We start from the raw sequence: 144,179 nt of genomic DNA, 5'->3' as shown, positions 1-144,179 counted from the left end.
ACCAGACAAAGTATGTGTGTGTGTTGAGGGCTTATAAGGAGTGGTGATGCAAGTCAATGGTGATTGGTGATGGTGGCGGTGATTAACTCCGGTGATGCTGATCATTGATCATTGCCTGGTGTTCACTAACACTGAATAGTTGTATTTGTATTGACAAAGATTGTTACAAATGAATTGCTCATTGTTAGTTATTTTTAATTAATGCATTAACTAACATTAACTTTACTTTATTGTAAAGTGTTTTTTTTTATTATAACATATTGTATTTATATTTCTTCTCTCTCTTTTTTTTTTTTTACATACCTTTATGTTTTACTGCTCAGTCTGTTTGAAAAACAAATTTTGTCAGAACAGAATACAGGGAGAAAAGCAAAAGCCCTTTCCCACATCTATGGATGCCAGAATAATCCTGCAGAGCTTGTGATTCTTCACAGAATTTATAGTACATCAGCACATAAAGTGCAAAATATACACAGTCTTTCCCCATATACTGAAACAAAGCTGTGTGGATTGGAGCAGCAAACTGATTTCTTATTGCCCTGATATAAAGCATTAAAAATGCTAGGGTGTGAAATAATTGAATAACTGTTAACATACACATTTTGCTTTTTTACTAAGGAAGCTCCTTCACATTGTGCTTTGTATGGATCTATGAATGTAAAAAAAAAAAAAAGTGAATTGTTGTGCATCAAACATGTCTGTAAGGGTGTAAGTCAAAGAGGCAGGTATATGTGTGTGTGTGTGTGTGTGTATGTGTGTGTGAGAGAGAAAGAGAGAGAGAGACTCTGATCCCTAAGGCTCAGTCAGTGTAGATTTATTGGATGAACCCACAACATTGTGACAATATTTAGTCTGATGCTGTCAGGGTGCGATAATAGCTTTGGAGATATGCTGTGGGGATGATCTCTCTGGCCTCGAGTTACACTGAGTTTAGCTACTCGTGTCAGATAGCACTGTCTGTTTGTGGTATCTTTAACTGAGAATAAACTGAAAGCAATTCATTCATGGACTTCATGATAAAACACACACTGCATCCCATGTCAAATCATTCGGTCTCCTTGACACTTTATATAAATATATAAGGTAGTCCTATATCAGAATGTTGCTTTTTACATAAGGAGTCTGCTGGTTATAGAATATATCAGATACTGTGCTCTATGATTCTTTATGATTCTGTAATATGTTGTTTGATAATAAATTATACCTTTGAAATGAACTGCACTTCCTTCCAGACTAATAATGCTGTAGACTCCATTAGGATAGTGTTTCACACTGTGGGATCTTTGAGGAATGTGAGAGAACCTAACCTTGGCCATGGCCTGATTTAATTAAAGTTGTTTTGTATTGAAACAAGCGGAGTGTGGTAAGTGTTATCAGCCGAACGCAGGGTGGTGGAACAGAGACATTAAATGGACTGCAAGTGCAGTGGGGCCAACAATGAATATCTACATCGATCCCACTCGCTACGCTCACAAACTCCAGACTTTATAATGCCACTGAATCTCCAAGAACTGCATATTTATGTTTTTCAGAAGAAAAAAACAAACAAATAATCAACAAAAACATAATTTTTTTTAAAGAGTGAAGCAAAAGAACATTTTAAATGTGTAGTGAGTCATTTTTATCAATGTTAAAATACTATATTTATAGGCAGACTTGTGGATATCATAAGTGGCAGTTTTTAAAACCTATTTGGAAACAATCATTATTTTGGCAATTCCATTTTATGCTGATATATGGCTCGCAATTACATGCTTTACCTTTAAGATCATCCAGAAATATTTATTTTTCTTTCCTATTTTATTTTTCTGCTCTATATACATCCATCCTTATAAATCCTAATTTTCTCTCATTCACATATAGCAGTCTCACAAACTTTACACTTCTGAGAGAAAAAAAAGGCCAAAAAACAACAAACAGAGAAACGTGATGATTCAGCAAATACATAACCTCATGAAACGTCTCCTCCCTCACACAGACTCCATGGTAGACCTTCTCTACCACTATGTTTCCTCTACTATAAAAAAACAAACACAAGCAGAAGCTCTCAGATATGTAAAACACAATATAAAAATATCTGTAAAAATGCACGTATTGATTAGTATAAAATACATGTTTGTACATAATTATAATTATTGCACTTTTTATTTAAAATGTCATATTCAGTATTTCAAAGGTGGATCTTTACTGTAAAAATCATTATTTCTCGCTTGTCTCATTCTCTCTCTCTCTCTCTCTCTCTCTCTCTCTCTCTCTCTCTCTCTCTCTCTCTCTCTTAAGAAAAAGTAGTTGTCTCTTGAGAACATTTTCAAACTGAGAAAAGCGTTAATTGGTCCCTCTGTTAATTACAGTAATACGTCATTGCAGTGCCTCTAGTTATTTACCTTTCCATTTCTCACATATAATCTTCACAGTCTGAACCCTCCAACTTATATGAGAAAATATAGCAGCAATTATCGGGGTTCAAGCGCTTTAAGGCCTTTTATGTACATGCATAAAAATATATAATGTTTTATTTAGCAAGCATGTAACCACTTAGATCATTGTTGTAAAAGATGCATTTACAGCCAATACAGGCCATTTACCATAGGAAATGTATGATTTTAAAGCTTTTTAACAGTTATAGTCCCACCATTGGGCCAATATCCATAAAAGTTTGCATTAGAATCATGTGCCGCATGTTCTCACCTAACGATGCGAAGAGTTTTCGTTTAGGACTGATAAGCTTTTGGGTAGACTTGGCCATGCCTATTTTCTAAATTACTCAACTATAGCTATCCAAAGGCCAAAATAAAAAATGTTTTTTGATAATAAATGACCTAGAGAGTCCCGGGAATTGTGCTGCAGTGGTTTTATCAAGGTTGAGCCAAAAACCTAGGAGTATAGAAAGTTGTTTTTTGAAATAATCTCCAATATTTAAAGAACGATTAAATTGACAGAGACGGTCCTAGAGGCAAAGTTGCTCAGAATGATGAGTTCTACCATGCGGTATAAATGGCGTGGGCATTTATATAATTATTTATATGATATAGAATCTTTTTTACGCACGTGAAAAACACAAAGGCGCCCCCCAGTAGACGATTGCTTTCAAAATTCTCACAGGCCTCTACAGCCTTGAGTCAAACAGTCCCAGCGAGTTTCGTTCCGATCAGCCTCCGTTAACCTTGTCTGACAGCAGGTCAAACTTCATTGGCGTTTTTTCGAGATACGCAAATACCCTCAAAGGCATGGCCCTTTGGATGAAGAGAGTATGACAATTTTCAAGTTTGGTGAAAATATCTCATTCCGTTCACAAGTTATAGCCATTTTCGTAAAAGTGGCTCCTCCCAGTTAGAGACCGTGAATCGCAATTTCAACTTTTTGGGGATAATTATTGACAATAAAACTCCAGAGAATTTTGCTGCACTGGTATGGTTCCAAATCAGACCAATCCTGATTTCAACTATATAAGACACTTGAGCTTACGCCTTACAGTTTGGAGTTATGAGCGATTGTGTACTTTTCACGGCTGTAGCGCCCCCATTAGGCTGACCGGGGCGAGCCTTGGTGACGTTGTAGATGGTATGACTACTACCAGCCCTCAAAGTTTCAAGTCTCCTAGACTTACGGTGTGGTCTGCCCGATCACTTTTAGGGGAGAATGCTGACATTTTTACATTTACAATAGGGTTTCAGCACTACACACTTAAACATCTAAATATACATTTTGTGATCCACATAGTTTATATGTTCCCCAACTTCACATTTTGTCATTGTCTGGTACAGAACCAAATAATTAGAAACATGTTGTGGACATGTAAAACTACGGACAAGTATGTATGTATGTATTTAACGTGGCTTGGCTGCCGTATGTCTGACATTATTGACAACTGAGATCCTACAGTGTGACATGGCTTACAGCGGGGATCATGTTCGTACAGTCTGACAAGCAACAGTCGTTAAGGACTGACGTGATGTTTTCACGTTTCATTCACGAATCAGTTAAAGGCTTTTAACACTCATCTCTCACACAAGGCCAGCCTACAGTATGTAACCTCTCCATTTGTCATCTCATAGACAATCAAATATTGTTTAGTAGTGTACAATATGAAATCTCTTCAGAGACTGTGTCTGGATTGAGGTCAGTGGTAACACACACACACTTGATTGGTTTATCGGATGCTGAGGTCAGCATATTTGATCATCCTTAAAGTGCATGGGTTCACTCAGCCCTATATATATGCAAATCCATCTCATTCTTCTGCTGCAGCTGTAAGCAACAATCTATGAGAGCTATTGATTAACAGGGTGCTGCCTATTCAGGGACACATGTGTTTGCTCATGTGCATGTTTGTTTTCACAAGTAGTAAAACAGAATTAATACATATATAATTAATACGAATTATTCCCATCAGAAGAAAAGCTTTGAAAATTGACAAAATATAACAGTTGGACAGCGCAAAATGTACATAAGGTTGAGGGGTACCAAATGTCCTGGTGCTTGGTGCAATAGGAGAGATGCATACAATTTGTAAGCTTATTTTAATGTTGTTGTTGTTTTTTTATTCCACAAATCCATTTGTCCCCTTAGATTGAATGACACTTTTGGTTTATGATAGACTAGAGTATAATGATCCGTGAGGAAGCATAGAACAATCTAGAAAAGAAATCTGATTAGGGTAATTAAAAGTCTAGGATGAGGGCCAAATTGCGTTTGAATGATTCAAACTTCTCTTCTTTCTTCTCCTGCACAGATGCACTGTAGATGATATGATTTATTTCTTTGTCCTTTTAATCTGCAGAGATAGAAGAAGTGTGTGGCTTTTGCCGGCTTGCCTCTGCTTGTTTAAGTGTGACCTCCACATAGGGTGACAATAGCCTTGTTATATTTCTCAAGTATGGGGCCCTCCAGAGGTTTATTTGTGCCCTCAAGCCTTGTACACACATTTGTGCATGTGTGTGTCTTTGTGTGTGGAGACATGCTTTCTCAGCACTGGAAATTTTCTCATGCAGAACCACAAGAAAACAAAGAAAACTGCATAAATGCACCCCATCACACACGCACTCCACCACCACACACTCATGATGATCCTCTTTTCCAACATGGGATGGTTTGAAACTCAAAAAGGTTTGTCAAAAGACAAATTCACTCTCTTCAACAACTCCAGATCAGAGAGCAAAAAGGATCCCAAGGATGTTCAGGAGGTTTAAATGTTCTTCAGTCTGCTGAAGTTCATCTTGTGGGAACCAAAGAGTTTTTTTTTTTTCAGCACAAGCGACAACTACTTTCAAATCTTTCATCTTTCATCTTTTCATTTATTTTTGTTGGTGTTTATGTTCAAACAATTATGTATATTTGTCATACACTTACATGTACACTTACTATAAACGTTCAAAAGTTTGGGGTTTGGTGAGATTTTTTAAATAATGTTTTGTGTGTGTGGCCTGGTAAACCTTACATTATGGGGAAAAAATGTCTCCACAAAGATGGCAATATCAATAAATGGCAATATCCTTGTGAGGAGAGGACATTTTTTGGTCCCTATGAGGAAAACAGTTTATAAATCATGCTCAAGTGATGTTTTTTTGGGGGGGAAAATGTAAAAAGGCAGAACGTGTTCTGTGATGGGCAGGTTTAGGGGGTCATTCATAGGGTTTGGGGATATAATATACAGTTGAGTTTTGTTGTATAAAAATCATTATGTCAAAGGAAAGTCCCCATAAAACATGAAAAAACAACAAGTGTGTCTGTGTGTACTGGAAAAGAGTTTGTTTGTTTGTTTATTTTATAAATTCATTCATTTAGGGGTGGTATATTGCTTGATTAGCAAGACAAATTTAAGACAAATTTAAATTCTACTTTTTAAGGGTAAGACTTTTGTGGAAGACCTTCCATAACTTTTATAATGACCTTCCATAAATGACTTAACCATGCTGATGACCTGGGTCTGTGGTGGAGTAGTGAGTTTGATGTGTAATTAAACTTGAGGTTCTGTGGTGTGCGGACTAGATTGATTCCATTCCTAGAGCTTCCGAAGAAATCTTTGGGGTGCAGACTGATGGGGAAGTGAACCCGAGGTTACCCAATAAGTCAGTCCTCCTGTCCGATTTTAGGGGAAAATCTGGTCTATTGGAGACGTCCAATAGATTTTTTAAGGCGCGTCGAAAGAACACTAGTCAATCCAGTACAATCACAGTACAATCCACATGGGAAAATCTCACAGTAAAACAAGTAGCTGTGCAAAATATGATACACTGGTATTTAGCCAGATGAGAAGTTTATGTATCATCTTTTTACTCTTTTAATTCAATTTATAACTGTTTCATATATATATTTTAGTTCCCTTTATAACTGTTTTAAGTTTCCTTGCTTTTATTTTGTGATTATTTTAATTCCTTTATGTGTAAAGCACTTTGAATTGCCATAGTGTATGAAATGTGCTATATAAATAAACTTGCCTAACTGCCAGCCTGCATGCCATAGTGAGACAGGTGCAGATGAGCATCCTCTAATGGTGAGGAACCTGTACCTGAACAAGACTCCAATCCTCAGTAGACTGTGCATAAGTAACTTTGCAGTAATAATAAAGATAAAGCAAGATAAAGAGGGAGTTTGTACGTGTACGTGTACGTGTAGGCCTATGTGCATGTGCATGTTGGGGTCAAAGTGCAACTTGGAATTAAAATGAAAGCACCTAAATAAATAGCACACTTTCACAACAGTAGCGGTCCTGATAGATGGAGGAAAGAGGGGAGGATATGGTTGTTTATGACCAGCTTGTCACATCCCCTTTCTCTGGGCCGATCATGAAATTAAGTGGTGAGGAGCGGTGAGGAAGCCAAGGGGCCGTCAGATAACATTACTCATTCCCTGCATCACAATTAGTGCAAATGGTGCATTACAGGAAAATTATCATCAATATGATATTAGCAGATGCTCCCTAAACGAATCAGAGGGAAAACTGCTTATTCCTCTGTCTACCCGGATAACAAGAAGAACAAATGAAGACTTGGAAGAGAGAGAGGACTAACACATTCTGAAAAGGGAGAGAGAATTAAATTAGTTCAGTGTATAGGAATTCAGCACATACAGATATCTCTGTGTACACCATGTCTGCTGCATTAATAGACATTTGTATCTTTATTACTTTATTAATCTAGTCCCACACATACACAAATACATACAGCATCCTTTGTAGTTATGTTAAAGCTATGTGTAATTTCTGCACCACTCACCAAACGGGATTGCTACAGTAAAACAATAATCATTTTCAAACTGTTTCACCTTATGCGATTGGTCGAGACAAACAGATAGCTCCGCCACATCACCATGTAATTGGTTGAAACAAAGCCTCATTATTTACATTTTGGGGTAAAATTAATCTATGCATGGCTTACAGTGGTCTCTGTAAGCAGGCAAAATAATATACGTTAACATTGAAAAATTATGCACTTCAGCTGTAAAGTTATAATTCACTCAAAAATTCCGCCATCATTTACTAAGAAAGATTTGGAACAACATATGGGTGAGTAAATGATGACAGAATTTTTAATTTTGAGTCAACTGTCCCTTTAAATCCTGTGAGACTGTTGTAATAATGTTTATGTAAAGTGTGCTTCTTAAACATTTGTAATTGTAACTCAGGTTTCTATATCATCATGAAAGCAGCAGTTATATAAGATGGAGCTTTGGACTCCCCCAAGCAAATACAAGTATCAGTGTGTTTTTCTTCTTAATTGCTTTAACTGCTTGTAACTTAGGAAATAATGTTTAAACTGTGGAAAATTAAATCTCCCATATGACAAAGCAAGCACTATTATACAAAGGAAGAGGCCCATTTTGTTAATGGTTCCATGCAAGAATTGGCCATCTTGCCCAATAATGTTCACCGTACATCTCAGTTCATTTGTTTACCGCAGAGTCAGCAGAATAAAGATGGCAAATAATAACGTGTGGGTCTCTAAATATGGAAAAGAGAGTGAGCGGGAAAGAGAGAAAGGGGGGAGGGGATGTATTTTGACAAAAAAAATGTATGGTGCAGAAACTTGAAGTCGTATTGAATTACGGTTTTCAGGCTTTAGCATCAGGCCAGTGAACTTAATTACTCTTGTTTTGAACCAACATTTTCTGGTATACAAAACACTTTCTGAAAGTACTGAATGCGTTACTCTTGAAATTTTGTAAATATGCAGGTAGAATTTGACTTATACTGCTTTTGGCAAAGAAGTGTGGATTATCTATTTATCGTTGCCTTTCAAATGGTTGACTCATCAGTTTTGCTATTGCTCTGTATTTCATGTCCAGGGATATATATATATATACTACCTACTGTATCTTTGCCGGTCCAAATGTCACTAAGCTGATTGGTGGTAATGGAGGGAGTTTATGTCAGCCATGTTTATGTATGCTTTTAGTGTATTCCCACTTGGGAGGCACATTTTTAACATAAAGGAATAAAGATAAAAAGGAATGATTGATAATAGATGGAATGTTGTGTGTTGTAGACTGCTGGATGACCTTACCATCAGTGTAGAAGGGACGGTCGAGGTAATAGCACATAGGTGGTGGTCCCGTGGGTGCTGTAGAGAGGGAGCTTTCGACTGGGAATATACGTGTGTGTATGAGAGTGCGCTCTGAGGCAGGTTGAGGTCTGGCTGGCCGGGAGAGGCCTGTTCATTTCACAGCTGTAGTGGGATTATGTGGAGTCAGGGTGGAGGGGGTAAGCCTGGCCCTTTTATCTCATTCAAACATGCTGCTAATTCAGCAGCACGCGGCTGGCACCGCGACTAGCACGCTAATCACCGCATCACTTTCCCCGCAGTGAATAAACCTCCATTCTAATCCCCAATCAACCACACTGACACCCGTTTACACACTCCCGACACACCGGGAAACGGACAGAGAGAGAGAGAGAGAGAGAGAGAGAGAGAGAGCGGGGAGGAGAGGAGCAAAGGAGGAAGGAAGCAGGCTGGGGGTTGTGACACAGAAAAAAAGCAAGAAATAGTAGTAAGAGTGATAGTACATTTACGATAAAAAAAACTAATTTTAAGGGTTTCATTTGTTAACATTAGTTAACATGAATAACAATTAAAATGACACTTTATTTTAAGGTGTGCTATAATAGTATACTTACACAAATAAGTAGGCCTACTTAGTAGTATTAATTAACTACATGTACTTACTATAGGGTTAAGGTTAGGGTTATGGCTTGGTTTAGTGTAAGTTATTGTAATTATACATAATTTACTGTATTGAGTACATAAAACATGTAGATACGTCTTAAAATAAAGTGTGATCTTAGCATTTATTAATCTTAGTTAATGTTAATTTCAATATTTTACTTATCAGTATTCAAATCAAAAGTTGTATCTGTTAATATAATAGACATTATTAACTAACATTAACAAAGATTAAATATAACATCTATTGCTCATTGGGACACATTTCCTTTAAGTGTCCTTGTTACCCAAGTTATATGTAGATGCTGTAATAACTATAAATTATGCATAATTACATGGAACTTATCCAAAAACAAACCCTAATCCTAACCCTAAAGTAAATTTTGTTAATTATTATTACTCAGACCCTGAATATATAATTACACTGTAAAACAGATATCTTAAAATAAAGTTTGATCGCTCAGTGTTAGTTTATGTTAGTTAATGCATTAAATGGCACCTATTATGCATAGGTTTGAACATAAATGTGTGTTGGCAGTGTGTGTACACAACCACCCTATAATGATAAAAATCCACCCAGTGCTTTTTTTTTTTTGTGTAGAATCCCCATAAATAATAAGCGGTGTCTCAGACCAAGCTGTTTTCAGATTCTGGGCAATGTGATGTCCTTTTGCACAAGTCTCTCCCACGACTGTTGACGGACAGGACACTGCCGTTTTAGCATAGACCTGCCCTGAGTGAGCTGTACACAGTCCGCCAGTGTTTCGACGCCGAAACAGCTATAGACAAGGAAATGTCAATGTATTCTAAGCGATGTAGGTGTTTTGTTGTTGGATGTAAGAATGAACATAGCGGTCATCATTTACTCACAACATCGGACCTGCTGAAGACGCAGTGGATTACTTTTGTTTTTGAAGGGAATGCGCCCCCAATCTACCTAAATTATTTTATGTTTGCGCAAATCATTTTACACCAGACTGCTTTGTGAACGAGGGTCCGTACAAAGCTAAAAAGTTGTTACTCGATGATGGATCTGTACAAATTGTTGTATTTGTGATCCAGCTTACAGTTTCCGGAGCGATACTAATCACGGCAGCAATGAAAGGGAGAGGGCGCACTTTATTACAGTTCATAGTTGTTTTACAGATATAAAGTTTACCTGTTTATTAAAGGGTTAGTTCACCCAAAAATGAAAATAATGTCATTAATGACTCACCCTCATGTCGTTCTAAGCCCGTAAGACCTCCGTTCATCTTCGGAACACAGTTTAAGATATTTTAGATTTAGTCCGAGAGCTTTCTGTCCCTCCATTGAAAATGTATATACAGTATACTATCCATGTCCAGAAAGGTAATAAAAACATCATCACAGTAGTCCATGTGACATCAGTGGGTTAGATAGAAGTTTTTGAAGCATCGAAAATACTTTTTGGTCCAAAAATAACACAAAATAAGACTTTATTCAGCATTGTATTCTCTCCCGGGTCTGTTGTGAATCTGCGTTCACAACTCCGCAGTGACGCTGCTGACGTAAGACGCTGATGACGTGTTATCTGGTGCGCCCGAGCTTCGTTTACAGTCTGAGGGAGACGCACGCTATATTCAAGCTATTCTACATTGTTTGCGTGGATATAATTTTTTTAATGGTGCGTAAATGTGCATGTTGCGGATGAGACACTTTTACAGCGTGCGTTTCCCTCAGTCTATAAATGAAGCTCGGGCGCACCAGATAACACATCATCAGCGTCTTACGCCATCAGCGTAACTGTGAAGGATTGACAACAGACCCGGGAGAGAATACAATGCTGAATAAAGTCTTATTTTGTGTTATTTTTGGACCAAAAAGTATTTTCGATGCTTCAAAAACTTCTAACTAACCCACTGATGTCACATGGACTACTTTGATGATGTTTTTATTACCTTTAAGGACATGGACATTATACTGTATATACATTTTCAATGGAGGGACAGAAAGCTCTCGGACTAAATCTAAAATATCTTAAACTGTGTTCCGAAGATGAACGGAGGTCTTACGGGCTTAGAACGACATGAGGGTGAGTCATTAATGACATTATTTTCATTTTTGGGTGAACTAACCCTTTAAGCACCCACTGACAAGGTCTGTTTATATTTGTTTACTGTTAGTTGTAATGATTGTTTTTGTGTAATGCGCTGTGTACGTTGATGATAATGCAAGGGAGAGAGAGAGTTTATGGATAAGACTTTAATTCACACTTTTTGTTCTGTTTTACTCAGCTCTTATGGAGATTTTCTGGACTAAAACAATGGCTTCATCTTTTGTGGGAAGTACAATAAAGTTCATAAAACTCATCAGTACATTTTTGGATATCATTCGCTACAACAGGTTTGTACTAATAGTGGATAAAAGCAAGATGACAAATAAGTTATAACTGTAATTAATTTAAACTGTACCAGTTCTATCTCCATGCAGCATATATTCTCTGGCTCTGTAGGCATTATTGTCCGACTCCGGGTCGAACTGAACACTGCTAGTACAGTTTCTGTTCTGACATTTTCATTCCTTGAGATGAGATTGTCCTGATAGGGAGGGAGGGAGAGAGGGAGGCTGGAGTAGTGGTAGGTCACCGGCAGGCTAGGGATCCTCCTGGGTAGCACTGGCAATAATGGAGCATGGGTGGTGCTTTCAGTGCAAGGAGCCAGGGAGGCGCTGGTAGCTCAGGTAGCAAGGGTGGTGCCATCAGTCTAGGGAGCCATGGAGGCGCCAGCAGTGCAGGAAGCCAGGGAGGTGCCGATAGCTCCGGGAGCAAGGGTGGTGCCATCAGTCTAGGGAGCCATGGAGGCGCCAGCAGTGCAGGAAGCCAGGGAGGTGCCGATAGCTCCGGGAGCAAGGGTGGTGCCATCAGTCTAGGGAGCCATGGAGGCGCCAGCAGTGCAGGAAGCCAGGGAGGTGCCGGTAGCTCCGGGAGCAAGGGTGGTGCCATCAGTGGAGGGAGTCAGGGAGGTGCAGGTAGTGCAAGGAGTCAGAAAGGATCGGCATCCGTGGCCTTTACAAGGGAGCCGGGTTTGGCCACTGTGACGGGGGACATATGGAGAAGACACTGGACTGTGCTCAGGGGTTGGAGCCAATGTGTGCGTGGCCCAGACAGACAAAGCAGCAGCAACGAACAGAGGAGGAAACACCTCTTCAATCCCACCAGGGCAGCCATGAACGTCAGGCTCTAGAATTTGGCTCACTGGAACAGACTCGGGAATTTCACTGACTGGAACAGACTCAGGAATTTCCCTCATTGGAGCGGATTTGGGGATTTCACTCACTGGAGCGGATTCTGGTATTTCACTATCTGGAGCAGATTCTGGTATTTCACACATTCTTTTGGGCCCGGGGAAAGGCTGGAGATGTTGAATAGGCGGTCTAAAAATGAGCATAGAATCGCTCCAGCTCACCAGATGGGACAACTCCAGGAATTCCCCCACGTAATGCTCCAGAGGTCAGCCTCGCTGTTGGATGTTTAGTGGGCTGTCCACTGTCCTCTGTTGCTCAGACCGTTCCATTTTAGCAGGGTTATTCTTTCACGGTTTGGGAGGCTGTAAAGAGAGCACAATGATGGAAGTAAACAAAATATGATTTATTTGCTAATTCAAAACAAAGAATCACGCAGTTGGAGTCACGGAATAGAGCAACCACTACAACATACACGTTAAACAATACAGAACAAGGAACTGACTGAGGGGCTGTTTACACAACACCATTTTCAGCTAAAACCATTTATGCGTTTTGGCTGTTCGTTTACACGACAATGGCGTTTTGGGTGCCTGAATACGCTAACTTTTGAAAACGGGTTTCAAAGTGCACGTTTTTGAAAACGGTCTCCGTGTAAACAACAAAAACGTGAATCTCTGAAGACAATGCGTCATGCACATGCGTATTACGTGTTCAGTCTATAGTGTTTCATCGCCATCTAATGGCCTGGCAGTAGAATACAGGGTCTTTAGTCGTTTTAGCGGATCAGTGTGAATGGGGATCATTTTGACAATGGTGTCGTCTGTACGCGTAAAACTCAAAGGAAAAACTTATCTGTTTTAAGCATCATTGTCGTGTAAACGTACCCTCAAACTAAGGACTTCTGAGTATAGAGGGAAAACAAAGGAGCTAACGATTTAATTAATAAGGCACAAGTGAATGGGATGAATCAATGAGACAAACGGGAAAAGGGTCAAAGGAAAATAGCAACTGAACACAATGAAAACTAACACAAAACAAAACATAACTCTGAAAATTGTAACATTTTGGTATATACATTTTTATCATAATATTTTATTTTATCTTTAGGGTTTTTAATTCTGTGCCCTGTTTATATTTGTCCATGCCAAGGATTCAGTCCTTTCATAGACACCTTGATGTAAACTATGTTAATGGAGAGGCATAGAGACAAGAAAAAGTGAAAAGCGGTACAAATATATCACCCACAATTCCCAATGGGTTAAAGAAGATGAGGATGAGTGCTTCAGTGTTTGTGTGCACTGTACTGTGTTGTAATGTCTGAGATTGGTTGGAGATGAATGCAAATGTTTACTGTGTTTTTAGCAAAAGTAGACGTGAGTAGAAAATGAAATTTTCTTTCCCTTTTTTTTTTTTTTTGCATCATAAGTCAAAGATAAACAAAGAGGACCATGAAAGTCAACCATGAAGTATGTCATGATAATATACTAACATCTCAACTAGACAGAAATGTACTAACATGAGCCATGGTCTTTTTAAATTATGTGTCTGCAGGGCAGATACAGACACAGTGTTTTGTCAATGATGTGAAAAAGTGATGAGATATTGATATAGCTATCAAAGCTACATTTCAAAACTTGCCATCTCATCAAATGCACATCTATGATATTAAACATAAGCCTCTTAGGAGAGAATATAGAATTACATGGAGAAGGAGAGAGAGAGAGAGAGAGAGAGAGAGAGAGAGAAAGTGGGAGATAGATGGAGAGAGACAGTGTTTCAGTGTACTCATTTTCCTACACACACATCAGATCAATGAGGAAGGAATTAATGTTTGATCCCATATTATTTGATACTGTCACTCTCTATAGATGATTGTTTAGATGGATGGATGGATGATAATGGCGATTACTATTATTATTGTACCAGTATTGTTATTTTTTAAAAGTTATATAAAAAAGTTAGAGACAGGTTTCATGGTATGGTTAGGTTTAAGGGTTGGTTGAGGGGTATGTGTCAAGAGTGTAATAATGATGCATTTACAGAAATGAATTACAGATGTCAGTTTGTCAGTTTAGTTGTGCCTGTAGTTGTTCTTGTTTTTGTTTTCTCGAAAACACGATCACGAGTTAATATGATGTTCCCACAAATTAATATCTCGTGGCAATGACAAATTATCACATTCCCTCGAGTTTATATGCCACAACAAAACTAAGTGAACCGAATGTTCCCTCTCAGTCACCGTAATCTTCAGGTGTTTTTAAAATGTAAGAACAATTGTAAGAACATGTATGTACACAATAAATGTACTGCGTCAAATTATTAATTTAAATCTTAGTATCATTTAAAGACACTTAATATAAAGCGGGACCAAAAATTAAGCAAAAAGCTAGCATGTAAAACAACTAATCTGACAGATATATATATATAGACTACCAGATTAGTTTTTTTACATGTTTTTTTGGACCTGCTTTTTTATATACAGTATAAAGTTCTTGCTGGCTCAAGGAAAACACCAATATATTTCCATTCAGACATAAACACACAGTAGGAAGTCTGCAACCCCTGCAGATACAGCAATCATTCACTCTATCAGTATGTAATGTGTCTCATAGTGCTGATGTTTTACATTGTGTTCATAATACAGACCAGCATTATCATGTTGTCCCTTCAGACCTTTAGCCTTACCATTTAGCTTGTTCTAAATACAATAATGAAAGTATAGTTTATCATACGCATACAACTTTTTTCCATTTTTACTCAGCTCAAGCTATGAATAAAATTAATTCAATCATAGAGCTATTTTGATCTTTTCTCCCATGGGCCCACACTTAACAGAGAGTTGAGTATCACATCGATTCTGTTCTGAGTCGTGTTAATTTGCAACATTAATGCAAATTAATCTCTGCAACCGCATTCTGAGAAATTATGCATTTTAATGTTCGAGACAAAATTGTTATGATTAGTGTTTGTCATAGATGTAGAAGTGTGTAAAAAACAAATAGCATGTACCTGCATCGACAACGCACACGCACAAATACACACGTACACTTAGAGTCACTGAATACTTAATAAGGACCTATGGGACAGATCCAAACCTTCTGTGGGACAGTTTAAATCTCCACACACATCACAATAAACACAATAAACTCTCCGTTTCTCATTTTCTCTCCCTTGTTCTCTTTCTTTCTTCTTCCCAGGGTCTCTCTTGTATTGTATCAGCCCCTAGGGTAATTATGGATGAGATGTGGAAATCTGGGTGTATTATTTAGTTCTGTAATACACAAACCAAAAGGGAATGGCAATTATTTTCTCTCAGTCACCTATTCCACAAAAGCCCTCAGAGTAGAGAGTGTGTATGTGTGAGGGTCTGGTTTTTCTACATTGTTGGGACTAAATCGGTATCAGTAATCAATATCAATTTATCAGTCAATTAAATCCATATAAAGTTAAACAATGTTGTATATGTTTGTGCACTTCGTTTATGTCTGCTTCTTATTGTCTATTATTGCACAGCTCTCAGGAATTCTTGAATCTGGTCAACTGCAGCACTCTGCAATCAAATACGCTAAATATATAGTATAAATATATAGCTAAACTGTGTTCCTACTAGTTTCATGTCTCTCATCACTTATTAATTTTAAAAACTTGATTAAACTTATGAATAACTTTTCAATTAATGAATAATTAATATGTCAAATCAAAATATTATTTCATATCCATATGTTTACATATGGTGAGTACAGTATTAACGTTCATGCAATAGAGGCTCACATTTTTGTAGGCCATCAGACCACAAGTTAGCATCAGCCTGGTTCCCTTGACAAAAAAACTATTGGATTTTTCAAGTGCCTTTTGGATTATTTCAGAAAATAAGCTTTGCGACCAACAAAAACATGCTATTTGACTGACACATTTTGCTCATCATGTTAATCTTCATAAATGACCCCAGCTTTTATGAATTTTGAAGCCTAATTACAATCGGTATAAATAAAAAGCTAAACGCTACAAACAAACTACACGGCGGTTGCATGACTTTAACGTCACCACCATTAAGCTTCAGACAACTCTCTCAGTCTTTATTTTAAAAATATAATAATAAAAAAATCCCTACAATTTTGAATTAGAATAGTTTGCAAGAGTGCCAGTACGTTTACCTGTTCTTCATGATGATGTTTAATGTCCCCAACAAAATCTGTAGTACCATTTAGCCAACTGGCTTTTTCATAGATCATATATCATAGAATAAACCATGAAAATATCTTGAGTTCATGCTAACCACAGATCTTTTTCAGGCATTTAATAAAATAAAAACGATACTAAATAAAAAACCCTGACTTCAGTGCCGATGGAACCAGAAGTGCTAAAATGCTAATTCCTTTCCGGGTTTTGGCCTAGCCTATATAAATTAATTAACTTTTTTACAACAAAAATTAACCATCACTGAACTTACTTAAGCTGACACTATTTTCTATAAACTTTGTTGTATTATTTTCCTGTTATCACTGTAAAGCTGAAACAATCTATATTGTAAAAAGCGCTGTATAAATAAAGGTGACTTGACTTGACTTAAACATGACACAAATCACCTTTAATCTGAAATATATGTATTTTGTATGCACTTATGACCTTTTACCCGCACCTGTTCTTTCTTCATCTGTCTCATTTAGTCTCTCGGAGGGCTTCAGCTAAACTTCAGGGCAGAGCTGAACACCAGATGAAGGAGCCTGAGCATTAAAGTGTCCATGAACATCTGTCACAATTCTTTAAACTCGTTTTCCATCTCCTCCACAGATCCCAATGAAACGGTATCATCACTCCCCTCTCCTCATCCACCTCACAGCTCTCTATCCCTCTTAGCAAAGCTTTCTCAATCTCTCCTCTACTTCTTTGAAGCTCACCTGCCCTACATCCTGTTACTATGGCAAGCGAGAGCATGATTGTGTAAGTAGGCCTGCATGCTCACTGAGTCTTTGCCACTATCCTGCCTGATAAAAACGGTTTGGGAACTTTGAGATGACTGTGGAAACACAGGAAACCCACACCTAGGGTAAAAGAGACACAGGAGGAACAAACAAAACAAAAAAGGAGGGAGAGAGGAAAGCAAAGAGGGAGTACAGTGGGGTAAGAGTTAAAGTTTGTGGTCAGCAGCACCACGGGCATCATAAATCAGATTTCCCACAATCCCTGTGGAGGAGCCCTGCGCTCGGCCTGCCGCAGACACGCTCAGTGGGGCGTTGCACATCGATTGGCGTCGCCACTGTGATGATGAGTGCTGCGGGGTCTGGGGGTGAGGGGGGATAACGTGTGTGTGTGGTGTGTGTGTGTGCGAGATGGAGGTGAGGTCTACTTGCTCATGAAGAAGTCTACCTCAGCACCTGCCCCGAAAAACAGCGAGTTGGACCTGAGCGAATGTGCAGACTCTGGGCCTATTTACTCTCAGATCAGCATTCACCTTCTGTCTCTCACGCACAGATTCAGGAAAAACAAACAATAGCATGCTGACACACACACACACACACACATAGAGCTATATTTACATATTCATCACAAACACAGCTGAGTAGCTGAACAGTTGCTCATAACTCAACGGACTGCTCTCCGTCCACTAATAAGCATCACATGCTTAGATATTTATTGTCACCTCATGGTTGCTTTTAAATGTCTTCAGGCTGGATGCAAGTTTTGTATTGAACGAATTTTGAAGTTGACTCTTTGTACTGTTTGAAGTTATTGAAAGCCACAGACAAATGGTATAGCATAAAGAATCAATCAACACTTCCACGTTCAACACACAGTGTACGGCAAAACTTACAGGCATTACATTAAATTACAATACATACAACACTACATTTACAATAAATAAGGAAGTCACACGAAAACTGCACCTGCAGAACTGCACAGATAATTAGAATTAAATTGAAACACTCGTGTTTTATTAAATTCTACATAATTTAGCAGATTTTGCTTCAAAATCTTTGCTCTGTTTCTTACGAAGCTCCTATGGATATGGTGAAGGAAGAAAATATGAGATGGGAGGAAAAATAAGGCTAGAAGTTTTGCGAGCGAACGCAAAAGCATTGACATGTATTTTTTCCTCAAAGTACAAAAAGAAAGCAAACAAATAAAAAAGATTTGTGAATTAAACAAAAATATTATAGGTAAAATAATCCTGTCGTTAGCAACCCTATACCATTTTTACAAAAAAAATATGGGAAAACAGAGGTTCTTTATTGTTTTTTTCTTCTTGTTATATGGTTTGTAATATAATTAATTGAGGAATACTAAGGTGGATGTCTAACTTTAAAAAATGAATGATAAGGAAGTGAATGACGTTCCGGGTCACTAAAGACCCGAGATATGCATTTAAGGGATAAAGTAACAATTATGAGAAATAAATTTGCAATTGTGAGATATAAATTCACAAATGATTCCGGTCTCCTGTTCCCCAGTCTTATTTTTAGGGACTCTTATTTTGTATTCTTGTTCCTATTGTTTCTGCTGTTTGACTCTAGACTCTAGATAAGTTAAGTTTGCTTATGAACTGCGATTTCTCTCTTGAGAAACCACGCTTGTGCATTTTATTCTCTGATTCGATCATAAACTAGCACATTACGTACATTTCACCAGCTGGTGAATGATCCCGGCTTCAGCGTCATCACTACGACACCGCATTGATTACGGCTTTTGTTCACACTGCGCGCATTCCGGGACTGAACACGGCCATGTTACTAGGTCCCCATCCCGGGATCGATCCCGGTTCGTGATTGCGTTCACACAGAAGGTGTTCTGGCAATTTCAGCAATTTCACGGGATCAACGCGCTGTGTGAAAGGGGCTTTTCTGTGATTAGTTCCTGTTTTCTTTGTTTCTATCACTCGACTCGCTTGTTTGTTTCCATAATTACCCTCCTTAGTTACCATAGCTACTCATTACCGACACCTGTTTGTACTCATGTGTCTCTTGTGTTCTTTGTTCTGGTGTTGTCATCAATGGATGTTACGTGGGCATTTGTTTTAGTTCTGTTTCTCCTTTGTCAGAATATCCTGAATTTATTTGGAATATCCTGTTCTCTTCATGGGTTTACTTTTGTTGTTTTGTTTAAATAAATGTGTGCGTTTGGATCCGACGCTCCCGTATTACTAAAACAGCCACGTAACAGAGACATCAATTTGCAGTTACGCTAAAGACAGGAACAAAGTCACAATTTTGGGGATACATTGTGATATGTTGTCAGATATAAAGTGCTCCCCCCCCCCACACCACACACACACACACACACACACATGTCTGCATCTCAAAAAGTTCAGATAAACCCAAAGAGTATGAGTATGAGTGATTTCCAGTATGAAGTTCTTCTGTGCTTTGGAAAGTTTTGTAACTCTTCCCTTATTGGCAGTCTGCAAAGTGAAATGCCTCCCCACACACCTTCCCTCTCTCTGTCCCTTCTCCCTTTCATAAATTTCATTAAGGGAGAAATCACATTACACTATTTTCTGGACCTGCTTCCAGGGGTTAACCACTTTGCTTAGCCATGTAAATTCTCAGCTTAGTCAGGGCCATTCTCCACAGCCTGGCTGCTTCGATGCAGCCTGTGCCGAATTAAGCGCTATCTATGTAAATTTGTGTGTGTGAAAGTGTGTGTGTCCTGAAGATGGACATGGGGTGTGTGGAATATGTAAACCCATTCTCCTGGATTACTGAATTTGTGTGCATGTGTGTGTGTGTGTGTGTTGGTCTCTTCTCACTATATGCACATAGGATGAGCACGTTGTGTTAACCCTATCTGCTGGATTATCCGGATGGTGTGAGTGTGTGAGAGTGAGACAGAGTCGGGCACTTGAGGATGGAGAAAAGGAGGTTAAAGGGGAACTTATCGTCTTTGTGCAGAAGATAGACTTCCACAGGCTGGCCTCTCCTACTGCCCCAGAACTGAAGAACTTGACACTTCCTCAAAACCTATAGTCAACACTCACCCACACTCAAAAGTACACAATCCAACATGCATGGGAGTTGATGTTTTTTTTCTGAGAGAGACACTGTCATTGTCAAAGCCTCATAAAATAAAATTGCAGTTATGAGGCTTTTAGTCCATGTCTGTCCATCCATAAACTAATGTAAAAATATAGTTTTAGCAGAAATGTAGCGTGTATCCTTCTCCTGTAAGTAAATGCACATAATGGAATATTGATGTATAATTCACCTCAACTTCCTGTTTCAAACTGAAATAAAACACAGAAAAGAAAACGACATGTATATGTATGCTTCTTTATAACAACGTAAATGTGTTTATGTAAATATATACATTTTTATAGTAAATACATTATTATATAAACACTTATTTATTAATAGAAATATAATTCTTAAATAAAAACAAGATAAAAATAAGCCAAGAAATTAAATTGCACTGTCTTTGTTTGAGCTGAATACAGTTCTGGATATTACTTATATAATTCCTTTTGCTACCCGATTAACCCGATTAACTGCAAATAATAAAATATTATTTGAATTATAAGAATATTAAGTTCAACGATTCAATCCAATTTCTACCTTATAATTCTTGCAGCCTCAAAGTGGTTTCCTGGCTGAACAGGTAACACTTTGCAATTAAGGTCCCATTAGTTAACCCTATTATTTTTCAATGTTAGTTCATGTTAACTAAGTTAGCTAATGTCAGCAAATGGAACCTTGTGTAACCAAGTTATAATAGACATCCCAAAAAATATAAATAAAACGCACACATTTACCTGTGCAGTCTGCAAGAACTACAACAGACTTTTAATTGTTGTAATTTCTTCCTAGAGTTCAAAGATCAAGATGAAGATCCATGGCAGTGTATAAGCACCTCATGGAGTTCAACAGCACGATTTATCTTCCTACTGGAGCGAATAGTCCCGAGGCCTCCAGAGTCTCCCTGCTACACTCTCTATCTTTCTGTCCATCCATTTGTTTGCCTGCTCACTTGCCCTGCAGTCTATCATTGACACTGGTGAATGATAGTTCGCTTGTTTTGTCAATGGCACAGTTCGCTCTAAAACTGGAAGGTCAAACTAAGGTGATTGGGTCATGAAGGAAGGCAGCTTTCAGAGAGTTTAAAAAGAGCCCAGTCTATTTTAATCTCTTGAGTGGACAGGGAACTACTCACATCTCAGATCATTTTCCTCCAGCCGGTATGCAGATGTGGAACTTGACCTGTTAGGGGACAGGTGGACCAGGGTTAAGTGTGCATGGCTGCCCCTGTTCTACCAGTAATCTATTTCTGAACCGGTTTGTCCTCTGCACTTGTTCAATCATTTCCTGATTGATTCTGATCTTGATCAATCCTTGGAAAGACAGATGGGCCCTGTTCCACTCTTTAGTCTATACTCTGCCACCACACACACAGACAAACACACACTACAGCCCCTGTCCCAAGCCCTGATCTATACTGTCGCTTCCTCTATGGCTGAAGGCAAATGAGGCAAAGGGTCAAGATAGGAGGCATTTATCGATGTAGCACTCCTGTTATTCACTATCTCTCTCTCTCTCTCTCTCTCTCTCTCTCTCTCTCTCTCTCTCTCTCTCTCTCTCTCACACACACACACACACACACACACACACACACACACACACACACACACACACACACACACACACACACACACACACACACACACACACACACACACACACACACACACACACACACACACACACACACACACACACTTGTAGTCACTTCCTGCACTTCAGTCAATGTCCTGACCTTAAAGACAAAATAGGAGGGATGAAAATTTGTTCAGTGCACTGGGATATATATGAACAATCACCCATTCACATAAAAAAAGGATAACAAGTATTTTTATGTACAATAATCATGCAGATTAATAAATAAAAAAAGGATTAAAACCATATAAGGTCCCACTTTATATTAAGTGGCCCTAATACCTGTGAACTTACATGGTAACTACATGTGTACATAGTATGTAACTACAGTGTAAGTACACATTAGTACATAGTATCTACAACTGTAACATTTGCGTAACTACACATATGTAACAACCCTCAGAATGGTATGTGTAAGTACAAATGTGTAACAGGACATTGGTAACAACATTTTTTCACTTCAGTAAGTACACATGTGTAACAGTAATTATGTAACTACATTTTGTAACAACAATATGTAGCCTATTTGTTGTTCCACTTCCACATGCTGTTTTAGATACTGCAGTTACCAGTTGGAATACATGTATTTATGACTGGCAGGACTAATGTTGAATTACAACTAAAGTTTCACCTTGTGATACCAGTGTTACATGGTAACTCCTCAGGAACTGTCCACTTAATATAAAGTGTAATTGTTAAGGTAATTGTTGTGTACATCAGTGTCGTTACATGATAATTCCATAGGAACTGTCCACTTACTTGTTGGAAATTAAATACATTTATACCCAAACTGGTAACTGCAGTATCTAAGACTGCATGTGGAAGTGGAACAACAAATAGGCTACATATTGTTGTTACAAAATGTAGTTACATAATTCCTGTTACACTGAAAAAAGTGTTGTTACCAATGTCCTGTTACACATTTGTACTTACACATACCATTACGTGGGTTGTTACATACGTGTAGTTACACTAATAATACAGTTGTATATACTATGTACCAATGTGTACTTACACTGTAGTTACATACTATGTACACATGTAGTTACCATGTAAGTTCACAGGTATTAGGGCCACTTAATATAAAGTGGGACCAGTCAAATATATAGAACAACTAGGTTTTTTTTTTTCTTTAGTTTTCTTTCTTTTTTTCATTGGTGCCAATTCGAGAGAAAAATAATTGCTGGACTGATTGCTGGAATTTAGTGCTGTGTTGGCAGCAATGTCTCTGGGTGAGCAGAATAAATCATTATAATGCAGGTTTATAATAGTAATAAAAATATAGAATCAAACCTGAGACAAGCCATTTGGCCAACAAGGACCCGTGGGAGAACAAACCATATCAATTAAATAAATCACTAAATGTTTCTTGATTAATTACTTATCTCTACATTGTCCATTAGGGATGGTGTAAAAGAGTGTGCATGCTGAAATATGTGAACTTTAAACTATTATCTGTTCTTGCTTATTTTATAATATGAAAATGAGAATGCCTAATATAACAATCCAGCAGCTTGTGTCATAGATGATGGCTTACAAACTCTTGCATTTGTGAAGGTGGAAGGGTGACTTCCAATGTGCGATTTTATGTCTGGAACAGGTGTGATCCAGCAACAGCTTTCTGTATACTTTCAGAGGCTGTAAATCCCTTGATAGGAAAAAGAGGGGGGGAGAGAGAAAGAAAGACTCTCCCCAGTCTCTCCACGGATGACAAGAGAAGTGGAAATCCCTTCCACTCAAACTAAGAACCGGATGAGAACCAGATCAGGAAGGACCACTGAAGACCAAAGCCTTGGGATTCAAACCAGCAAACCCCCAGACCCAAAAAAGACTTGTCAATCACACTCAAAGCACTAGAGATGATATATGTGTGTGTGTTGTAGTGATAGGGAAGTCTAGAGATGGCATTGAAGAAGGCATGTTATGAAATAATGGGAGTAGTGGATGGGGATAGTGGACCGGTCTAAAGTAGCTTCTAAAAAGATCCATCAGACTTTTCTCACCAGCTTAGTAAGAGAGAAAGAAACACTATCTGTATGTACGGGGGATCTGTATGAAAGAGGGAAAGTTGAAAGCTTGTTTGTTAAACTAAATTCCAAATCAATCAATCAATCAATCAATCAATCAATCAATCAATCAATCAATCAATCAATCAATCAATCAATCAATCAATCAATCAATCATGTTGTGGGAGGTTACTCAGAGGCCTACAAACCAGAGAGTTGGACATATTACTAGTACTACTCAAGGCCTTAGTGACCATACACTATGTGTTTGTCGCACAAATCTCTGTGTGTAGATAGAAGAGAGGATGAATAAATGATGAGGGCAGAAATCACACAGTGTGCTAATCAAACCAGATGGAGGGAGGGAAATAAAGAGTGAGCCAAAAAGAGAGATTTGATTAAAATCTCAATAATTAACTGATTGTTTTACATTTTTGACTATGGACATTATTTTTTTTTTGTCTAAAATTACTGTATATGTAGTTGGTGTATCAGAATGGTTGAAGTTGTTACAAAGGCTATATTTCAGTGTCTGTAAGGTTTTGAGTCAAAAGACCAATTACAGAAATGCATATTTTCTTTGGCAAATGTTGTGTATGTTGGTACGTGTAAGTAATTTACGTGAATACTAAATTTGTAATGTTATGAAATTTCTGTAATGTGTTGAGTAAACAAGAACAAAACTGGAAATTACTGTAATACAGACAGACAGACAGACAGACAGACATACATACAGTAGGGAGAACAAGTATTTGATACACTGCCGATTCTCTCACAGACCTGTTAGTTTTTCTTTAAGAAGCTCTCCTGTTCTCCACTCATTACCTGTATTAACTGCACCTGTTTGAACTTGTTACCTGTATAAAAGACACCTGTCCACACACTCAATCAAACAGACTCCAACCTCTCCACAATGGTCAAGACCAGAGGTGTAAGGGCATCAGGGATAAAATTGTAGACCTGCACAAGGCTGGTATGGGCTACAGGACAGGCAAGCAGCTTGGTGAGAAGGCAACAACTGTTCAGGCCAGAACTACACGGCAGGACCTGGTCAATGACCTGAAGAGAGCTGGGACCACAGTCTCAAAGAAAACCATTAGTAACACATTACACCGTCATGGATTAAAATCCTGCAGCGCCCGCAAGGTCCCCCTGCTCAAGCCAGCGCATGTCCAGGCCCGTCTGAAGTTTGCCAATGACCATCTGGATGATCCAGAGGATGAATGGGAGAAGGTCATGTGGTCTGATGAGACAAAATAGAGCTTTTTGCTCTAAACTCCACTCGCCGTGTTTGGAGGAAGAAGAAGGATGAGTACAACCCCAAGAACACCATCCCAACAGTGAAGCATGGAGGTGGAAACATCATTGTTTGGGGATGCTTTTCTGCAAAGGGGACAGGACGACTTCACCATATTGAGGGGTGGATGGATGGGGCCATGTATCGCGAGATCTTGGCCAACAATCTCCTTCCCTCAGTAAGAGCATTGAAGATGGGTCGTGGCTGGGTCTTCCAGCATGACTTCCTGAAGGATCTGGAGAAGGTCTGTATGGAGGAGTGGGCCAAAATCCCTGCAGCAGTGTGTGCAAACCTGGTCAAGAACTACAGGAAACATATGATCTCTGTAATTGCAAACAAAGGTTTCTTTACCAAATATTAAGTTCTGCTTTTCTGATGTATAAAATATTTATGTCATGCAATAAAATGAAAATTAATTACTTAAAAAGTCATACAATGTGATTTTCTGGATTTTTGTTTTAGATTCCTTTTAGGACTGTCTGTTCAAGAACATTGTAATAAGTTGTTTGTCGTTTCCTGTAGGTAAGAGTTTCAAAGCCCATGTCACTTTATTCTTTATGTTTCTCTTTTTTTAATCACATAATCAGTTAATTAATCAAAATGTAATTTTTTTAAATTGTAAATGGTAAAATCTGCTAAATTTGGCAAATGACACTAATCACACTGTGCACTAATATGCAAACAAAAATAACAAACATTTAGTTAAGTGCTAGTAAGTTAAATATTCAGAAAATTAAATGTTTTGATGATTCAAAATATTTTCTGTCTCTTCTTTCTCTCTCGTTCCATTCCCAAGGTGGCAGTTAGTGCATTTCTCATGTGTTGACATGCAATAGCCAGAGGCTTTAGAGAGCTCTGAAATGCCACTAGTGGGTTCCCACTTACCACAATGAAAAATTAATCAGTCAGATGGGCCACTTCTCTTATGTATGTGTGTGTGTTCCTTTTTTTCAACAAAGGTTTCCTGTGATATTTGTTTCTCTTGTAGGATATGCACCATGTACCATGTTCAAATCTATAGTGCATGAGTATTTTGATGAAATCTGTTGTAAAGCATCATCAATTTCAATTGGCAGCAACATCACGAGATCTCATTAATATCAGCCACAGCTAGTGAGCTAAAGGACGCTACCTGTCAGAACTCAACTCAACTGTCCTCCACTTCTGACAGGCTGTGAATGTCTAGGGCGACCACTTTGGGCCATTAGACTGCTATCACAAGCACTGGGGTGGGGATGTCCTGCAAGAATGTTCTGGACACGATGTTCCCTTGAGATTTGCCATTCTTGTACTTTTTTCCTTAGTGTTTCCCTCCATTTTCAACTCCTTTTTTACCGTTCACATTTATGCTGGTTACGTTTGGGACAAATCTAAAAGGGTGGATTTTCAAGGACAAGGAGCAGAGGGTGGATCTGAAAAATAGCTTCTTTACATATGAATGACACAGTCCTGTCTGCACATTAAGCTACACACTTCCACAACGTGTTTACATGCACCTTACACCGACATGTATAATGTACCGACATTCTGCTCTCGTTTTTTCCTCTCATTTGCTCATACATAAATGCACACCCCTATTCCATGGCATTCCTGGCCCCCCTCAAACGTCACTGAGGTCCCACTTGAATGGCACTTCCTTCATCAGAAAAGACGGGTGCAGCCTATTGAAATACTTACTATCAATTATTTAACCTCACTCTCTCCCTCTCTTCAATAACCAGGTTGGCTTTGACTTTGATGGCCATTGCGTCCAAGTCGAGGGCCACCTCGCTTAACGTCACCCCTCCTTCCCCTTTCTCTTCCACATTTTCATTCACCCATCTCGCTGCCACTCTACTGCAAAAAAAGGCACGCTGTCAAATGCTAAAAACATGGCAAGTGGTCAAAGTCCAGAACGTCTTACTTACTTCATGTCCTCATCTACACTCGTAGCGGTCATGCATTTTCCACAGAGATTTTCCAAGACCTTGTGTTACCTCACTGTGATGTTGTACCCTTTCAAAACATGAGGACAAAATTAAAACCTTTTTGTTAAACTGAAGTAAAAAATATGAGGAAAAACACATTTTTTAATCAGAAATATTAATCAAATGCATTCTCAGAATTATTAAATGCTTCAAAACTTCAGTTTTTTGACACATGGTATATTATACAATACAACTTGAAAACATTACAACCCTGCTGCATGTATTTAACATGAAAAAGCTAACAACATGTTTATTAACAAAAACTATACTATAAATAAAAATTAATATTTGTTGCTTAAAATAATATTTTTTAAACTTCATTTTAAATTTATATTTTAAGAATGTAAAAACTTAAACTAATTTTTATTTCAGCCTATTTCTCATTTACCAATAACACTGAGAAATGTAAAAAAGAAAAAGAACCAAAGATAGTATACCAGTTGTGCTAACACAGTCTCACCCCAAAACGTCACGTACTGACGGGTCTTGACCATACGGCAACATACGACGAAAAGGGTACCCTTTAACGTCCATGTGTGACGATTCAGATATATTGGGGGAAAAAATTAAAACTAATTAAAAAACTACATTCAAAATATTATAACTCTGAAACGGTTTGCAAAAGTGCTACAACTGTTTGGTGATTTTTTCCCCTATGTGTTTTGAGACATCTTATACAATTCACACACACACACACACACACACACACACACACACACACACACACACACACACACACACACACACACACACACACACACACACACACACACACACACACACACACACACACACACACACACACACACACACACACACACATACAGGCTTATAAAAATCCAGGGGAGCAGCATGATAGCCCCTACTGGTTAATAATGTCACCGGCTGATCCTGTCCTGTGTCCACTATAGTCTAGCTCAAATCCCTCCGTGTGTGTGTGTGTGTGTGTGTGTGTGTGTGTGTGTGTGTGTGTGTGTGTGTGTGTGTGTGTGTGTGTGTGTGTGTGTGTGTGTGTGTGCACCATAATAAGTCTAGTAGCTCATTCTCTGAACAGTACATTCGAGAGGCAATACGGGACGTGATGCAAGGCCCGAGCTGAGAAACAGAACACATTAAAATGTATCAATAAAGCAGGAAAACCAGAATCATTCGTTAGAGGCAACTTCCAACAGAAAGTCTTGTCACTGACTCCACACAGCTTTCCCTCTATCCCAGACATGCTTGAAATCCTTTTAGCAAGCCAAGACAGCATGCTCTTGTTATTTGGATATAATCTTCTGCTTCTACAGGCATGTTTGTGTGTGTTTAGAAGCATGATGGAGGGGAAGACCTCAAAGCTTAATCCTGTGATGTACATATTTCCTCCTGAAGGTTTTTAGGCCCATGAGCGGCAACTGAGAAATCATGTGAAATTTGAATTTCAGGACATCTAAAAAGATTTATTCGGCTGTGCTTTAAACCTCAGAAAACCTTATTTTAAAGTCCTATTATGCATTCAGATGTGGGAATCAAAATAAAATACTACATGAAAATACTTTATTTTCTCTCTCTCTCTCTCTCTCTCTCTCTCTCTCTCTCTCTCTCTCTCTCTCTCTCTCTCTCTCTCTCTCTCTCTCTCTCTCTCTCTCTCTCTCTCTGTGTGTGTGTGTGTGTGTGTGTGTTCAATGAGACATTTTAATGGGTGTTTTGTCTGTAAAAACATGGCACAATATCTTGATGTGGGTTAATTTTAACAGATGTAATATGAAGTTCAAATTAAAACATTTTATGTTTTCTTTTCATCCTTTATTTTTTGCTACTTTTCATTTATGTTATGCGACAATTTTCATAAAAATCCATCATAAATTTTTTTAAACTATCTAAACAAACAGTGAAATAAACATAAACCACTTCAATATTTCTTCTTTTTTTAGAACGATTTTTATTTATTTATTTATACATCATTTCCACCACAAAGAACAATTACTGTAACTACACTATGGTTCAAGCGTTTAGAGTTCAGTATGATTTTGTTGTTGTTGTTGTTGTTGTTGTTGTGAAAGACATACTTGTATTCAGCAAAAATGCATTAAACTAATAAAAAATGACAGTAAATACATTTAGAATGTTACTAAAGATTTATTTTAAATAAGTAAAAGAAAATGATCCATTAAACTTCTGAACTTTGCGTAATAAATAATAAATAAATAGAAAATAATAGAATCTAATTATTTTTTTAGAGTTAGTGTGAGGAAAACATTTTTATTGTCCTCCAGTGATGTATATATTGTGCACTCTATGTACACAAGTGTAAAGGTCCACGGGGCCAAACATGCCCAACTGTAAATTGCTCTTCGAGAGACAGTGTGTGAGATTTTATACCAGATGGTAATTTCAGACAGTGTGCAGCAACTAGTTCTCTTCCCCTCTCCTTCAATCTGAGTGTGTGAGTGGCAAGAGGATCAGAAGGGGCTAATGTAGAGGGACAGCGATGGCATTCCGAGTCTGCCCGGTGTCAGAGAGAATTAGCTCACAGTCACACAAACACTCTGACATGAACACACACTCACAGACCCAATACATGCTCACTCGGCCACGCGCAAATGAGCCTGTCACTCCACGCAGGTCAAAGGTCAAGAGGAATTCTCTCCACTTCTTCCTCTCCCTCATCATCCCCTGCAGTAGGATTTATTTCTCGTTCATCACACTATGCCTCAATGCACCATCATTAAACACGTTTTATCTCCCTGAGGTGACATTATGAGCGTACCTTAATTCTCACAGCGTTCCAATGTGATTGTTTATATGCATATGTTCTTTTCAAAATCACCTGACCCCAGATAATCCGTCATAAACAGCTGACCAAAGTTGTTGTTCAATCCAGTCAGCTAGTGCTCATAGTGCCTAATGGGCGACTTGAAGTGAACGAAGAGTTTGACGAAGAGGATGTGGAGTCAGATCTCCAAGTTAGTTTGTCTCAGGCCTCATTGGACATCTCAGCGTTTTGTTTCTCTAGTCAGCAGGTCCGACTTGATGGGTTGAGTTTGTAGAGCTGTTGTTTTTAATTTTGCCTTCGTTAGGCCTTGTGTTAATTACTAATCTCATGGTCCACAGCCGTCCGCTTGGTCTCCTCTCTCTAATGAGACGGAAATGAGACAAACAGCTGGGATTTATGGCTCGCTGGATGCTCACGCCACGAGAAAACTCTTGTACGCGTGCAGGACAGAAAAACAAACAATCCCATATATATATATACGAATCGCACGTTGTGAGTAACTGCACAAATAGACGCTAACGTGATGAGACTGTCCGTATGCAAATTAAAAAAACGCACAATCCAAATTATTTGTGTGAAAGAAACCTAAGCAGATTAATACACAGCTGCATGAAGACACACAAGAGTGCTTACAGAGCAAAACCCACCCAAGGGCCTGGCAGACGCACCCTCAGCCAACATCGAACAGGAGTCCTCCTCTCGTTTCGGCCCCCTCCCTCACTCACTCTTTCTATCAGCCTCAGGGGAACTCCACAATTAATGACCATGCTGATGACCGTCTCAGCGGGTGTGTGTGTGTGTGTGTGTGTGTGCGAAGGGGGTTGGGGTGCGGTCAAATGGTGTGTGTGCGCGTGTATGTGAGTGTGAATCGCTGAGGGAGGCAGCTCATGGCTCAGGTGATCGGGAGGCATGTCTCGGTGGGCTGTGGGTAAAGACCCGACGCAGCGCTTTCAGGCCCGTGCTTCAGCACAAAGGGAGCTGTGTTGGCCTTCGCCATCAGCAGCTTTAACTGCAGCTCCAGACCCACAAACCGGCCCGGCACTGTGGACCTCTCCTGCGGCCTGTACGCTGGACCAGGGCACCGCAAACCACATGGCAACACTGTAGGCACTGTTTTTGCCTGGTATTATGATTGTGATCAGCATTTAAACCTGGTAGTAACATGTGTCTCATGTGGCCACTTGTTTTGAACGAAGGATATTTTGAACAAAGGATAAAATGAAATAATATAACATTAAAATATAATATAATATAATATAATATAATATAATATAATATAATATAATATAATATAATATAATATAATATAATATAATATAATATAATATAATGATCAGATACTGTAGTGGAGTACCTGCATTTGCTTTGCTTTGCTTTGCTTTGCTTTGCTTTGCTTTGCTTTGCTTTGAGTTTAGTTTAGTTTAGTTTAGTTTAGTTTAGTTTAGTTGTGGCGCGTTTGGTCCATGTGAACTCTCTTTAAACATACTTTTCACACATGAAACCCCCCAAAAATAAATAGTTGGTGTATTCTGGTGAACATTACAATCTGGTATACAATCTCACACACTTAAAGAGTATTTTACAGGGTGTTTCCTCAACTATGTTTTTTCCCCATCATAAAATATCTTACAAAAATACTTTTCACACTCCAAAATGTATTAAGTTTGCCTTTACTAAAAACGTCCAAAATGTACATTGTGGACATAGGCCTACCGTATTTGCATCACAACAGAATTCTTGTTATTTTTTCTTAGAATTTTTCTCATTGGTCAAAACCTCATCTCAAATTGTGTATTGTATTGAATAGTAGGTCTATATTATATGTTGTGACCTTAATGTGACAAAAAAAAAAACACATTTTTGTTTGACATATTTCTTCGTGCCATCTGAAACAAACGTTAATACCAGATATAAATGGAGTCACAGACTGCATCAATACTTCAAACCAGCACCATGGACAGCACCTGTATGCATAACCTCTGCTTAAAATCATAAACTGCACTGCGTCTGCCTGCAATCATTGACCTGTCCATCAGTCACTCTGTAGTAGTGTTGCTCCTCTGAAGCAGGAAGCTGTGTCTTTCACTCCTAGGGGGTTTATTGGTTGTATGATGAAGGGAAGAAAGACCGTCAACACAGTTCAAACAAACTGCTTGCATCTAATTGGCCTCGGGCCTTCTGGTTTGTCTTTGCCTTTACTATCCTCTCTTAAGACAAGTCAAAGAAATCTCCTCACTTTTATCAGGTGTTATCAAAGAATTCATGGACTTCAGCACTTTACACCTACATGAGTATAAGTGTGTGCGCTTGTTTGTTTCCCTCCTACAGTGTGATGAGTGGATGTGTATTCAGCTAAATAACCTTGCTGACACAAGGTCTGTCCAGAGCGAGTGAAATACATTCAGAAGAGGCTACCACAGACCACAGTTAATGAGACAGGTGTACTCGGAGGATTGATCGAGTTTAAAATATTACCACGTCCTGATCCATACCCCTCCATCCAACCCAATCTACCCATTTGCAGCTATTGTCACAGGTTTCTATCCAAACTGAATATGTTAGAGGACCAACATGAAAATACCTGACCACTACATTAATTATTACATGACGGAGGTTTCTTGAATACTCATGTTTCCTCATAACGCTGATCCCAAGTGTCACTCTGGCAATTGTACAGACACACACACAGAGTTAATTTTTCAGTGAATCTCTGAGGCGCTCCAGGGCTTCTTGTCCTCTGGCTGCTTCTACAGAGATGACAAGAAGTGACAAACATTTTCATCAAGGAATCATGGAAAAAGTATCACAGTCTCCACAAATATATTAAGCTGCACAACTGTTTTCTACTTTTCAAAATTGACAATAAGAAGAAATGTTTCTTGAGCAGCATATTAGAATGATTTCTGAATGCTGATGCTGAAAATTCAGTTTTGTCATCACAGGAATAAATTACATTTTAATAATAATAATATATATATATATATATATATATATGTATATATATATATATATATATATATATATATATATATATACATATAAGTATAAGTCTCTGAAGTATATTCCCATTAATATTTACCTTTTTTAGCACACCAGGGTGACTCCGACATAATTTGTGTAAAGAGAAATGTTAAATGGCAAAATGTGTAATGAAAATATTTGTATGTTAAAACTAGCATTTAAGTAAATAGTTATTCATAACTACTTAAGCCATTTTTTAATTAAAGCTACAATATGTCTTTTTTTTCGCAGCTAGGGGTCGCTAACTTCTTACAATAACAAAGGTGTAGATTGATGACGCAGTGATAAGCGGAATCATGGAACTTGCCATTATGCTGATGGATCTAATAGTGTTTATGTATTAGTGAATACATTCATGTTTTTTAACATGAATGTGTTATGAAGCAGGTCACGATTGCTAATATGAGACAGATATCCTGCGTCCCACGGATATAACGGAATGAGGACATTTAAATCTACCGAACTATCCGCAAATGCTGAATTACTACTCAGAGTAGTATAGGTCAGTTTTTTAGACAAATTAAACTTGTGAGGTAACGCAGCGCTTTTTCCCTTGGCCTAACGTTACACTATCATACTAAACAGCATTTGAGTGTGTTGAAAGTTATAATGTTATTCTATGTGTTAGTAATATGAGACTAGCAGTAAGCTAGATCAACATTAGAATAACATACTGATCATATTCTAACATTTCATTATGCTGAGATATATAACATTAATTTGTTTTATCACCAGTCTAATAAAGTACAAGAGCAACTTGTCATTTCGTGAAGCTCTTTCAAGTCGAAGTTTGCTGTGAAGCTAGTCTCGGCATCTCAAAAACGCCACGCCGATATTGATCCTCGTTTTATTTCTCATTTTGTCCCAAAGTCTGCTCGCCATGATCCATAATGTTTGAACGAAACAACAACAGCATGCCGCTAAACATTAAGCAGTTGTCCACATCTGTCTCTATGGTTACTATGGCAGTACAAGCGGAAAACATAGGATAAAGTGGCTATTAAAGAGGTGTTCACGAGTTCACACTTACGAATGATCAGAGAGTAAAGGTTTATGCGTATTTGGCGTGCTGTCCGGGGGGAGGGCTCCGAGCTCGGAATTTGGGCCCGAACCCAGAGTACTCCCCCCGTCTCTGGTTAGGAAGATAGCCATGCAAGTGTGAGGAGATGGGGTGGTGGAGGGATGCTGAAAACTGTCGAGGAATAAGGGTGAGTTGACTGTGAATATTTATAGGCTTTACTCATGCTGATTGAGTGGATCTGTTGATTACTGATTGATGACAGCTGGTTGGAGTTACTTGATTGCTTGATCATTAGAACGTGTTCCTCCCGAACCTTGTTAATAAAACATCATGTTGTTTGATTTCACTTTTCTAACTTTAGTTAGTGTGTAATGTTGCTGTTTGAGCATAAACTACATCTGCAAAGTTACAACGCTCAAAGTTCAAAGCAAAGGAAGATATTTTATTTTAAAGAAATTGCTTTTTAAGGACAACAACAAACGGCTGGTAGGGACTACATGACTAATTCCTCCCGGGTTAGTGACATCATGCCCCCGGAATTCTATTTATAGATTATCAAGACAGAATATGCTAATCAATGACTAGAAGATAACTACACATAAACTTCATAATTTCATCAACTAACCATTCAGAAATGTTGTCTACATGTTGTCACTTCTTCTTGAGTCTCTCCATCTTTGTCTGACTCTGGTTTGGACATAAAAGGCTAAAGGTTTTTGAAATTATCAGTGTATGTCTGTGTGAGGTAATAGGACACAAGCTGTTGAAGCTCCGTCCCCTTTGCCGGGAGCAGCAGCTCATTTGCATTTAAAGGGACAGACACAAAACAGGGCGTTTTTGCTCACCCTCAAAAAGTGACAACTTTAACATGCTATATAAAAATATCTGTTGGGTACTTTGAGCTAAACCTTGACATACACATTATGGAGACATTATAGATTTATTTTACATCCTGTGAAAAGGGCATTATACCATCCCTTTAGGTCATTGCAGGCGACAAGTGACAAGGGACGAGCACCATTTAAAATTGTGAACTTCTCTGAATTTACAAATTCTTGGAAACATTTAGGATAATGTAAGTACATAATTGAAAGAAATATATAACACTGTGCAAGTGGTCTTTGGATATTTTGATACAAAATTCTTACATATTGCACCTTTTTTAAATACTTTTGCTATCTCAAAACGTCTTAAGTATTTTAAAAGAACATATTCTGCTTTCCTCAACAAATCTCCAGGCAAAGTGAGCTAACTCTGCACATCCTTTGCAACAAATCCACCCCAGTGCATACAAACAGGCTGTGGTGGTGTTTGTTCTTACTTGTTTTGGAGAAAATCTAATTCAGGCTGCATTTAGCCCATGCATTGTAGCTATATGTGTGGAGAAAAGAAATTCACAACAGAAGAATCTTATTTTAGGGAGCCCTTTCCTCTCCTCGGTCCCTTCAGTGCACAGAGATGAATGAAATATTTGGCCACAGACTCATAAAGTGGCTTATATATTCATTTCTATACTGACATGATTTACGAACTTCTATCAGCACTGATATATTGAGGGTTCTTTGTCACCTCACGGACTGCAATGGCTGATGACACTGTGATGCTATCACTGACATTCACTGTGAGAAAAAAAAAAAAAAAAACACTGTAGAAAAATGGAAATGGTACTGGTAATTTTCTGCCAGGACATTATCCGTTAAGTTTACAGACATTTCCTTTAACCCTGAAACACAACATAATGCAAAGCATAATTCAAAATAAGGGTATAAAACACCCGTAAAAAATCAATAGAGCAAATTTCACACAATATATTGTGTCCTGTTTTTATGGAGACTTTTCTTCTTGTCTCAATTCATCACACATAAAACAGCTAAGACAGAAAGAATGTAATGCAGTGATTTGCTAATAAAGCACTGTATGTCACTTCAAGAGCTTTCAAAAGATACTAAATAGACAGATTGACTGGTTTCAGGAGTTTCAGACAAAAATATCTGGCATACTTGAATATGTTTTCATGCTTGATTGTTAAAAACAACAACATTCTTTTTCAAATATTTTTTATTATTACAGCTCCTCTCTATCTCCAGTTTTCTATGAAGCCCCTCCTTCCGGCCCAGTGTGTTGTGATTGGCAGAGCTTAACGAATGTTCGGGAAATGTCACGCCCCCTGATAAGCACGAGTTCTTCTCAGATATTAATGATGGCGTCAATTTCAAACGATTCCGAGCACATTCAGACCCTGACAATGTTAACGAACAAGAGGATTGTGCAGAACAAATTTCAAACATGGACTTTGCAAGCACTGATTTCACATGACGCGTCAGAGTGGTATGTTTTTGTTGTTATTGTGATTTTCTTACGTGGATACGATGTAATCCACTATTTAATCATATTTGTCAGAAAACTATGGTAGGCCTAATACAAACAGTAGCCTAATCGATCACAAAATCATGGATAATTTTCCTAAGGGGCGGTGAACGGTCTTAAAGCAAGAGTTTACAAAAGCTAAACACTACATCTAGGCTACTGTAATGTTAGTTAGCAGGCTAGCTGTAATAAAATAAAATAAATAAAATCTGGACTTTAAGCTTTGTAACCTTGCAGATCTTATATGCTCAAACACCAACATTAAACACTAACTAAAGTTGAAAAAGCATAATATGACCCTTTTAATAATGGATCACAAAAATAACCATAATAGTTGATAGTGATTATTGTCTCTGTCATCCATAGTTACAAGGATTGTGAACTTTCTGTCAGTGCTAATTATAGCTTATAAGCATAATGAATGCTTGTGGATTGTTCTAAGTGTTACTATTTATATTAATGGACAGCTATTCTTGCTGATAGGCACTTTTCTATCAAATGTTTTATGATGAGTTAAATATGTTTACATATGCTCGCCTCAGGGGCATTATCTGACTGAGCAAATGGATTTTTGAGGACAAAGGTTGAATTGCTGCGTCAGCTTATGCCTGGTAGCTTGTATGGGGTGGAACAACGCATTGATTGATTTTTATGATTTTTTTTCAAGCAAGTTAATTAACTTGTTCATATAACAACATACCAGTACATATACATATTGCCTATATACATATTTATTTACAAATTATTTAAATACTCTCGAAAATGAAAATAGTATTACGAACATTATACATCATCATCATACATCATCTGTCCACTAGCACAACCTTTGACCCTGTGACCCTATGACATGATTTCCTCTGACCTTCCATTCACCTCAGTGAAGAAACACGGAGCACAAGACAGTTATGTCACAGTACCAGAGAACACGGCCAAGATTTCAATACACACAAAACCCACTTTACACATGTCAATTCAAGTTTATTATAACAAGAGAGTGAGAGCCAGGCAGAAAAAAGGGTAGAAATGAAGGACAGTTACAGAAAAGGAAGGAATAAATAATTCACAAAACGACCACTGTGATTCAGTCTCTTTCCATTTCATTCTCTTGGCAGAGAGAGAGAGAGAGAGAGAGAGAGAGAGAGAGAGAGAGAGAGAGAGAGAGAGAGAGAGAGAGAGAGAGAGTTGTTAATGAATTGTACTCACAAGTGCACTAGGGACATGTTGTTGTGCTCATTATTGGAGGCAGAAAGGAAGTTAATTGTTCCGTGGCTTTTGGTGAGTTAATACTCCAGTGCCTGATAATTGAAAATGAACAATGCGTTATCAACTGCTCTGTCATACCGGCAAAACCAAAAATTTGTTATCATCTCTTTTTAAAATAATTATAATGCCTTTGTATCATGCTAAATGATAATGCATGCATTATACTGTAGAAATACAAAGTAATACAAAATAAATAAAAATATTCACCCTGTTTTCAGGACATTTACAGTTAAAGTCGACATGAAGCAATAGTCTCTCGAACAAAAAAAATGTAGGGCGGGACTTATTTTGATTGTTGTTTTTTTGCTATTGCTATGATGTCATGTGAGTGACAGGTTGTCCCGCCCTCACAACAGTACACACATCATCAGAGAGAGGCAAGAGGAGGGCGAGTTATTTGATTAAAGATTATAAGGGAACATGAATAAAAAAAGAGATGTGCACGGATAAATAATTTATTATAAATACTGCGATATTCCCCCCAAAAAACAACAATTGTCACTTTGGATTTCATGATGACTTTAATCATTCTTTTACTAATTATTAATTAATGGGCACTCACATGATTTCCTCATTTCTTCTCACATCTAGTTGACACCTTTTGCAAGTGTCCTAAACATGTGAATCCATGCCACGGGGGTTACGTTCAACTCCAGAGGGGTGTGAGACATCGCCATGGTAACAGCACACCATCCCTGAATCTCTCGACCCCTAACAGGGTGTTCTAACAGAGTCCCACAACAAGGTTACACCTGCCGTCACACTTGAGGAGATGTATGTGCATGCACATGTAGCTAATAGATTCTTAAGCATATACTCCATGAATATTTCATGCTGTTTAGTTGTGTGACCTGCCCGATGACTGCAGAGGGATATACTGTATTCACCATACATGTTAAATAAACCTATTGTCCCATACACCACATTTAACCCATGCAGTTTATATATAAAAACATACTGATTCTACTGTTTAATCATGAGTGAATGCAAAAGTATAATTACATTAGTAATAATTATTACATTATAATAGCTTATTATTATATTAAATAATTATTTAAATATATAATAATAGTACAATTAAGTCTTTTAACATTGTTATAATTGTTTGTTTGGTACACTTTGCCTAAATACGAGGGTCTATTACATCCCCATTAAGCTTCACTCTTTCTTCTTTCACAAATCCACCATGCATATTGACGTGGAGTCCGGCTGTCTTTTTTTCCCCGTAGCGGAAACATAATCATCAAATTTTAATGGACCTGATGCTTTAGGGGAACCGCCTCACAGAGCAAATCACTGTCATTTTACATGTTCCTGTGGATCCCAAACAAGCATTCTTCTTAAAGATCCTCTGACATGGCCTGTGTGTCTCACTTCCCTTCCTTTGTTTCTTTCTTTTTCTCCTCACAGACTGTTTGCTTACTCAATGTGTGGACATTGAATATATATTTAAAAGTCCACTGTGGAAGAATAGTCCCTCCCACACATCCAGTATACATGACACACACTTAAAGACCAGTCAGAGGAAACATGAGGTTGGAGACCGTCCTTCTTTTACGTATAGCCTTTGACAATATCCGAAAAATTTGAACTTAATTTGAATTAATAAAATGCCATCATACAGATCAACCAGATCAATATCCTCCTGGGAGCCAGATTGATTGATTGATTTATTGATTGGTTTTGTATTTATACTATTAAAAACACTTATTTAAAAAATAAAATTGTGCTTTGATTATAATATAGTAATACATTTGTTTACAATCATTGAATCATACAATAATTTTGGTTTGAACTCTGAACTTAATTTGTTCAAATAAAACAAAAATCTAACAGATGTGACATAAATTACATTTTTACTTATGGCTATACAGAGATATATAGGTATGAAATATACACAACCATTCAAAAGTTTGGGGTGAGTACGATGTTTTTAATGAAATAAAACATAAAACATTTGTATTTAGCAAGGATGCATCAAATTGATCAAAAGTGACAGGAAATAATTTTTATAAGATTTACAGAAGATTTCTATTTCAAATAAATGCTGTTATTTTGAACTTTCTAATCAACGAATCCTGAAAAAAGTATCACATTTTCCACAAAATTATACAGCTGTTTTCAACATTGATAATAATAATATACCAAATCATTATTGAGCACCAAATCAGCATTTTATAATGATTTCTGATAAAAACCATAACAACACATTTGTAAATATATTAAAATAGAAATGTTATTTTAAACTGTAAGAATATTTCAAAACATTACTGTTTTATTATACTTAAAAAAAAAAAAAACTTAATGACCCAAACTTTTGAACAGTAGTGTACACACACACACACACACACACACACACACACACACACACAATATATATATATATATATATATATATATATATATATATATATACAGGGTTCGAAATGACTTAGGACTCTTGGGGGGTCCCCTAAAATTTAATTATTAAATTATAAAAAATTCTGAAGAATACCTTGCTTCACTATATACCGTAGGCAAAATTATATGGACCAATGTTGAAGGTGGGATAATGGTCTTGGGATGTTTTCCATGGTTTGGGCTAGGCCCAGTATTGTAGTGGTGTCTGGAGAAGTGGCTATAATCTAACAGGTAAACCTCTAACTCTGAAGCAACAAAGTTACAGCACCTTAAATAAATCTAATCCCTGACATGACAAAGTGAATAACAGGTCATTCTGTCCTTGAGCAAGGAAGTTAACTCTAAATCCACCAGGTGTAGGCTACTCATTATGGCAGCACCATGCACCTTCAAGGGGTTTGATCATATACAAATGGTATTTCTCATCCCTTATGTTACATTAAATGTAATTTGTAAAACAACTGGCCGCTGGATTAAAAAATAATGATATCTGAAAAGACTGTACCTACATTAGAAGGTTTACTTTGTTTCAAAGTAGTCAATCCATAACCTGATCTAAAATATTTAGGGACACGTAAAAAAATATATATAAAAAAAGTAATATATTCTAACATGACTAAAAGCCATTAAAATGACAATAATCCAATAGTAACCACATTATTCAAAATCAACATGTCCAGGCACATTTTATTTATTTGTCTCAACAAGTTCTCAAAATTAAAATGAAGAAAAATATTACTTAAGAAATACAATTTATTATTATAATATGAGTGTTAAAGGGATACTCCACTTTAAAATGAAAATGCTGTCATCATATACTAACCCTCATGTGGTTTTAAACCTGTATGAATTTCTTAACAGAAAGGAAGATATTTAGAAGAATGTCAGTAACCAGACCGTTTCTGGTCTCATTGACTTCCATAGTATTTTTTTTTTCCTACTATGTATGGAAGTCAATGAGACCAGAAACTGTCAAAATCAAACCTATGCCACTGCACTGGGTATCTAGTTAATGCAACTCGGACTCCTAATATTTTACTATAAGCAATTACAGAGATATAAACAATCAAAGCACTTACAGGATTTTCATTCAGGATTTCACTCTTTTGCCGCGTTCAGCTGCGGGAGCACCACAACAACAATCTGTGACTATCTGTAGACTTCGCGTCTCGTCTGACGCTGCTGTCTAATAACTGCCCTGATTACTGCCTCACGCTAGAAAATAAATTAATTACTGTTATAAATATAAAACGTCACTAAAGACCTATAATTTTCACAATCATTTTTAATGTTAAAATATACTTGTCGGGGACCCCCCAAAATCCAAAAATAAATTCTTATGGGGGGTCCCTAATGACTTATGGAGGGTCCGGGACCCCCCCAGACCCCCCTCATTTCGAACCCTGTATATATATATATATATATATATATATATATATATATATATATATATATATATATATTTAATTGGCTAATCAGTGTTAAGTCATCTTGCCAATACATCTTATGGTAGCGACAACTAAATTAAACTGAACAAACTGAACAAGTGTACGACAACCGTGTTGTTGATATTTGTCGTTTCTAGGCAGCATGATGTGCATGAAACTGTGTCCATCTGTTCCTCAACTTCAGTGGCACAGCTGGTCTTCCACCTCTCTCACTTTCTCACAGTGACAACTGAGTACTCACTCCCTGGTGACGGTTGGCACGCATGTCTTAGTGATACACAACAGGTCTCAATTGCCACGCTGTACCTGCAAGCTCACACAATCATGCACTTGTATGCAGACAAACAATTTCAATTTAAGCTTTCTCATCAGTGAATACTAAACACAGTACATCTCATTGTGTTGAGGCTGTCCTGAAGGAACCACCTCTGTATAGTTTCTGACTCACAGATCATTCATTGTACGGCACATGTCAGGGTAGAACAAGGACACTATTGGTCCACTGTGTGGTAGGCATCTGTTATCCAGACCACCATTCTACTGTCTTTATCTATCTATTATTTCCTTCCTTCCAGCCATCAATCATCTATAGCATGAATCAATTAAATATGTTATTTTTTTCTCATTGGTCTATCAATGACTAATCATCTGATTTCTTCTAGCTTCCTCTGCTTTCACTGCTTTGAATATGCATAATTTTGATCACATGAAAACATATGCGGTCTGATTTTTGGGGAAATATCGGTTAAAACTACACTAAAATTCACATTTTCTATCTATTGTTCTGACATGCCAAAGTCTCAGTGTTCCACAGGGACACTGAAGATGTATCTGACTCATCGGAGTCGCTCGGTTCCCCATCTTCAGGCGTAGGATACATCGGGTCCAAGGGAATTTCTCCAGACAGGTTTGATGAATATCTGTATTCCCCCTCAAATTGTAGACTGGGAGTTTCTCCAAAGTGTGCCTCTTTGGGCAGAAATACAAGAGGTGTACTCAAGAACACTGTGACACCTCTATGACTTTGTTTTCCCCTCTTATTTGGCTTGGCTAATTCTGTTCCCCCTCGCTGCCGCATGCTTCAGTTCTAGAGCCATTCTTCTGTACACCAAATGATATGTAAAGTTCCTTAGAAATATATAGTAAACCTATTTATACAGTATATTTTCTTTTTTACCCCCCCTGCAACTTAAAGATGAAAACTTTAAAGACTTGAGATGTAACTTGGATTCCAAAAAAATAAAATAACTTAAACAACAAAAAAAATGTAAATTATGACACATTTTAAGTGCCATTTTTTCTTGATAAGTATTATTAGACGAGACTGATTGTGGAAATTCCTCCAAATAATAGAATAAAACAAATTGTAAATAACAATAATATTAACTATAAAGAAAGGGGATTTGACATGCATTTGTGACAAAAGGTGAAGACTTGAACTTGAGTTGAGTTGAACAGATTTGATTTGAGTTTAGTTGAGTTGCTTTGAGTTGAAAGACTTAACATGCCTGGTTTCAGTACAATACTGAACAATTCAGTACAATACAATACTGTTTTGTTTACAATACAAAAACGTTATGTTGGAAATTAGCATTTTGTATTTATTTATTTTATTCTATTTTTGACCAACATATGAAGTCAAATTCCATCTGTTAAGTCACTTGGTCCTGTTGTAGCTCTAAACCCAAACATTACGCAATCCCTTACATTTCTCTCCGCTTCCAAAATGTTTGTGACAAACTTGATAAAGCACTGTTTCAAGAGATTGAATTTGCCCAGTGTCATAAAGTTCAATCATTATCAAGCATGTCAAGTAACAAAATCTTTTAGATAACATGATTATACAACTGATGGTGCAAGGGTTAGCTAATAATGTATGTGACATGTTGTGTGAGAGCTCCTCCAATTGCTTGACATCCGCCCTTAAATGTTAATAAAGGTGCCATGCATATTTCAGTGATATATAAACAGAAGCAGGTGAGGCTGGGCTGAAGAGTGATTTATTTATAAGGGCCAATCTTGTAAGGGTGGGGTTTACAGGGGGCCGTCCTGTTTGTATTTGCACATGTGTGTGTTTATGTCAGCTTGGGTGCAAGTGTCACCGTGTTGGTGTCTGAGCGGAGTCTATGTCTGACTTCAATTGGCTCCCGGAGGCATGCTAAGGGCGCACGGCACTCACAGCTCCACAGTTTACTCAAACACACAATCACGCAACATAAACAGCGGCACCACCGAGGCGAGCTCGCGTGTGTATGCGCGATTCCTCCGGGAACGTGAGATTTGATAAGAAAATTGGTAATGTTCTCTTTCAGAGAAGACAACAAAAGACTTGTTTCCCTGAAAAAAGAGCCCCACGATCCCACGGGAGCAGCAAGTCATCCTGCATCATGCACAAGGGAACTGTGCAATGATAGTTTGCATGCTTTACATGCTCGGTCATGTTGCCATGAATATGTTCGCTCGTTTAAAATGACCTCAGACAAGACAGGTAGGTAAATTGTCTGCCCCAATGGATAAGAAATCAATTGTAGAACGAAAAGACAAGTTCACTTACCTGACAGCTTCTGAAATGCTTGACTTTCAGATGATGGAGGGAACAAAAGGGGGATAGAGCGAACAAAAAGACGTAAAACAAGAGGGAAATTTTGGATTTATGAAAGAAAAAAGGATGGATGAGTTCTTGAGTGGGAGATCCATGTGTTAATGGTTTAAATTAGGGTCACCACAACAGGAAATCGCAGATGACTGAGGCGTCATAATTCATCATAGCCGCACTCAGTAATGCAGTGTGGGAATAGGATATGCAGGAAAGTCAGCCTTTCTTCCACCATGACCTCATACTGCCAATGCGTCTCACCACAAGACATGCTCTCCGCCATTTAGACCAGAGAGATGATTTGTCAGTCTCTCTCGCACACATGCGCCCGCACGGTAACCAGCAGCTGGTGCTAATACACCTCTTTCTGTCACTATGTGCCAGTTTCTTGTCATTTGTGCGACTATTCTTACCACAATTTCTGTTTTCTTTCTCCTCCATCTACAACCGTTCTGTGAGAGTCAAGCTGAGTGTGCAGTCTTTAGCAGAAAACTTTCTGCTCTCTTTTTGCACTCTTCCGTATTATTAGGAGGACCTATAAAGTGGAACAAGGGTAAACTGGGACATGAACTGGAGGCCTTTCAAATGAGAGGAGAGACCATACATTTTTTATACTAAACATTGTAATTGATTTGGGTTTTCTTCCATTATGCGCATCTTTTTAGCTTGTTAGAGGCACTTTGTTGTATTATAGAAAGTTTGGCGACAATATCCTATAAATCTGTCAGCGGGTTCTTGAAAATAGATTGAAGGAGAGGGTGCCAACAACTTTCCACGGTTCATTAACAACATTATTGAAACAAAAACAATTGAGGGTCTTAAAGAGACATTAACACAAGCGGATAATGCAGTGCATAACGTGTGGCACTTTGTCAGGGTTAGAGAGGACCCTCAGGGCTGCAGTATACAACGGACACTGCCAATGTTAAGACAGGGTATCAATCCAAGAGCCTGGATATCGGAGCATTGTCTGTCAGCAGATATCAAGTGCACTAAATCTAAGATTACCAAATTAAGAGGAGGCACTTAAGTGGGGTATCTATTAGACACACACACACGCACACACACACACACACACACACTTTGTGATTTTTTTTTTACTTTTTATTTGATTTGATTCATCAAAGAATCTTTTTTTTTCTTGTGAATTTTTTTTACACAACTGTTTTCAACATTAATAATAATAATCAGACATGTTTCTTGAGCAAATCAGCACCGAATGATTTCTGAAGGATTGTGTGACACTGAAGACTGGAGTAATGATGCTGAAAATCCAGCATTGCATAACAGGAATACATTTCATTTTAAAATATATTCAAATACAAAAAAACGTTATTTTAAATTGTAACATTATTTCACAATATTACAGTTTTTACTGCATTTTTGAATCAAATAAATACAGCCTTGTTGAGCAGAATACTTCTTTTTAAAAACATAAAACCTTCTTACTGATCCTAAACTTTTGAACGGCAGAATATATATATATATATATATATATATATATATATATATATATATATATATATATATATATATATATATATATATATATATATACTGTATATATGAATGTATAAAGAAATACAAAAAATATAGTATATTTTCTCCTTAATTTGTGCTGTTATTATACCTTTATACCAAGATCATACTGTACCAGGTGCCAAGAAAAAAAGAGGAAAAAGTAGATATGTGTTCAAGAAGTCACAAAGTATAGCTAGGTTTAGTTCATATGGACTAAAACAGTGTGAATGTAGTTTGAGACTGAGACAGATAAAGGGAAGTGAAGACACCAGCACTCTTTATCATGTGCCAACGGTGTGTTCCTGTCCAGTCACAACAAAATCTGCGGGAAAGTAATCTGTCAAAACAGAGCACTCTTTACTGATCATTCAAACTCATTCCAGAACATATTTACCTTGTTATGCTAAAATAGATGTAAAATAAAAGCTCTGTTACCATGTACCGGTCACTTCCTGGCATCCTGGAAACGTTAAGTATTAATGAGCTCCTTGTCATGTCCTTTCTTTGAACTGCAGATCCTTTGCATATTCCTACACAACTCATAACTTTAAGATTTTTAATTTTTTTTTGCATTCTGAAATGAATTAAAAGACAATTGCATTGATGTCAGAGAGCTGAGTTCCATCTCTCTGCTGAAGTGCACCACCCAATGGAGAGGAGCATCAGTGGAGCGCAGATGGAGCGTATGATTGTCCTGCGCATAAAGGCAGAGAGAGGGGGAGACTCCTACAGCAGACGAGCGCTGATCCTGGTCCTTGACTCTGTGTGTGTTCATTCAGGGAAAGCGCTTTTGGCCCACTCACTGACACACACGAGTAATGATAGTGTCAGTGGACTCGGCTGGTCGCTGGCTTCATTCTATCGCTCCCCACTTCCCATATACATCTCCCCCTTCATCCGTTTCTAGCTAAACTCATTGCAAGCCTTCTTCGGTTCATGGTGTTTTTACACTTCTAATTTACAAATTCTAATTGTTCAACGCCAAAATATTTAGGTTGATTTTACATAAAGCAAATCCTGATTTTGTAAAGTCACGTTCCTGGGTCAACACATTTTGTTTAATTTAACTATTGTGTTAAATTATCCCTAAAATCAGAGGGAAATGATAGTTGAACACCGATGTAGAAGCACCTAACCCTGGTTGTAACCCTAAAATTGGCATAACTTGTCCCTCAATTGAAATTCAAAGATGTTTTTCCAAGAACATGTTGCACTTGGTGAAATCAGGTTCTGATTTACATAAATGTGAATTTGAATTCAATTGATCAGGAAGCTAAATTGGGATGTATGGACAATGAATGCATTCTGAGGAATGAAGTGTTGTTTTACATATTGGTCCTTTAAATGCAAGTGAATTTGGGATTGATTGTTTAATGTTTATTTTAGTCTCGTATGCTCATCAAGTCTGCATTTATTTGAGCAAATAATTTAACAATTTCATAATCATTTGCTGTTTTAATATATTTCAAAAGCAACTTATTCCTGTGATAGCAAAGCTGAATTTTCCAGTCTCCAGTGTCACATAATCCTTCAGAAACCATTCTAATATGCTGATTTGGTGCTAAAGAAAAATGTATTATTATTATCACTGTTACTTAATACTTTTTTTTGTGGAAATCATTATATAGGCTACTTTTTTCAGTATTATTTGATGAATAGAAATTTCATAAGAACAGAATGTATTTTAAATATAATTTTGTTAATATTATTAAATGTCTTTACTGTCACTTTTGATCAGCTGACCCAAAACTTCTGAATAGCAGTGTTTATGAATTTATTGTATATATTAATTTCTGCTGACATTACAAACATAACTATCTTGTTCTTTTACTCTGGAAACATTTCATTATTATTCATTAAGCCAGTTTGTCTGGACAAACTTTCTATTAGACATATTGCAGTTATGCATTTCATTTGAATTATACTTTCTTAAAATCAAATTCAAAACTTGTTTTCTACCTCACTTTTAATTGGGGAACTGAACTGGAATTGAAAAAGCATTATCAATTCAATATTTAACACATTTTGCACAAATAACACTGTCTATTCAGCAAATCTGAACTGAATTGAGACTGAATTGAGACAATTAAGAAGCTTGTTGCTACATTATGGTTTCTGTAAATTAGATTTCACTTTAATTCACAATAGCCAACTCGCGATAACTTTTTCTAATTCACAGCCAAAATAAATAATGTATCCACAAACCACTTGCAAATCGGTTATGCAGTGGAAAAGCTCTCAGTGTGAACAACAACGTGAATCTGTTGGCATGAAAGATGGAGGGGACAATTTTGTGGATGAGGAGTCCAAAGTGTGTGTATGTGTGTGATGGCTGTTGGCCAGGTCCAGTAGAGTAATGGAGCAATTGATTTGTTGATTGACCCCAGTGTCACTAAGGACACTTCTTCCTGTTCAGCCACTGCATTACTTTTATTTTTATTATGGCCACACAAACCGAGACCTGCAACCACCAACCGCACCATGACACACACTGTATAAAAGGAGCACGACAAGAGAGTGAGACAAAAGAACAATCGCATCATACTCTTTAGCCAGAAGTTATGAGGGCAAGAGAGTCACGGACAAGCAAAGGCTTGAACTGACCTGCTCTGAAGAAGCTGATAGAGTGAGTGGAGAGAACTGAAAAACACTTGTGATCAAGGGTGCAAACACAGCAGACTTGTGTGGAGAACCGAACGGATGGATCAGAGTGAATCAGCGAAAACACAACCTCTTTCTGAAGGTCACTGCAGGTCAATGAGCCCTGTAAAACAAAGAGTGGCCAGGCTGACAGATACATTCATCTCAGTCATTTCATAATTCTAACTTGATGACCGACCAACCTTTCTCTCCAAATATGTAGAAAAAAAATTATATAGACACATTTTATATTTGGAAAAGACACCGGTTTACACTTTACACTTATTTGTTAACAACAGTTAATGCATTAGTTAACATGACATTTTTTTGCTCATATTACATAAGTTTTGTTGGTGCTAGTTCATAAAAAATGCTATTGTTCATTGTTTGTTCATATTAGTTCACGGTACATTAATTAATGTTAACAGATTCACTTTTGATTTTAATAGTAAATGTAGAAATTAACATTACACTGTAAAAATCGTTGCTGTCTTAAATTAAGTAAATCAACTTGGTTGTAAAAGTAATTTCAACTTAAATTGCATTAAACTGACTTTAAAAAATTAGTTGAATCTTGTATAATAAAAATGTTCATTAAATGAGTAAAAAGCATGTAAAACATACGTTGCCATAACTTATTGATCATATAATTTTTTACAGTTTTCCTATAAGATTAATAAATGTTGTATGTATTGTTATTTCATTAGCTAATGACTAATGTTAACAAATTAAACCTTGTTGTAAAGTGTTAAGACACCGCGCATTACCTATACAAGACTTCTGTTTACTTTATTTATATTGGCTTTTTGAGCCAACATAATATTAACAGTTTATTTGCTTTTTTTTGCAACATTTTATTTACAGAGACCATTGAGGGGGCAGTAAATCAAGAGAAGACAGAAAGAGAGGGGACTTTCAGAGTAGATGCCATATTTATTTAATCCTTGAGGGATAATATGTGGTTTTGCACTGTGTATGGTGTCGATCATTCAGCTGATACAGCTTTGAAGACTTTCTAGAAGAGTTGGTGAAAATGTAATGTAATGCAAAATAGATGACATTTAGACTGTACAATACATCCCTCAGTTTAGATGTATTAGTGTTCAGTGCATTAGGTCTAAATATGCTTTATTCCCGATGATCTATGGGATTTAAGCCCACACCCCCCATATGAGCACCACTGTTACTTCCCAAAGCATTTCTTGAATTTAAGCATCTTATGGGCAACACCTCAAGTTTCCAGTTTATTGTCATTTAGCACTTATAGAGAAATGGTGAACTATTTTTTTTTTTTTTTTTTTTTTTTTTTTCATGAAATGAGACATTCAGAGCCAACAGAGACATTACATGTGCCTCACAAGAGAGAGAGAAAAAATAGTTTTTTTTTCTTTTTTTCTGTAGGGCCCCAATGTTCACCTCACCCAAAGCCAGAGGGAGTTCCACGTGCTCTCTGTTTAGCTGTAGGCTGTCAAGCTGAGATGACTGACAGGAGCTCTTTCCGCACAGTAATTGGCAGAGTGGAAAAGTCTGAAAAATTCAAATCTTCTGGCATTTCATCGCTCCGTTCCGTTTTCATAATCAGGCACGGTTCGACATTAGGAGCCATTTGTTTGTCTGTTTGTTTATTTATTTGTTTATTTTCGGGTCCACGAAAAACTGAGGGGAAAAAATCGCTTGCGTTGCAGATTTTCTCCCTGTGATAGCATGTTTTTTCGCTTTGTCTATTCAGCACACAGCGTGTCAGCGCGCGTTTGTGTGTGTGTGACAGCCGGTTGTGCAGCAGCGAAGGGTCGCTCACTCACCATCTGTAAATTGCTTTTTTTTCAGCGGGTCGGTGCAGCGCCGTGGCTCCGCGCGCTGTGTGGAGGGAGCCGTTCCGCAGTAATGAGTTTGTCGGCGTTTGGGGGATCGCGCACGGTGCGCGCCCTGGGTCACTAATTCAATCCTGAGAGCGTTCTAAATAATTATTAATACCTGCTAAGCGTTAATAGAGCTTCATAGGCGATTCATCAAGCTGTCGATATATTTTAGGGGTTGCGACATTTTGTGTCTATGATTTTAAACACGTCCATTAAACGTGGCCAGCGTACAGACCTCTAGAGGGGAGGCTTTTTATTGCAATCTGTCGAAAATGACCATTATGAATCCAATTGTTAATTTTGTTTTCTTTTTGACAACCAATATTTTGTATGATGGCATATAGATTGCTTCTTAGATCATATAGGCCCACGTATACAATGTCGTTTATTCAAAGTGTAGGCTACACACAATTTCCAAAGCGCCCTCGTGATGTTTGAAGTGCACTGTGAAGTGAGTGTGTGAGTGTGTGTGTGTGTGTGTGTCTGCCTTTCTTGTAAGCTGAGCCATAGAGACGCTGACTACAGGGGAATCTCATCGGCAATGCAGCCTAGACGCCAAAGAACTCACTACCTTCCTCTCACTCTCACTTCCTACTTGCCTCCATCTCTTCTCACCGCTTTATTAAATGCACCTTGGCCTATGGCTACCAACGTGCAAGATCAAATGTGTGCCTTTTGGTAAAATACATTCATCATGAATGCACTGTCGCTGAGAAAAAAAAGGAGGAAAGGGGCATTAAAGAAACAAAAAATAGGTATTGTCATCATTCTATTCAAATTCACTTGTGCATTAAGGCATTATAATGAATACATTCAAATAAATACACACGTGCTATTAAAACAAAAACAGTGTGTGTCAGTCAGGTACATGGCCTGGATAAAGTGATGGCTGTCACACACATTGTCTCCTCTGACACAGCAGAAATGAGAGGAAGTGTGGGGGATGGGATGGGTTTGAGAGCGCGCTGAGACTGAGATTCAGTCTGGGATGCTGCCGAACTGAACAAGGACGGACAGCATCTCAGTGGCCACCTCTTGCTCCAACCAAACGTGGCCTGTTGTGTGCATAACACTGAAACATGACAAATGTCGTGTTTAGCAACTCAGTGTGTGTCAGCCAGGCTGAATTTCTGTTTGAGAAAGATACATGCAGGCCCTCCCGTCTTCTACTCTTAATAGTAAAAAGTAAGAAAAGTATCAATGTCAGTTATACAGTAAACCTTCACAAGAAGACAGTGGCAAACAAAAATGCTCCCCCTGGGCTGCACGGTCAAAAAAATGAAGATATAAAATAGTCAAGTGTCTCTAACAGTGTTGAGACATCTGGATGCTTGAGGGGAAAACAACACACTCTCCTGTATTCAAATACGGCATATACAACTGAATCCATAGTTTTATATTTGCACATTATTGGGGAAAAAAAGTAATTAGAAAAATAAAGAATATAAATGACATGTTTTTCTTTAATCTATCAATTGAAAGTCTAAGTGACTATTCCTGTATGATTTGGGCAAATATTCCAGACAACCCTCTTCAGAGAACTTCTTAATGTAGCTTTCTTTGGCCTGTCAAATACATTTTGTCTGTTTATTACAGACATACAAATGCACAAAACAATCGGGATGGTGAATGAGTATCGGAGAGAGAGAGAGAGAGAGAGAGAGAGAGAGAGAGAGAGAGAGAGAGAGAGAGAGAGAGAGAGAGAGAGAGAGAGAGAGAGAGAGAGAGAGAGAGAGAGAGAGGCCGACCCCAGTGTTTTCCCCTTGGTTTACTTTAAATTCACTAAACTGCATTAAACTAGACCAACCAAGTCACACCATTCAAGAAGCAGAATGGTTTCATTATTAACCTTCACCTGATGGATTAAAAAAGGACGAATTATTGTAAAAATGACAAATGACACTGGACAGAGAACAGGAAAGGGGCAGAGCAACTCTGAAAGAGAGTTATACTGACATTTTGGTTACAGTGTAAAAAATTCAGTACATTTGGGATTTCCATTAATCTTAATATGCTGGTTGAAATAGCTCATAAGTGGCAGGCAGGTATGATGGAGAGCAAGTAATGCTACATTTCACTGAAACATAATTAATGAACTTCCACTGGGTTTCAAAATGCCGATGAATATGTTGCACTTGAATGATATATAATATCATGATCAAACAATTAAAGCCCCGTCCCCCAAATCAAATCTTAAAACATTCGCTTTGCTTTTTCATCAGGTCGACTTGATGGTTCTTTAAAAAAGGGGAGAGCAGAAAGCCAACAAGTGTGATGGGCACAGTGCTTAGTAGATTCTCATGCACATGATGTAGAAAAAAAAGAAGAACCAATATTAATAATATAAAGATATTTCCCATAAACGCATAGCCTACATTGAATCTGAACCTCTAAAACTCTGTTGCCTCTGACACTCAACCTGTGATAAAAAATAAAATAAAAATTGCCACAAGCAAAAGAGGTTAAGTGACACATCCAGTTTAGCCTTTGACAACAAGTGCAGAGGTCAGAACACTTAAAGAAAAACTAAAGTTCAGCCACCAAAAGGCTGTTATCATCTTCACACAGAGTATTGAACCGGAAACAGGGGGAGGGGGGATTGGAATATAGACAATCACGTCAATCTTGTTTAGTCTTGTTCAAAGTATTTAGTAGAAAGCTGTTCATTCTGATATAATAATATTATATACATTAAGAAACATTTGGTTTTCTATAATTGGGAGTAAGAGAAAATGAATAGGAAGATTTGTCTGGATAACCTGAAACAGTAAATCGCGCTCCAAACGATTAGGCTACAGCCTACAGAAAATTAGAGTACAATGTTTGCCATTATGAAAATGTAATTGATCATAATATCCGCCTTAATATTATTACTCGGGTAAAGTAATAAATTGATTGCGACCAATACCACAAAAAACTTTTAATTAACCCTGATTAAAAGATGAACATTTAGTGCCACCCAACATTAATTAGCTCTTACTGTTCCAATTGTGAGAAGTTTGCGAGCAATATAATAATAATAGGCCTAATAATAATAAAATAACATTTGCTCGTTTGTTCTCCTTTAATCTTTTAAATAATAGGCTATTTAAACATTTGTGTAACAAACCGTTTTAATGTCATTAACGAATGTCACGTTGTAAGCATTTGTACACTTAAAATACATCTCTATACCGCATAAGATGTATTAAGACTTCATCATAGTTCATAGAATTTTAATAAATTATTGAAATTAATATTTTTTTTACCGTGAAAGCAAACATAACAATAGTTGAACGTTTGAAATTGTAGCCTATTTTCTTTTCAACATGCATAATTTGCTGAGGCCCGTTTTTTTTCTTTCGTGCATTATTGTTATTTTTATTATTTTACCTGATATTTTTTAAGCCTAATATATTGTGAAATCTTTATAACACTTGTATAGATCACATATTTTAGCTTTGAAAAGACACTTGTTGAGTAAGTGAGAAAGAGGCTGAAGCATTTGACAGAAGTTTTTATTAAACATTATGAAAACAAGATTCTGAACAACATTCCATTTCGAAACATTTTGGTTTGGACTTACTGACACGTAAGGACATTTATATTTTCGATAAATATATAGAAATTATAGGCTATGTACAGTTTTTTCTTTTTTTCCCCATTTTATTATTTATTTGTTTACATAAGACAGCACACAGGACAGCACATGTGGTTATGTAACCTCAAGCCGCTGTGCCTCAAATTAGACCAATAGACAGAGAGATTGCTTCATAACGAACTTCATCATAATTCATAATTTATCCCCAAAAATTAAATCAATGTTAACAGTGGTTTTCGTGTGAGAATATCAAGCATTTACTAACCCAGGTAGAGGAGCATACTTGAAGACATTATTTTTGGAGTCTGGTCGATAGATTTGTTAGGGAACTAAGCATAGCAGCTCGGAAATAATTTGAAAACGGATAATTTACGTGCATTAGATAATCCACTTTGGCAACTTTGTTCCTTTAGCCGGGACAAGATGGGCTAGGCAATATTTCAACCTCAAATGCGCACGATTACTTTTAGCCAAGTTTGCACACAAGTCTCTCTGATATGTTTGAATTATTTCAGCATTTAACCTGTAGCCTAACTGAGGGTCGGAAGCCAATTTTCATCATCGCAATGTTGCAATGCAAAACAATAGGCTATTGCTTTATACAGCATATGCTACAGTTTTATTATGTCATGAAAAGTTAAAACAACCCTTCCAGCCTTATTAACGACGGTTGTCGTATATTAGAAGTTAATAGTTTTGTCGTTTATCATCCCGGCCATTCAGAAGAAGAAAAAAAAAGAAAGAAAAAAAAACTTTCTTTAGGAGATGATAGTTATTTTTGATATCCAAGTCTAACCAGTTTTCTACATACCTTCATTTATTTTGAAGTACAAAATTCACATAATCGGAGCTTCTGTTAATTGCTTTCGAATTTGGTGCATAGAATATTAGCAGCAATTAAAGTCCTTGTGTTTATATGCACTTTCGACGATCGACTATGTCCATAACATCAATTTGATTAACACAGAGGAAAAGAAATGTTATATAAATCCCAATTCTTTGAATCGTAGTGCAGTAGGCTTCCTTTGAAATTGTACATATTCAATAGAATGAGAATATCTTTGTCATTTGCATGCTACTACATACAAACATCGTATTAAGACGTTTTAAATAATCAAGCAAAAAGGACTTTAAAAAGAAAGTTAACTTAACACACCAATCGACCTCTACATATGTACAAGTGGTAATAAATAACTCTGGCTCAGTTCGGTTTTTTTTTAGTTTCTTTGTTCTTATTCTGTACTTTTAAAACAATAGAAAAAAAAATTATTTCATGTGATTTCGCAGGTACGCATGAGGTCCTTCACACGGTTTGTGTCGAACAGAAGAAAGGAAAAAAAAAAAATGAGAGAAGAGAGAGTGGTTTAGGGCCATGCTTTTCATCCAAGTGCTGTATGGGGTTAAAGAGAGAAAGGACCTGGCGCGTTTGGAGTACCATACATGTCCCGCATGCAGGATTAGTAATGCAGACATGAGCAATGATTGAGGGCCTTCAAAGTTCACAAGCCCCCTCAACCTCAGTTCATGACTGAGAAAAGTCAAGGATGTATTGCTATCTCTCTTTCTTGCTTACAGTGTTAATATTATTATTGTTCCTTCCAAAAGTTCCTTCACAAGCTGAAGTTTCGTTTCCAGTATTTTCTCATCGCCATTAAGACTCGTCAATCCGTTAAGACAAGAAAAATAATATTAAGGAAGCGGCTGTATGTCTCTAAACATGTCGGACTTTGCAGTTAGCCTATTACTAAAAAGACAAATGAAAAATACGAATTTACAGAATCCAAAACTGATGGGTCTTTGGAGGTTATGAGTGATCCCATGTTTAGATCGGAGGTTTTATGAAGAAGGGTCCGTGCAGAGTGGAAGATAATCCTAACATCACACTCACCTTAAGACTTTTATGGTGCAGTTATACACAAATAATAGGTGAAAACTTTAAATACGGCGCTGTAATGTTAGGCTCTTAGAAATAAAGGTTCTTCAGTGTTTCTTTTCAGCACTTTAGGTTCAGCAAAGGACTTAACCTTCTTATCAATAACCATGTTGGCTTTAAAAAGTGATTACTTCTTTGGAGAAGGAAAAGTTCTGGATGTTACATTCTGGGTTCTCCAGATTTTGGTTCTTTAAAGCACCAGCACATAGCTAGATGTTTTTCTAAATAAAACATGTATTTGTGGAATTTAAAAAGGTTCTCCTATGGCATCAGACTGTAAAACCTTTATTTTCATGAGTGTATGTTCTAGAACGGACATTGAGTATTTAAGAAAATAACTGCAAATAAGATTCACACTGAAAATCATAAAAAAATGTAAGGTTTAAAAAACGAATACGTTGGTGTGGGAAAAAGTCTTTAACAAGAATCACTCTCACATGAAGAAATCCGTGGAAGTGGTTTTGCCGTGAGTGCCGTTGGACGGGTCCCGAGTGTTGCCGCCTCCGTTGCCGCCGCCGCCGTTAAAGGTTCGGCTCGCGAGCTTCTCATACTTCTCCTTGTACAGGTCCCGCTCTTTCATGAGACGCGACACGTCTTGCTTGAGTTGCTCCACCTGGCTCTGGAGCGTGCACTTTTCGCTTTCGAGCATGTGACGCTGCTGCACGCGCTTGTAGCGGCACGACTGCGCGTAGCCGCGGTTCTTCAAGGTTCGCCGTTTCTGCTTGAGGCGGATCACCTCTTCTTTGCTGAAGCCTCTGAGTTGCCGGTTAAGTTCGCGCACTGTCATGCTCACCAGCTGCTCGTCCGAGAAGCGGTCCTCGATGCGCGCGTGCGCGTGGTGGCCGTGGTGATGATGGTGGTGGTGGTGCACCGGGTGGTGGTGACCGTTCGTGGGCGCCGAGAGGTCTTCTCCGACGTACTGCTGACCGCGGAATCCCTCGTAGGGCTGGTGGTGGTGATGATGGTGGTGTGCGTTACCGATGAGTGCTTCCACCGCGTCCTCGGGCGTCAGGTTGAGGGCCTCTGGACTTATGTGATGCTGATAGTTGGGAATCCAGTAGAGATCGTCCAGCTGCGGCTTGCCCGAGGAGCCTTGGGTGTTATTGTTGTTTCCACTGTTGTTGTTGTTAACACCATTTACGAGGTTCTGCCCAGGCTGAGATCCGGGACTGGGGGCACAGAAGCTGGGCGAGGAAGGCACCGAGGAGCAGGGCGTGCTGATAGGGGTGGAGGACAGCGAGCCCGGGGGCAGGCGGTGGCAATAGCGGTCGGCCTCCGGGGGCTCTTTCTTGACCTCAAACTTCATGAGGTCGAAGTCGTTGACATATTCAATAGCCAAAGGGCTGTTGGGCAAATCTGCGCTCATGGCGAGATCGGTGGCCATGTCAGTCCATGCGACACCTACCCTAACAGCCAAAGCGACACCCGTGGGTTTCACTGGGATTATGATGAAGGTGAATGATGAAGATGAGTGGCCAGGATTTAATACATAGGCACGAGCATCTATTTATAGATATACGTATGCGTATGCATGTAAATGTACGCATAAACCAGCCAGTTTGCTTCTTGTTGACAACTTATCCCAGGTCACACGTTAATATCACTGGCCAGGGCGGCAGAAACTTGAGACTCGTGAATTCAAAATCACCAACCTGACTCGTCCTCGCTTCACAAAGCAGAGAAATCGTCCTTTGAGTATCAGAGACTTCAAATATCCTTCTTCACCTCCGTGTTTTAAGTCCCCTCTAAATGGAGGCAACAAAGTTTTAAGCTTTCATGGGAAGAAAGCGAAAACTTTCCTCACATTTCGAGAATAGTCCGCCACACAACACGCGCGCGTCAAGTTCAGAAAACGTCAGACTTTACCTCGAAGTCCAAAGGAATGATGCTGCTGCTGCTGGCGCTTTTTACACAGTCACTAGCAAACGCGGACCGCAACAATGTGTGACAAATCTCAGAGTAAGTTCCTCTTGTGGGACGCTCCAGCGCAGCCCGACGAAGGATAGGGAATTCTGGCTACTCAATTCACCTCCTTCCGTGGTCAGTTTTGAAGTTATATGGACTGCTGTCACCGTTGCTTTACGTTTACGGCTTGAGCTTATTTTTTTGCACTGTTGTTGTCCACCGCTGACACGCAGTATCACTGAAGCACTGAAAGGGGCAATGTACCACTTTATACACTTGGCCCATCTGAGCGTCCAACCCAGAGAACGGAACGGACCAATGGGAGGAAGTGTAGCAGTAGACATGCATATTCCTACAGCAACGCCTCTATGTGGCAGCTGAGGCGAACGCGCAGCAGCTGAGGGCGCGCGTAAACAGGTGTTTGTCACGCCCCCTAGCGACGCCTCCCCTGCAACCGCATGCTGAAGGTGAGCGCGAGGAAAGGCAATAGCATATAGCCCAGCTTGTCTTACTTAGACAATGTTTATTTAGAAAAGAGCAAACGCTTCAACAGAAATGTTTTAGAGATGACTTAAAATCACATTTATAAAACGGATTGCACATTATCAACGACCAATTAAATATTAATTTGATAGAAATTAATTTTGACAGAAATACATTTAAAATGACTAATTAAGCTATGAAATATATTTAACCTACATTGATTTAAATAGTTAATCCAAAACTAAAAGTCAGGAGTGTCTTGAGCAATATCTTACAATGAGAGCAAAATCCATAGACATGTTAGGAAGGAAAATCATGAACTTAACTCTTGCTAATTTATTTGATCTTTTTTTTAAATAATGTAAATATAGTTTTAAGCAATAAAATAAATAAAAGCACATTAAAACATAAATCAAAAGTAGGCCTATATTAAACTAATTAGGCTACGTATTTCACACGTCATCACAGCCTTTACAATAATTATTTATCAACAATTATTTATGTTCCTTTATATCAAAAGCAACATATCGTTCAGAACCCAGGAGTGATATCACAACAATTATTTTAAAAAGAAAAGAAAATATATCATAAATATATAGCCTAAAAGAAAATCCCATAGTGTTTTGACAGACCGTTTAAAGTTAAATTGATTAGATAATTATGTATTAAACTGCATATTTCCTCCTCGATGTGCCGTAACCCCGTGAGCAGCCATTCAGTGTATTGATCTGATAGGATAACACACACGCAACTTTCCTCCCCGCTTATGACCCATAGGCGGTGATGAACTCAATAACGCGTGATCCAGCAATAAAATCAATCCACATTTCCGCCGGATAGGGAAAAATGCGCAATTTGTGCGGGTGAGTTAATTATGATCCGCCACGCCAGTGCCAGCCACGCTCCGGATTTCTTTCGCAATTAACCTCTAATTGCATCTCGACTCATCTGCGCGGATCGACAAATAATTAAGCCCCACGCAGCGCGCGCCTTCATCACCACAGCATATGTCTTAATCAGAGGAGCCAGTCTCGCGCTGAAGGAAGTACCCAAAGAAGAGGGTCAGTCTAACACCCTATGCGAGGCCAGGTCCTTATTGCAGTGTAAGTATGCCAAGGAATATAGATCAATATCTGATAGGAGAGGCAGATAAGAGGCAGAAAAACATAATGAGGAGACTTAATAATGTATTTGACAGGTCTGTTACTGTACAGTCAGATGTAGCCTACTGCTCAGAAAAAAAAAATGCAATTTTAACTGTAAAATATTGTAAAAATGCTACAGTAAAAACCTGTTAACTGGTTAACTGCAAATTATCTTAATACTGGGAAAACTGTAATAGATCTAACCCTATACATTTCATGTAATTTCATCTCAGTAAAATACAGTTAAATTTTAACTGCCAAACCAATTCACTTGTGTGACCACATTTGATGTTTTTTTCATTTTAATAATTGTGGTTTTTATATCATCATTTTTATTATGTTTATTACCAGTTATGCACATTAGGGAATTATGTTAGTGCTACGTGTGCTACTTGTGATGAACTTTGATTCATGTGCCTTTCTCTCACTGAGTTTAGTATGCATGTATGTGTATACCGGTATATATATATATAATATATATATAATATATACATACATACATACATACATACACAAAGAAAGTCTTAACATGTCACATAAAGTTTATATACATACATATATATATATATGGTATGTGTGTGTGTATATATATATATATATATATATATATGGTATGTGTGTTTGTGTATATATATATATATATATATGCATACACTGTACATATACATATACCAATATCAAAATGGAATCTGCTGCATAACTTACTTATTACTACATCTGAGACCTTAGCTAACTTTATGTGACATGTTAAGACTTTCTTTCCAGGTGCCAATGAGTGAAATACAGACACGCTTGAGGCTCAAATCTGCCAACGGAAGGAAAAAAGAAAAGACGGGGGGGTCTGGATGGGGCTAAGAGGACGGGACAAATCATATCAAGGTATTTGAAGTTTAAGGTGCGCTAAGTCATTATGGGGGTTTTATCAAATAAGCATGAGTGGACCCCAAAGTCCAAGCTAAGCAGTCCGCTTTGAAAATGCCACATTTAAGAAGATCTGCCATCGTCCATTCAAGTGAGCGGAGATGGGTGGGTGTGGATGTGGCCGAGGGCTTGAGACATAAATTTTGAAGTCAGGGCTTTCATTGTGCCTTTGCATATTGGGAGTTAGCTGCTTGTGCAGTTCTACCGATTTAAGCAAAATGGACATCAGCACGTCCAAGGAGAAAGAGTATGATAGTTTGAAAGAGAGAAGGGGGGGGGGGGGGGGTTTGACTAGATATGTGCGAAAACGACTGAGACGGATTTGTCCGGTTAACCCGTCTTTAGCCGAAATAGTTGAGAGGTGCGAGGTGGAGTAGGGGGTTATCGGAAGCAGGTTTGGAAAGGAGGTTTTTGTAGGCCTCAAAATCTCACAAATGCCCATTCAAAGACTCAGCAGTAATCATTTGACTACATTCAAACTAACAAGTATACAAACTTCTCTGAAGTTCTCAGCATAAAAGTGAGTTAGAAAGAGCTAGAGGACAGAAAAGAGCATGTTAAGTGTTAAGTTGTCTTAAAACGGAAGTTGCGATAGTCTTATCTTCCCTATTGTGATGTATATATGATTGAAACAGCTTCTCAAATAGGAAAATAATGTACTTGATTTCGTTCATCAGGAATTGATTGGATCATTTGCTATTGCTGTGATGTCATGTGAGTGACAGGTTGTCCCGCCCTCGCGCCCGTAAACACGTCACCAGAGAAGAGATGTCGTTGCAAGAGGAAGATATATTTAAATGAAAGATTACAAGAGCACATTATTGAAAAATAAATAATGTGCACGGACAAATAATTTATAATAAATACTGCAATATTCCACACTAAAAATAAGAATTGCCCATTTTGATTTCATGGTGACTTTAAAGAAAAGAAAAAAAGGGAAAAAAAGACCATTTGATGGATTCCTTCAAGTAACCCCCCCCACCCCCCACCCAAAAAAGTACTAAAACTTGGAGCTTTATGAAAACAAAAACAAACAAACAGTAAAAAGGTAAACAGAAATGAAGCCCAAACAGAAAGGTAGGAGAAAGCGTGCAGTATGAAAAGAGGACAGAAGACAGTTATACTAATGACATCTTGCAGTGGAAGTATGATCTTTATTGATGGGCTGGACTCTTTGCTGAGCTGTAACAAGTTTGTCTTTTTTATGCCTATAGGCGATCTATTGAGGTAGAGAAAAATTACACTTGACCTTTCATTCTTTCCTTTTTTTCTCATTCAAGTGAGATTGTCCTCGGAAAAATGTGAATGTGTTTTCCTTCTTTCTCTCGCACTCCCCTCCTCGTTCTCTTTCACATGCGCTTTTACTAAAAATTGAAATATTGATCTTAATTAGAGTTTGCCGAGCTCAGCAGCTCGCGTTGAGCTTTGAGACAAGCGGCAGCAGACATCTGTCTAAGGCACTTACATCCTCGCCGTCAGAGCGAGGGAACGAGAGGGAAAGGGAGGGCGAGAAAAGAAAGAGTGATTGCTCCATGAATTTCTCTTTCTCTTCCCATGCAGATAACAGAAACTGGTGTGTGACCATAGTTAAAGAGCATCATGAATACGGATATAATCTTTTCCCGGACGCCCTCCTGTACAAAAGTATTAAGTTAAAGCAACCTATCGTTTGGCATCTATGGTTATGACTTTACTGTACAAACACTCAAGTTCTTGAGTTCTGTGGTAATTCATTCAAAGCAGTGAAATGTTTTCTAAATTAAGGTTAATGAATATTCATCAGTGGCTGAATGAATGAAGAAGAAAAAATAACATTGAATTATTTGAGAAACTTTAATGGATGTTAAAAAAGTTACTAAAAAAGAAGTAATAATTGAGTTTACGTTGAGGCACTTACAAATTTTTTTAAAGCAGAAATGTGAAGCTTGTCATTTTATTAAAGCATCACATGAACTTTTGTGTGTTAAACATGTATTATTTGAGTTATACAGTTGTTTAAATTGACATTTTAATGGTTATTTTAGTGTTTTAGGCATTACATTTAGGAAACAAAGTTGTAAAACTGGACTTAACTTTACACAGCTATGGTTAGCAAGTGAGAAAATCAAACTTAAACCATGTAGCCTAACATGCATATTGTTTATGTATTGTGGCTATATTTTTGAAATATTGATCATATAATTTTTTACAAGTGTGGGTAAACTTTAAAATATCACTTAGACAACATGGTTTTTACATTGCTTTAACTCATAAAAATAAATTAAGCAATTTTCAACTTTTCTAAACTAGTTATAGAAGATTCAACTAATTTTTAAGACAGTTTAATGCAATTTAAGTTCAAATGACTTAGGCCTAAACATCCAAGTTACTTGTACTTAAAAAAATTAAGGAAACTTTTTTATTTAACAGTGGATTGGCCCCATGCACTTCTAATATAAGTGTCACTTTTTTTTTTCAAGAAAAGTAAAAAAAATAAAATAAATCTATGGTAATCAACTTTATGTGAAGTCGATTAAGGGTTAAAGGGATAGTTCACCCAAAAATGAAAATTCTGTCAGCACTTACTCACCCTCAAGTTCTAAACCTGTATGAGATTATTTGTTCTGTTGAACACAAAAGAAGATATTCTGAAGAATTTTGGTAATCAAACAGTTGCTGGTCGCCATTGACTTCCATAGGAAAAAAAAATGGGGAATAGAAAACAAAATTGATCAAAATATCAGTTATTTTATGTTAATAAAAGTCAAAGAATCAAAGAAACTCAAGCAGGTAGAAAACATCAGACAGAATTTAAATTTTTGGGTGAACTATCCCTTTATCCTGTATTGGACCCAGAACATTCCTTTAAAATAAAAAGGAAAATCTAAAACCAAGAGCTGCAATGCAAAACAGATAAATAAGGGGTTAGGTGATGTATGAGAACTTTAGTTGATTTTACAACACTCATATCAACATGCATTCTTGTGAAGTATTCCTCCCTGCATGAGCGATTAAATAGGGGAGAAAGATAGACAGAGAAGTCAAATGAAGGAGTGTTTTCCTTCCCACCATCTCTCGATGTCATCGTAAACCTGGCTCGCATCATGGGCACGGCCTTTATCTCGTTAACACGGCGGCAGGCTTGTCGTGTTCCGCAGCGAGACCCTCGCCACGGTGTATTAATGCCCCCTGTCGTTGCTGCCGGCGACGGTTAACCAGGTTTCCCGTCGCGACCGCCAGTCGTTTGTCACAGAGCACGGAGCACGAGGCCTTGGTTCAACGGAGCATTAATAGTCTGAATATCAGCAGTCTCCGCACAGTGAGGGGCGTTCAAGGGATTACAGCTCCCATCATCCTCTCTGTACCACTGTTTAACACCCAACATCCTAATTACATTACCCGACGGAGAAGAGGGAGAGGAGGAGGAGTGCAAGAGGCAGGCTCATCTACAGACGCATCCTCAATCAAATGCGCATTTTAGGAAAAGACAGGGAGAAGAAAAGGAAAATGACATTGTCAGAAATTAGTTGTGATGGATTTGGTCAGACAGCAGTTAGAGAGGAAAAAGTGAGAGGAGAAGAAAAATGAGTTTTGAAGAGTGTAAGGGAGGCGGTACGCTTTTTTTCTTTTCCTATAGATTCCTTAAGACTCAATTACAGTGACAGACACACACTCGTGAGCGATGTCCTTTACATACACCTGCTTCTCAACACATGTCGAGGGATGCCGATACTTTTCACGCTAAACATTGTTATTCAGAAAACAACATGAGAGTGAAGTGGTTTGCATGATACTTTAAACTGAAGCGTTTCTTCTTCAGTCATGATTTTAGTCAATCCTGCATTGGGATTCTCACACATGTAGGCACACATGCTCACAAATAAAGAGAGATGCATTCGCAGAAATCACAAAGCAATTTTATTAAGTAGTTTTCCATTCTTTGAAAATACATTTTCACAAGCTTACATTCTAAATGATAAAACTAATTTGTAGCACAACAAACCACTACATAAACACCGTTTTAAAAAGCCCTGAGAATAACTTTACACTTTGAAACTAACTCCATTCTCTTCGAATGTAAACGTCTGCATTTTTCTTTTTGCAGAACAGTATTTGATTATAATGCATATATTCAGTTCCGTAATTGTGAATAGTTATGAATATATTCTAAGAAATCTGTTATAATCAACTCTTAGAATTTGTATCTTGGAATTCTTGAAACGAAAAGTGATTTGATACCAAAAAAATAGTCGTGAACGTCTATGTACAGAGGTCTTTGTAAACTGTTCAAGAGAGGCGGAGTCAATTTCTTATTTCTAAAATAAAAGTTAAAAAAAGTTGAATTATTCATTACGGATTAAAATACCCACCATTAGCCCTCCTTTGGAGAGGGTTCTGTTTGTGTTGAAGATAAGAATCGTGGCTTGATATGCAGTGTCTTTCCTGTAACAGAGAGAAGAAAGGAGAAGAAAAATTCCACAAAGAAACACTGTGCAGTGCAAAAGGGAGAGAACAGCGTGTTATCCATTAAGGAAGAGTTTATTTCATGTACTCAAGGAAGTGAATTGTGATTGTTCTTTTGGTTATACAGCAGTAACTGATGCTAAAAGTGAAGTATATGAAACTTTGATTCGGAAAAAACAAGACAGACAGACAAGAAATAAATAGCACCTGCTACGTAATGACAGGAGTAGCTATCGCTTGTTTTTACTGATAGAGGAGTGACACATGAGTGTGTGATTGTCTCAGGGTGAGTGATAGCACAGAGACCGAAGGGGAAAGGAGAAGATGCAGGCAGTGATGCATAGATTCTGGGCTAATTTATGCAAAGCAGAGAGAAGTTTGTCTGGACGGCCACAATCTTTAGAGTGAGAGCTACACTGTCATTAGTAACAATTAACTGCTCTAAGTGCGAGCCTGTGGCTGGGAACCTCACTGGGAACAACACACACACACACACGGTTCTCATGTTTTATGGAGACATTCCATAGACATAATGATTTTTATACTGTATAAGCTGTATATTCGATCTGCTTACACTAACCCTAACCATCACAGAAACCTTTCTTTAGGTTCCTGTGATGGTTAGGGTTATCATACATACTAAGTGATTTTAAAAACATCACTTAGTATGATTTATAAGCTGTTTTACTCATGGGGACCAGCAAATGTCCCCACAAGGACAAGGATTTCGTATATAGCTATCTTTGTGGGGAAATTTTGTCCTCACAATGTAGAATTTACCTGGACACACACACACGCATGATTTGAATGACTTTCAGTTTAAGCACTGGTTCTGGAGCATCTGTTTACAGCCGATGCAGATAGAAAAATGTAATACGATATTTAAGCATCAGAGCTGCTGTCATAATGATCAGGGATGTTTGCCTCAGAATAGAATGTGTTTTAAATTCCAATTTAATTCCTGTATTTAAATTGAGGCTGCAAACAGGAGGTATGAATTACAATTAGAATTTGATCACAACAAAGTGTGGGACTTATTTAACTAGAAAAGTAAAGTTTGTCAAGACTTATTGAAGGTTTGAAGGACAAATCTGATTTTTTATTACTGTTTTGTTGAAATCTAAAAAAAATTGGACAATACTTCTGAGGACAATGAATGCAGTAAGTATTGTTTGCCAAACATTATTAATGGTTTCGTCTTCAAAATTACCAAGATACATATGAACATAACCACTAAGGAATCCAGATCGTTGAACTGAATCAGAAAAGTCAAATTCCCTTAGAGAGCAGAAATTGTTCAGTCTGTACAGTAGGCTATGTAGCAGATGATTTCAGGCAACAGGATGAGAAAGTGACGTGAAAAGCCATGGTGGTCTGCTGGGCACCTGTGCTATTCTGAGACACAGGGCTGCCATCAATGATCCCAACGGGGAACTGATCTGGAACTTGGCATCAGAGAAATAGGAAGTGTGTATGCACAACAAGCACAAATTTGTATAAATATGCAGACATGACACAGAAATAAACTTGCCATCACTCATGAAAGCTTTGAGAATAGAAAGCAAACATGCATGAACATGAGGTAAAAAAAAACAGAGCAAAAAATAGAGCAAACAGGAGTTAAACGTTTAAATGTTTACATATAGAGAAGAGAAAGAGCCAATGCCATGCTTCAGAATGTCCATGTGACCGAAAACACGCAAGGTCAGAGGTTAATCTCAGTGGTTTCTGTTGTGCATGAACTAATTTAAGAAAGGAAGTGTGAAAGCATGAGAAAGGAGAAAACTAAATGAAGTGAGTTCAAATGGTTTCTTAAAAGTAAAAACCAGTTCATTTATTGCATGAGTTTGCGTAAAGACAGAATATAAGGTTTGTCTTATTGAGTGTGGAAAGAGAAAGACAGTGTTCCATAGGGTACGGCTTGTGTGTGTGTGTGTGTGTGTGTGTGTGGATATAGGGGGCCCCTTTCCTCTAATCCTCTATCAGTCAGACTGACATACCAGCTTCAGCTGTGCCTGTCCTTAACAACAAACCTAAATATTAGTACCCCCTCAGTAAGTATTATATACCTCATGTAGTCCGCTCTTAAATAATATCACCCCCCTCGATATTATTAACCCTGTCACTGCGCATTAAATAACACAACTATTTACTCCATACATATTTATTACCTTCTTACTCTTTATATATATACAGTGAGACCAAAAAGTATTTGAACTCTTAAGCCACACTTAAAAGGCTATTAAAAAATAGCCACACACACACACACACTCACGCACGCATTATTATTATTATTTCAATCTAACCTCCTGTTCACATACATTACACACCTTTGGCCTGTAAGCCTGCCGCAGGAGGGATCATTGGGGAATCAGGGTTCTCTGACATGTCAGGAGAGCTGGACAAAGATATGAAGGAGGGCAACTTCTCAAGACCCGAGGACGACGAGCCCTCATCTGCCTGTATGGACTCTGTAGACGGAGCCTGAACTTCCTCCGAACTGAAAAGGCAAAAAAATAAATAAAATTATAATAACGAAGAAACAGATTTAATTTGTTTAATTTAATTTTATTTTTCAAAGGAATTTATAAATGATCAGCACGCTCGTGGGAAATTTGCATTAGCCGCGTTACCACCCCAGGAACTAGGGACTTTGGGGTGGTATTTCACCCTCAGAAAGTAGTGTACTTTTTCAAAGTTCAGGAACACATGAGCCTGGGACTTGGGCGCTGAACATGCTGATTGGTTGACTCCACGCAGGATTTTATTTCAACCACCATTTTTAAAAGTCTGTTGCGGTGCGTGCAGTAAGAGTTGTTTGTTATTCTAATCAACAATGATGAACCGACGACGAGGTTCAGGCTTTATTAAGCTTATATGCAGAGGACGAAATCCAGCAGGAACTGGAGTCTCGCGCACAGTCCTACGTCACCGCACTAAAGGTGACGTTGTTTGTTCACACAAAGGACGATAACTATAAAGATATATTTCCAAAAATCGTTCTCAATATAAAAGAATAGCAGAGTTCCCACCACAGCTCAAGATAACGGCACAGAGAAACGATATAGTTGAAATCACTTTCAGAACGATTTTATCCAGCTGATGAACGATAAAAACACTGACAGCCAATCAGAATCCATCCTGCTGTAACAAGCTGGAGCATTCAAAGTGGCAGACAAGCACGCGATTAGAATAAACGGAACGATATCATCCACTGGTGTGGGCACTTATACAATATAGTTATCGTTCTTGGTGTGGACGGGCCTTACTTTGCCCAATCTTCATGGTACTTAGTCCGCAATGGAAACGTAGACAGCTACAGGTCTGGGGGGGAAAAAGTTCCTGGGACGTAAATAATAATTATAATAACAATAATAACTTATTTATAACTGCTTAACTACAGTACAGAAAGTGGAAAGAGAACACTTGTATACAGATGGCAATTAATAATTGTAAAGGCCAATGTGGGATTAGTTCCTCTTCCTGACCTCTTTATAATGTCTCTGGTCCGGGCTTTCTTGGCCGGTCCAAAGCTTGTGTTAGAGCCGGTGCGTTTCACACTCTGTCTGTGGTGCAGCTTGCATTTGGATCCACGTGGACACACACCGGTACTGGAGAAGTCAGGACACACCAGAGTGTGTTTCTTCTTACACTGTGGAGAGAGCAGAAAATTCCTAATGCTTTATTTTTTTTATACCCAGATTCACAGTGGATGTTTTGTGGGTTGGTTATGAACATGTGGGACACTGTCAGGATTTCATGTGTGCCACACTCAGTAGGAGTGCACTGAAGTTAGCAAAAGTAAGTGTTTGTGTGTGATCACACATCAGTAGGTGCATGCATCTGATAAGTGAGAGAAGGTGAGCATGTGTTTGTGTGTGTAAGTGAGAGTAGGTGAGAGTGTCTGTGTGCCTGTGTAATTTGGGCGTAAATTGGTAGCTTCATTCTTCTGGAGACCCGATCCCTCCCACCTGTCAGAGGAGCTAATTATACCCCACTATGGGGTGAGGAGCGCAAGACGCGTGTATAAGTGAGAGAGAGGGGGACTGGGTGAGTGTGGGACAAGTTTCTCCAGAAATAGAGAGAAAGAGAGAGAGAGTGTGTCTGTATGTGTGTGGGAGTGAAGGGTGGCTGAAGGATCGTGTGTCCGGGAACAGTGTGGACTCCCTGTCACCCCTTGGGGCAGACCGCCCAGAGACACTCTCCCCCCAACAGGGATCAGGTCAGAGCCATAAGTGGCCTAAAATGACCAAATATACAGTTATAACAGTGAAACACCAGAGGATCTCATCTTATGGTGCTTAGAAATTAAATGCCAGATTTTGTTAGATTACCTCAGGGACAGTTCACGCAGGAAACATGTTCTTGTAATCCAGCTGTGCTACTTTTTTAATTGTTGCACATATGCATCTGCCTTTTTTCAGTGTATAGCACCACAGGCATCACATTTTAAAGATATTGTGTGAAAAGTAGTTTGCCAAAATGCATCTCAAGACCCTCAGTAAACCCCTATATTAAATGTATCCTGTGTAAATGGCACATTAGGAGGTCAAGTATAAGCCAGCTAAACTAAAAACAACAAACATTTAATAATAATAAAAAAAAATTAAAAAAAAGTTAGGCTGAACAGGTTGACATTCAAAATCCATGTCTAGATTATGAGATTAAGGAACATAGACTATCACTAATTGCAGACATAGTGTGGCTATGGAATTTTGAAGTCCAAGAGGACAGCTTTTGCTATATTTTCTGTTATACAGGAAACACTTTAAGAATATTTTATATATACACACACAGTCCAGTGTAACTGGATTATCGCACCCAATGAATCTGGGTCTCTAATGCCCCCTAAATCATCCTATAGACAACATCATCACTCACCACACTCATGGCTAATTGGCCCAATTTGCTAAATCCCTTGCCACTTGAATTCAGTCGATTTCAATTCCACCCCATTTCAGAAGAGCATTTGGGACCTTTCTTTTTTTAAACACCCATTTGTTTCTTGTTTGACTGATAACATCCATGTCGCACTTTAATCATTCAAAGGTCCGGTGAAGGCAAATAGAACAAATGTGTAAACTGTGAGAAATTACAAACACTGTAAAGTGGGATAATCGGATCATAAGAGTACTGCTACTGCATATGTAATTCTACCGATTCCGTTTTCATATTCACGACAATATGAACAATTACTACTTATGTACTTGATCTTTGAATAATGTTTATGGGGAAAATGTCGTTACACATGCTTTCCCCCAAAAAAGTCTATATTTAATTCGAAGTTTCCCCTTTTTCATGATGTTAGTTACCAGTTATCTATTTCAATCACAGCTAAATATGAATCCCAGGAATTCCCAATCATCAGACATCTGATAAAGTCATCTTGACGTGCGGCAAAATATTTTGTAAAAATAGAACCGACATCACTGTTCTCTAGCTCATAATGTATTCAGTGTAAAGACCCTTTCACACTGAGCGCGAAACCATTAATTGCCTTCATCTAATTCACGCCTGCAAGATAGGTGGCGCTGACCGAGAAATCATTTTTCCTCAAGCATTTGGCTTTAACCTTGTCTGCTGCACAACATACAACAGGACATTTAGATAAATCAAGTTTAGTACTACACAGTTTAATACTACACAGAAACCATCATCAAGTGCATGTAACGACTTCCGATTGTGATCGAAAGTGGATTTTGATTAAATAATGGGCAGACGTGCATTATTAGTAGTGTTTTATAATAAACGAATCGCTACACTTAGCTTTTCTCATTTAAGCATTTCTCATTCTTTATTATTATAAAAAATATCCAAAGCCGCATGAAAAACATACAGAGCATATATTGTCGTAATCATTTATTTAGTTGGCTTCATGTTTCATCTCTAGAACCATTTATAAAAAAAAAAAAAAAAAAAGAGGTTTTTGCTTTGTTGGGCCCCATGTCATCGCGCCAATATGCCGTTTAGGATGGGCCCGGGATATTTTGCAGGGAAATGTACTGGCATCTCCAGGGCATTTATAATTCAACAACATTGACTGCATCCACAGAGTCTACTCTCACGTGTCAACAGACCCTTTGATGCATATTGACCACTAAGATGGCCAGAGCTGGTTGAACCCACCAATTTCAGACTTTTTGATGGCTGCTATGCATTCTAAAGTCAGGGTGCACACGTTTTTAATCTTTTAGGAGGAAAAAAATAGTTTTTCAAAAGTTTTGTCAAGTGTAAAAAAGATTCAGATTTCCTCATTGCTGTCTGTATAACCTATTGTAGAGCCTGCAGCTCTATTGTTTGCCAGGGCTAACACTTAGTTGCATACAAGTATATTATCGTGGAAGCCCTGACAGGTTTGCCTGCGTCTTTCATCACATAAAAACCACACACAACATCCCCTTCTTAAGCGGGATGGCCTGAAGAAACCAAAGTCTAGTTTATGAGACCAACTTAAGCCAGACCAACATGGTTAGTTCACCCAAAAATTATTGATTCATCATTTACTCGCCCTCAAGTGGTTCCAAACCTGTCTGACTTACTTTCATCTGCTGAACCCAGATGTGATAGAAGTGAACACTGAGGGTTTTTTCTCCATACATTGAAAGGGCAGTAGGGTCCAATATTGTTTTTGGCCTCAATGACTTTCATTTTAACAATTAATTAATATTCCTTTCACACCCACCAACATTTGATTTATTCAAAATAGTGAAAGCTACAATTTGAGAAGTATGGATGATATCAATCCAGTGTTGGGGAAGCTACTCTCAAACTGACTGTCAAAGTGCAAAATTGCTACAAATGAAACATCAATGCAAGAACAAAAAGTATGCAACTTAAATTAGATATACAAGAATAGTCAAACATGCATGTTAAACTCACAGCACTTGCATTGAAGGAGCTCGCAGCATTTACTGTGAATGGAGCCGTTCTGAGATGCGAATTATGAGCTGTTTGCGTAAATGCTTAGTTCTGAAGCCCGCCGCAACCTTTTTAATTAGCCCACATTTTTCAGTTCGATTGACAGTTGCTTTCCCAAAGCAATGGCTCGAAACACAACGTTAGTGATCTGTTCATTACGAAACTGTGGCGGGACAGATTCAACCATGATGGGTCATCATAAAATCAGAAATGGACATTTGATGTAGGGTGCAATAAAGCAGGTCAATTAATCAACTTAAAAAGACAATTATTCACCTGTATTTGCTTGAAGTCTTACGCAGACAGCATTTTAATCTTTGGTTTGCATAAATTACATACAATAGTGTAACCTATACTAGTCAATTCATAAACTTTGTCGATTGGCTATTTGGAATCATATCTAATTAGAAGAAAATCCTTCTGATTGGATGGGAAGTGGACGCAGTACTAAGAAGGCTCATTAACTTTGATGTTCACGGCTGTGATCCGGGCAAAGAAAACACAAAAGCCCAAATCCTCTCCAACCATGCTCTCCCATACATTTTAATTTACATAAAAGCAGCAAAATAGAGGGAAAAGAGAAGTGTGTGAGAGAAAAAAAGAAAAGCGGATGGAACATCTTTATATCAGTGCAAGTTAACAATTTTCCACTTGATTTAAGAAAGGCTGGGAAGTCTCTGGGGCCTATTAGAAGAGCTTTCTACTGGCCACAAAGCAGAAAGAGTCAGCACATTTTACATTACTGAGACAGTGAGCAAGAAAGAGCGAGAGAGAGACAGAAAGATAGAATGGTGGTGTGAGCTATGATAAAGAGCTGGGAAATGAGAATAGTGACAGAGTGATAGAGGGATGAGAGGAAAGGTAGGAGAATCAAAAGAAGAGTGATCCGGGTGAGGTGTGAACGGATGTGGCCAGCAAACAAAAGAAGAAACGGGACATAAAAACATGAGAGAGCAGAAGAAGGGGAAAAAGAACGGAGGGAGGGAGAAATGAAGAGGATGAGAGTGTGCTTTAACCCTTGCTCCGCTGGCGTATCCATTGCTGGCCTCTCGCCTGTACTGCTGTCATCAGCACTTTTTCACGTCCATATTTATGGTGTGCTATCCATCATATCTAAGACAGTGCTTTTGGGACGGCGCAAAATTACAAACCTAAGCACTTCGGCTAATAGAATAAATATTAATATCTCTCCTTATATATTCTCATTCTCACCCCAAATATTTAAATGAGCCCTGACAGCAAGAGAATGCATTTGTTACGATGAAGGGAAAGCAAAGAAGAACAAATGGAGGGGAAAAAAACAGAGCGAGAGACAGACAGAGACAAAGAGAGAAGACGGGAGACGCAGAAAACACTGCAGAGAAACAATTCATTAGAATGAGACAAATCCAAAGAGGAAGAAACTGATAGGGGCGGCGATGAAAGTTTCTGCGGAAGAACAATAAAGCCAGGCATACTGTCGGTTTAAAAAAAATAAATCACTTTTGGTCTGGCATATATGAATTATGTTATTATCTCAAAAGCTTCCCGCTTTAAATCTGTAGCAACATGACAATATAGTAAAAAAAAAGATGCACTTAGTAATTTTTAATTGGCCAATATAGCAGTTGTTTTGGACTCGTCTTGGAAATTGTTTGACGGAGTGGTTACAGAGATAATTAGTCGTTTGGTCATGTGATGTCAATGGGGCGACATAGTTCATGGGAAATTAAAGTGCATATATTAGGCTACTGTGTGTGTGTGAGTGTGTGTGTGTGTGTGTGTGGGGTGGTAACTTTACAGTGACATTTTTTTAAGTGCATCAGGCATCATGAACTAACAATGAAAACTTTTTTACAGCATTTTTAATCTTGATAATGTTAATTTATAAATGTATACATTTTCCTTCATTAATTCATGTTCATTCATATTACATTTATTTATGCAACACACTTTTAAAAATGTATTAGTACATGTATAAATTAACATTACCCAAAATGCTGTAAAGTATTGTTCATTGTTAGTTCATGATGTCTAATTAACCAATGTTAATGAACGGAACCTTACTGTAAAAAGTTAACATTTTTTTAAACAAAGAAACATGACTTGCGCAGGTCTCGTTCTTAGTAATATGATGTAATATAAATCTGATGAGAAGAAGAATGTAATAGATAGTACAACATGACAGTGGCTTCATCTGTTTTCCGTTCCTGTATGGCTTCATAAGACTGAGGGACAGGTGTGACGAGGACAACAGGAGCATGTGTGTGTGTGTGTGTGTGTGTGTGTGTGTGGGAGAGCTGGGGTGAAGATAGAGGTCATGGATGGGTTAGAACCTGCTGGATTAAGGGCAAATGAGGACACTTGGTAAATGTGGGTCATGTCTTCCTCTCTTGTTACTGCCCTCAATACGTCACTCACACAAAAACATGGAGGAAACCAAATGCATATGTCATAAGCACCTGGATGATGGTTCAGATTAACATCCAGAACACAGTCAACTTTTAAGAGCTCTATTTTAAAACTCTTCCAAAATGTCATCACCAATACATGGCATTCATTCATTAAGACCTATAAAACGGTCATCAACTACAAAGCACTATAATACAACAATTGTTATGAATGTCAAACCAAATGTACTTTGCATCTATGTGGATGCAAGTAGAAGGGAAACATTTAGAAGATGTAGAAGGTACATTTTGCTGACCTGAAACACTGAATCACGTTACGTGCCAAATGACAGTCACGGTTGTTCACTCTCTATATCAACACCATTTACCACAGAATTCTTTGATTACAATACAAGTGTGTACAAAATAAAAGAATGATTCCTCAATTACTATGCCTTAGTATGATTTTTAAGGTAAACAAAACATGATTAAAACAGACAAAAATAGACAATTATTGTATTTCAAAGGATGTTTAAAATAATGTTTTTTTTTTAATAACATTTAAAGTACCTGTTTAAGCACTAATTGTAACTCTTTCCCCTCAATTGACGGAAATTTCCATCATTTCTGAGACAACGCTTCCCGTCATTTGAGAGACAACACTTCCCCGCCATTGACGGACATTTCCGGCTTTCCGGGTTTTCACTGTTATAGGGTAGGGGGCGCTATTACGCATCTTCTGCGAGTCCTGCATCTCCTGATCAAACCATAGGCGAAGAAAAAACAGAAACAAGCGATATCATATGTAAGCATATGCATGTGTAAAAGAACACTGTGGCGAGCAGGGCGAGGCCGAGGGGCGTTGGAGAACGACGAGTTATAGGACTGTAAAGCTTTGGGAAGTGTTGATGGACTCGATCTATCTCATCTTTGTTTTGATCGTCGTTCTGAATCCCATCCAGATGTAGTCTTTGACAAAAATTTGATTTTCTCAGCTTTTTGCTCAAACTGTTGCTGTTTTATGTACCCAAATTCAAGTGTTGATTAAAAAAAAAAATGCATTAGGCTAGAATAAAAGTTTTGTTTTGTTAAAAAGCAGAGGGTCTGATATTTCTTTTGATATATTGCATAGTCTGATATTTACCGGTATATAACAAAACATTCTGGGTGCCATTAAACTTTTGTGAAAATGACCAAAAATTATGGCGGTGGCTGGAAACTTTTTTTTAAAACGCTGGCAGGGAAAGAGTGAAGAGAGTTGAAAGGCTAAATAAATATATTCAAGTAAAAATATTTTCAATTAATTTACTATTCTTCTACATTATTTTTTTTATAGCTAATAATAGCTTAAGAATAGCCAATATTGCTGTCATTACATCACACCAAGCATTTCAGAGAACAATTGTGACCATGGACCACAAAACCAGTCCCATGGGTCAATTTTTGAAATTGAGATTTATACATCATATGAAAGTTGAATAAACACGCTTTCCAATGATGTATGGTTTGTTAGGATAGGAGAATATTTGGCAGAGATACAACTATTTCAAAATCTGGAATCTGAGGGTGCAAAAAAATCTAAACATTGAGAAAATCTCCTTTAAAGTTGTCCATTTGTGTTAAAGATTTTGCTGCATTCACTCACAAAAATAAATGTTTTATATATTTACGGTAGAATTAAAAAAAAAAAGTGAATGGAAAGTGATCTTTACTTAATATCCTAATGATTTTTGGCATAAAAGAAAAATCGATAATTTTGACCCATGTATTGTTGGCTATTGCCACAAATATACCCGTGCGACGTGACTGGTTTTGTGATCCAGGGTCACAATTGAGTTTAAAAAATAAATAATAATAATAATATATATATAATATTATATATATAAAAAAAGGTTGAAGTTTTCAAATAGTCAAACACCCCCTTATTGAATAATCAACAAACATGTGTTTGCAACAGAAATGATCTTCCCTTAATATAAACTGTCTCACCTTATCTCCCTGCGGGCAGTAGCCTCGGACGAAGTCTTTGCACACATCGGCTTTGCGTGAGACATAGACATGGCTGTATGGACAGCTACTGTTATTACAGATCCCCTTCAGAAAGTATGAGCACACAGGCATCTACAAAGAAGTAAAAAACAAAACAAATTTAGAGCTTGAAAATGCAAACAAATATAAAATAAACCAAACTTCATAAAACCTCAAATAATCTCAAAAATTATACTCACAAAAGAGTGAGTGCGAGTAAAAGAATACGGTTAGTTCGAATCACCAATGAATTTATAAAAGAATAAGAGCAGTAACAATACAGCCTAGCCTTAAAATTCCCTTTCTAACAGATGTGTGTAGATTATAGTGAATAAATGATGGGATACATAAGTGAGTTACACACATATGGCACCAGTATTAAATCACATATCTATTGAAGTCCCTGTCAAAACACGCATTTAATCACACATTGTCTAATCAGTAATTATGTGCATGTGTCAATGGCACAGATTTACACTCCTCGTGAATATAATCTGCATGTATGAATAATCTGAGTGCTCACTGGTTTAAAATAGAATGTGAGGTTCGCGCACACGATGAGCGGGTGGGGGGTGGGGGGGATGGGGGGTGGCCGCTGCCCTCTTAAGTGGAATCTCATTTCCATGGGGGTCATATCATTTCTGCTTAATTAACTGCAACAGAAATATTGACCCAAGCGGGGCGTCGTACCACCTGCATGATGTGTTTATGTGCAGGGGAGGGGAATGGACGCTAGCCACGAGTGGGGTGAAGGGGTTTGGGGGTCTTGTTTCTCAGCTATTTGGAGGGGGAACTGGATCGTTTTCAATTGCAGGCGTGAACTCAAGCCATGCTTCATGGCATATACATGGATGACACAGGGTGCGGGGTTAAATTGAGCCCCGAGCAAGGCTGTGTAGGAATAGGAGGAGGGGGGCTTATGGGGTCGGGACTAGCAGGTGGGCCTGCGCTGCGATGAGATGGCTCTGCTCCTTTAAGGCAAGCAGACAGCTGGACTCTCGGTGCACTGGAGGGTGTAGAGGGTGACGACTGTCACAGGTGCAGTGATTCGGTGTGTTTCTATGTGTGGGGGGTGGGGGTTATTGGTTGAATAGGGCCTTGGACCAAATACAAGCAAAAGTCTGAACAAGTGTTAGAATATAAAGGGAGGGAGGGAGAGAGTGGAGTAGAGAGAGAGAGTATGTGTGTTTTACAGAAAGTGAACGCTCAGAGGGGTGGCTTTTTTCTGTGTCAAACAAACAAGGGAAATGGGTATCTCACTGTGAGAAGGAAGAATAGGGAAAGTTTCAGACAGTGTCCTTCTAAACCTGAAACGCCACTGCTATTCCTGTCATTTATACACTCTTCATTTGCCACTCATGCAGTCATTATAAATAGTGTATTATTTATATTACTTCCATATTAAACCAAAAGGGTGTTTTGTCACTTAATTCACTGATTTATTACATTACTTTTTCAGGCATGGAAAACAGATTTTCCATGTTTTTCATGATCATAGAAACCCTGAAGAAACCTTTGGATATAAAGTGGACCAAGTAATTAGTTTTCTACAGAAATAAATGAATACTAATTGTGACAAATATTTAAAATTATGTACACTTACATGATACAGACTTCTGACAGTTTTTTTCATGAGGAGTATACATAAGGTTGGTCTCCCTTCATGGTGGCTGCCATATTGAAATGACACGACCAGCTGAATATTAACAAAGTCTCTTTAAGACGAGTCATTTCACTCGGTGGCCATCTTTGGAAGTGCAGCTCCTATCTCTTTAAATGGGGAAACATCAAATTCTGCAAAACTATTCGCTAAGCTTACGATTAAATTTCATATTTGAAATCAATGAAATCTGACAACAACTGTCTCATATATTTAGTTTCTAAACGCTCGAATCATGACATGGAACGACATTTTTTCAGACTGGATCAAGCTAATGCGCAGTGGAAACACACGTCTGACTGTTTCTATAGGAATCGGAATCGGCGATTGACTCTTATTTAGAAGGGATATATTCCGCCATATTGAGCGTTGCACTTTTCCCCATTCAAAACAATACGAGTGACGCGTCTTGTGTTATTCTATAGTCTTTGATATTACTCACTTTATGCAGCAACCAAGCTATTGTCAGATATTTTTTAGTCAGATATTTTTTAGTTGCAAGTTTGCAACATGAATTACAGATCTCTGCAAATAAAATATTTCAATAATGTTATTGAAAACTAAACTGGTTAACAAGAGAAGGAGAGCAAAGAATCATGGCCATGAAAAAATGTGACCATGCACGTGTATGTCTGTCTGCGAGAGGTAGGTAAGTAATGAGATCGTAATGTTCACTTCAGGAGAATCTAGACTAGTATATGATGGATCACATGTTGCGTCAATACTGATCCCATCTCCACCTGTCTCCATGACGGCAATGCCTAGGCAAAGACCTCGAAGTATGTAACTCTGGAATCTAGTGGGATTGCCTCAAAGATATTGAGACTGTAACACACCAACATAACCTGAGAGAGGAAGCTAAGTCCCTGACATAGTATCTTTAATTATCACCCCACAGGCCCGCAAGCCCTGACAGTAACATGAAACCGCCACATACGGCCAGTCATGACTTATGTTAAGATTCTTATGGCTTTATGCATAAATCCAACTGTCAATACTGTCCTACAAAGATAAAATACAGTAGCTGCACATTTTATGTTTGAGTTATGACTGAAATCAGGTCTATTATCATGATCGGCCCTGTGATGGACGTAGTCAGTTCAACTATGCTTCGATTGAGAGAAAACTATTATAAACAGCGATTTTGATTTGGTTTTCTATACTGTAAAATATATATTTTTTCAAAGTTATAAATAAAACAATTACTGGAGTACGTTTTACAAGAAAATACTACTTACAGTTTTTCTGCTTTGCTACTTCTACTTTCACGTTTAATTCAATGTGTTACTTCCCGTTTCTTTGTAATTGATTGTGAAATTTACTAGTCGTTTAGTTTCTGAGTGGAAATTGTTTCTACACCAATTTCCTTTTTCCCAGTGTATGTAAACATGTGCTAAATCAGGGGTCGGCAACCTATGGTAATCGCAGGCACGTGAGCAAGCAAAAGCAAAACAAGTGTATGCATTTCATTTAGATAAAGTGACTTGCACTTGCATAGATCTCTACATTTTGAGGTAATCATAGTAGCTTGTTTAATTAAGTTAGGAGCTATAAATACTATTACTGCACAAGTCAATGAAAGCATGCAGCTCTGACCGCTGCGCATCATGAGACACTGAAAGCACAGCGCGGATCAGGACAGCAGATGCATCACACAAGTTAAGTCCATTTGACTGACAGCTTGCAGTTTGTTCTGCTGTATTTGTTGTGCTTAGCTTTGTGAAAAAAAAGTGAATGTTATGAAGTTCAGAGATATTCAACTAAGTGAGTTCAGTCCTATGAAACTTTGTATGAAATTTTGAAGTAGAAAGACTGAAATTGTATTTTCTTGTACAACATATACTCCAATATTTTGATTTATTTACAACTTTAAAAAATATTTTTTACAGTGTGGGGTTAAGAAGGGTCATGTTAGAAATTCGAAGTATTTCAGTCTAATTTAAACCTGAAATCAAACTATCTTTTGTCAATTTTACATGATATTTGATGGAAAATTGCTTCATAAACATTTCAATTTCTATGTTACACATCAAATTAAAACTTGGCACTTCATGAAGAAAAGGCTGCCGACAGCAGCGCTAGATTTTATTTTTTCGTTGCAGCGTCCATTATCTTGTTCTGTCTTTGGAAGAACCCTTAAAAGTATACTGACTCACCTTCTCCTTGGCTACTTTATGCGAGAAAGGACAAGTCCCGTCAGTCCGCTTACATGTGCCTCGGAGAAACCTGCCAACCAATGAAGAGTTTAATTTGTAGCCAGCTTTCAAAGTGTTAGACATTTTGTGAGTGTGTGCACAGACACTCAGTACCTGGTGCACACGGCTACTTTGTCAGGGTCGTGGATGTAGGGGCAAGTGTCACCATGGTTACACTTGCCGAATCGGTTATAGTACATACAGTACTGCTTGGCCTTCTGTTTCTTCTGTTTGGCCTGTCGTATTATAGCTAAACTCCTCTGCACAGCACGACTGATGCACACAGAAAAAAAACAGTAAACAAATTCACCTTCATATGTTATGTATTGTTATGCTGTGGAATGAACCATATCTTAAAATACTAACCTGGCTACGTAACGTGTGGCTGATGTTCTTCCCTGATTACTAGTCGAGGAAACGTATGGATTGTACCACTCTCCTGTAGTATGGAAAGACAGAAAATTATAGAAGGAAGACTCATTCTCAAAAGATCAAGGATTATGCACTAACTTATGAACGGTTATGTCTTTCTTCTATTGAACACAAAAGCATATGTTTAGCAGTAAATAACTTAAATTTTGGTCTGCACCACACAAAGCTATCATAAGGTTTCCAAGTTTTATGGACTACTTTCATGATTTTATAGGCATTTTTGGAGCTTGACAGTCCCTGGATACTTGATGCTTTCAATGTATGGAAAAGAGCAGCATGAGTATTCTGCTAAAATTGCACTTTTTGTTTTTATCACAGAATAAATACATTTTTTGTATGTTATTATTTGTTTTTGTGTTTGATTTGATTTGACATGAAGGTAAAGAATAATGACCTTGTTATCATTGTTGGATGGATTATTCCTTTAAAAACATTCAGCTTTACCCAATTAAAAAAAACATAAGATTTACCCAATTTAAACACTATATACACATATGTCTTTTTGAATGCAGATATTATAGCTTGAAATAAGCTGTAGGCCAGTGCTTGTTTGCTTCTCTTGCCTCATCCAAGCTTGTACACAAGCATATTTATTTATAACAAGCCAGACTAATAGCATGTAATTAAAGGTCATCATGTTCATTGGTAGTGACGGAGGCCAGCAAGTACAACTAAGACAAGATACCATGCTGTTTATTTATATGTAGGGTCCGTCAACCACAGCCAAATGGAAATCTAAGAAAGAAGTAGGTATACACACTGTACACTATGTAGCAAATGAGGGATCGAGCGATGAGGGCAGACGCAAGGAATGTAATATCTGAGTGCATGTGAGAAATGGCTCGCTGGTTATGTGGGATGCAATTGTAAAGTCCATGTGAAAAAGGGAATGGGAGATTGAGTCTGTGTGTTTTAACTACCAGACCTGTGTGTGGTGAGACTACAGTTTGTTTGGGAGATCATAAATAGACATGTGTATGTGTGTTTGTGTGGAACTCCTGTCACAGAGCAGGAGCTGATCTTTAATTCCACTTCTGACTAGGGCTTTAAGGTTTAATCTAGGCCATTCACCATCTCTCCTGTTCTCTCTGTGTCTCTCTCTCAACCTGTAGCCAGTGACAGATGACAGCTTTATTATTTCAGAAGGCGAAATGTAGCCCCCCTCCACTCTCTTGCTGGATGGGTTGATAATCTGGACCGGGTATTTAAGAGACAACCAATAAATACTGACCATTTAAAACCCATAAAAACACACCGCAGGGGCACATATTCATGTAAACAAAACAAAAAAATCTACCGGTAATCTGATTTTTGTGGTTTAAAAATGATTTTCTTTAATCAGGCAATCTACAGTACTGAGCAAAAGTCTTACTGTATGTACATTAGAATTTTCACACACAACTAAATGTTTTTTAGCCAATTATTTATATCTTTTGCTGTGGGGTTAAAAATATCAGTTTGCATTTTCAAACATTCCTTTTGCCATTAATTGTAATAATTAAGTGAGGTTTTTGTATGCACAAGGAGTCTGACAACAGCCGGTATGATCTGATCTCACTATCATTGATTCTGTCTGGGATTACGTGAAGAAAAAAAAAAAAAAACTGAGACAGACTAAATCCAGAGAAACTACGGCAATGTCTCCAAGATGCTTAAAGAAACTGACCTGCCAAGCTACAGAACTGTGAGAAGTTTTAGGCACTTGTGTAAACATTTTGTAAAGTGAAGATTTTTTTACAAAAATAATGTCATAAATAGATTTTATTTCTTAATTAATTTCAAGTAAATCAAATCAATATCTGGTGTGACCACCCTTTGCGTTTAAAACAGCTTTTTTCCTCGGTACACTAGCACATCGTTTTTCAGGTAGCTTTGCAGGTAGGTTTTGCGTCTTGATGACGTTGCCACAGTTCGTCTGGATTTAGTCTTTCAGTTTTTTCTGTTTCTTCATGTAATCCCAGACAGACTCGATGATGGTGAGATCAGATCATAACCGGCTGTTGTCAGACTCCTTGTGCATGCAAAAAAACTCACTGGATTATTACAATTAATGGCAAAAGGAATGTTTGGGAATGTAAACGGATATTTGCTACTGACACACTACAAATAACTGGCTTAAAATATTGTGTGTGTGTGTGTATACCTACTTAACTATATTTTGGGGACAAATTTGTACCCAGAAGTGACCAAAACCTGACAAAATCTCCAAAAACCTTCCTTTAGGGACGTCCTCATTTGTAAAATAGCAAGTAGTGTAAAGTAAGTAAGTAGCAAGTAAGTAAACGTGTGTGTGTGTGTGTGTGTGTGTGTGTGTGTGTGTGTGTGTGTGTGTGTGTGTGTGTTTGTGTGTGTGTGTGTGTCTGTGTGTGAAAATACTAACGTACCTAAGTCTTTTGCAGAGTACTGATTATGTCTAAGCAGCAATGATCTCTGGAAAATGGTTACCTGGTCTACTGTTAGGTGTGGAGCTGGTTTGTGTGCGAGAGAGCTTATTGGCTGAGACTCTGTATAGGGCTCCGCCTATCCACCTCATGCTCCGCCCCCTCCACTGCCTTTCTGGACTAGTCCTTAAGCGATTCTGCAGGAGGATTCTGAATAAAAAGTTGCAAAAACAGAAAGACAATTTATGCCAAGGGATGACAGTAACATTTGAACCAATTATAATCCAAATTTCAAGTAATTTTAGTTTACTACAAGATACATTTCTTATTATCATCAATGATAATATTTTTGATGTAAACATTTTTTACTTCAAAACATCAAGGGACATTTGATTTCTCACCATCTGCCTTCATTAAGAAACTTTGTTTAAATCTATTTTGCAAGAATCACGTCATTTCTGAATGCTAAATGAAGGCAGCTTTTATTTTTTGCTCTAACCGTCCCTCCTTCAACACCCCTTTCTAATCTCATCCTCACCTTCCCAAACATACCCACACTCTCTCTATCTATCTCTCTCTCTTTCTCCTGGCTCCTGTGTCACAGCACTCTGGTAAATTGCTCCTTTAATGGAGGGGACGGCCGTGTGGAAATGGAAAGAATTGAAAAGAGGAGGAAATCATTGAGATAATTGCCAGGGCATGAGGCCAGAGCAGAGAGACTGCCCCCCAAACATACTCCTTGATGCTTCTCACTCACTCACACACACACACACACACACACACACACACACACACACACACACACACACACACACACACACACACACACACACACACACACACACACACACACACACACACACACACACACACACACACACACACACACACACACACACACACACACACACACACACACACACACACACACACACACACACACACACACACACACACACACACACACACACACACACACACACACACACACACACACACACACACACACACACACACACACACACACACACACACACACACACGTGTAAAGTGGAGAGAAACAAATACAAATGCTTAAAACCTACAAAAGGTTAATCACTTCTAAAAATATGTTTTCTTTAATCCAAAATATATTTTTAACAGAAGTGTTTGAGTGCAAATTCAATATTACATACTCACTGCTATAAATATAGAACTACACTTCTGTCAGTGCTACATGCTCATTATCATACTCTGTATTATAGGCCCAATACCATATAGTAGAGCTGCACGATTATGAATACATTTTGAATCATGATATCAAATAAAGATTTATTTGTGGGAGAATTACACGATTCTCCCACAATTCTGAACAGACAACTAAACAAAATCACATTTAGTTTACAAGTTTTTTCTATGTAAAAATGTTTATTAATTTGAATTAATTATTTAAAAAATACTCTAAATAAATACTTTACTTATTTAATTACTGGATGAATCAAGGTATTTGAATGAATCTCTTGAATGATTCAATGACAAATACATTTTTTAACAGTCACTTGTTGTCACCACCTAGTGGCGTAACAATGTGATGGTACAATTGTTTTTTTGAAGCGCCAAGTTACTTTCAAAAGGTGGTTTGCTCTATTTTGATTGCTACCGTAGACATCAGTGTTTATATCCAAACTATAAACTTAAGTTTTATCCCAGTACTTCTGTGATAACAATACTGTGAGGTTGAAAAGACTGAAGCTGTTTCATAACTATACATGACGATCAGCGGCATCGCCAACCCAGATTTGAATGTTCCGGCGTGATTTTGTCAAAGGTTTAATAGACAGCTGAATCGCTGTCATTTAGGAAAAAAAAAATTGCAGGGGTGTTTGAATCGAGATCGCAATCTTTTAATGATTAATCGTGCAGCTCTACCATATAGTCTTTTCCACCTTTCAAAGTATATATTTGAGACTGATTGTGGGAGAAGTTGTATGTGAAGGAGTGTATGAGAGTAGCAACTCTGTATTAGGAGACATGAACTTTAGTACAAAACGTTTCGAGAGCCCAACAGCAAATCACCCCCAACATCAATCTACACCCAATACAAGAGCTTCAAGTACACAATCTATTGCCTCGGCCAATATGTCCAACCCCAGCCCACACGTACAGCACAGCACCAACATTGAGCCCGAGCACTCCTACACACACAGAAACCATCACTGGCTTCAATACAAACACACAGTGATAACCAAAAGGCCCCATAAACTGCAATGTAATAGTACAAATGTTATGATATCGCTAACTAAATGTTTTTTTTTATAAACTGCTAAATGTGCAAACATTTATATTTATATATATATATATATATATATATATATATATATATATATATATATATATATATATATATATATATATATATTAATTTCTGGCTATGTCTACCTTCACAGTTATTTTGCAGCAACTTCCACAGAAGTGAGGAGCGTTACACCTGAGACGAAATCATTCAATGAAGGACGAGTTATACTAAGTATCATACTTAAAGTGATAGTTTTAATTATGCCATCAATATTTGTGTCACTCCAAATCCATAACACTTTTGTTTATCTCTGAAACACAAATGAGGATATTTTGAGGATACTACTTTCGCTCCATTAAAAGTCAATTTCACCAAACTTTGACACTTTAATAAGATCATAAATACATCGTAAAAGTAATCCATATGAATTGTGCGGTCATATTCAAGTCTTCTGAAGAGGCATGATGGGTTTATATGATTCACATATAAATGATGATCAATGCACATACATGGAACACATCAAATATGGTAAACGGAAGATCAAATGTCCATCTTTGACATGTAAGAACCAATGAGGTTTGTTCTTGCATGTACTGTCAAGCTTCCGTTTACCATATTTGAAGTCAGAATTTTCATTTTTGGGTGAACTGAATAATTCTGACATAGTGATATTTAATCTTTCCAATAAAAACAACAGTCTTCTCTCTGGTGATGTATGCAATACTTTTTTTTAACCATTTAGTCCGTTAAATCCCACCCCTGCAAGCTTGCGTTTATCTGCATTTGAGACCAACGCCTACATCTGTCCAATCAACAACCAAGTCCCCATCCTACATTTTTACTTTTCTAATAATCCATTACACTCGTCATGTCACAATATAGATTTACACGCGTCACGATATAGAAGAAAAGATCTATTGCTACTTCCATTGCATTGCGACTTTAAAGGAAAAACGAAAATTCTGTCATCATTTTCTCAGAACAATCATGTCATTCTAAACCTGAATGACTTTATCTTCTGTGGAACACAGAAGTTATTTTGAATTGAGAAAATTGTTTCAGTTCCTTCTATCGACTATAGTACAATAGAAGCCTACTGTTTTGTATACCAACACTCTTCAAAATATCATATTTTATGTTTTAACACACGCAAAGACACAAGATCAAAGTGCCGAACAACCTGTAGTGCATCTACATCCTTATAGTTGTAAGAGCATATGTCGCACATACATCATAACCCACACAGGTCCACAACGGCTTAGTGACAGCAGCCATGGGAGCCATAATGAGGCGTAATGGGAGAACAGTTGCTGCCCTCACTGGGGCTCAGGCAGGGCACCCAAGAGCCATAATGGAGCCTAATGTAGCCAAGACATGGACATGGAACATGCGAGGCAGTTAACCCCAGTCTTAGTAGTCTGTGTGACAAATGGATAAAATATTTAAGGTCTAAACTCGGAAGCAGAGTACACGTATAGCATGCTAATGTTCTTCCACCGGGCTTTTTTTAAGATGGAGCGAGAGGGAAGCTGTAAACACAAGATGCCTCGTGACCTCTTGGGTCTCTCGTTTTAACTCTGGAAAAGATGGAAATAAAAGTAAGGAAGCAAAGAAGCAAAGAGAAGAGCTCCATCACCCTTAGAGCTCTCGGCCAGTTGTCCTTGACCCTATAACGCCAATACATTATCTTCAGCCAACCGGCACTCTTTAAATCACAGGTCGCCACAATATACGTACCTTTAGTTGCTGTTCTGGTATCAGTTATGTTTGTGTTTCCGGTTACCGCAGTAACTCAGACTAGAAGGCGTAAGAGCTGATCCGATATCAGAGGCAGAGTGAACCGGCCGTGCTAAAACACGGGGTCTGGAGGGACATCTCACGTTGTCCCATGTATCACTTGAATGGCAGTAGGGAATTATTTTTATGGGACACACGATGGGTTGTAATTGCACTGTTAGAGTAGGACGTGATTTAGCATTTGGGGGCTCTGACCCTGAGGCTATGATATAAAAAGGTCTTTGTGCTCTTCCTGAGGGTCTGCTAGGGGATATAAGAGAGGAGAAGTTTTTACTGAAATATTTTTTGTACAGGTGCACTGTATTCCAGGACCTTTTGAATCACAAATACTAAGAAAGGTGAATTACTTGAACCCACATAAAAACCCATGTTAGACCAACAGAATTCCCCCATATGTTGTCCCAACTAGTCAAACATTGCGGCATTACTATAGGATTGTTGTATTGCTGTTTGCTGACTTTTGCTTATACCTTGTCGTTTTGTCATAATTTGTTAGTTATTTGTTATGTTGTGATGTTAAGAACTCATTTTTACATTTCTTTATAGTTATGGTAGTGAAGCCTTCTATATGCAACCTTCTAAACCTTGATATTTTTGCTTTGTAAGGTGAAAGCGCTTTTAGAAACAAAGAAAACATTTCACGGCTGAATGAGGCAATTTGCATTTAGCATACGACTGTTAATTATGCACATTTTTAAGACAATAGTTGAGGGGATGTAAAATCTGAATGCGTCAAAATGCATTGAATTAAGTTCTCTCAACGATTCATTTATTACAGTGTGCCCATGATAAGAAGGCATGGAATGCAAAAAAAACCCCCGGATATGCTGATGATGACCCATCCCTCGAGGGGCCGGAGCGAATCTGTGTTTTTGTCCCTTTAATTCATTCTGTCAAAATAAATGCTTTTACAGCAACCATCTCTGAGGCATCATGATTTTTATCACTCCCACTAGACACAAATCTCTGTTTTGCTAGTATGTGGCATATTTAGGGGGCACGGTAAGCAACCATCAGCAAGGATGAGCGCTGGGGACTTACACCTGTGTCAAGACAAAAACACATCAGTGCTGGTGCATGTGACGGTCAGTAGAATAATGCATATGCTGGCCAAACAATTAGTGTGTATTCACGTCAAATAAGTTAAAACCTTATAATTGTAAGAAAAGTTCTACTCACAAAAAAATAGTTCGCCGATCACCAGGCCGCTTTCGATTATACAGACTATTCCGCGTTCTCGCGTGAGAGTATGTGAATGCATGTACAATATAGTATGTGTGTCTTGAAGTGTTTTCGACCGCAGGACGAGCGCAGATGAAGGAGAGAGCGAATCAGCACTCCGGCAGGGTGATTAACGATGTGACTTTTGTTTTGGTGACGGGGAGGAATTCACAGGCCGCACGGGCATTCACAATAATGCTTGTCTTGTCTATTTGGCTGCAGAGAAAGCATTAGTAAGCTCATCCTGAAGAATAGACAAAAAGAGTTACCCTTGAAATGAGCTAGCTGGTTTCACTTAACCAATTCTCCTCGTGTAAATGAGTTTTTTGCCTGTAGCAAAGTAGACAATGAGGGGAAACTTAAGTGATAACCATATTAAAGACTATTAGAGGGGGAAAACATTTAAAACGTTTGGGAAAAAATCAACAGCTTAAGGGCAAACAAGTGGTCATGAAAGGGGAGAGGACTGAGGGACATGAGGTAAATTAGACATTTGTCATCATCAGGGTGGGAAATTAAGTTTGCCCCCAGCCAAATGTGTCTGGTGGTGGGTCTTTTTGCCTATTCCACCAGACACTGTTATGGGTGCCACATTTCAGATTGGACTATGACAATAAATGCTCTTGCTTAGTATCAGTGATGCACACTTGTAGAAGAAACACATTTGATTGCATCTTGAAAAACGTGAACAGAATAGCTATTGTGGCACAAGTCTTACTGACTGTTTGGATCTTGAGTGCTGTTTGCAGGTAATGAACACTTTGTGCACAGCACTGGCTACAAACATCAAACTAACAAACACAAAACCCTTAACTCTAGCTTCAGCATAGCGGTACTACAGATAGTGCTGGCTCTTGTATGACAAAATGATAGTACCGGTAATCATTTTCATGTATAAGCTGATTTAAAATAAATTAGCATTTGCGTTTTCAAAAGTTTGGGGTCAGAAATATATATTTTTAAGAAGTTAACACTTTTATTCAGCAATAATGCATTGAATTAATCAAAAGGGACAATTAATCAAAAAAATATATTTTTTTTTTTACTGTTAATTTTTAGCCTTGGTGATGGGCATAAAATACTTTTCAAAAACATTTAAAAATGATTTCTAACCCCAAACTTTTGAAAGGTAGATACATAGGATAAACAAAAAAAGTTTAAAAAAATAAATAAATAATAAAATTGGGCATTCACTAGCCACTGTGGCTGGTAAGTATAAAACGTTTAGGGTATTTCCCACCCTGGTCATCATCAACATTTGTATCATTACATCCATTCATCTAGGCTCATGCTCTGTTTTATACCTCATAATACATATGGCAATACTGTAACTTTCAAACATTTCTGGGTGTTAATACCTGAGCTCTTACGCTCTATAGCGCTATACCTTGTCTTCTAGCACTCTCAATTCTCCTGTTCTCCCTCATGCTCCCCTCCCTTCTCTCCCTGGATGGGTGGATGAGATGAATGGAGAGGTGGTGAAGAAGAGGAGAGGGGAGCAGCGCTGCAGCATATCCTGTGCTGATCAATACCAGAGCACTAAACCTGATGAGGGCCACGCCGGCCACTCCACCCACACTGAGAGAGTGCATGACCATATGTGTGAGTGCGTCGAACAGAGAAAATAAAAGCTAAATGTTATTATTGTTTTTTTGTTGTTTCTCAGGCGTGAACAGTGTTAGAGTTCAAGGAAACATCAGGAAGAAATGTGGCTTCATACATTGCACAATAAATAAATGAATGTGTGTCCTAAAAAAAATTCTTCAAAAATAAGGGTCGACAAATAATTGAGATTATGATTTTGGCTGCTTTGATTATCTGTGTCCTTGCACACTTTCTGTGTGTGATTGATTCCAATAAATAAAACAATAATACATTATAGCATTTTAATCAATCAAGTTTTAATTATTTAATGTACATTTTATTAATTAATTTTAAAAACATAATATGAATAAATAAAATTGATATCAATATGAATAATTATTGTGTCAACAATATTCATATTTATAAAAAAATATAAATAAAATATTAAATTAATTGAATCTTTAGTATAATATAATTAATATAATGTGATTGATATGATATGATATGATATGATTTGCAATGAACTGGAGAAATGGCTGCTTAAAATTTGCTTTGCCATCACAGGAGAAAAATACATTTTATGTATAAATGCATTATGAATGCAGCCTTGGTAAACATGAGAATTCTTTAAAAAACATACACAAATATTAATTGATTTCAATAATATAATATGATTTAACTGATACTGATAATTGATATTACATGAATCATTATTGATATAAACAACATTAATATTAATATAATATAAAATTCATATTTGTGATGACAATTTCACAAGTATTTTATTTTAATGTACATTTTATTAATACATTTAAATATGATATTTAGATATTACATATGATTTGAGTCATTATTAATATTAATAGCAATATTAATGATAAAATATAAATTCATGTTATTAAAATATCAAGAGAAATGATCGACAATTATGTTTTATGTCATAATGTATCCCTATACATCCCTTTATCTTAAGTGGTGGTATGGTGAGCCACATCCAAAGAGAAAAACAAACTCTACACTTACACTCAAAAAAAGAAAAAGGAGAAAGACAAAAATCCAGAAAAGAAAGAACATTCAGAGAGTGTGTAATGGGGGAGGGCAGTTTGTATGCGTGCTTGTGTGCATATGTGCGTGTGTGTGTGTGTGCACACAGACTCATGTAATTTACGCCCAGGCGTCCATGCTTTACGGCTTTCTTAATTCAACTCCAGCTACTATTAATGTAGTTAATGTTAAGATTATATCTATTTTGTGGTGGCTGCCGGGGATTTACGAGGTCCTTTCCTCCCCCACCCGGTCCCCTCAAACACTCAATCACCAGACACAGCCGCACTGCTGACTACACACACCCACCGCTCTCCAGCTCGCTGCGCCGGACGCCGGGTCACTGCACGGAAGGGTGAGGGGCTAAAGAGCCCCGCGTCTGTCTGCTCATGTGTGAGACGGAGAGGGGCTCTGCTCTTCTCCTGCTTGAGCTCAGGGTTGGTGGACTGTGATCGGCCATCTGTGTGCGTTTGTTAACTAAAAAAAAGCCACGACACCAAGAGTCTCTCTTCATTAAGCAAAGCATGTTGTGTAGAAGCATCACAGGTTCGATTCCCTGAGAGAGCATGTACTGGCAAACTGAACAACTTGAATGCACAGTAAGTCGCTTTGGATAAAAGCGTATATGTAATGTCTGCCAAATGTGTAAATGTAATAAGAACGTGGCAGATGGCCATACTCTAAAATACTCTAAAAATAAGCATCACCAATGAATGAATGAAAGAAAGAGAGATGGATCGTTAAAAATCGTCCCTTATCTTCTCACCCCCCACGCTATCTCTCTCTCCTTCTCATTTCCCTCTCTCTTGTAATATTTCACAATGCGTCACAGAGGTTCAAATTGAAAATCCCTTGATGAATCAATATTTATTGCAGGCAGCTAAATGAATGGCGGTAAGTCACCGCAGCTCAAAGGCAGTCTGAAGCAAAGCGCGCATCTCACAAAATCTGCATTACACAAATGAAGCCCTACAAACACACACTCGTTTACCCATTAAAATCCCAAGAGCACTGCCCCAGCAAATCTAAATGACATAAATGAAGTATCAACGACCTGCGCACAAAGTTGCAAAAATTGCTCATGCTGCATATTATTAAATATTTTAGTTGTTGACAAAAAACATTTTAGATTTCAGTGTAAAATTTGGACGCATATCAGAAGTGTACAGTATTTTGAAAATGCTGTGACTGGTCACAATTTTCCCATTAGTGGCTCTTCACCACTTTTAATCACCTTTTAGAGAGAGACTACAAACATTTGTACTCCTGTAAATAAATGTTTGCAGCAAAAATGTAAGTGATTTGCAAAAGTATGTTCAAATGTAGTCTCTCATGAGGGTGTACAATCTACTTATCTACTTACTACAGTATATACTACACATTTTTGGTACTAGCTGTTCCACAAAGCAATTAGGCTACACTTTCAGAATGAAATTCATTAGTTTCTTAGGAACTGTAATGTAAAGTGTTTTCTCACAAACTAATTGCAGATTCATCTGGAAAGAGCTAGAAATTCAATTACACCAACGAGACATATATCTAAATCCAAACTATACAGAAACAGTGTTGAATACTTGTGTGCAGGCCACTGAGGTCAAAATGTCAGCATCTTTTCAATAATGAGCTCGGATGAGAGTCTGACCTGCAGACCTGTTAATCATCTATTTGAAGACCAGCTGTTAGACGTCTGTCGGCCAAAATGTTCTCAACTGCCATGTGAGGACCACATACAGTACCCGTAGTTTTACTAAATCAGGCACATGTTTCCTTAGCAGGATTATTGCCATTTAAAATTCAATAAAAAAATCATGTTTTTAATCTCTGAGCAATCATGTCCAACCTAAATTAGAGCACTTATCCCCAAGAAACTATTATCAGCTCATTCGATATGAGCAGCAGGAATCACTACATTACTAGATTTAAAACCCATGGACATAAACAGATCTCCAAAGTTCCTCTCTCTACAAAGTTACAGCTGCTTAAGCAGCCAATCAGATATGCAGAGTGATATCATGCACCGGTACGGCTTGAAAGGACCAGAAAGAGTGATTTTGGTAAGAGCTATCCACTCAAGGCAGTGTAAAGCAATCCTCACTAAGGCAGAACAGAACCAGAAAGACAGTAAAAGAGAGCAAGAGAGATAAAGGAGAAGGTTATTTTGTTTAATGTGGCACCCTTCTTAACATATAACACCTATAATCCACAGTCTCTTTTTTATACATGGCTAAGCCAGGGCCACACAGCAGGGGGATTTATGAAGATCATTTTAACTCTGTAGATAAGAGGGGGAATAAAAAATTTACACCCATACGCATGAGTGCTTCATTTACACCCTTAAGTGAATAGGATTTCTCAGTGGCCTCCTATCAGACAAAAGCTAATGCCATACAGACACAGCAGTGACCCATCTTCCTTCTATGTCTTTCTATAAAGCATTCACAATCTAGAAGCTTTCCAAGCTGTCTTAATTTTACTTTAAAGTCTCGTACTCAGATTCTCTATATACTTCAGCAATGTCAGACCCTTTTCACAATGGCGACGTTAATGCAAGGTTTTCTAATACTGTTAGTTAAATCAGTTGTCATTATGAAAAAGAGTAACAAATGCATTCTATAATTAAATTGACTCCCTCAAATTTTCAGGACTCACAACCAAATTTTGAAAGAGAGTCTGGTATCCCTGTGGTGTGTGAACGGAACCACACTGGAGAACTAGTCGCCTCATATAGTGCAGCAGCAAGACACTTTCTTTCGCAAACAAAGAAAGTTTGTAATATGAATCAGAACCTTCTTCTTCCATGAGCACCACTGTATCAACATGTCTAAGGCATGTATGCAAACCGTTATGCCACATCTCTGACAGGAAAAGCTTTTTATATATATTCTTCACACAGAACAAGTTTTTGCATTCCACTGCGCTCCATTGTTTTTCTATGTAAAAATGTGTTAGATGGACCTCTTTGATCGTTGCAGTCGTTTCTCGTTCTAAACATGTTATACATATATATATAAAAAAAGAATAATTCAAGGCACCATTGGCCAGTAAAAGCCTGTCTCAGTGACTACCCACATGTACACATGAGCATCCCGTATTACATCTTTATGGTGTAATATTATGGTTCCAGTAATAGATTACCATGACGAGCGGCACCTTCTCTCTGTCATTATCAGCGGTGATGAGGCAGTTAGTTATGGTTCTGTGTGGCGTTATTAAGGGCCAGGCGGTTATTTAATCTTTTATTAGGCACTGAGACACTGATAAAAAACATTGAATGTCAACAGAGAGGTTTTAATCAGTCTGGTAATTGGTTGTGCCGGGCTGAGATTGTGAGTGGGATGCACGCACAAGTGCAAACGCAAAATTTATGATGGGATAAAGTCATTGAAATGATCCTTGTTGAAGAGGAGACAAACAGGAAGTGGATCAAGTGCTGATCATTTCCACCTCCACCAGAAAAGCACCCAATCACTTACCTGGCAGAATGTACTCTCTTGACCCTGGAGGATTGGATTGTATGCGCTCTGCGCGTGTCGATCTTGTAGCGTGTTTTGATGACCCGATGTGATGGCGGGCTTCGCACTGAAGAAGAGGTGGGGCCTGCAAAGGAACAGACAAATCATGGAAGGGAATTAATGGTTGACATGTCACTTCGCTGATCAATAATGCTTAATCACCTAATGATGCTCGCATAAGCTATAACTGAGTCATTAGTTAGTCAGCCTGTGGTTTGCACAAACTCCAGTTAGAGATAGATACTTTTTACATTTTACTCACACACACTTTTATCATGAAAATACAATAAAGGGAAAGACGTTCAGCTCCAATCTGCCATTTACATAACATTATAATGAGAACACTATTGTAATTGAATGTTGCAAATTATTTGTGTTTTAGTTGCCCGTGTTTCAGCGTTGTTGTTACGGGGAGAGCACATCCACAACTTGCGTTCAGAACATGCTCAGTTCGCGTGTGTATTCATGTCCTTTTGTCCATATGTGAGTTTTAATATTACTTGTATGTTGATTATTCTCATATTAGGATGCGTTTGGTTGAGTTTATTAACCCGCTAGCAAAGCGCTTCAGTTTACTGGTGTTTCAGCTCAAATGTAATGCCAGACATGATTGACTAAGATTGGGTTATTTGTGCAGATACAAGTTGTAATGTTACCGTACTTTTAAACAACACGACACTACAAAAGCAAATAGACCCTACTATAATCAGTAATGCTGTCCAACACTTAACAAAACACAACAAATCACAGACACTAAACTGATGCCCCGTTTGCACAACTTCTGACACAAAGGAGAAATGGATTTGTAACATTCGCTTTGTTGCGTCTAGTAGAGACTGCGGCCGTCGTGTCCGGGACACAGTGAAAATACAGTGTGGTGTGTTGTGGCTCAAGATATTAGCTTCAAGCTGAAACCCCACTTAGAGACTTCACATCACAAAGATAAGCCTGTTGAAGTTGATAAAGTTGTAGTACTGTATTAATTACAATGTTTCAAATAAATCCTATGGAATTATGCAAGCAAGGTCATGTCTGAGAGTGTCTGAGGTCATGAGAGTGTGGGTGCATGTAGGTGTGGGGCTTGAAAACAGTTCTCTCTACAAAAGGGGGGCCCAGCATAAAAAGTTTGGGAACCACTGGGTTAAGTGTCACCAAATGTGATTTGGTCACTGAAAATTCATGATAATGCTAGGTGTAAAGGGAGCCATTAATATACCTAAAAAATATGGCACTGAACACAGACAGAGGCGCAGAGGGTGTCATCTAAACTGGCTCTGTGAGGTCTGAGTCTTCCTCCTCTACGGGACACACACATTTAGACATACACCCACAGGCGCACACAAACTCTTCCTCTGGCAGGTGCGCTCCTTAATAAGCTGCACATGGAAAAATGACTGAATAACAAAGGCTGAATTTTTATCAGCCTAATAAATCATACCCGTCTCTCCACCCCAACCCGTTCTTTCTCCCTCCCTCTAAGTCTTATTCCTTATATCATTTCACAGATCCATCAGAGAGGCGGAGGAAAGGATGTGCGGGAGAGAATAAGTGTGGCTTTTATTTATTTATTTCTGTATTCATTTATCCATCATGTTGCTTTATGAGTGGCTGGGTTGAAGTGACATGCATGTATGGGGGCTGAGTAAAAGATGGACTCGGCATGGCAACTTTCCCTCTTTGCCGCTGTACACAAGAGGTAAAAACACCAAAGATTTATACACAGCAGCTACAATTTAGCATGTTAGACAAGCCAACGAGAGAATGGAATTACTTAAAGATCTTAAGAAAATCAGAGAGGGTTAGTGGAGGAAAAAGACAAAGCAGACAGGCTTTGGCTGAAACTTTAATTTAATCATTTACAACTGCTTACAAAAAGGTTGTATTTGTTAACAGATGGTATTTACTTTAAAACTAATTATAGGGAACGCAGATTTAGCAAGAGTTAAATTAGACAAATTCTCAGTTGTGCTCCTTTAATGTGTCTCAGAATAAGAACTCTTGAATGAAAGAAGAAATTAAGTAATGAAGGAAGAAAGGAAGGAATGATAGAGGAAAGGCATGAAGGAAGAAAGAAAGGAGAGGAATACAAAAAGGGATGGAAGGAAGATAACCAAAGTAGAAGGAAGGAAGGAAGGAAGGAAGGAAGGAAGGAAGGAAGGAAGGAAGGAAGGAAGGAAGGAAGGAAGGAAGGAAGGAAGGAAGGAAGGAAGGAAGGAAGGAAGGAAAAAAGAAGGGATAGGAAAGGAATGAAGGAAAGAAGTAAAAATGAAAAGACGGGATGATAAAAGAAAGGAATGAATGAATAAATAGGAATTAAAGGAAGAAACGGAAGGTAGGAAAAAGAAAGAAAGATAGGCTGGAAGAAATGAAGGCAAGGATGAATGGGCAGGAAAGACGACAATATGAATTAGGGAAAGCAAATACAAATGTATTGTTTTTGATAATATTCCTTTACCTGGTTATTTGAACAGTTACTCTTCCTCTGGTCTTTATAATGGCCATTCCATAATGTTACAATAGAAACTCACATTTCCTGTACCAATAGAAAACCTTCCTCCCCCTATTTTTCCCTGTCTTCTACTCCAGGGTGCCCCTCTCCATTTATCACCGAACCCATACACGCACACACACTTCCGTATCAGCCGGGGAATTCATCTTCGACAAACATTTACCAATGATCAAATCTCTGCACAATATGGCCTAAAAATAGAGCACAGCAGAGGGATGTGTCCGACAGTACAACTGTGTGTAATATGGAGGACCATTTATGAGTGTTTATGTGCGCTTTATGTGAAGGAGTGCTTGGGCTGTGGAGTATATGACCAGACTGTATAAGTGAGGGAGCAAACACACACGTGTGGGCCTCTGTCAAGGGGTCGTGTATGTGAGGCTGCAAGATTAGTTGTCTGGCTCAAAGTCACTTTTTCACACACCTCTCATCTGTACCACCGATGTCGGACCTGCCTGTGTCCCGGCGGATGACAAATACGGCTTGTCAGAGAGCTTGTGTCTTACACAGCCAGCCGTATACTACGCACTTCACTGTATTGTTCCACCTTACCTATTGTTTAATGATAGCGCCGCAGAATTGATGCCGCCCATGTCTTTGAGAGCATGTGTGCGGCCGGTTTAGTCTAGAACTGCACGCTAGGTACCAAAGCTGAGGCTATGGTCCCTGTCAGGACACTTTATTGATGCGTGTACTCGCAAGTGTGTGTATATGTGTGTGGTAAAGGCCTGTCAGTGGCCTATTAGAGGGAAGATTGAGACTCCACTCGGCACAGACTCACTCAACCAACACAACCTGCTGGGCTTTACAATCAGGCCTGGGGACTCATCCATCGCCTGCTGACACACCGGCCCCGCACCCGCGGCTCCTCAGACGGCCGATTATTTACTCAACTCACTTCGGCTTCAGCGCTGCGAGCTCACACCTTTATCTATCCCTCTCTGTCACATGCACGGACTCATTTTTCTGACAGGTTCATGTTATTTTTCTGTCTACTCTCTGGACTTTATGTTGGGCTGCTTGGGATAACTGAGTGGTGATGTTAACGTTAACAGGAAACAAACTATTTTTGAATTTTTTTGGAAAAGCACATCTGCTTACACCCAATTAGAAATTTGGTAGTCACCACTTTTAAGGTGGCCATCTAGTTCAGTTTTCCAAGATGTGGGAAGGGATGGAAGGCAAAGTAAGGTAGGTATATAGGTAAGAAGGAAGAAAAGGATGGAAGACATTTAAGGTTTAAGGGGGGGAAAAATTAGGAAAGAAATGAAGGAAGAACAGGAAAGGAGTGAATTAAGAAAGATAAAGATAAGTAAATTAAGGTAGGTAGGTAGGTAGGTAGGTAGGTAGGTAGACAAGTATGTGGGAAGGAAATAAGGATTGACGGTAGGAAATAAAAGTAGTATGGAACAAAAGAGAAAGTAACAGAGTCCTGGCTTGTGGTCCTTTTCGATCCTGTCCCATTCTCTCTTTCCCACTGTCAACTCTCTCTCTCTCTCTAAATAAAGTTAGAAAAGCCAACAATATGTTTAAAAAAAGGTGGGAAAGGAAGAAAGACTGGAAGAAAAGGAAATCCAGACTTTCAAACTGCACTTCTTGTCCTAACAGGTTCCCTGGAACTGAAATGGATATGCACAAAGTGTGAGAACTGCTATAGTATTTATTTCACACTTCTGGAATGTTCCCTCTACTCCTCATCAAATGTTATGACAGGGCAGCAGTGACACCCTGCATCCTCTTAGGGATTATCAAGCTGTGTCATCTCATGTTCTCTGATCCCGTCTCCAAATTTGACAACTAATTCCGTTTAACAGCAGTCCGATTCTTTACCGTTCCATCTCTGTCACATCATTAATCTCATTATTGACAGCGCGAGATACCCCTCCTGCTTCTGCAGCAATCCCCCAGGGTCTCATCCTCTGATTCCCAGTGGGATGGCACAGCTGCCATTAAATGCTTCTCCGGTAAACCAGCAACACTTAACACTGCTATCAAACTAGTGTTAAGGCAGTGCAGAATCTTGTGGGACAAAACAAGTGTAGCCGAAATATAGTGCGGCATAGCTACGGAACGCTCTTGCCAGGGACTGGATCAAAGGGAATTGTTGATTACTGCATGTAAGGATGATTTAGGGGTGGGCGATTTGCCGGTAGACACGATTAACCGGTAGAAATTTGGTAAACAATTGTCTCTATCACAGTTGCACTCAAGTGAAGTTGCTGTGCTACTTGGTCACAAAAGATTATCGTTTGCATGCTTTTGTAAGCAGTTTGGTTTAAAAACACGTGAATTTAAACCATTGAAACGCAATAAGCAGCGGCAGAGAATGCATTTCGTAATATGCACGAGATGTCTGAGAGACTTGTGCACATTATATAAAATAAAATGCTGTTTAAAGTGTGTGAGTACTGAACAGAGTTATTTTTAGGCTTCAACGGTTAAATACACATACTTGTGTGTCAAAATGCCCGCTTTTGCAAGTATATTTGTAAACAGTCATTTATGTCTTAAAGCAGGGCTATGCAGGTTCGGGAATTTCTTCGATGTATTCTCGCTTTTTGCTCGCAGGTTTCTCTATAGAGCTCCCCCTACAGCTCTGGAATAGATATTTGACAACACTGTTGAAAAACTTATTGTCGACTTTCAGATACCAGAGGCTAGTAGATCAACGACATCAAAGCAGATGGGACATTCTTTACAACGTCTTTTTCATTCGGGTTCGAACAGTGTGAGGGAGCGCAATAATTACATAATTTTAGCAGATTTCTTTTTGCCGTAAAGCAATTCTTTACATCGCGAGACCTGATATCACACGATACTTCCTGATGCCGCGTCCGGCGGCCCGCTGGCTCAAAGTTGCAAGTGTGTTTTTTTTCGCTCACATGCGATAGGGGGGTGCGAGACGACCACCATTCAACCCGAAAAAAGTAATATAACCATTCCAATGACTCCGAAGCTGATCGGTTACGGTAAAAAAGCTGCATAGTTCACCCTTTAAGTGAACATAAACAGTTGAGAAAGAAAATGCATGTGTAACAGTATATTGGATCCATGCGTTCATTCTTAGTGACAGCAGTCTAATAAACCTGCTGTCATCAGTGTCATTAATGTTAATCAAACAACAAAATAGAGAAAATATCTCAATGCTCTTGACTGAATCACCTTTGTCTCATTTTAATAACAATACATGTATATTTAATTTACACAGTGAAGATATGCTGTGTTTTTATATACATTTGATAACCTTATACTAAATTATCAAAGGTGTTTTAAGACAAGAACAAGTATTGTTCAAAATTCATGAAGGCTATAACTATGATGAAAGGTTTTGATCCACTTCAAATGTTGACTACTATTTTATAATTTATGCAGGCTAATATTTATTATTTCTAGTGCTTGATGTTTTTCAGGTAGGCCTATTTCTTTGGGGTCCTATTTTTTATTAGGTTAGATTGTCTTAGCTTGTTTTTTTTGTTTTTTTACATAGGCTAGTAATGAAATTGGTGACAAGAATTATGAAATTCCAATGGTATAAAATGTTGAAGATATAAAAACCTTTTTAAAGCAAAATTAACTATATTGTGATGTATATTGTTATCGTAAATTAAAATGACTAATTTCATAATATAAGATTATGGTCTCATAATGCCCCTAGTCTAATTGTACTCTGCATGTCTATCTTTTTCTTCCAAGCAATTCCGCCAATGATTCGAAGTGCCTGTGTTATGGGACAGCTGTTTAACAGGCATTCCTGAAACCATATGTGAAGGCAGTGCCATTGTATCATATTTGGCAACCAAAATAAGGCCAAATGGAGAGAAGGGGATGCAGTTGAACTCCCCATTTCAAGGTCCTGGAGAGAAAAATACTCGGTTAATAATATAATTAAGTTGAAAGCAGAATTGTTGAAAGAATAATTAACTTGATTGTGCAAGGCTTCCAGTATTATTTCCATATTTTAAGTAGTTACTGCACTTTGTTATTCTGATAGTTATTAACCTAAAACGTCTAATGAATCTGAAGTCTCGCACATTTACTGAAAATAGCTTATTTCCATGTTTGCAAAATAAGGTGGAAACCTCACTTGTCTGCGTTCTGCTCAGGTTCACGAACAGTCTGCATGACATAATTGCTTCATCAGCACAGGCCTGATTTCCACGCACTGTGAGTCTTATTCACTAACCATGGGTACACACAAATTTCTGCGTGAAATCTGTTTTCAAACGTTTTCACAAACAAATCATGAATCAAAAATGTAGCAACTACTGAAACCACACATATGCAAAAAACACTTACTCTGGGTGGCCTTATAAATGTGCCAATATACAATTTTATTGACGTATATTTGATCATAAACAGTAAAAGTTTTTACTGCAAGTTTCCTCTGGATAAAAAAAAAAATGCATGTGTAGCTACAGCTGGCTAATTCGAGGTTTGTAATCTGGGTCTGTATAAAAGGGGTTTATTGTGTTTGAAACGGTTTTGAGGATGGCACACTTGGCATTGCTTGAGGATCTTGATGCACATGCTCTCAGACGAGAGTGCATCTTTACAGTATGTCATATATTGCTGAGAGTAATGAAAGACTGTATAAAGGAAAGGCTCGGTGGAAAGCCCTATTATGGAGATGGTTTGAGTGTGTCTTATGCAAATGACTAACCTCTGTACACGCTGTTGCTCATTTTGAATGGTCCAAATTCATTAACATTAGAACGAGGATAAGAACAAACGCATGTGTGTATGCAAATATTTCCATGAGGAGTTCTTCTGTGCAGCCTTGTTTGCTTGCATACCAGATTCAGGGACACTCCCAGACATAATGGGAATCTGGCTGCATTAGAGTTGTATTTCTATGAATACCAATAATCCATACAATTATTAGTGAATGAGACCCACTGTCTACATACAACCCAATTTTTGTCTGCGCGGACATGAGCACAAACAGTGCATAGGCAAGTGATTTGAGTACTCAAAAACAAAGGTCCACTATGTAGTTTTTACACGCCGAACGCATCCATCTGCGCTGACTGTAAATGGAGTGTACTTGAGCACTCAACTGTGCACAGATAGAAAGAGAGAAAACTAAGAATACCCAGGTCTTTACAGTTATTTTAATTAATAGGAAAACATGCTGCGAGAAGTGAGCTTAGGTGTGCTAAATTGGCAGATTCCCATTATGTCTAAGGCTGCGTTTACACTTGGCATTAACATGCGGTCACCATGATCCGATCAAGCATGATCACTTACTCACTTTACTTTCCTATGCAATCTCCAGTCTTAGATCAAATTATGTTTTTTGAATATTGAAGGGATATTTCCAGAGTTGTGATCATACAAAAATAACTGGGATGATCATGTTAAACAAGTCACATCATCGATCATCTGGGTTTAAGGTTATAGCATGCAATGACAATATTAACAGAAATGGGAGATTAATAAACATGCTGAAACAAACACATTCAACATTTAAAACATAAAAAAAATTAAACGTTTATTCCCATTATTCCTCTGGCAAAGCAGTGCACGCTCTTCATTAAGATCTCATGACTGATCACAGCTGTGATTGTACAGGCTATCGCCGCATTCAGATAATGTTGCACAATTAAAATGAAAAAATAACACACACAGTAGCATGTAAGTCTAAATAAACTGTTTTAAATATTGCGTTTATTGTAAGGTTCAAATAAGTTTAATTTGTCTAAACTGCGTCTGGCCATTATTTTCTGACAGCCACGTGGGGAGACTGGGTGGGGATTTATATGACGTCCACCTGTGAATGCAGACACGATGGCTGGATTGCGTTTACATTACACTGAGATCCGATCACAATGCGGGCTCGACTACCTCCAAACCTGGACACGCTGATCGGAAAACATTCCAATCAGAAACGCGTTTACACTTGTCTTTTCAATGTGTATGTGGGCAACATCCGGATACAGGTCGCATGTTAATGCCAAGTGTAAACGCAGCCTAAGAGTGTCCCTAAATCTGGTATGTAAGCAAACAAGACTGCGCAATATGGTGACATTTGGTCTCTTAGGACGGGTGTGAGGAATTAGAGAAAGACTCAGTGTACGACTGGAGGGAGGCCACTGCACCCCAACCCAAAATACCAAGATGCCTCTTTTCAATTCTGGCACTTACTACAGAGCTCATCTGAATGTATACGTATGTGGCCCTTAGGTAAAGTGTGCCAACAAAGATCTTTACCCACCTCTGAGAGCTGTTGTTCAGCCAAGTGTTTATCCTTGTGTAATGGATGGAATGTGACCTTGGGAAGTTTGAAAGTACAGAAATATAAGAAGAGCCCTCTGAGGCTCAGAGGATCCTCTAATGCAGAGAGCGAGATGGGCAGCAAGACTGTTGATGTACTTTGGAGAGAGAGTTCAAGAAGAACCTCATCACCATGTGCCATGGACCAGTGGACGGCTCCATGGTGCCATACCAGTCAAAATCACGAGAGGCTCAAATGTCACCCACAAGGCCAAACCTCATCAGTCATTGGTGTGATGCTATCGTCACGGAAACCAACACCACATTAACACACATAAATACTCACCCTGCTTCCACATCAACTGAGGACTTGACCCAAGATGGCTGGGAATAATAAGAGCAACACGATCTGCACTGAGCATCCCTGACTGCTTATAAAGCCAGAAATGGACAGTTGACAGTCGTAATTCACACGCCTGTTGCAATTTTACTGTGTGTTAACATTTAAGTTACTTTTGGATTCTGCTAAAAGCCTCTCATAGGCCGTCAACACCATAGAGCCCACATCATGGAAATGCTTCCATATTGCTAATGTTTACTCCTTTGGGATTCCAGCATTGCTTTCTCTCTACATTCATGATGCTGAGTGTCACTGCTGGTTAGAGACCAAACAGGAAAAACTTGAATGCGTAATGACACCGGCTTCCTTGTATACTGTACTGTTTTCATCCAGTTATAGCATTAAAGGCATGAATAAGAGATGAGAGGAAAGCATTACGACCTTGCCCTTTGTCTGAGAGCACTGCACTCCTATCAAAACAAAACTGTGAAATAAACCATATGTTTGTAGGGATACTGTATACATTTAAAGAGCAATGTAATGTGATGAGAATTTCTGATAATCTCTTCTGGGACTTTTTGTTTAAGGGTCAATGACAAATAAAAATGTCTATGATAAAGAAGAAGAAAAAACATTTAAACTAGTTTAAATGCACTCTTATACTCTTTGTATTCACATTGTTTTGATGTGTTTTTTTTAAAGAAAGGTTTACTGTAACTAGCAAGTAAAAAGTAATGACATTGAACTTACACCTTGAACACATGAATGTACACAACTTAATCTGTATTATTCTTATAAGACATTTACCAAGAAACATGTCATTGACCCATAACCTTATTTATCAAAATCAGATGGAGTCCCATGAGACTCACATTTCAAGGAAGTGCCTCAGGGCTGTTACTAAGGTCAGAAGAAACAAGTGTTTGTCAGTTAAGCCAAAGATTCAAAAAGTAACACCTTTATGGCATGTGTCTATTGCACAGGAGTATTTATGAAGGTTAAGTGCCCTGGGACCCAGCACACAATAAAGCACTTGGGATCTGAAACACTGCCCATCACAGCTGAGAGCTGTATATCTTTTGAGGGATTGAGGCATGTTTATAAAAACATGCAAGCATGGCATGAGTGTCTAAAGGAGAGACAAAAATAGGGATAACAAATTTAGAAGACATAAGGTTAGACTACAAATCCACGGGTGTGATTATGCCATGTGCTGACAACAGAACTGCATATATTCACAAAATGGACATTGGTTACATACATGTGTGCATTTATGTTGTGTACACGTCCTGTGTGGTGACAGAACGAATAAACTTGACTGATGTATTCTGGGTTTAGACTCAGAGAGTATATCCTCAGAGAGCAGAAGATGCTCTCACAAACTCCAACATACACTTCACCTGTCAGCCACCTGTCCGCCACCAAGGGCACCTAAGAGTCTGGACAAAACCCTGGGCGGCATTCTCCTTGCAGGGCATCGTTAATCACTGGGTGTGAATAAGTGTGTTGCTAAAAGGAGTTGGTGTTTGGCTGTCCATGCTCAATCAAGTCTGAGCATTCGACTGCCTAAAAAACTTGGGTTCCACTCAATGAGTGAGACATTGAGCGTGACCGAGCAGTCACTAACCCTGCACATGTGAGTGTCGATGGTTCCCTGAGTGACTTATGGAGGTCGTGAAAGTGTCATTGTGGTAAACACTCACCTAATAGGAGGGGCAGAAGCGTGAGATGGTCTTGTTGAGGGCTCTGTTTCAACTAAGCAGGATCGTAAATAATGGCCATTGGATGAGACCTGTGATGCAATGATGCCTGTTCTTTTTTGGAGATCGGATTATTATACACTCCATCTCGCACCAAAAGTTTGACATCAAATACATCAAACATCAGTGGTTGTGAAAATCATTGATACTCCCTGAAACAATTCTTGAGACACTGCATTTAAATGAAATTGGATAGCTACAACATGGGAAAAGATTATAACTTAAATGTTGGACTGTTCCTCACACAAAGCTATCATATTGTTGCAGAGTAGGGGTGCAACTAACAATTATTTTGGCAATCGATTAATCCGTCTATAAATGATTAATTAATTATTTCTTTGTTTAATCTTACTGAAGAGCCAGATTTTAATTTCTACTACCTTTCAAACGTTTGTGGTCGGAAAGTTCTCTTATGCTCACCAAGGCTGCACTGAACAAAATGCAATATCGTGAAATATTATTACAATTTAAAATAATATTATTACATATTATTTGAATTTGTATTACTTTTAATTTTATTATTGTTTAATAAAATTGTATTTGAATTGAAATACTATTTTTTATCTAAATGTATTTTAAGATGTAATGTATTCCTGTGATGGCAAAGCCAAATTTTCAGCAGCCATTATTCCAGTCTTTAGTGTTAAATGATCCCTCAGAAAAAAATATTTTAATATGCTGATTTGCTGCTCAAGAAACATTACATTATTATTATCAACAGTTGTGTTGTTAAATATTTTTGAGGAAACGTGGCTTTTTTTTTGCAGGATTCTAATTATTGATTATAAAGTTACAAAGAACAACATTTATTCATCTTCTGAAACATTCTATAAATGCGCTTTTGATCTATTTAATGTGTCACTGCTGAATAAAATCTCTTAAAAAATTATATAAAAAAAATCGATAGTGAAATCTGTTACTTTTCATAATCAATTATTATAGATGTTAATGATTTGTTGTTGTAGCATTAGTTCAGAAGACTTAGATATAGACTACAAGTCATATGGACCACTTTTATGGTATTTTATGATGCTTTTTGTCATTTTTGGGTAAACTAATCCTTTTTATATATATATATATATATATATATATATATATATATATATATATATATATATATAGGGGATCACAGGGGAAAGGTCAGTGGTGGACTGCCAGGTTTGGTGAGTGCAAAGACCTGTCTTTACACCTGGACCTTTGAGTGTCAAGCAGGTGTTAAGAAGACAGAAAGTACTGGACGTTGTATTGTCCCTCTCGTCTCAAGTCCCTTCACATCTCATCATCAATTCACACTCCTCCTTCCGCTCTAACTGGCATTGATGCCAGCAGCTGCTGTAGCTTTAATTGGTCCCTCTGGGTAAGGCTGGCACGAAGGGGAACAGGCATCTGTTCAGAGTGGGCAGAGAGGAGGGCACCAAACCGCTGGAGCAGCTGCCCTCAATGTCACCAGGACAACAGCAAGGGCATTAAAAAAGGATAAGCCACTGACCTTCAGTTTATCTTCACGGCTAACCTCAGACGTGTCATTCGGGAGGAGTTACTACCAGATCTAGCACCAGGATACCCACCAGGCACGGGATCTGTGCCAAGCAATGACAAAATCTACAACCTTTTCATAATGGCGGAGGGAGCAAGAAAGAGTGACAGTGTCCAGAGGCTTCACCTCAAACTTTGGTCATTAAAATCCACAAACTCGTTAAGTGGAGAATGCCATGAAAGTGGATCTGGGACATGACAAGTGCCCTGGCAGGGCAGGGAGAGGGACAAATCAGTGCAGCTTAAAATAGGCCAGGTGGTATTCACTAACACTAACCGCAGAGCTGCATTAAGGAACACTATCGTTTAGACCATAAAAAGATCTTATTACATATCACACAATCAGTTAACAACTGTCTTTAACACTTTAACTCAATATGCAGCATGAAGCAAAATAATATTTATATTTAATATCCCCCCCACACTCATACCTGCACAGTTGTCTGTCTGGTCCGGTTGTAAAAGATGATCATAAATTGTGTTTCTCTCAGTGGTTTCTTAAAATCTGCGGGCAGTGTTCCATGTGAAAAGGCCATGACTTGTGCAACATTAGATTGGGTGACGGTTGCATGCCACAGGACTTATAATGAGACAGCCTGCCTGACTACATTTATTAAACAGCTCAAATATAATATTAACTAATGCTGAATTAACCGCTCACACACAAAACTCAACAACAAAAATATATATTGAAAAATTTTAAAAAAGTTTATTTTGATTACATTTTTCTTATGCATAATAAAAAAAGAGGAAAAAAAGGAATTGGACAGTGATGATTCTAACAATAAATATTTAATTCTAACATAAAGCACAGCAGTGGTGTGGGGAAAGGAAAACGCAAAACATTTAACCACTGAAGCCACTAGTGTTTAGGACTGATTCACCACTACACACGATCAATATAACGCCACCCACTGTCCCTAAAAGCGTGACTCTTCCACCTCAGTGCTTCCACATGGGATCTGCTGTCACTTTTTAAATATACAGATGGCCCCAAAATTGTGAATAAATCAGTCTGTGTCAGGCAATACTACACCACACAGAACTGATCAATGGTGTACCATTTGCCAGCTTGATAGCAGAACCATGTAACGCAACATACAATATACCTAGATTTAAGTAGTCTTTTATATTATATTTCTGAAGATTACTGTGATGGGTGTCTCAATGCTAATCTAAAAGAAATAATAGAGGATTCTTCACACAATACACAGTTCTGGCTGACGTTTGTTAATAAGCATATGACCAGCATTATTGTGCATCTGTCTGTTAAAGGTTGATATGATTTATAGAAATGAAGTAAATTCATATATAATGAGTGATGTGTGTGAAGTTATTAGCAGCAGCTCACATACAATATATTTGCAAAGCCTGACCAGATAAGTGACTATCACTAACCAGGATGAAACCCCAGGTCCCTCTACAGCCACCCTGACAGGAGACAAACTAGCTATTTCCCACAGAGCAACTCACCGGGGACAACAGAAAATGAACTGGCCCTGATCAATACCATCCAGCTCCTCTCTCTCCCTATATCTGTACTTTGGTGCTGCTCACAGAGGAAACGAACAACAAATGCACACATACTATAACACACAGCTTGATGTGCAAAACCACATATAATTATGTCACACCAGAACAACACACCCTGCGTGAACGTGTACACACACACACACACACACACACACACACACACACACACACACACACACACACACACACACACACACACACACACACACACACGGTTTGGGTTTCTTATCTTTTAATCCACATATGTTATGGAATTCCTTCTCATAGTAAATTAGACAAGAAACACAACTATTAAAAGGGATTGGTTTTCTATATTAAAGGAAGTTTACCCAAAAATTTCATTATTTACCACAATTTAAATACTTATTGTGATGTTCCTCAAAATCTGTATGGCTTTCGTTTTTCTGAGAAAAACAAAGAAGATATTTTGAAGAATATTCAGGCAGATCTTCACGCTGACCATGGCTGTTTAAATTGGTGTGTTCCCGCAAAGAAAAAACAAAACAAAACAAAAACAAACGATGCAGGTTTGGAACAAGACAGAATAAAACATTTTTGGGATGAACTATTTCTTAATTTGAAAGGAACTCGTATATATCAGTAAACTTCATTATATGAGAGACACCAATATATTTAAAAAAGTGACAAAGACTATCTTTAGATCACAATCTCTAAATTCATGTGGTCAGTGTGCTTCATGTCTTCCTCTAATTACCGCGATTCTTTATTTGGATGGGGCATGAGTGTGTGGGATATGTGATTCCTGTCAACAGAGAGGAACGCTCTTAGTGCACAGGTGTGGGAAAGAAAGACCCTCGACACTATTCTCAGCCAGACACAGACAAACTATTGTCATTCACACTGCCACTATTTTGCCCCATGTCCCAAGAATCATAGTCAAGAAACGTGTTTGCGAACAATTAATTAATTACTTAAGACAAATTTGCTAAATGGGTACAACAGATGAACCTTCAGTCTTTCAGTATGTACTGGCCAAATCATCAAGTGGTTTAAATGACCAATGGGCCCTTGTAAAAGAGCTCCCTCTGCAGGTGATGATTAGTAATGATCAAAAAAGATCTCTCATTGGTAATACTGGATATAATAGAACAACACAATACATTTTGTCTTCGTGTAGAAAGAGAAGTGCCAGCTATATTATGACTATGATTAATTTCAAAAGATGAGAAAGGACATTAGAAAGAGGAAAATCAACGAAATGGACAACTAACTAACTCTGGAACACTCAGAGAAATGAAAGAGGATCTGCAATTGTTTTGGCAGATTTCCCTGACCTAGTCTGTGCCGATGTCTGCATGGTGTGCGGCGAACTGATACAGGTGCAGAAATAGCAGCTGGAATCATGTCATGAGACAGGTGCAATGATTTCACCAGTGGGAATACAACCAATAGATGAGCTACATTATAGTGGCAAAATCTCTAGCACAGAGTTTGGTAAGGAGATGAAGGCAATGGAATCAGGACATGATATATGTCCGACTCAAACCTCCGTCCCATCGAACGTGTGCAGGGAGTCAAGACTCCAATTCAAGGCAAACAAATTTACACAAACGCATACTGTAATATGCCCTTCCTGCTAGACTGGACTCAATTACTCTCTCAGTTCAGAGCAAAGCTTACTAATTGAATACGTTAAGCATTAATTATGTAGCTTGAGTGGGAGCCTATAAAACTATACCCAGCAGATCAATACTGCAGGAGTGGAATTAGCAGTTATCTTAAAGTCCTTTAACAACAGTGCAGGCTGACAGACCAACACAAACAATCATCCATAATTAAATGGAGACTCACACAGAAAAAGTGTGTGTGCGCGCACACACACACACACACACACACACACACACAAGTAATTGTTGTTTTTGTTAAGGATTTTTGAGGATCATGCAACCAGTCCATGTTGTCAGAAGTCTTATGACTTAACAGCTGATAATTCCAAGAAAAATAAGTATTAATCAATTTCTTTATTAATAAGCTGGGTTATTGATATCCTATGCTAAATTATGTGGTTAGTATTTTGGGGTTGTGGCCCTCCAGTTGAGAACCGCATTCTGTGCTAGTGAGGCTCCAGGCTGTACATGTGTACTGATGGTCTTAGAGAATTTTAACATATGAATAATACCATGTAGACATAACATTCATACTTGGTATCTAAAAGAGTAGTACTTAACTTAAGTGTGTGTGTGTGTGTGTGTGTGTGTGTGTGTGTGTGTGTGTGTGTGTGTGTGTGTGTGTGTGTGTGTGTGTGTGTGTGTGTGTGTGTGTGTGTGTAACAAAATAAAAAGAAAACAAAATTCAAGATCTTTAGAAGTCAAAACTGGTTAATCTGACTACTGTTAATTAAGCCAATGTTGACCTGATATTAATTTAGTATTTTGTAATATTTTATATTACAAATTTTATTTTATTGTAGGCCTACATATAAATTCATGGTAATACATTTAAAAAAAACAAAAAAAAATTTAATTTATAAAAATAATGATTAATAGTTAAAATAAACAATTGTATTATATCCTTTGATGCCCCACAGAAAATCTGAACCTGAAGCAAAACAAGTTAAAAAGCACTGCATAGGCCAATTACAATTTACAAAACTGATACAGAAGTTTAAAATCAGAAAAAAAAGAAAGCAAAAATAAAAATTTGGATGAAGAGAAAGTGAAAGAGAAAGCTGAGGGGGCTTCCATTGACATATCACTCACTTCACAGATTTCATCTGTCTATCAGTCTGTGAGCTTTGTGTGTTAAACAAGCTCCCACACATTTCCCAGGATAACGCACACACACAGCTTGTGGTTTTAAATTTGGACAGCCACCTGTGAGGATGACTGAGATAGCTTGTTGGTGTAGTCTCTCTCTCTCTCTCTCTCTCTCTCTCTCTCTCTCTCTGTGTGTGTGTGTGTCTATGTGTGTGTGTGTGTGTGTGTGTGTGTGTGTGTGTGTGTGTGTGTGTGTGTGTGTGTGTGTACACGCAGGGTTTACGGAGCTTACTTGCATAGGGGCTGTTGAGCCATGGAACTTGCATGCCAATCGTGACCAGGAGTCTCTAAGAGATCTGAAGGTACTTAACTGCTCCCCTGAGAGCAAAATAAAGATTGAGACCGAGTGAGAGTGAGGGGAGGCATAGAAAAGGGATGTGATGGAGCAAACATAAGAAGACCATCACAAGGAATTACAGACAGAAAACGGGCCGGGTCAGACACTAAGAACAGCAGGGAAAGAGAAAGGCGAATGAAGGGATGCCTGCATGGTTAGCTGGCTTACTTCTCAAGCCCAGAATAGAGCGTGAGCTCCGATGTCTGGGCCACTGGAAAGTTGAGAGTGATTAGGGTCGGGTTTCCCAGTTCACCCCTCCGTCATGGGCCGTGGGCCAGGTGGAGCGGACTGTGGGTTTGGGAGGTATGTGTGTACTCTAGCCCCTGGATGGCTTTTCTGGCAGCTACAGCCAGCCAGTTAATTAGGAGAATTTCATCACTCCGTCATAAAGAAGGAAAGATCGAGGGAGAGGAAGGGACAAAAATATACCATTAGCCTATGGTCACAGAAGTTGATCCAAGCATATGGAAGGCGTTGAGAGTAACACAAGCTCCAGTTGCATTGAACTGCGGTTGTTTTATTGACATCCCCTATTGATTGTTTAGATCTTTCTTTTCCACAAACCATGTAATTCATATGTGCAGTGAAATGAAGCAATTCTAGAATATTCTTAGGGCCACAGGGTCAAGTTTGTTTATCGTAAACAAGTCAATCACCCTCTTCACACACTGTGGAATGGAAGTACATATACTACTTTGCATGAGCAATCCTATATGGACACTACCATTAAAAAAATTGGGGTCAGTAAGATTTTTGATTTTCAGATGTTTTTGAAAAAAGTCACTTATTTACTAATGCTGCATTTATTTGATCAAAAATAGTCAAAACAGTAATATTGTGAAATATTATTACAATTTTAAAAAACTATTTGAATACATTTTAAAATGTAATGTATTCCTATGATGGCAAAGCTGAATTATCAGCAGTCATTACTCCTGCACATTAGAAATCCTTCTAAATGCTGGTTTGAAAATAGTTAACATTTTTGAAAATTATTTCATGAATAGCAAGTTCAAAAAAATAGAATTTATTTGAAAAATAAATCTTCTCTAATATTTTAAATTGCTTTACTTTGACTTTTGACCAATTTAATGCATCCTTGTTGAATAAAAGTACAAGCCCAACTTCTTTAAAATAAAAATAAATAAAAATACTGACCCGAAACTTCTGAACAGTAGTGTGTGCAATGTGTGGTTGTCACACCCGTAGTTGCTGAACTGTGTGTGAACCTAACCGTATTAAGGACTCAAATACAGGACTGACAACCATATTCTGCAGCTGTGTGAAAGTGGCCAGTTGTCATGGGTTTAAAAAAATATATATATATATATTTTTTTTTTTTTTTTTTTTTTTTTTGCAATTTAGTTTGGTGTAGTGGCACAGAAATCGATACTTCAGAGTCACAGTTTAAGAGTCACAGCTTTAAGAGTCACATTTTCATGGGCTTCTGGGTTTGTAATTAGCAACTTGTGAAGTAACTTGGCAACTTGGTAACTTACAACTTGGATAGAATGAACAAGGCAGATCAAAGGCCAAAAACCGAGTGAGACTGCATCAGTGAAGGTGGTGTAAATGGCTATACTTTGCCTGCAAGACCTGTAATTGACTGCGATGTGTTGAAACTGTTCTCGGATATGGTTACTAAAAATGATATGAACATATGTGGGCTCACATAACCACAGCCGAAAATATAAATGGATATTAATCAGTCTACTTAATTATTACACTTCCTCTTCTTTCTTCATACACCTGTCTTTCATCAGTCATCTCTCATATCATACAAATGAACTAGTGATTTTATTATAGATCTGAGATTTTATTATAGATCTGCAGAATTTAGAACCAAGATATTATGAGTCCATTCTTAACCATCTTGGCTATGAAACAAGTAAAAAAATAAATAAAAATCAAGGCTAGAATACACTACACAACTTTTAACAGATTTAAACCACTAGGCTTCATACACTTTATAAATGGTTGACTTTCGAGTTGTTCCGAACATAACAAATCCACGCAGAAACATACTTCATTGGTAGGTGAAGCATGACAAATAAAAAAAATGTGTACAAAGATCGGTTCAAAATATCAAACATGTTTGATATCCTCCGACTGGATGCAATCACAGTCTGAAGCTAAAAGTCTGTGTCCATTATACACTATGTGATTTTTTTTGTGTGTGAAAACGGTCATCTCTGACTGCCCAAAGTCTGCAGACTAGGTCTGACTTTCGGCAATTAGCATCAACGTGTTTAGACTGCAAATCAAGGAGAAGATCTGGGCAAAAGTCAAGTTGTGTATTCCAGCCTTTTGTTGCATTGTTAATTTGTACAGAAGCTAATCGTTTTTATAAATAATAACACTGATATTCTCAATTCTAAAACAATGGCCAAGTTGTCAAGTTTTCTTGTAAAATGTCAACAGTGTGACAACACACCAAAAGAAAAAAATCATAGGTCAACTTTAAGAGTTTAACAGGTTGAGTCGAGGTTCAAGAACACCATCAGAGCAAGTGAATGATGTGTTAACTAGACTCTTTTTCTGGAAGTACAACCCCTCTGTAAACATGACCTCTGTGGCTTCATCAGAAAAGAGTGCCTTACTGGTTTGAGGTGAGGCATGAAGACTAGCCTTAAGCCCAAAGTAGAGACTTGGGCGCTTGAATAATAGATCAGAAATCAATTTGCACTCACAGTCAAAGGATTTTGATGGAGCGGAACCCGGAGAAAGAAGTAAACCCGGGACTTTAATCTCTAGGTCTTCTTTCTGACACCTACCATTAGGAGACCTTTAACCCCATGAGCTTGACCCACTCCAATCCAATCCACTCTCAAAGAGGGCCAAAAAGCCTCATTATAGATGTGTTTGGCTGGCTTTAGACTGCAGAGTCTGCCTCCTACCCAATACAAATTTACTGTGATTATTATGGTAACACTTCACACAGTGTGGACAGATGAAGGGTGCATGGGAGGGACTGCTAAGATCAGATTACTGGAAAAGGGAAACTTAAAGGGCTTGGGCAAGAGGTAATATTATAACGTGCCATTTGTAGGAAACTTGCCATGGTCTTAAAACAAATGTTGTGCTACAAAAAGTACACTTAAATAACAGCAAAGAGGGCAGTTAGGTCAAAATATTAGTGCAAAAAAAGTTTGAAAATAAAACAATACACACATTATTATAGGCCTAATTATCATAAATATTATATTTTTTATACAGCACCAGTCAAAAGTTTGTATTTTTATATATATATATATATATATATATATATATATATATATATATATATATATATATATATATATATATATATATATATATATATATGTTTTTGAAAGAAGTCTCTTACCCTCACCAAGGCTGCATTTATTTAGCTAATCAATAATACAGTAAAAACAGTCATATTGTGAAATATATACTATTTAAAATAATTGTTATATATATGTATATATATATATATATATATATATATATATATACATACACACACACACATAGGCTACTGTTTATAAATATAGGCTATAATATTTTATAATACGTGTTTTGTGCTACAATTGTATTTATATATATATATATATATATATATATATATATATATATATGCATTTTATTATAATTAAGAATTAATTATATTTGGCTTATAATCATTATTGGCGATAACTGCATGGTAATTGATATACAGCAATTAGTTATCACTACAGAAACTAGATGATGATAATCACACGTGTCAACATTAATTAGTCAAGTAAAGCTATATTTGGACTGACACTTCACAAATAAATCATAAAAACAAGCATGTTTTAAGTCCCAAGAACCTGGACACATACCCACACAATGCATGCGTTGGAGGCGGAAAATGGCGTGTATGTTCTTAAAAAATGAGCAGGCATGTCCTGTTTAAGGTTTCTGATTTATTCTGTCCCTTGGGTTACTGGAGACCCCTCGGGATACCAAGAAAACATTTACCCCCAAAACAGGGAAGGAAAGACTGTAAGCGCAGTGTCCCGTTTCACTGGAGTTTGGATTACACTTTTCATCACTTAGCCTTCAACTGCTGGCACAAACACTCAACAAATGATCTCACACACCAACCCTTTACCGCACAAACACAAAACTAGTTCCACTCTGACAATGTGCACAAACAGTTTGACAATAAACACAATTTCTATTTCTGTTTGTCCTTATACATTTCCCATGTAAGCTTATATTAGACGCTCATCTCAAAGTTCCACTTAATCTGCAGGTGCTCACATGCAGTTTACACATAAGTGCAGGGAACGGGTGTGCCTGGCAGGTGGCTGTTAGTTGCGTTGCTGCCTGGGTGTGTCACGCAAGGCCGAACCGTGAGAAGCTTTAATTATGGCCAGCTGACAGTTTGACAAGAGAGCAGCCAGAGGCCTGGAGCCCCGCCACCACAGAGGAGAGGAGCAAGGCACAAGAGCACTGGATAATGTCTCTCTACGTCTGTCAGTGACTGTACACGCATTACACACTGGGAATCCATGTCGAGCACAGAGGTCTTTTGGTTAAGCAGTTTGAGGCTGATCCGTTGTCCTGTGGTTGTATACCGGGTGTTGCTGTGGTATGCTACTACATTCTGACCAAATTATTTGTAAACATCTATTTATATAGAGAAGCTTCCATGCTAAAATACTTGCTGTGCTCTATGATGCCCATTGCCACAATAACATGTTCAACCAAGTTCCTTCAGATTTTTTTATATCTTAAAATATATTTAAACTTAAGAATTAGATTTATAATAAATTGATATCCACTGTAAATTACTTTTTTTGTATCTGTGCATGTCTAAAATATTGTTTGAGATGTCAATCAGCACACATGCATTAAGGAAATTAATGCATGAAGTTTAACAAAAAAGCTAAAGAATAAATCAAATACGATCAACAAAAGAATGAATCAAATAGTGAGAATCAAATAAGTTTTGGGGGTTGTTTAAATATTTTTTTATAAAGTCTTTGCTCACCAAAGCTGCATTTATTTGATCAAAAATAGTTAAAGGCAGTAATAGTGTGAAATATTATCACAATTTAAAATAACGGTTTACAATTTCTGTGACTTTTGATCATTTTAATGTGTCCTTAATTGCTAGAATTCATTAATTTCTTACATAAAAAAAAATCTTACTGATCCCAAACTTTTGAACAGTAATGTATGGTGGCGTTCGTGTTAAAGACAGACTGACAGTCTACTGTTTGTCATTAATACAAACATAGTCAGTTAAGTCTTAAGTGAATGTAAACAACCGAGAGAGAAAAAATGGATACCAAAATAAAATCTGAACCACATAAAGCTTGTAGTGTAAATACAACCTGTGTGTTCTGAACCAATACTACACTTTTAGTGTTAATGTGTACAATGGCCTCAAAAATTAGCTTTCTAACTTAGTTGTTGCAAAATCTTGTAAAATCTTGGACTGTGGGGATGACACCTTTTAAGTATGAATGTAGATGTAGAGAATATGGTGAAAGTCATTAGCAATTGTACAAACAACAAGTAGACAGAGAAAAACTGACAACAGACAGCTGAGGGACAGACAAGTTGAGATATACTGCAGAAAATCCGCACACACACACACAATAGCTGTTAACAGGTGGTGGGTGGGTGGTCCTCCCAAAGACAGGCCTGCTGGATACATTACGAGCAGGTTGGTGTGTGCGTGCCAGGACCCGTATAGAGCACAAATTTGAGTAGTTGGATGTTTATTCAGAGGACACTGGTGAAGGGGAGAGATTACAACCATTAAAGTGCAAGTTGGCCCATCTGCTTGACATGCAGGGCCTGAGAAAGTGAGGTGGAATGAGCAGAATGTTCATCCCAGAGACTGAGGGTCGACGGTGTGCGAGTGCAAGCGTGACTGATGCAGTTGATGAAACCACTGTGGCATTATGGTATTTAGAGCAAATATCTCTCGGATAACATTTGAGAGAAGTTAGGACACTTTGCAGGCCCTCACAAATAACTACCATTTCTTTTGCACTCAGATCCACTATTCACATTGCACTTGCTTTTATTTGTGCTTCTTTTCCCTATTCGCTTTCACCCTGTACACACACACACAGTTGTATCCATACAACTGCAATGCAACCGCATATCCATAGCTAACAGTATACAAATACCGCAGAGTTCCACAGTAGGTTTCCTGCTTTGCATCGTAGCGCTAACCTAGGATCAGGAGGGCATGTGGATCAAGTAAACCAGGGCCGGCTGACACACATTTGTCATAAACAGGGTATATATTACCGGACTGGAGCTGGGATGCTTACTCAATATGGTAGAGACACATGTAAGAACGGGAGGTGTGGGAGAGCTGGGAATGAGATCCAGCAGATGAGGGAGCAGCAGTGGTGTGAAAAAAAGTGGCAGAAACTAAAGGAAGTGTGAACTAGTGAGTGATGCAAAAAAACAAACTGAAATAAACAAACAAACCACATAAGGAACGAACGCTTAAGGGCAAGTGGAGACTGACGCACTGGCTGTCACCTCTAAAATTTACAATCTGTGTATGGTTGCCAGCAGGGGGTTTAATTGGGCTGGGATAATACAAAACGGCATTCCAGCGCTAATGCTTAAAAAAAACTATATATATAGTGGGGAGAGGGAGAGAGAGGGAGAGGGAGAGATTGGCTATCCATTCATACCCACTCACCCACCCACTCGCTCACTCTATATTTATGTGTCTGTAAAATGTTAAAAAAAAATGATATGTAAAATATTCATTATACTTTTGAACTTTTTAATAATCAAATAATCTGTATTTGTAGTTTTGTAGTTTGCTTTTACATCACATGAATCAATTACATAAAAAAATGTTTTTAATTAAAATAATATTTCACACTGTTATTGTTTTTACTGTATTTTTAATCAAATAAATGCAGCCCTGGTGAGCATAAGATACTTTTTTTTTTTATCTACCATAATTATTTTTTTGTAATGGGTCATGTGATAGCTTGCCATATGTAAGGGTTCCCCCAATTGCAAAATCCTGTTTGCCAGGCATGTGCACGTTTTTTAACGTTGACTGAGTGTGCAGTTTTGCAATGAGGGGTAAAGCACTGTGTTAATCTATGGAAATTATACTATTTGCCTATAAAGTGACAGAATGTAATGCAAAATCGGGGAGAAAAATAGATGAGACAGGATCAACATACACAAACCCTTCGTAAAACATATACCTTCCTTACACCACACTTTACAACGAACATAATACATGCTCATGAGACCAAACAGATTTTGTCGAATGACCTGAAGTTCTATAGATATCCCTTGCTTGTTGTATAAGGAGGAATGAACACTGTGTGGGGACCCTTTGAATTAGGCTGCAGCTATGCATAGATTAAAGTGCCTCAGCACACCTCCTCCAAAATGAAATGACGTGATGTACATGATCACAGATCATAAATCCTGCATTGCTCTTTTTTTTACAAAAATACAAAAACTATGTAAAACCTAAAAGATTTAGGTTTCAAACCAATATTTAGGCGCTGTTAACATTTGCATGTGTGGCCACCGTCTGCATGCGTGTAAACTTGACATGAGATGGTGAGGGACGGCACCAACAGAAAGAGTGTAAAATGTCAGTGGGATCAGAGCTGTGAAAGACCGGACAAGTGATTTATGGTTAAATAAAAAGGTGCAAATTTTGTAATAGGACCCCTATGGAGGTGGCCAGGGCTAAGGTGTGTATATAGGCGCATTTGTGGAATTGCGGTAACATGAGTATGCATTTATACGAGAAGAGCGATGTGTCCAACTAAATCATAACTTAATCGTAAACCTCCCATATCGATGCATAAGCAGGTCAACATGTGTATGCACTGTATACCAGAGATTGCCACCTGAACAAGATACACACTGCCCTCTGATTTACACATTAAAATCCCAATCATTTGCAGCAGATGTTAAAACTTTGACCTGAACAGTGTGTATTTGTGTGTGTGGAATGGAAGGGGTAGGGTGGAGGTATACATCCTACCAAATAAAGCCACAGCAACTCTCCCTGGCCTGAAGTTAATCGCTTTAACACATGGAGAGGCTGCCTACACAAACACGCATGAGGAGATCTGAAGCCACCGTCAGATATGTACACCACATAGCACATTATTACCCATATAATGTTCATATAAAGTCTACAAGAAAAAAAAAAATTACAGTTTTTTTTATTTGTTGTTTTTATTTCTTATTTTAATTAAAAATAAATGCTAAAACAAGGATTCTGGATTTTTTTCAGGCTGTCTCACATCACATGATCCATCTGGAAAAAATCTAAAGCTGAATTTCTAATATGAAACATTTCTTAATATCAATGTTGAAATCCGTTGTTCTGCCTAATATTTTTGTGGAAACTGTGATACTTTTGTTTTACAGAATTATTTAATGAATGTGAAAGTGAAAGATAAAAAAGAACAGCATTTATTTGAAATGGAAATATTTTGTAACATAATAAATGTTTACTGTTTTGAAAAAAAAATCTTACAGATCTTAACCTTTTAAATGGTAGTGTACATGAGCAATTTTCATGTATGTCAACATTTTTAATGTTATAGAAAAATAATACAACAAACTCAAAATGTCCATCCCACATTTGTCAGTGAATATACATCATCTACATCTACAGCTGAAAAACAGTTTAGTACAATATGTGGCCACTAGGGATGCACCGAAATTAAAATTCTGGGTCGAAAACCAAAAATCCATGATCCACTTAGCCAAACATTTTAACAGATTTTTTTTATTATTTTTTATTTGTATTATTATTATTATTATTATTAGACATTTTAATTAAATTCAATTTTACTGAATCTTCATTTAAAAAAATACAAGCAAATAAAATAAAATAACCACACTTTTATTTAAAGTAACACACCAATATTGGACAAAATATAGTACAATAATATTAAATATTAATATATCAATATATTATTCTTCATTTAGTTGATTCGTAGAATCAGATTTAACTAGGATTCTAGTTTTCTAGTTGAATAGTAGTCGTTCATTTAAGCCATTAGTCGACTAATCGCACATCTATATTAATTAAATTAATATAGATTATTAATTCAATTAATATTTATTGAATGCCTCTATGTCTTGCAGTCAGCACGCTATACTTCAGCTTACACAATCCACACAAACACTTGGATATGCACCTAATAATAGCGCAAATTCATCTAGGTTAACGTTAAAGTGAGCGGCCACGTAAAGTTACTACTTACATGTTTTAAATGATCTATGATAATCGATAGATGATGAGCGTTTGGATTTCCTGTCCACATACTGTAATTACCACAAGGACCCACCGTTAACGATCTGTGTGTCACACTGTCACATTTTTTTGTGTATCTTCAGAAGTGGTGCCACTTGCAAAGTTACCAAAAATGCTGCGCGAGAGTGAAACTTGAGCGCTGAATACTGAGGGCCGGGATATATTTTCGGCTCACATTTTTGGCCTTTTTTCTCTTTCGGCCAAAATTTCGGTACATCCCTAATAGCCACAGCAAACCATGGGAAGACCTTGTAACTAAGGGTGTAAATGTATCCACAAATATATGAAGCTGTTCTGTAGGGAGTGAAGACCAATCAGTGCGCACCAAGTTGCCCTTATTTGTGTATGAGCCCTCAAGAGTCCTAAGCCAAAATTCTGTAGAGACGCTTCAGGCGGCTTCATTTCCTCTCTTCTCCTTTTCTCCCTCCCTCTCATCTCCTCACTATTGTGTTCTGTCATTTATCTATTTTATGGGATTATCGAGGCGCTTCTCCCCTGCCCGCAATTCATTACGCTCCTAACTGCTCACTTAGGTTTATGCCCCTTTAAATCCCCCAACAGATAACCAACCAGCCTCGGTAAACAGATAGAGAGGGAGGGAGGGAGGGAGGGAGTGAGTGAGAGAGAGTGAGAGAGAGAGAGAGAGAGAGAGAGAGAGAGAGAGAGAGAGAGAGAGAGAGAGAGAGAGAGAGAGAGAGAGAGAGAGAGAGAGAGAGAGAAAGAGAAAGAGACATTTGGTGGGCACTCATCAGAGAAGGAATTAAGAGATGTCACGCGGCAGTGGCCATGGCAGTGAGGAGAGGCAGTTAGTGGTGGTTTTTAACGCGGCTGCCCTCTTTCTCCTCATTAGTAATTCAATTTGCTCTTTATTAGCCACTCTTATCTCCTGCACAGAGTCCCTCTGGCTAACCCCTCCATCACCCACCCTGTCTTTCCCACTCGCCCCTCTCTCTTCACATCCAACCAAACCAAACCAAATGCATCACCTGGCTGGGACAAAACTTCCCATTTCAAGATCTTGGTGGCAATAATATCAGAGAGACACATGCAAATTTACAGGTATGGAAAAGGAAGGCACTCAAGGCAGTGATACTGACACTCTAATGTGCGCAGAAACAGACCGCAAGCGAATACAGTGAGATTGTCGGTTTGCCTTCCCAGGGATGGGGTGGAGGGGGTGGAGTTGGCTGTAAAAACAGTGATTGCTTTCCATCAGGTTGGGCTTATATTCTCCAGTTCGTTAAAACAATCCAATTTGCAAAGGGATAATTACGCATTAGCTCCTTTTTATCTACTGAGCGAGAGCGCTGGCAGGGTTTGATAGTGTAGCCGTATACGGCGAGCCACTGCTGCAAATTACCCGCTATCGGCACATGTACACCATCACGGCCCGATTGGGCAATTAATTAACTCCTCCTATCCCCAGCGGATACGGGCCATCACACCCAAACCTACTCCCTCTTAAACCAATCAGGCTGTTGTGATCATGCTGCCCTCTGTTGGTCAGACAATAGACTTAATTCAGGATATTCCCCATTTAGGGGATTTCAGACAAAGAAAAACCTCTGCAGAGCCTAAATACGGTTGCATGTGTTAAACAGTTTTAAAGTCTGTTAAAAGCCAGAGATTTGCAGTTTAAAAGTAGATAAGTTGTGAATTGTGAAGCAATAATGCACAATATTCAATGCAGGTCTAGTTATAAATGATAAAATAATGGCTCACAAAGCCCATTACCACCTCTGATCAAATTAGTACTACCTCGTTTTCACCAATGCTCAAATGGCAGGGATATGCTACAAAACATTTAAAATCTGAACAGTTTTTAAACTCTAGCCATTTTATAAGAGTTAAATGGGCATTATACATTAAACTACCAGACTTTTCATTCCAACTTCGAAACATGCGACAAAAGCAATGAATGTGTTATAAAATCGGCTCAAAATATCAGACATGCTTGATAACCTCTGATTGAATAGAATTATAGTGGATAGAACTGAAGCCTGTGACCATCATATACTACGCAATTTTCTTGCAAAATTTGTCAAATCCAGACTGCCCAAAATCTGAAGACAAAATCTGGGCAAAAGTTGAGTAGTGTATTTCAGCAATAGAAATGCATAAGCAGAAGAACAATAAAATGGTAAGTGAATGCCTTGTATATCCATAGGGATATATTAAACTTACAAATTAGAAGAAAAAAACATGGAAAAAAATAACAATTTAAAAAATGTGTTATATTCTAGGGTCAGGCAGCGCCATGAGGGCACTCTGTGTACCACTGATCTAGACCGTGGCGTGCAGGCAAGTCTCTGAGATGGACAGGACGTAGCAAAGATTTCCATGATATCATCTACATTAAGACTTTATTTTCACAACGGTACTCCCCAGTGTACAGTTCATCTATCCTGAAGGTTTGTGTTTCCATGGGTACATAAAGCCCATCTCAACCCCTCTCAGAGGAATATAAACAAAGCAGCGATAATTAATTTTCCAGAGATTGTTTTCGTTAATTACTAATTAAGCCTATTAGTCACAGAGGGGGTAAAAACAATCTGTTCATTTAAAAAGGCAGAGGTAAAGTTGCATTGCGTTTTGAGAGTTGCAAAGCATTTTGTGAATGTGCAGTCATAGTAACTGACCTGATCTTGAGGTCCCTAATGAGGTGGCGGTGAGAGAGAGGCGGCGGAGCTTGTGTCTGCCAAATGAAACCAGCACTTTGGGCTGTGCTCGCCTGGCATTGGTTGGAGACTTCACTTGAGCATGTGTCCGCCTCCACAAAGAATACCGGCTCCTTATAGTCTGCACGATAGGGCTGTATCTTCTCTCTAAGGAGGGACTGCATATAGAAAAACATGCATTAAATGCTGTAAGAATTCCTGTAAAAAAATATATATGATTTTTATTATGTCAAATAAAGTCAATAAAAAAAAATAAAGAGTATGGTTAGTTTGTTCAAATGAAGTGCAAAAGAAAGTGATGCCATCTAGAGGACATTAAGAACAATACTGCTACCATCTGTGACATTTGCAACTAATAATCATTTTAGACTTTAAAGGGGTCATATAATATACAGGGTTTCCGCACTTTTTCATAAAATATGTTGCAAAATGTTTCTACGTTTAGAATTTGTAAAAAATCGAATCATAGCGACAGTACTCACAAAGAGTAGCCTATGAAATATTTATAGATTTTTTTAACGATATTTATATATATATATTTGATATATGTCAATTTTATAGTTAAAGTAAATAAAGTTTAATAACACTGTCAAATAATTATTCATACTGTACATTGCAAATGGTGTGATTTCTAAATGTATTTGTAGAGTTTAAAACAATTGATTTTAGTTTTTTAAGCATTTTATTTTTAATTTATTTAGTCAAATAGTATAATTTTTTTATATCAGGCTTTTAGCAGATATTGGCCATAACATGAAAATAATTAGGCTATCTATTTATAGTATCGGGCTGCCAAAATGTTTATATCGGTGCATCTCATAAAAAGTATTCATAATAACATCCCACATTATGGTACATTCCATTACAATCTTAAAGGACGATTCACACTGCACCAACAGATGCTGACAAACGCAGACAATCACCAGATTATAGTATGTAATTTCTCAGGGTACGTTAACACAACAATGATGTACAAAAAATGGAAACGTTTTTCCTTTACGTTTTTGCGCATACAGACAACAATGTTGTCAAAACGTACCCAGTTCATACAGATCCGCAAAAAACGACTAAAAACACTGTAGGTATGCATGCCAGGCCAGTAGTTGGAGATGTCACTTAGTAAAGAAACACTATGCACATATAGAATGAGCATGTAATTTTGCTTTTCCGATTTCACAATTTTCGATTTTGTAGTTTAAGGAAACTTCAAAAGTTTGTGTTTTCAGGCCAGAGAACTGTCTTGTTAATGAATAGCCAAACGCATAAAAAGTTTTTGGTTTTTAGTTAAAAATGCTGTAGGGTAAACGCCCCCTCAGATATATCACGACACGACAAACAGCAAAAACAAGCACTGACCAATGGCAACAGACACCGACAAGTGTAAAACACTGATCCAACAAAACCAATGTCTGTTGCCGCAGGTTGGCATCTGTCGGTGCAGTGTGAACTGGCCTTAAAGCAGAACTCACTTGCTAACAGATTTTCTGATGATCTTGGTTTGGCTCCTGAGCTTGAAGGCACCAGCTGACAGTTGAGTGGTAGTAGGGTTAATGCGGGCTGAGCTTGAGGACACAGCAGATCCCTTTTCTCCCTTTTGAGCATTCTTATTAGCGGTCCATCGATACACTGTGCTCTTATGGGTAGTCCTAGAAGTTGAGCTAGATGCATTTGCTGTAGCATTTTGTCCAGCCGCCTTCCAGCGATAACGGCTAGTATGTCCAGCATGGGATGTAGTAGCACCCCCAGCTCTAGATTTTTTGGATGAAGTTGTCGAGGTTGTGCCGTATCTCTTTTCTTTTTTGGGTCCCTCCAGTCCACCTTGAGAGGTTCTTACAGGGATTTTAAGTGATTTGGGCGAAAGAGGTTTGCGTAGGATTTTCGTTGAAGTGTTTGCTTTCCCACCTGTTGACAGGGAACAAGATGAAGACACCCATGTGTACTTTGAGGTCTTAGGAGCTCCAAGGAAAAGAGACAAAGGCTTGCGAGATACCCTCTTGTTGGAGGTGGAAACTCTTCTGACAGTGGCTGTCCCAGGAGTGGATTCAGAGGCTGGGGAGAGAGAATTCACTGGCTTAGGTGTGCTTTTTATGTTTACCATCTCTTGGTTTTTCACCCAAGTAAACCGAGATTTTTTATGGCATGGCGATGCTATACTTGTCTGAGTTGAGTCTGGCTTAAGTTGGAGCTTTGTGGGACTCAAGGTAGCCTGAGACTGAAGGAGCTTTGCGGGACTCAATGAAGCCTGAGACTGAAGGAGCTTTGTGGGACTCAATGAAGCCTGAGACTGAAGGTTAGAAGTAGAAGAAATCATAGAAGAATCTTTATTGGCTGATGGCAATACGACAGTCCTATTTGATATGGCAGCAGTGGGGAGGTGTGGTTTGACTTGAAGTTGAGCTGAAAGTTTAACAGTTGAAGGGATAGAGGGATTGTTCACCGCTGAGGATGATTTCAAAGTGGGTTTTATCTTCCTTTCAGGCTGTGATGATGAAGTAGAGTCAGTTAGTTCATTGGTAGATGAACAGCCATGATCGGTGTTTCCTGTTGCAGATATAAGCACAGTCCTTTTTCCACTGGCGTCACTTTTCCTCTCCTTTGAAGCTTCACTTTGGACACTGTGCAAATATGTTGCAGATTTACTCTTCGTTTGTTCAGTTGTCAACTTTTTAAATAAAACACTGTTATTCCCAACAAGCCCAACATCATCCCCAGTAGCAGTGGCTCCAGATGTAGCGATGCGGTGAGGAGGCTGGTTCAGGTGGTCCAGAGCTGGGTGTGACTCCTGACTCCCAATGGCCCTGTTTGTCTTGTTGTTAAGGGAGTATGTTTTCCTCCAGCTGCCAGAAGAATGAGGCACATACGGCTGTGGCATTGATGAACATGACTGTGTGAAATGTGAGGCATGACCCTGACTGTGGCCCCTCCTTGAACCGTGTCTGGCATGATCCCACTGGGCAGAGCTTGAGGGAATGTCACCGTGAGTACTTTTATAGTCATTAATGAGGTCTGCAAAGCCAAGAAGTAGTGTGAAATTAGATAGCATTCAAAGTCATGAGATTAAACTCAAGCTCAACTGACAAGATTAAAAATTAGTCAGATAAACTTCAGTCAATCCAAGATATAGGCTATATCTGGAATAGATTTTTCAGTGGTATCTTTCCATTTTCAATGGCAATTTTTATAAACTATCCATTTATGTTAAATACTTCAAATGAATTTCAACTAGGTGAAATAATAAACATTTATATATGTCTTATAATATTATGTCGGAATACATTTTTATGTAATTGTGGTTTCAAAGTTTGCCGATTTTGGAGATCATCGTTTGAAACCCATCAAAACCATTTTATATTAGGCTAACGTTACATATTGAAACGCCACCAAAAAAAAACCAAATACATGTGACAGCAGTCTTAAGAGAATGCTAAAGCCCTATTGAATAGAACATTATTAAACATACCAAATGTTAATAACAGATACACGAACAGAGACATTCGCCATATTATTTGTAAGGGGCATTTAGCCTAACGTAACTTAGGCTATGTCACTTTCGTTTCTGCCACTGCCCTGTAGCCTATTTCTGAATCTGTTCTACAGCAAGCAGCAAATAACTACCAACAGCGAGGAAAATAAAGATTAGCATATGGAAAATAAAACCATAAACATCTCAAAATGTGTTGTTAATGCAGACACAGTACAGTATTGTCTTAGCTTTAGTGAAAAACCGTTAGGTCAGCCACACTGTTACTGAACCCTCCTTTAAATGCGGCTAATAACGGACGCATGGTTTGGGGAAATGCTTAAACCACTGTTAAATCACACTAGAATATATATAAATAAAATATCACACGTACTTTGCAGCTCCTCTATCTCTCTCTTTAGTGCTTCACGTTCAGCCATCTTCACACCAAAACACGGCTGTCATAAAACTGCGACGACGCCTGTAATTACGTATAGAGGCAACATCCAATCACAACACGCCTTTCAACAGATGACTCTATAGTTTTGCTTTTGAGCTCAAATAAACTGCGCCTGGTTGTAAGAAACTTTACAGATCGACGATATGTCTACAGAGTAGTTTCATTTAGACTTAAACTTCCGACAATCACATAATTATTCTAGCAACATTTTAGGTGTATTTCTTATTTGGAAGAAGATTGACAGTTTTTAACGAGATACGTTTTTGGAAACAGAAATCGAAAGTACTAACGCGTTAACTGACATCGGTTACGTTAGGTAAGTAATGCGCATATTACCCTCGAATGTTTGTGCAATTTAATTGGGAATTAGCCTATTAATTTGATGATGTCGCTTCAGAGTAGTTCATCTATTTAAAAACTTAGCTAGTTTCATTAGCCATGTAACGTAGTAGTCTAACGTTACCAGGTCAACTATATTAACAAACAAAACTTACTATCTCTAACTATAGACTGTTTTGCAGGAAGTGTCTACACAGCTCTTCCTGTCTGCCAGCGCAGTTGTTTTAAATTATTTACTTTTGTTAACTTGGAGGTATTTGAATGACGTACCTGTACGAGAAGAATAAGCTTTGCTCGAAGTAAACAAATACCTGAAGACTCCAGTGCTAGGCCCTTGCCCATTCTGGAAACACTGGTGTCAACCTGAAAGCCTGACATACTTCACTTTTCCAAGTGACATAAGATATGGCTTCAGCCGACAATAATATATACTTCATCTTAATGGCAAATTCGCCATTTGAGTACATAGAAGCTGGTGAAATATGCTTCATTGATAAGGATCTATATGTGGAATGGAAAAAGGTAAACAACAAAGACCTTTTACCTGTAGGTCGTATGGGCAAAGCATTGCATACAGACATTGATCCAGTTCGACTGAAACCATTGTCACTCAGATCAGCAGAATTACTGCTGGCTCTTGAATCCAATATAGAGCGACTGCTTGCACTAAATGACCCTGAGGCTTTAGAGGTGGCTTCAAATCTGTCCTTAGGCAGTCGTGTTTGCGTGGAGTGTAATGGGAAATGGCTCAAAGGTGTGATTCGACACATTGGAAATATCAAATATTATAGCTCTGAGCCTATTACAGGAGTCTTCTTTGGGGTGGAACTGCAGGTGAGTAGTTTGTGTGTGAGAATGGTCCTGTAGTTGTGTTAAAGAGAGAATAAAGGTTGAGCAATACAAATGATAATCCACTAAGGGTAATATGAAAGTCCTATATTCTCTTCTGTTCTTAGGGTGAAGATACAGGAAAAGGTCAAAATGATGGTTCTTACCTCCTCAAAAACTACTTCACATGTCCCAAAAACTCAGGCATTTTTGCCCCTTTTACAAGAATCAAACCAGCGGATCACAAACCTTCAGCACCACCATTACCTGCTCAGTCTCCCCCATCCATTACATCTACTGAGCCTCTCAATGTTGGAGACAGAGTAACCTTTTTTGGTGACAAAAATGCTCACCATGGCATGGTTATGGCTATAAAGGACAGCCCAGATGGTAAAATGGTTCTCATATCTACCGTGAGTACTGACTTCTCATTAGAGTGATCCAAATGAATAGTTTGCCCAAAAATAAATTGTTTACTTGCTGTGGTTCTAAGCCTGTTTGACTTTATTTGTTCGGTCAAACACAGAAGATGAAATTTAGAAGAATTTCACGCATGAGGGTGATAAAATAACAACAGAAATTTTATATTTGAGTGAAATATTTCTGTACCACTCTCGTTGAACACTTTCCTTAGAGCTGAAGATAAAACTCAGACTTAGATATACTTTATTAATCCCATGAGGGAAATGTTGATATGTAACAGCAGCATAAAAATAGCACTAACGTTACAGGTCAACTACATTTATATTAAAAGAATATTACAGATCTGCATCAAACACTGATTATTAAATATGAAATAAAGATGTGTCTATAAGAAAAACAATCTGTCATACAAAGAAGAGTTTTACTACTGTGGTATAATAAAAGGTTAGAATGATTTCCTAAAACTTTCCTCTTCTCAGGATAAAGACGAAGAGGGGAAGCAAGGAGGAGAATTGACAGTCCCATTGTTTTGTGTAATTAAAGAGGAGCTGTTAAATAAAGGTAACGTATGTATGTGTCGCCACTTATAAGTATTAGGGCATGGGCATTTACGCCATGAACAATAATTATTATCCCTCAATATAATGGAGTTAGTTCCTTAAAATGTTCCTTTTGTTTTGTTTTTGTGACCAGATGAAACTGAAATAATGGACACTTCTCAAAGCCCAGAGAAGGGGGCTGTTCCTCATTCTGAAGAAATTTCTGTCGGCTCCCTAGTGCAGTTTATTGTGGGGAAAAAAATAGCTTATGGAATTGTACGCTGGATTGGATATTTACCTGATTATCCTGAGAAGAGTGCTTTGCTGGAAGTGGTAAGCTATACTATTCTTAAAAAAACTTTAACAGTTGTCATCTTTGAGGAATTCCTGTAGTTCTGAAAGAACAGAAAACTAGCCAGCCAATTGTTGAATTCTTTTAAAAAGATATATGTGTATTTGTTCTTAGGAGGATGGCAGTGGAGTGAGTGATGGAACATATAAAGGAAAACAATACTTTAAATGTCCTCCTCAAAGTGGTTTATTTGTGAAACTGTCAATTTGTCGGCCTGATGATCGGTTCTCTGCTGTAAAGGAGAAGGAGTTTAATGGAAACTCTGGTAAGACCTGGTTATCTGGTGAGTCCTTACCTTACCTATAAATATTTTTGACATTACAACGTACCTGATGCAGGTGTGTCAGGTGTTTAGCAGGAGAAAGTGAAACATTCTCAAGGAATGCACTGGTAGATTATGTAGTACAGCTTGTGGAACTTACTTTTGTGCCTCATTCTTTTTTTTTCTGTTACAGATAAGGCATCTGTATATGTGGAAGAGGAGAATATACCACCTATTAGAACAGAAGATGTGTCAAAGCGATTGATTGGAAAGATGAAGGGCATTCAGGGTCACTGCAACTCCTGTTATATGGACTCTGCCCTGTTCAGGTTAGAACTTAAAAAGAGTTATAAACGTTGCTGATTACATGCAAATGTAATGTTTTTACAGAAAACCATTAAAAAATAGTATATGAATACACTTAAAGTATATACGATGTCCAGACTTCACAAATATTCAGTGTGATGTGATTCGCCCCAAAAGCAATTACAAATGTAAAATCAACAAATTAACACACAATTTAAATATATATTAGATTTCATTTCTTTCTTTCTTTTTTCTCCAGTGTGTTTTCCTGTTCATCAGTTCTGGATTCTCTGCTTTTTAAGTCCACGCAAGATCAAACCATTCAAAGCATTCTACTGAAAAGCATTGTCAATCCTCTCCGCAAGTAAGATTTCAGCTTTGTATTGAAATGTTTTTTTCCTTTTTTTTTTTTCTTTTTTTTTAAAATTGAAATTTGAAAGAAGTTTCAGTCACAGGCACATATATACATATGGGAGAGCTCGAATAACCACATATTCTCTCATATTTACAGGCATGGTTTTGTACCAGAGTGCAGTGTGATGAATCTTCGGAAGCAATTACAAAATCGGGAACGCTGCCCCACTTACACCACAGATGAGAAGGGTACGCTTTCTTCTTGATGTCATAGCCACATTCAGCTTTGTTAACTATGTCAGATTTCAAACAGAATATTGAAGGAAAATGTCCAACTTTACATTTCTCTGCAAGTCATCAAAACACAGATCCAAAATATTACACAGCTGTTTGCACAAATTATTTATATCTCATTATCTATAAAAGATCTCTTGGCTGTTTCATGGAATTGGACTAAGCATAGTGTTTTTCTTGATGTGTGCAGATCCTGAAGAGTTCCTCTCTCTCATCATGCAAGAGATTCTCTCTCTAGATCCACCACTTAAACTCTGGTGGGGCACTTTTTCATTGATTTTATCGTATTTTTCAGTAGGGAATAGAGATGGGAATCATAAGGAATTTAGCTATTCTGCTTCCTTCATGATTTCATGAATGTGTCTTTGTACTTTACGAGTTAGTGCCAAATAAATAATCCCAACTATGATATATTTATATTATAAACACTACAAAAATAAATTAAAAAAGTATATTTTTTAGGGCCTATTTACACCTGTTCACTTAATGCGTTTTCTCTGATCAGATAGCTTTCCGATTTTGAAAAGACCAGGTGTAAATGACCTCCAAAATGCATTTTTGTGTCCAAATGGAAAATGAACAGTTTAAAGCTCTCTGATCAGTAAAAACACATGAAGTGACCCAGTGTAAATATGCCCTTAAAGGGTAAGTTCACCCAAAATATTAATTAACAACATGTACTTACTGTACATGTAATGTGTTTGTTTTATATTTTCGGCGCTGCAGTGGATGTATTCGTGAGCCCAAAACAAATTTCCATTTGGAACAAATTTCCATACCTAACCTAACCTATATTTGTATGCATCACTTAATCTGCCTTCAGCAGCCCATCAGGAAGTGGACATAAAGAGCAAAGCTGTTACTACTACCAAATCTTTATGGATTACAACCACCATTTAGTCCTGCCGACGGTTCAACAGCTACTGGAACATTCGTTTTTCAGCAACAGTCTGAAACTAGCAGAGGTATCATTTGTCTCTTTGCATGTTTTGTGTTTGAGATTCTGCTTTCAGTTCTTTATTTGTCCTGTTTTGCTTGGACATTCAAAGCATGACCTGCAGATGGTACTGTTTCTCTCTGCGTAAATATTTCTGGTGTGACCCAAATGGATAGACAACTTGTATGTGTTTTTCTTGATATCTAATTGAAATGGATCCACAATCTAGATGAATTCAAACTGTTACTTATTCCTCCAGGTGCCTGCCTGTCTGATTCTTACTATGCCTCGCTCAGGGAAGAGTTTCAAAATGTTTCCAAAAATCATTCCTTCTATAGAACTGGACATCACAGGTCTTCTCGCTGATGGTAACTTGTCTTAAACGTTTATACAAATACAGTATGAATGTCTCTGGGATTTTCTGTTAATGTATTTCCCGGTTTCTTATAAGACATTTGAGGTGTGTGTTTATACATTTGTCCTTTAGGTCCTCAGCCGTGTGTGTTGTGTGGTCAGCTAGCAAATGAAGAGTGTGCTGAGTGCTTCAGAGACACATTGTTCAGTGATACTGGATTCAAATATTTCTGTTTGGAATGTTCCACTCAGGTAGGGTGTTAGACAAACATTCTGCATTCATCTGAATATTCTTTAGCATTTATGTTGCATAGATACAGTCCTTTCCTAGGGGCACCTTCATAGGCTTGATCATATGCAATAAAATCAGTTGATTATAAAAAATAATGTTAAAAGGTACTGTTAAAACCACATTTAAGCATGTCCCCTTGACCTGTTAATTTCACAATAAATAATTGTCCTATTTTTTATTGCAACATAACCATAAACTATCTTGGAATTGATTTATGTAGGTTCACTCTCACAAGCAGCGTCGATGCCACAAAACCAGAAGCCTGCATCTTCCTCAGGGCTTCTCTTACTCACAGAGTTCAGGGTCTGATCCACGCAGTCCTCCACGGGAGAAACTAGAGCTGTTTGCTGTGCTGTGCATAGAGACCAGCCACTACGTCTCTTTCGTCAAATACGGACCTCGGGATACTGACTGGATCTTCTTTGATAGTATGGCTGACCGCGTTGGTAAGTGAATGAGTGCTTGGATTGAGTTCAACACTTTTGGTGAGTTTGCACATTAGATCACAAACGTATCTGTTTGTAGGTGAAAGCAATGGCTATAACATCCCAGAAGTGCGGGCATGTCCAGAGGTTGGCCAGTACCTACATATGTCTCTGGCTCAGCTGGCAAATCAAGTGCCCCGAGAGATGGAAGGTGTGGCGAAGCGGCTCTTTTGCGACGGTTACATGTACCTTTATCAGAGCAAGAGCATGTCTCTGTATCGATGATTGAATCAACACGTACACATCAATAAATGAGAATCGTATTACGCATGACTAGGTCTGCTCAGTAATGGATTCTAATAATAATATGTTCTATTCAAGGGAATTCATGAAACTATTGCTTCTGCTCTGTATTTGAGCATTTATCAGTCAAATATTTCCGCTTTCTGTCGAATTAGTTTCCCATATGGCATTGCCTGGGTGGGCGGTACATACTCTTTAAACACGCTGGATGAGCATGATGCAGCTGATATATTTTAAGTAATTTGGACTTGAAAAAAAGTCCAAAAAAATTCTCAAAGTGCCTTGTATGTATATAAGAAATAGTAATACAATAATTTTCTACTCTCTTAAATCTTACAACAAATTATTTTTATTTTTTTTCAAATGTGTATTTCTATAACTGTGAGCAGACCTACTGTAGCTTGCTGCCTAATTCTCGTTAATAGAAAAGGGGGTCAAGATATTTTTTGTTTAAATTGAATACTGACAAGATAAAGATTTTATTTCTATAAAATGTTGAGGACTCACTGATCTTAATTTTCAAGTGTTAGTGGTTTTTGAAGTCCATTCTGTATAAAGATTCTGGCTACTGAATAACATTGTGAGCCATACGGTTTGTAATCGCAGTGTCATAAATGATCTGTTAAAATATTTTGATTTATTTTATTAGACATCCATTCATTATACTTGCTTTCTCCTGTGTTTATCTACTGTATATGATTTCATTTCAATGAAAAAGATGAAATAAATATCTCTTGACTGGAACAATATCCAATACATGTTCTTTCTCTCTCCCTCATTGAGAGCCATAGACCTCAGCTCATTACATTGCTCCCTTTACCAAACAAGGATAAACCTGGATGAGACTGCTTGTTTGTGTCTTTCACTACATCATTATAAGCCGTAAGTGAAGGAACGATAAAGCACACAGCAGGGCTTCTAATGAAATCTTTCCTTAAGACTGGATAAGTAAAAGTGATTTAGGATAAATATGTGCTGTCATAGCGCTAATACACTTGGATTTGGGTACTTTAGGTGCCTTAAGCATCACTGTAAACATTTACAGGAAATTATCATATTCATTTTCTTCCCATGCAGAGATAAATGACTTCCTGACTTGATATTTCCTGGAGCTTTAATCCATGTTAGATGCAAAGTGATTTTAGACAGTATGTTTTTTGAAGAATTGCTTAACTGAGCATGACAGAAAATGTAGCCTAATCTAAATGTAAAAACGGGATATTAGTTGCATAACAAACATGATCCAATATGACACATTAAAAAATCTCTAATACTAAGGTATGCTCTAAAATGGTTGTGAATGCCACTTTATGACTTTAATTGGTGTGCATCTATCATATCTAAAAGATATTTTCAGTTTGTGTCACATCCTCTTCTGTCTTCTGAAAGCACCCACCATGCTCTTATATGCACTTCCTTTTTCTTTCTTGCTTTCTCTTTTGATGGAAACTCTTTCCTTTTTTTTCTTTCATATCCATGGTGTCATTGTGAAGCCCGTTGCATTGATTTAGAACAAAGCGAATTTGTGAATACACAGCCAACACATGCTGAATTCACAAAGCATAATGTCAAAGACACAGGAAAGAGCAGACATGTGATCAGCAAGCACTGCTTTACAGGCACAGGAAATGCTTTAATGCATGACTCTAAATCAATAAAGCGCTGCCTGCGTGATGACCTCATTATGCAGATAAAGCTCAGCACTGTGGGTGGAGCCAATGTCAACTGATTTCACCTGACAAATCCGCCCAATCTGTTAAATAGAATTACCTGTTAAGAATAGTGCCAGGATATGAAAATGTTCTCATTTGTGTCATCAGTTCGTCGTGTTGTGACAACCTTTCCCTTAATTGAATCAGAAGTACTTTTACACATATTTTTGCTTTTAATGCATAATGGAGATCACTGGTCCTTGATGTTAAAAATGCCCAGAGTTAGAAAGGAGAATTGGGCATGTGATGGAAGAGCAAAAACAAATAATTGTCATTTAAAGTGAGGGATAGTTTTTTAAGCAACATGCTTGTCACGTTACTGAATTCTGCTTACTAAAAAGAAGTCACCTGGGAAACCAAGGTTGCGCTGGGCCATTAGAAGATATTCCATTCACATATCACTGTCAGTTAGGTTCCTATATACTCGGCTTCTGGGACACAAGCATTAGTTATGAGTAAAATCTGATATGGATGTTTCTGATTCTATCACACAACTCATGGACAACACAATTTTTCTAGGGCTAATTCTGTTTAGAGATCTATGGGGTCTCCAGGGGACCCAGAGGGAAATATGACTCTCAAAAAGTCATAAAATGTAGTCGATTTAAAAGATCAATCCAACTGTCACGATTAGCCACGGACTCCATTTCCCATCATGCATCTCCCTGGACTGATTACACTATACACCTGCACTGTGCTGATTACACACACACACACACACCTGCACCTCATGTTCAAACACTCATTTAAGCCACACTCAACACTCTTGGCTAAGTCTTGTTTTGCTGCTGTGAACATTTCCAAGCGTTTTTCCATGTGTGCACCTGCCTGTTGTGACCTTGTCTGTTCCTGATCTTCTGCCTGGTTCCTGTATCCTGTTTGTTTGCTGCCTGCCCTGATATCCTGCCTGTTTATTGACCACGATTTTGCTTGATCTTCTCTGCTGTGTTTGCTGGTGTATGACCCTTGCCTAGTTACTCTGTCACAAGCTGCACTTGGATCTGAATGACTCCTAAGCTTCGTAACACCAACAAATGCTTGAAAGCTTAATTTACTTTAAAGCTGAGCTGGAACATGAATACACTCAGACAATCCTAAAAGAGTCACCATTTTCAACTAAATACAGTAAAATTATAATGCATTTTGGCTGTTAATTTACAAGACAACAATACACACAACTTTTAAAGTTTTTAATGATACCGTTATCATCCGTATAAACTACAAAATGTGAATTTGTGAAAACGGTGACTGCGCGTGCGTATACAAAGTGACATCGCCAACTACTGCCCTGTCAGCATAATACAGCGTTTGTAGTCTTTTTCGCGGATCTGTGTGAACGAGGATCGTTTTGACAAAGTTGTCTTCTGCACATGAAACATCCTAAACGTACCCACAGTTTCAGCTTCAGATGGTCCGGAAAATCTCTTTTTGTAAAAAAAAATCTGCTTTCTGGGCCAGAATTGGTTGCAGGGAGGACCAGATTTTGTGCCACAGTTCAAACGTCTGGCTATACAAAACTGTGATTCAGTTAAAAACTGCTTCAAGGTCTCAGAACAAACCCCAGGAGGAAAACCTCATTAAACCCTCAATATGTTGAACACAACAACTCTCCCTTATTATTTGCCAAGGCCCTGTTGTGGTCGGCTACAATACAACCTCTGAAATGAGAGGTTAGAATCAAGGAGACAGAGGTTGCATACATTTTTTTTATATTGTGTAAGCAATCATTAATGAGCATAACATTCTACACCGCGCACCTGGTATGTGCAAATACTGATATGCAAAGTGTTGCTTCAGACCATGGCCAGTGTGTGTGTGTAAAGAGTGCTACACACAGAAACAGGATCATGTGTAGGGAGGATGAGAAGGTGTGATGTGCATGTTTCAATTCTCATTCTTGGCCATGCAAGTCATTAATAATAATCAGTACTAATATAAAAAAATCTATGAACAATCATTATTGTTTCAATGTGATTTATATGGGTAAAACGTTTCTAATAAATATAATAAGATGCAGTAGGTGCTATTGGGGACTGCACTTTTGTTGTATTTTAAACTAATAATAAATGTTTTCAAGTTTTGTAAGATTTATTTATACGTATCTTGTAAGAAATTATATTTTGTACTTCTGCATTTAAAGTCATAAGGAGAAAATAAACAATACTACTTCTACTAATAATAGTAATAATAATAATATTAATAAATGCCTGCAAATAAAATTCGATGCAGCCAACTATAGTATTGTAAAACAACACATCATTTTATGTTTTTGGTTACATTACAACTATTGCTATTTATGGCGCTTTTCCACTGCACAGTACCAGCTCGCCTTGGCTCGCCTCACCTCAACTCGACTATTTAGGTCCATTCTTTGAATTAGTTTGGCTGAGAGTCCATCTGCCCTTGGACTTTCCACTGTTTGGGCCTGTCCCAATACCCACAATTGCGGTATTTGTATTTGGCCACTTGCCTATACTTACATGACATTTCCTGTATTTGACCCAAGTGTTCAAGTGAAGACCCCACACAATGTTAAACTTTTGATTACTTAAAAAATATTTTGATTTTCTATAGGTTTGTACTTTAAAATAAGCATAGATGTCTGTTTAGTAGTCACTATGTAACAACACAATTCGGTGCTTCTAATTAAGTGATAAAAGCAGTTGCAAACGTTTTACAAAATACACATACTCTGCACCAATAAAATGTACAACATTTATTACCGAATTAGATGGAATATCCATCAGTTCATCCATCAGTTGTCCATTTCACATCCTCTGTACTAAGATATGTTCTGTCAAGCTATTCATATACTGTACAGGGGTTTCCATCATGGGTTCATTTTATGGATTTAGTCACACTACCTTTTTACTGTACTGTGCTAATTACTAGTTTAAAGTTGGTTTAGACAATATCATGGTAAAAACAGCAACAACAACAAGGTACTGACGATTATCTGGTACCAACAAAAAAAAATTGCCATTTTGCCATGGAAATCTTTGGTAGGCCAATAGTTTTGTGTAGCGTTTTGTTCAGAAAAATAGACTTCCTGTAAGTTATATGGTAGTAGGTGACAGTGAAACTCTTTTTGAGTTATTGAACCATTCATTCAACCAATTCATTCATTTCATTACTCAACATTTGATTTTGATGTTGTTTTGTGTAAAACTATTTTTGTTGGTGGAACAAAGCATCTGCTGTTGAACATATAATATATTTAATTTAGCCAAACAGAACTAAGGAAAGTCAAATTAAATGCATTTCTTAAATTTCAATCATCAATTTTAAAGTTATTTAATCACCATTGGGATTTGAATGCAGCAGATGCAGTAATTTTCAACATCATCATCTGTTCCATGGGAATTTTTGTATAATTAGTTTAAGATGAGAATTGTAGATATTTAAGAGTTTCCAATGATTGTCAAGTATTTGTTTGCTTTTTGATTCACTTTGCTTTTGTATGCACCCAAGTTCCAACTTGTGTACACAAACTCCTCTGCAACTCCACAAGAACATATGTGTATGGACAATTTTTGTTACCATGACAGCATTTGCACTTCATGCATGAGACGTCAATGCATGCCTCTAATAATGAAACACACAAGATGAATGGCAATGGCTTCATACACATCAATTTACATTTGGCCTTATTCATTTTTAATGCATGTTTTAGTACAGTATTGTAGATATTTTTGTCATCTCTGCTATTTTCTGTTAGTGTAGGTTTTCCATCAGCATTGTGTGTGCGTGTGTGTGTCTTGCATCATTTGATGTTAAAGGGTTAGTTCACCCAAAAATGAAAATAATGTCATTAATGACTCACCCTCATGTCGTTCTAAGCCCGTAAGACCTCCGTTCATCTTCGGAACACAGTTTAAGATATTTTAGATTTAGTCCGAGAGCATTCTGTCCCTCCATTGAAACGGTATATACAGTATACTGGCCATGTCCATAAAGGTAATATAAACATCATCACAGTAGTCCATGTGACATCAGTGGGTTAGTTAGAAGTTTTTGAAGCATTGAAAATACTTTTTGGTCCAAAAATAACACAAAATAAGACTTTATTCCGCATTGTATTCTCTCCCGGGTCTGTTGTCAATCCTTCACAGTTACGCTGATGGCGTAAGACGCTGATGACGTGTTATCTGGTGCGCCCGAGCTTCGTTTACAGTCTGAGGGAAACGCACGCTGTAAAAGTGTCTCATCCGCGACATGCACATTTACGCACCATTAAAAAAATGATATCCACGCAAACAATGTAGAATAGCTTGAATATAGCGTGCGTCTCCCTCAGACTGTAAACGAAGCTCGGGCGCACCAGATAACACGTCATCAGCGTCTTACGTCAGCAGCGTCACTGTGGAGTCCTGAACGCAGATTCACAACAGACCCGGGAGAGAATACAATGCGGAATAAAGTCTTATTTTGTGTTATTTTTGGACCAAAAAGTATTTTCGATGCTTCAAAAACTTCTAACTAACCCACTGATGTCACATGGACTACTTTGATGATCTTTTTATTACCTTTATGGACATGGCCAGTATACTGTACAGTTTCAATGGAGGGACAGAATGCTCTCGGACTAAATCTAAAATATCTTAAACTGTGTTCCGAAGATGAACGGAGGTCTTACGGGCTTAGAACGACATGAGGGTGAGTCATTAATGACATTATTTTCATTTTTGGGTGAACTAACCCTTTAATGTGTTCGTAGTTGTGTTTCCTCCGAGTTATTCTCCTGTTTATTGTTTTGATTCTTGGATTAAAAACTTTTTTAATGATGATGAAGTTTTTTCATCATCATGCACTTTCTTTACAGCGACCAACCGTGACTATATATATTCAGTCTAAATATGTATTTAAGTCTCTTATGCCAAGCTGCATTTATTTACAGTAAAATTGTGAGCTATTGTTAAAATAATTGTTTTCTATTTTGAATATATTTAAAAATATTTTAGTAATTTATTCCTGTGATTGCAACATCTACATGTTCAACATTATTTATCCAGTCTTTAGTGTCACATGATCCTTCAGAAATCATTGTAATATCCTGATTTGGTGCGCAGATAACATTTTTTATTATCATTATAAAAAACAGATGTGCTGCTTAACATTTTTGTTGAAATTGTGATACTTTTCCTGGATTCTTTGATGAATAGAAATTTAAATGAACAACATTTATTTTCATTATATATATAGGCCTATTTATATACTTATATATATGTGCCATCTGAAATTTTCTTCTAGATTGATCATTTTTATCAAGCTTGTATGTTTATGTTCAGTTATTTCACTTTAATGGCAATGAAAACCTATTCATTGTCATTAAAGTGAAATTACTGAACTTAAATATGCGAGCTTGATAAAAATGCTAATTTTAGAAGAAAATTTCAGGTGGCACTTAGAGGCTTTTGCATCTGACATCTTCATATATATATATATATATATATATATATATATATATATATATATATATATATATATATATATATATATATATATATATATGACATTGATTAAACTATTGTTTTTAAACAAGTATTGCCATGACATTCCCATATCAGTTCTTCCTCCGTGGGTCTGCATAACAATTTCCCTGAGATCAGCAAAGGTCACTGATTTTGCTGATCATAAGCTGATACACATCAAACACATCCTCCATTAATGTGCATGAAGAATAACTCCACAGATGAAGGAAGTTGAAAGTCAAGAGACTAATAAAAGGAGCACATGTGTCAGTTTGTTGCACACATCCCAATAAATGCTGACACCTTCTAACAGAAAAGTGCTGATTTTATGGTAATAACATTCAGTGCATGTTTAAACTGTTAACAAAGTGAGAGATTTGAGAAGGTTTTTATAGGTGGCACATTACACATTTTTTCCCGTTTCTGAAGATATATATTGAGAATGATGAGAACAGATCAAGAATGTCAATGGAAGAGATGTTTATTTTGGGCTACTTTTTAGCCATCAGTCTCATTTTAGGGGGGTTTCAAACTGTTCATGAAGCCTCGACGCTGGAGGCTTCATGACCAGATGTACCATCTCTGATCAGGTTCACCATAACTAATCATTAGATTCGCCATACCTCAAACTGTAATATGCTTTTGGTTAAAAACCCCTTATAGAGTTATTATTATTACAAATAATTTTTTTAATAGACATGAAAATGCACATTCCGAACTATGTTCCGTAATTCAAGAATGCTTTGGAATATAGATGTAAGATTGGTCTTGTTTTTAAGAAGACACTTGGCAGATTTAAGTGAAATAAATTAAGACAGTTCAACAGATAAAAAGTTATAGAATTTTGAGTTTATGAAAATGTACAATTAAAAATTTAATTATTCAGATTTTATATAAAATATATATTTTCATAAACTCATAAACTGCAAATAAATCAAAGGCAAAAATCTGAACAAGTTGTGTTTCAAATTTTAGCTTGATATCTCAAAAAATAAGCTTTCAGTGAGATTTTGTTTGGGCGCAGTAGCCTACCAATCTTTTTCACTAGTTGACATTACTGCCCATATAAGGGCGCCTCCATTTCCATATGCTGTTTGAGTGATCTGAACCATTATTTTTACAATTTTCATTCAATTTATGAAGTAGACATCCTATTCAGAAGTAGTATTGGAAGTTTGGCAGATTTTGAAATGAATTCAACCTCTAAGAAACATAAAAAGAACACGTATGTGCATTATAGCTCGCTGCCACGAATGGTGAATCACAAATGGTGAATCTATTATTTTTTCTTTATATTTAAAACATTTTCAGACCTTTTTTTCTAAAACAATTGAATGGATGCTATCTTTTGAACTCTTAGCATGAAAACAAACTGATGTTTCTACCATTCTTTTACGATTTTTCATGTTCATCACTATTTCAAAATAAAGGTCTAAACACGCCTTAGGAGTATGAAAATATTCTTGTTGCAAATTGATAAATTACGGCTCCTATGTAATGTATTTTAAAAATCAGTCACCACAAAATGAAAACTAGAGATTGTAAGCTTTCAAATGATATATAGTTTGTCAAGATTGGTTTAGGTTTAGGATATTACTGTTTTAAATATATAATGGCCGATGCCAATATAAGAGGTTCATTTTGTGTTCTCCCATGTTTGCCCTGTCATCGTAAGGTGACCAAGTGTGTCCCATTTTGTTTCTAGTTACTGATTTCGTTCACCTATTCTTCATTTAGCTATTGTTTATTGTATTTAAGTCTTCAGTTTCCGTTGTTCAGTTGTCTGTTCTCTGTTCTCCGTTGCATTATGTTGAGTTGTTCTGTTTTCGTGTTTCTTGAGTTATGTTAAATAAATCTTTAGACCCTGCATTCAACTTTAAACATTCCCTTTCTTTCATGTAATTTAACTTTCAGTATAATTTTTTTTCAGTTAAATCAATCAAATTCGCCCCACTTGTGAGCCCAGCAGGATATTGGTAAGTATATCTGATCAATACAATGAAGTACAGTTATTAAAGTTATTGGGTTAACTTCAGTGTTAACTCATTATTCAAATCACCATGTAAAATACATCCTTATTTTCAAAACACAATGTATAAGTTCAAATATTTAATTCGTATAATCTTTTTTTTTTTTTTTTTTCATTGATTTGAATGGGAACTGAATGGGAATTGTTGGCAATCAATGGCAATCAGTCAATCAATCAATCAATCAATCAATTTGCTTTCTGTTTCTCAGTCTTCTAACTAGAGATTACGGCAGCTTCGGTTTGGATCCAGCCTCTTATGAAGATTTCAGATGACCCAACACCTGTGAATAGAAGAAACCAAGCCCTGCGACTGCGAGGACTTCAGATGATGCCAACTCCGAATCAACATGCACCACTGCCAAATGTTATTTATACTGTAACTGTAATCATTATGATCACAACTTGTAATTATTGCTTCAATGAGCTTTTATTCTGCATAAATGAATACATGTTAGCTAACTACACAATTTAAATTATCTTAGTATTCCACATGTCTGACATTTGGAAATTACTTGGATACAGCCGCCTCTGATAACACATTACTCTAAATTGTGAAACATGCTGTTTTTTTTTTTGTAAATCTGCTTTGAAACAATATGTATTGTGAAAAGCACTACAAATAAATGTACGTTGAATTGAATTGAATTGAATTGAATTGACTGAGATGTGTTTGTTGCTTGCTAAATAGAGAACAAGTGAGTGAGAGTGGAGAGATTTTTCTACAAAAAAGTCTGAAAATTGCATCTGGCCATTATAGTCACAGAACTGAGTATTTATCACACAACACAATGAGTGTTTACCATGCACAGACTATTGGTTTAAATTCGACGGCTGTGGTTGAAATTAATGTTTAGGACAATCTGTCCTTAAAACAAATTCTATTCCGCATGACAAGGCAGCTGGAAACAATGGGGGTCTGCTGTCCAGCTAAGAAAATGTTTTCCCAAGCTGGATAAAAACATCAAATACATATGCAAATTGTCATTTCCCTTAGGGACAGCCAAAGAAACACAGATGCTCAATTGTGACCATAGTTTGACTTATGGTAGTCCTTCATGAAATATGTATAATGATCCGTCAAACAAGACAATCACAGTTTCACAATGAAATTTAAAAAGGCTAAATGAGGGCAATGAAAAGACTTGGGAACCAAAAAGAAATATAATGTAGGCATGCATGAGGGGAAAACCATAAGGACTATCATTAGGAATAAAGCTGTGAGAGGCATGGATAATTTATCACGATTTAATATTACTTAATTAACCCACCAATTACTGATATGAGGTGAAGGAATCTTTCATCTTTCTTGTTCCACCTCACAAAAAAGGCCTACTCCCACCAGAGCTTTTGTTATAAATGTGTGTTCTCATTGGGTTACTCCTCATATCGTTCATGAATTTGATCCAGACAACTTGAATACAAAAAAGACTTGTGATTTAAAACTGTCATTTAAAAAAAAAAAAAAAAGTACTATTTTCTGCTGAATTAGCAAGGCCCCACTGCTAAAATCTGCTTTGTACTTTTAACATATACTGGCATCCACCACAATAATAACAACACTATTGATAAAGAGAAAAGCCACATCAAAGTTCATCACAAGTAGCTTTTCCACAAGCTGAGGTATACTAGCATAGATAAGCACAGTCATGCACACAAATATAAAACGGCATCATGGTAACACACATGACTCTAAAATAATGCAATAAACATTCATTTAATAACATAAGATGTAACACAAAACCCAATGTACTTAAAAATTAAAAAACAGTTTTTAGTTAGTGAGTTAAAGTTTTAATTTTTATTTATTACATTAATTTTAAAATGTGTTACAGTGCATTTGTAATCATGTAATTTATATATATTTTTATATTTATTTTATTTTTTAGATTTTAGTGTTACTGTAAAATGACAAAATATAAGATCTATTACAATTTTTCTCCATATATATTACAAGGACTTACTGCCAACCAATGAACAGGTTTTTACTGTCACATTTTTACAGTCTTTATACAGTTAAAATGACTTTTTTTTTTCGGTATAACGTTTTTTTTTTTAAATCTCCTATACTGCATGAAGGAAATTCCAT

General features: G+C 37.8%; 3 protein-coding genes across 10 annotated transcripts; 1 reads left to right on the top strand and 2 right to left on the bottom strand.

The window, feature by feature from the left end:
- Nucleotides 1-53,645: 53,645 nt before the first annotated feature.
- On the bottom strand, nucleotides 53,646-57,816 carry mafaa (MAF bZIP transcription factor Aa). The gene has a single exon (XM_079627527.1). It carries the CDS (start codon nucleotides 57,059-57,061, stop codon nucleotides 56,111-56,113), a length of 951 nt encoding a protein of 316 aa, XP_079483653.1. The 5' UTR covers nucleotides 57,062-57,816; the 3' UTR covers nucleotides 53,646-56,110.
- Nucleotides 57,817-64,008: 6,192 nt separating this feature from the next.
- Nucleotides 64,009-126,938, bottom strand: zc3h3 (zinc finger CCCH-type containing 3). 2 transcript variants are annotated; one of them, XM_079628638.1, is made up of 13 exons: nucleotides 126,808-126,898; nucleotides 125,108-125,959; nucleotides 124,423-125,002; nucleotides 122,915-123,111; nucleotides 93,955-94,078; nucleotides 82,625-82,770; nucleotides 80,114-80,186; nucleotides 79,862-80,020; nucleotides 79,709-79,778; nucleotides 75,854-75,985; nucleotides 68,066-68,229; nucleotides 66,908-67,077; nucleotides 64,009-64,556 (listed from the first exon to the last, which is right to left on the bottom strand). In XM_079628638.1, exons 1-13 carry the CDS (start codon nucleotides 126,851-126,853, stop codon nucleotides 64,486-64,488), a joined length of 2,784 nt encoding a protein of 927 aa, XP_079484764.1. In that variant the 5' UTR covers nucleotides 126,854-126,898; the 3' UTR covers nucleotides 64,009-64,485. The 2 variants fall into 2 exon arrangements, with proteins under 2 accessions (XP_079484764.1, XP_079484763.1); XM_079628637.1 differs by having other exon boundaries at nucleotides 124,423-125,959; nucleotides 126,808-126,938.
- A 112-nt stretch (nucleotides 126,939-127,050) lies between these two features.
- Nucleotides 127,051-133,374, top strand: cyldl (cylindromatosis (turban tumor syndrome), like). Of its 7 annotated transcripts, none has more exons than XM_079628644.1 (15): nucleotides 127,051-127,189; nucleotides 127,395-128,046; nucleotides 128,169-128,453; nucleotides 128,943-129,024; nucleotides 129,157-129,335; nucleotides 129,469-129,619; nucleotides 129,810-129,945; nucleotides 130,182-130,286; nucleotides 130,434-130,525; nucleotides 130,761-130,827; nucleotides 131,397-131,535; nucleotides 131,767-131,875; nucleotides 131,995-132,113; nucleotides 132,374-132,599; nucleotides 132,679-133,374. In XM_079628644.1, exons 2-15 carry the CDS (start codon nucleotides 127,618-127,620, stop codon nucleotides 132,861-132,863), a joined length of 2,304 nt encoding a protein of 767 aa, XP_079484770.1. In that variant the 5' UTR covers nucleotides 127,051-127,189; nucleotides 127,395-127,617; the 3' UTR covers nucleotides 132,864-133,374. The 7 variants fall into 7 exon arrangements, with proteins under 7 accessions (XP_079484770.1, XP_079484769.1, XP_079484768.1 ...); XM_079628643.1 differs by having other exon boundaries at nucleotides 131,394-131,535; XM_079628642.1 differs by having other exon boundaries at nucleotides 129,469-129,637.
- Nucleotides 133,375-144,179: the final 10,805 nt, after the last annotated feature.

Source organism: Phoxinus phoxinus (genome assembly GCF_949152265.1).
Source record: "Phoxinus phoxinus genome assembly, chromosome: 11".
NCBI classification, from domain to species: Eukaryota; Metazoa; Chordata; class Actinopteri; order Cypriniformes; family Leuciscidae; genus Phoxinus; species Phoxinus phoxinus.
The sequence above is the reverse complement of the archived record's forward strand: the minus strand, read 5'-3'. Positions and strand labels throughout refer to the sequence as shown.

Excerpts from the sequence above, each read along its gene's own strand:
- mafaa (XM_079627527.1), bottom strand. The coding sequence starts at position 57,061 with ATGGCCACCGATCTCGCCATGAGCGCAGATTTGCCCAACAGCCCTTTG.
- zc3h3 (XM_079628637.1), bottom strand. The coding sequence starts at position 126,853 with ATGGCTGAACGTGAAGCACTAAAGAGAGAGATAGAGGAGCTGCAAA. Across the intron at positions 75,986-79,708 it reads ATAAAGTAGCCAAGGAGAAG|ATGCCTGTGTGCTCATACTT; the intron begins GTGAGTCAGTAT and ends ACTTCTTTGTAG. Across the intron at positions 64,557-66,907 it reads GGCAGGCTTACAGGCCAAAG|GAAAGACACTGCATATCAAG; the intron begins GTGTGTAATGTA and ends TCTCTGTTACAG.
- cyldl (XM_079628641.1), top strand. The coding sequence starts at position 127,618 with ATGGCTTCAGCCGACAATAATATATACTTCATCTTAATGGCAAATTCG. Across the intron at positions 129,336-129,468 it reads AGAGTGCTTTGCTGGAAGTG|GAGGATGGCAGTGGAGTGAG; the intron begins GTAAGCTATACT and ends ATTTGTTCTTAG. Across the intron at positions 129,946-130,181 it reads ATGGACTCTGCCCTGTTCAG|TGTGTTTTCCTGTTCATCAG; the intron begins GTTAGAACTTAA and ends TTTTTTCTCCAG.